Source organism: Eleginops maclovinus, chromosome 13, assembly GCF_036324505.1.
Source record: "Eleginops maclovinus isolate JMC-PN-2008 ecotype Puerto Natales chromosome 13, JC_Emac_rtc_rv5, whole genome shotgun sequence".
Taxonomy (NCBI): domain Eukaryota; kingdom Metazoa; phylum Chordata; class Actinopteri; order Perciformes; family Eleginopidae; genus Eleginops; species Eleginops maclovinus.
The window spans coordinates 17,829,411-17,973,589 of NC_086361.1; the positions used below are offsets into that span (position 1 = coordinate 17,829,411).

The 144,179-nt window shown below is 40.7% G+C and overlaps 2 protein-coding genes and 1 long non-coding RNA gene across 3 annotated transcripts; all 3 read left to right on the forward strand.

Moving 5' to 3' along the window:
* Nucleotides 1-2,515: 2,515 nt before the first annotated feature.
* On the forward strand, nt 2,516-44,672 carry col8a2 (collagen, type VIII, alpha 2). Its single transcript, XM_063899883.1, has 3 exons — nt 2,516-3,230; nt 34,983-35,174; nt 39,614-44,672. Exons 2-3 carry the CDS (start codon nt 35,012-35,014, stop codon nt 41,515-41,517), a joined length of 2,067 nt encoding a protein of 688 aa, XP_063755953.1. The 5' UTR covers nt 2,516-3,230; nt 34,983-35,011; the 3' UTR covers nt 41,518-44,672.
* Nucleotides 44,673-46,029: 1,357 nt separating this feature from the next.
* ptp4a2b (protein tyrosine phosphatase 4A2b) lies at nt 46,030-67,013 on the forward strand. Its single transcript, XM_063898641.1, has 7 exons — nt 46,030-46,403; nt 59,709-60,002; nt 60,319-60,427; nt 60,516-60,608; nt 60,755-60,885; nt 64,960-65,034; nt 65,768-67,013. Exons 2-7 carry the CDS (start codon nt 59,998-60,000, stop codon nt 65,877-65,879), a joined length of 525 nt encoding a protein of 174 aa, XP_063754711.1. The 5' UTR covers nt 46,030-46,403; nt 59,709-59,997; the 3' UTR covers nt 65,880-67,013.
* Nucleotides 67,014-70,592: 3,579 nt separating this feature from the next.
* LOC134875421 (uncharacterized) lies at nt 70,593-120,480 on the forward strand. The gene is made up of 3 exons (XR_010167190.1): nt 70,593-70,989; nt 113,855-114,043; nt 119,982-120,480. It is a non-coding gene; the product is annotated as an uncharacterized LOC134875421 (long non-coding RNA).
* Nucleotides 120,481-144,179: the final 23,699 nt, after the last annotated feature.

The following is a 144,179-nucleotide window of genomic DNA, read 5'->3' on the forward strand; positions in this document are numbered from 1 at the left end:
ACTTCAACCATTCACACTACCTACTCAGGGAACATATATGCCCAATGAAGTCACCCCACCCTAAACACACCACCTTTGAGTAGAACAGACCCCCATACGTTAACACATAGGGGGTTTATGTTTGGTGACGCTGGGTGTGGTGTAGGGTGGAGTGGATTGGTGACGCCAACCTGCCCTTCACAGCTTATTTTTGGGTTTTGACGGACATCAAGGGCAAAGCAGGTCTTTGTGATGCAATGCAACGGTTTTCCAGTCACTTAAGGGCCACTGTTTGTTTTTATTCTTACTAATGGAACGGAGCGAAGGGGAAAAGAGGAGTAGAAAAAAGAGAAACCTATGTCGACCAGGTGTTTTTTCCCTCTACTTGGGAATGTTTCACCTTGTAAAAGCAAGCAAGTGGGAGGGGACTTGTGTACCATGTTGAAGTGAATGGTTTTGGGATTTTTCAAGAGGTGTGTACTGACCAAACCGTACAAGGGAGAATGAATGTGTGTTGTGTGAGTGTATCAGAGGGTGAGCAGAGATTTCTGGGGAGCCAGAGGCTGAATTCTTCAGTGGAACTGTAGCATAGCCATGACTAAAAGAGGTGGGGGCTTCAGTTGTGTTTGTCTGCAAGCCACCACCGAACAATTTTTTGCCTCATTGAGCTACAAAAAGCTATTGCTTTTTGTGATAGGGTGTGATCAACAACACGCAAGCACGCATTCTCGCGCAAAAACACACACCTTGAGGGATGAATGAATGGCAGGCCCTGACTACCACACAGGGCTCCTATTGATGACATCATTACTGGGCATCTGGTCACTCCACCCTTTCCATGTTTCAGAGAGCCATTCAACTGCACCATGGCTCTTTCACATTCATGACGCCCATTGCTTATTTTCTAGTGATTATTCAATTTAGCCGGCTCCAGTCATGAACAAAATACTTTTCTGATGGCACAATCAACAATTGGCCAGTTTATGCACATGTATCAGTACAGTAAAGACGTCTCTTAACAGAAACAATTGAAGTAAACTCCTCCAATGCATGTTTCATCATTTTGCTATCATGATATTGATGGAAACTGTAAAAAAGAGAACAAAAGAAACACATAAAACCCCATCTGCATCGTAAATTTGACCATAATTACTCTCTTCAAAACAGCCGGTCCAATTTAATGTAATGGACATTATTGAAATATTCCCTTGTTGAGACGTTGCCTCTAGTTCTCATGCAAGGAACGGCTGGGTCTAGCCTGACTTTGGTTCTAATGGTAGGAAGATTACACAGTCGGGGGACATTTATTACTCTTCATGAGCAAAACATGAATGAGAGAAGTGCAGCAAGACTGCCAGCTTTTGGTAAATAGATGAAATTCAAACAGTTACTGAAGTAATGAATGAGTAGATGCTGCTGAAATGACAGGCCTTTAAATAAATCAACCCAGACTGGCGCTATGTGATGATGAATAAAACCACTAAAAACTTGGACACATGTTGGAAATAGCATTTTCTTGTTTCTCTTTACCTCTCTCTCTCCTCCCGACGTAGCAATTTAATATTGGAATCAGAGTCTTTATCTGATCACAAACTCAGCCAATGGCTCAGTCCCAGAAGGTCGTTCAGGAAAAGGCTAGGCCAGTTTTGTCCTGGCTCGTCCAATCACAAGCAAGGAGCTGCTTTCTCTTCAAGGTCCACTACCAAAGCACAGGGCCAGCTAACATGGTGCCAATTAAACACTGAATGCTAAGCCTGTTATGGCTTTACTAAACCTCTGTTGGAAATCACCTGTTGACCGATAAGGACCCACTGTAGTTCATCCAGGTTGTTAGCTAACATCCAAACCATTATTTCCAATTACCCATGCTGATGAGAATTTATGCATTCTCCCTGCAAATGCTTGGCACGTTTTAAATGTAAGGTCTATCTGGTACTTGTAATACATCTTGTAGCAATGAATAGCTGGGCTGTAGTAGCGAAACGTGAACCGATGTCATTTACTGTTGTGCTTTGGTGATTAAGCACAGGAGAGTGCTATCATGTAACGATTATACAGAAATGGCAGCAGGTTTTAGGCAACAACACAATGCCCCTTTATGTATTACACTTATCCAGTGTTATGTCTCGCATGGAGATTATTAATTGGCTATGGAGCTACAACGTATGTAAAGAGAGAAGTTTGTGTAGGAGGCTTTAGGATTAAATTCTCCGGGGTGTTTATTGCCAATATCTACAGGATGAGATGTAGATGATTTGATTTGTGTATTTGCATAGCAGAAGGATAAAAGGCAGGGTGACTGCTTAGAACGTAGCTTTAGGACGGAGAGGAGAGTAGAGGGAGGGAGAACATGAGCAAGAGACGCCTCCGAATTCCCCACTTTTGGTCTCTTTTGATTCCCTCTTCATCCTACCCCACCCCTCTCTGCGCGGCTGCCACCCCACCCCATCCTGCTCACTCCCCTCCTTCCTCAGAGCAACCAGCCACAGACACTTGCTTTTTGTATGAAGGGGTTTAACCAAATGAACAATCCTGTCTGTCTTTCCCAAAATAAGCCAGTGGGAGAGGGTAAGTCAGGGAGATTGGAGCAGCGAGGTGCACAGCCCCTGGTTATAAGTCTTGGGAGTGCTGCTTGGACCCACAGCCTTTAGCTCCATATACACTGCCCTGCTGCCTGCCTGACTGCCTGACTGACTTGACTGACTGACTGAGTCTCACTCCACTGTTACTCACTCTCTCTCCCTCTCCTGTCCTGCTCCCTCGCTCCTTCCCTCCTACTTTCCACCCTGGAGAGCGAGAGCGCACAGATTGGGAAGGTGCTCCTCAGACCTGCGTCTGGACAGCTTGAAGACGGCACAGAGAGGACTTTTTGCTCTCTTCTCACTTTCCTCCTCGAGCTTAATTTCAACATCTATGCCTGAAACCACATGGATGGACTTTTTTGTTTTTTGCCTGAGGCAGAAAATTAAAAGTTAAACAGACAATTTGCTCCACCTGCTGTTGAAAATAACCTCCTTTTTTAAACTTTTTGGTTGTTTTCCCCCCTGCCCTTCTGAGCAGAACTGGACCTTTCAGGGAACAAACTCTTTTGGTTGCATGTTTATTGATTATCTGATGCCATCGCATCCTATGGGAGACACGCGTGGCTGAAGCAAGGAGGGAGGTAGAAGAGAGACCCACCTGAAGCTTACACCTACCGCTGCCCTAACCCAGTGCTCCCCCCTGCACCTCAACGCTGTGAGGAGAGAAAGGTAAGCTGTACCTGCCCTCACTTTTCTCTGGGGCTCTGAAAGCATCCTTGTGTCCTGCCGTGTTTTCTCTTATCACATGTGGCAGCAGTAGCAGAAGCCAGAAGGAGAAAACAGGTTGCAATATCTTAGTCATGGGACTTGCTTAATTCTCCTCAATCCTAAGCTAGAGCACAGAGTGAACTTTAAACAGAACCGGTGCAGTTTGCTCACCAAGCTCCAGAAAAACAAACACCTATATATTGATACAATATTACAGTTGTTACTGTCCCCTAACTTTTTCTGTAGATTCCGGTAGGGTGAAGACATTGTTTATCATTACTCGCATACATCTACGACTTTCGCTAGTGATGTTGGGGTGGGCGTGGTGTGTATTCGGGCTGTTCACAGGGGTGGGGCAGTGTGGTAGTGGGATATGAACGCTGGGTTTGGCTAAATATCAGATATTCTGATTACTGTCTTTAAAGGAGGGTTATGTTGGACTGCAGCTTGTTTAATATGATTTCTGATTGATTTATTAATATGAGAGTTTATCACAATTCATATTGTGAGTGGAATGTATGAGGTAAAGGAATACTGCAATTGGACACATGGTCCTATCATTTTTCCTCTTCGTCCCTCCTCATCCCCCTGTTGCTTCACTCTGTCCATCCACTGTGACGCCTCTGGCAAGCGACGCTGCATTCCATTGTAACGACATCCCTCCATTGCAAACAGAAAAGAGGACACATAGCAGCGAGTCCCCAGGTATCCTCAGAATGACAGTCTAACAGAGAGGCAGAGAGATAGGAAGAGATGAGCAGAAATGGAAAGGGAAAAGACCAGATCAGTAAAGCTTCAAGAATGTGTGCTAAAATAAATAGAAACGCTCTCTTCGCTGAGGAGATACATTTTTCAATCACATGTGTTTCAGTGCACCAGCAGCATGCTTTCTTTAGAAGGAAGGAGGGAGACACAGAGAGAGAGAGAGGTGTAGAGAGGGTGGGGGGGGGGAGTCTGGAAAAGACAGTGTGCTGGAGTTCTGAAATCCAAAAACATTTGGCAGAACGCGTTTATTTCTCTGGCTTACGGCGAGAAAAAGTCTACTGAATATGTACCTGTGTGCGTCGGTGGAGCCACACATGCGTGCTCCTAGGTGACCAAATCTATGTGAGTATCAGATGGTGTTACGCAATCCTTTAAGGGGAGAGGGTGAATGGATACACACTAAAGCGTGAACTCTCCCCCCCTGGCAGTGAGGTACAACAGGAGTTCTCAGGTCTGCAAAGCTGGTGTGCAGCAGCAGTGTCTGCTTTAGTGTTCAAAGTAGTATTTGCTCATAAAGTTCAGGGCCTCTCTTAGATTTAGTGGTTTCCAGTCTGCTTCCAACACTCTCTTCATTTCCAATAAAGTACCTATAGGTCAGGAGATTTATGCCCCCTCTCTGCATCGCTAGCTTTTTCTTGGCACCAATTTCCATGGCTGGCACATGCATGATGGTAACATTGCTCGGTAACCATGACACCCATGCCAATGACTGGGACTCTCCAGTGGTCACTTACTTAGTCACTGGTGGCTAGGAGAAAGTTGAGTGTGTTTGTGTGTGCGGTACATTATTTAACCGCAACTGACCGCCTCCATCCAGCCGCCCATCGAGGCCTTTGATACAAAGTGGCGAAAGCGTGACCGAGCATGCACAAACAACAGTCACGCTGAGTGCATCGCAGCGCACACAGCCCACTTTCTGCCCCGTGCAATACAAACACCTACATGGTTTTAACACTCCTTGTGCACACACATTTCGAACAGATGAACAAGCTCACACTGCCAAACCACTGCTGAGACTTTCGCACCCCAATGCAGTTACTTTATAGGCCAGAACGTGTTGAACTTGGGACTTTTAAGACTCCAAACTCAACATTCGCTTTTTTCTGAGGATCATTCTTGTTCTGATGTCAGGGTGAAGAACAAGGTGTTCTCTGTAGATCTTTAGGCTGATACTCAAAACTGTCTTTGCTTAAAAATCAAAGAGACACAGGTAGAGCGGATGCATACTCCGACTGTGAATGTAAGAATAAAGCAGAAGAGACATTTATAATGTCTTTTAGTTCAAAAGGGTTTAATTGAAGTTATAGGAGCTGTCTCTACTTTGATGCCTTTCCTGTTTCTCACCCCTCTTTGGCTTGTAAACACATAGTGCTTACTGTGTGGCCACAAGGGGGCAGAATACCAGGCAGTTAAATGTTTCATACAAACACAAGAACATCGCATCATAGTGAAGAGAAAACCGCTTACAGCATTTGTGTTTATTTAATAACTAAAAAGAGTTCTACAAATCCAACTATCTTTATCTTTCAAATCTCATTTTTTCATTTCAAGTTGCCAAACTTGGCCAAAGAACTGTGTTTATATCCTACTTAAAGAATGCTAAATCACAAAATGCTTTTACAACATCCATTTACAAGTGTGTGATAGGTCTACTTCCCTGAATTGTGCTCCCTAATCGTATTTTAGTGCATATTTGTTATGCCTTTGCCTCTGTGTGTGTGTGTGTGTGTGTGTGTGTGTGTGTGTGTGTGTGTGTGTGTGTGTGTGTGTGTGTGTGTGTGTGTGTATATTACAGTGCACATTTGCTTCTATTACTCAGTCTCATGCCTGTGTGAGCAGGAAATGAAGGAGAATGCCACTCATTCTCAAGGAAAAGTAAACGCACACTTATTCCTTTGCTTCCATGGAACCCAAACACCTTCAGCATGCACAAACACACACACACACACACACACACACACACACACACACACACACACACACACACACACACACACACACACACACACACACACACACACACACACACACACACACATAGAAATTCCCACTTTTGTTTCATAGGTACTTTAGCTACAGCAGGAAAGTGTGTGAAAACAGGCCACTCCTTTAATGGCTTCACTAACAAAGAGTGTGTTTTCTTTTAAGCCGGAAGACCATGTCTGCAATTACAGCCACAAACACACATGCAATGTACGTGCACACACTTTTCAGCACGAATTATAAGGCATACTAAATGACTGGTGCGGTTGATATACTGAGTGAGGAATTGCAGTGAAGGGCGGTGGAAACAGAATACAGGCCCTGGTCTTAATCAGAGCCTGGACCATAACATTCAAGATTAATAGGCTGGATTTGTTTTTCAGCTAAGAGGGGGAGAAGAAAAAGACAGAGACAGTAAAGACAGAAACATATTTTTGCGTGCAGTATGATGATTTGCATCTTGTCTTCCTCTACTTCCTTTTGCATCCCATGTTTATGCTGTCTGAGCTTCTTTGCACATCATCATTCGCCATCTTGGCCTCCACAGGCAGCTGATATATGTGGATGTCAGTCGGCTGAATGGCAGACAGTGAATCTACACAAACATGCGGCCCTCCTGAGTTGGTGGCGCAGCATGTTGTTAATCAGACCCTTGAATGGAAGGACATTGTTTTGGCTCTGTTTGAGCCTTGAGAAAACATTTTACCGGGGGTAGTAGGGAAACAGTAGAACACTTTCTATTGTTCTGTTTTCAAAGTCTGGCAACTTAATGCACTTATTTCTCTATCGCTGTCACTATCTAATTCATTAGTCTCTCTCCCTTTATCAGGGTTCATCTGTCTCCCAATTGCTCTCTCGTTCTCTCCTAACTGTGTCTGGAGCAGAGGGAGTTTTTCCACTGGGCTGGCAGCAACAGGAGGACAGAGAGAGAGAGAGAGAGAGAGAGAGAGAGAGAGAGCGAGAGAGACAGGGAGAGCATGCAGTGGGGAGGCTTGGCAGACGCCCCTTGTTGTTTTTCCTCCGCCTCCCATTGACTCTGTCAGCAGTTGCTCAGTGTTAGCTGGGCCTTCGAGCTCAGAGGGGCTTGACAATATGACCTCTTCAGCTATCAGAGCAACTTATCACAGGCACGCTTATAGGAAACAGAGACACTTCCATCATTGCATTGCCACATTTTCCCCCTTTAAACATGCCATTTGTTCTTGACCCTGTTCCAATTGTCCTGAACTGTTCCCTTTTTCCCTTCCTTTACAACCTTTTTTACTGTTATAGGCTACAAATCCTCTCAAATCAAATCTGACTCTTTACTGGGCTCAATTTAAGACCCCTGCTGTAAAAAATACCATGTTCTCCAACATCAGACATTTCTGCCAGTCAGTGAGGCCTGAACAAGGCTTAGCAACCACGGACAAAACACTTATTGCGCAATGTCTTCTGGAGTCAAATCTATATTTTTCCTATGGTGTGCAGGAGCTTGTTTTGAGAGGCAGTTTGTGTTTTCATAGAGAATCCAACAGGAACAAACAAGGATCCAGAAACAGTGCTGTTCCAAGTTATTGAGATGTAACATCTCGATTTGTTCTGCTGAGGCTGAGTTTTCCCCGCTACAATTCCGAATACAACAGTTTCCTTGCATCTCCTGAGGTTGTGTGTGACCTCACTGCTGACCAGTCTTAGATTTGAGGGGAAAAATTGTACCCATAGCGCAGAGCTAAGCCAAATTCAGACTGTTTGATGTTTGCTTGGTTCAGGTAGCGGTACAGTACATGCAAGTAGGTTTATTTGTTTTCCTTTTTTTTGTCCGCTCCCCCTCATTCATTGCCCCTGGGTTCACCGTCTGGCAAGAGTTTTGTTTGGGGCTTCCAAAAGCAGGACGTTTGGGCCAACTCTTTACAGGGGTCAGCTCCTCAGTATAAAAATCACATTATCTTTCTTTTCATCTCGTGACAGACATACTTCCAAAGCCAACTGTTTATTTTTATTATTTCGCTTGAGATGCAGGATGGATATATCTTTCTCTGATGGGTCAATATTGAGTAAGGGATTGGAAACAGCTCTTCTGAGACCGTATGAACCGCCCCAGACTTTGTTATTGTTCAGTCTGAGCTTGATTTAGACGTGTGCGTAGGTGTTCGTAAAAAGAGAAGAGTCTGGGGTTATTGTGGCGTTATGGTTCCCTCGGAGCAGGATAATAAAAAGCATTTTATTTCACCGGGCCAGATTTTTTTTGGAGTAGGAAATGGATGCTTACTAAGTGACATATGTATTGGGCTCTATGCTCAAACACAGTAGAGTTTTTCCTCTCGGATATTCAGTAGCAGACAGCAACCTGATATCTACCATCTATCAACAAGTTGTGTTGCACCAATTACGTCATAGCAAAACTTGCAACTGTCATAGCAATAGTCAACATTTTGAAGTACACTTATTGGCTTGCTTGCTGAAATTAAGATGAGAGGATATTTATCATGCTTCCTGCACCTCTTAATCTTACTATAAATAAGAGAATTTCCGACATGTAAGCCCTATTTAGACCACACGTTTTCCTGTTCTTATTAAACAAATGAGTTATAACATGTTGTTAGGTGATGTTCAAAAGTGCTAGAAGCTTTCTTTCAGGTTTTATTGACAGAGCTATGCTAGATGTTTCCCATCCTTCTGCTAAGCATATCAGCCTCTCTTGGTTGCTTCATATTTCCCTAATTGTTGAAAATACCAAAGAAATGTTAATTTATTTTATATTATCCAGGAAATTAAAGCTGTCAATATATAAAGAACTGCAACAGATTCGTTTTGAAATTAATTGCATATTTAAGGCAGCATTAAATATTTGTTTTGGGTTTTTTTTGGCCACCTGGGTGCAGCATAACAAGATGTACTCTTGAATTTGACACAATAACACCTTATAAAGTGGATTCGCAAAGGTGTTGGCAAACAGTTGATATATATACATCCAGTTAACACAATAAGAACTAAAGTATTATTCTACCTTCTTTTTTTGTCAACTTTGAGAAGTCCAATATTCTCTTTCCTTTCAGTTCTGTTTTGCTAAATAACCTTATAACTTCTGACAGATTAGAACATTCTTTAGTTGCTAAATAGTGATGCATTCAATAGATGTGCAACATCTGCTTTAAAAGTTCTCAGAGGGACGATATGTCAAAACCAAAAAACACATTACAAAACAGTTAGGGCATTTTAGCACATATTTATGCAAATGCCACTAAAGATAATGTCAAATGAAAGCACATCACACTGAAACTGCTTCTGATGCCTTTTCATATATCACTGTTCAATCTTTTAATAGCATGTGACTACAGATGCCCACCACATGGCCACAAACCTCTCTGGGCCCTCTTTTTTTTCAGCCTTAAACAAACTGGCACAGGTTAGCACTTACAGCCCAGATAAACACCTCATATTTAGCTTGGCTCAGTGTGTCCCTCAAAGAGATGTATTTGAGGTAGACCACCCTAGGCTTCTGACTTGTTTCTTTTTGTGTCACACTGTATTATGCATCTCAAGAGCAAATTACACCAGTGGTTTTGTACACTGATTTATATTTACCATGCCACTAATCTAATTTAAAGACAACAAATACAATAAAATAAATCTACAGCTACAGTATCCCATGATTGTTCGATGTAGGGTGCTGGTTCTTTCAGACTTTATCTTTTAAATGGCCTGGCTTAGAAACATAATCCTTACTGTGCAGACTTTGAGCCCATTGAGTAACATGTTTCATAATGAAACGCTCAGAGGCATTAGGCAGCCTACAACACAACAAGCCCTTCAAAGCTTTTTATTTTCATAATCTGCAGCAAACGATAAAATGTAAAAGCGACTTTGTGCTCATTCCAGCTCGTTTGAGGTGAACACTGTGAGCGGTGCTATACTGAGTGCAACCCACCTTGTGTGTGTGTGTGTGTGTGTGTGTGTGTGTGTGTGTGTGTGTGTGTGTGTGTGTGTGTGTGTGTGATTGTGTATGTGGTCTTAACTACAGTTCTCTTGTTTCTGTTTATCCCTAGAATAAATGTAATACTTCCGGGAGTTGACAGGTGAAGCAATGCATTTTGGCAGCATCCCTAAGTTCTTAAAGAAGCTGCTAAAGAAGAATTATTTCATGCTCACAGGACAGGAAGGGTTGTTGATTTGCCCAACATTTTAGGAAGCATACAAGTGGAGTTTAGTTTCACGGTGGATATTTAAAATGCTATACAGTGAAGACTAAGATAAACACACAGCATGCCCATTGGATGACAGCCTCACTGTTTGGCTTTCCATCATGCACTTGGTCAGATTTTTTTGAGGGGTAACATAAGTAAGCATGCAAAGGGGCAAGGAATGCTTTCTTAAAAACAAAGTCTATTCCAATACAACAATCAGATCATGCTAATTCTCCTGTATTGGTGCAATGTTGTTACCCTTTATACATGTATAAAAACAAGATTAGACAGATTAGGAAGCTGCTGTTGGCTGTAGAAACACATCTGTAGTTACATAAAGCAAAACAGAAGGGAACTATCTTATTAAGAGGTCAACGACTTAGATGACCTGAGTTGAAATTTGGATACCATACATGATGAATTATGGCATAATCTGACAGAAACAAAACATCCTCTACACTACGTGGTGTTAACCATCGGAGTCTGTCTTTGGACAGTGAAAGCTACGAAGTACAACCACTTTTGGAGGATGTTCTTACAAAATACTTCATTAGGGAGGGCTTTGAATTAATTACTACTCACTTTCATGTGGTTTGCAGATGGCTATGTACTCTCTTTCCCCAATTTTCCTACTCTTTCCTCTATGAGCCGCCAGTAAAAAAGGCCTGCTGTGTTGCCTCATTATTAATTTGAACCAGAGAAGTGGTCATTTCCTAACAGTGGGCCTTGGCCTGCTCTGCAACCCGAAGCGACAACTAACCCAATGTGGCCCGAGCTGGACTGCTCCCAAAGCGGGGCAGAAACCACACAAACCAAAGTCTTCCTGACATGTGGGAAAAGTGTGATAGTGATATGGGAAACATCGGGAAGAGTTATAAAAGAAAGTATGGCTATGGATTTGTTTGCGAGAGAAAGGAAGATTGAAGTGGTACATGATGAAAATGGGGATATGGGAACATTCAAAGGGGTGGTATTTTTGGGGAAAAGGCAAGCAGAGGTGAAAACCTATAAAAGATGTCAAGGTGGAAGAAACAGAAAAGAGAAAATAAGCTTTGTCTGAGTAGCACTCAGTTTGTAGCAACCATGTGGCGTCTTTGATCTGGCTGAGGATTTGAACCAGTGTCAACAGAAACAAGCAGGGGCCGTCTGTTTGCTGGTAGACACAGATCATTCCTACATGAATTACTCTGCTTCATTTTGCCGCAACCTCTTTACTACTCCAATGTTTGTTTACCCCGTCGGGAACACCCAACCCATTTCTCAAGTTGAGCCACAAGCTCAGTAGTATCCCAGAACTCCTGCAATCAGCTGAACTCTTTATGCCGTTAATCTCTAGAGGGAGGCAAAAGTCTGGGTAGTTTTGAAGATTTAAAGATACATTTGAGTCAAACAGTGCTGCCTTTATACTCCGTAGTTTACACAGAAACAGAGTCATTTTTCATTTAGTACTATTATCCATTCATTCTACTCCAGTCGCTGTCTTCCATCATAGGGATGTGTCATGTTCCGTATCCCTTGTTGTCTGGGAGGAAGAGGGAGGGATAACATGGAGGAAGAGGAGGAAGACCTGGATGCAGACATGTCAGCCATGTACAGAGGATGTGTCCTGAGAGACAGTGAAGAGACAGTTTGAGGCTTGATCAGAGTTACCCTGGGAAAATTGCCCATCTGCAAAAATGCTTTAGAAGCTTCGAAAAATCTTGTTTTTCTTTAAGCAAGCAATGTTTTAGCTTGATTCAGATGACTATCCCAAATGAAAATGGTCCCCTAAGCTAGGCTCATAGGTAATGTAGGCCCCAACATCTTTTGACCTTGAGCCATACAGGACCAAGTCTCCATGGAACTCTATGGATGTACAGTACAATCTGAAATCCAAGGACAACCTCTTTAATCATAGTATATATTTTTGGAATATGAAAATGTGTTACTAAAAATAAGCATAGAAGGACCAATGTTACCGCATATGATGGGCATTATGTTTTTTTTTATCATATCTTGCAAGAGGGCTTGCAGATGGGCAGTAATTCAAATTCAAAGTTTGAGCTGCGTCTGTATGGAAATGGTTAAAATATAAGACAGATAAGTAGACCAATAGATCTGTGCTTAATCCCTCTCCAGGAGTAGATCAGCTAGGACATCTTGTCTTAAGGGATGCTTGGGAAGACCAGCTCAGACAAGCCAGGCCTAAAGCAGCAGGGAAACGCTCAAGCAGCAATCCATTCTCCTGCAGAGACTATGACTAATGCACACCCCATCAACACTTGTGGGGAATGTGCAGAGAAGACCCCCTCCAAGTCAGCACAGTATGCACTAACAGTGGCCTAATGCATTGAGGGCCTTTCTTGTGATCGAAAAACCAGGACCGCTGACATTTCTGTTTTGTGTCTGTTTTTGTTCCCATCTTTTATTCTGCTGATAATAAGTATCTTGCCGTTTCCTCTGGAGTTTTGCTTGTTGAAAGGTATCTCCCAGCATGCTCAACGTGATGATAGTCAGATAGAATTGAGGCAAAGCTCTGCCTAAAGATGGTTAAATGTTTCTGTTGCACAAATCTGTACTACTTTGCCAATGGATCCTGATTTTTTGTCTTTTCTTGTTTGTTTGTAGTATCATAGTGACTATGTTGGGGGAAAAAACTGCCCAGTAACCCTTGGAATTACTTACAATTCAACACCTCACCATTTGCCAACATTGTGTGCCGTTGTAGAGGGGTCGAGATTATGTGGTTTCACTGAATCGTCTGATATCGACATTCTTGTTTGGTGATAGGTTTGGAAAGAAGATCGGATTAAGAGTTCAAGAATCAGATATGAGACTGCCATTATTTTTACACACAAACACCAAGATACACATTCTGTATACAATGGTTGTCAAAGAACTACGGTGTGCAGGGAAACTGCAGGGACAAAGTCCACAAAACAAAAGCTGAGCTGTGGGGTTTCTCACTGCTGCTTTCCTCCTTGATCAGTTATACAAAACCAAATAAACGTTGAGGAATGCACCGTATGGAGTCGGAATTAATAAATCTGCAAATCTCCTCCATGTGACACTCCTCCCGCTTAGTTGCTAACCATTTGACTGCTCTCAATACCATTATTCAGAGAGGAGAGGAAAAAGAAAAGCATTAGTTGATATGCTGCCAGAGTCCAGAATTGTCCAAATAGTTCTCAGCACTGCCAGACACAACAGCATATTCACAGTCTCGGTCTGTTGGTGGATTCAGTCTGGTACATTTTGATCACATCTTTTATCGTGTCCTTTAGCAGTTTTGTTATTTTGCTAAGATACTGCCTACAGTTCTTTTCTGTCTATCGCCAAGAGACGAAACTGCAGCACATATTAGCCTTGCTCTCTGTGTAGAGGCTGAAACTGTGTCTCCTCTCTCCAAGAGGTATTCTAAGCTGCAGGGAGGAAGGAGTGTTGTAATGCCTCATCTGTAACCTCAGCTGCACTACATCCTATGTCCTCCCTGCATCTTCTCTCTCTACGTTTCTCCACAGGTCCATCACTCACTCCGTAGAGGGCGTCTGGAATGTGTCTCTGATCACTTTCACTGCATTTTTCTCCAATAACAGGGAAGCTCAGACTGTAAACGTGTCATTGTTGGTGGGAGCATACGCAGAGATGCAGACATGCAGACAAAGTAATAGATGGTGACGTTTGTTGGCCGAGAAAACCAACTGATCTACAGATATTAACATCAAGAATGGCCCATAGTCAAGCTTTTTCTCAAAAGTATCTTAGAACATGAAACATCTTTGTTCTGTTGACTTATGATGCTTTGGGAAACCCACTTTAAAATCCAGATGGAAGGGTTTTGTCTCCATTGTCAGTCTAGACTCCATTTATTTTCACATCTGTACTTGTGCGATAAGCAAATTGTAGCCATTACCTTATGAGTGTAAGAGGCCAATTGTGTTTTTCCCCCACATTGTGGATGAAGAAGGAGGGGAAAAAACGCAGACAAGCAACAATGAGTGTGACCACTGTGGGAGATGTGGTAAACATCAAGAAGTGGGGGTGGAGATGGAGAGCTGGTAGTGGAGCGGTTGGTTTGGAGTGCGGGTGAAAGAAAATTGGCATCGTTGATGGAAAAGGGGTCTGGATTCAAAACGCACTTGTGTATAAACACATGCATGCACACCCAGAAGACGGACATCAGCACCTATCATTCAAATGGCCTTTCAAGGGCCATTTAAGTCAATCAAAAAAAAACTGCAGCCCTTATGATAAGTTGTACGGGGGAGACAGAGGCAACAGAAAATGTTGGCATGTGCAGGATTAACGTAAGGGGTAGTAGAAATAAAATACAAGGAAAGTAAGTCAGACAATGTTTGTATTTTAGTCTGCAATTTTTTTGTTATGTCATTCTCCCGCCCCGCTTTTCTCTGGGGGAGGGTACTGAGTTCTCCAGTCTGGGAAAATTACTTAGTAACAAGCAGGAAGGTGCAAAGGGTTTATATTCCTGCCATTCTTATTAGGAATCAGTTCTGTTCTTCCCTTGGCTGAACTTTACATTTTTCCCACCTGTGCAGTTCTGTAGGCATGAGGGTAGTGTTGCCATACTGCTCACAGTTCCCAAACATTGACCCCATCTTGACAACTTGTCACCAGGAAACATTCAACCACTGCGATGTACATTGCCACATTTTGCTAGTGCGTATACCGACCTCATGTGTCATCCATCACCTTTATGCTACTGCTGTTTGACTCACTTACCCACACCCTTTCCTTTGAGACCCTGAGCTACCCTCAGATAACAACCTGCTCCAAAAACGTGACAGGCCAGGCCGACATGTGACAAGAAAGTTTGGGGGGGGAGTTTATCTGTCTGTCTTACAGCCTTAAATCTCCATCCAACGCCAACAACCCCGTAAGCAGGGTTGCATTCCGATGACTGTTATTTCGGCATTATGTCTATTTGCACTGTTCTCAACTTAAGAGCTGTGAAAAGTCGTCTAAACACAGCTTTCTCATACCACGCGATCCTGGCCAGTGTTAGCATAGCGGAGTGAGTGCAAATATGGAGCACAGCGATTGGAGATGTCGGATAACCGGTGCTCCTCGACTTCATGTCTTGTGTTAGTCTTTTTCTTTTTTCAGTCAACCTCTGAAGCACGCAAGTGTTCATACCTCTACTTAAACAAAAACCGTGTTTATCTTAGATCTAGTGGGATCTAGCCATGTAGATAGCTTGGGTTTTACATAGTTTTAAGATATTAATCTATACAATTTTTGCTGTTATATTACAGTACAGCAATAGAGGTTCTTTTGTGGTTTTCCAAGGGATAATTTACCTAGTAAGTAAGAAATTATCTTAGAAAATCTTGCTCTTTGCACCCTGCAGAAGCAGTTTTGCCCATCACCTAGATTTATCCAGGCACCCCCACCCTCACAAATGTTCTCAGACTCAGACCTCAGATGTTTTTTACAGACCATTCAAAAGCCATTACCTCTGTTTTACAGGAGACGTATGAACTTGTTCTCCTTTTATATTCACCTACCACAAACCTTACTCTCAACACGCACCACCTTCAACTCCAACACATGTAAAGTTTGATGTCTCCTGTCCCCATCTCTTTTTGTTTAGCAAAGAAAAAAAAAGTTGGGGTTTTTCACTTCTACCGCTCTGAACCTAAGTAAACACGCTGGCTTCCAAACCATACAGCGTCGAGCTGCAGATACGCGTCAGACGGGGCCCGGAGTTATGCTTTCTCAGCAGTAGATGAGTGATTTGAAAGGAAGGAGAGGTTTTGTGGGCAATTTACATACGCCGGACTTTGAGTCATTTCAGGGTCGTTTGTGGGCTGCAGGCAGCCATGCCTTTGGCTCCGGACAGACCTTCATATTTCTGTTTGATGGCTTGAATTCACACGTGTTTCTTTAATAATGTTCAAGCTAAATCTCATACTTCAAAAGGGAAAATAGGAGAAAGGTGTTTCTCATTTGCTAGGGTGAGAGAAGAGGGAAGCCAATAGACCAACAGACTTGACATACAATCCATTTCCATTATGTACTGAATGCCCCTAGAGCACTGATTTCAGATTCGGTGAATGATGCTCTCACCCGTCTCCCTCCGCTCTGTGTTGCCCGCTGGCACGGTGTTGCTCAACTGGAAAACAATAGCAGAAGTCCTCCATCTGGTTGCAGTTTGTATCTCGTGCCAATTTGAGTGGGAGTGATACAAAGACCTCCAAGGGGCTTAAAACAACAACAGCTCGCTGTCGAGAACGCCGGTTGCATATTTCAAGCTACTGTAGCAATAAACATACTCACACACATGTTTAGAGAAACCCAAGTGAGTAACTATTAAATTGATATAATTCTGGAATCTGGTGACTGATTACATTCAGGGGAATGCCAGATTGGACAGGCCTTGGAAAGACATTAAAATAATGAACTGTATGATGACATAGAGGGAGAGAAACTATGACATGTATTGGGCCCACAGCAAGTGCAGTGGTGGAATGTCCCGGGGTGTTTTAATGGAGTTTGTCTCTCCACACCTGTGGAACTAATATCCAGCCACTGAAGTCAGATGTCCTATGAAAATATTTGGTGGAATGAGAGAGGGGGAGAAGGGGGCGGGGATCAGTTGGAAGGTTCATACCTAAAGGCAGGCGTGTAGTTTGGCTAACGCCTAGGATTTCCATTAAACTCCAGGTTTGAGGAACAAGATAATTGCTCTAGCAGAGTCTGCAGACTGAACCCCGTCTCCTTCTCTTTCCCTGTTTCTCATAAGCACACTCCATGTGCTGCACAATAAAACTAAGGATATGCATGCTGTTCCTGCATAAATTTGAGTATGGACTATATGCCAATAGCTGTTTAGACGTGATTATATTGTCACAAATATGTCCATAATCCAATGAACATTTGCATATTTTCCATTCAAAGCACTCGATTGAGCAACATCAGTCCTGGGGGTTTGCAGAACCTTTTTATAGCCAATTAAATTACTTTTTAAAATGCATGGCTTACAAGTGAAAAAAACACATATTTTTCTTCCTTTTGTTTTCATCCGACAGCTGTGATGTGCTTTAAAGGTTTTATGAGGTCAGTGAGGATGAGAAGCCAGAATGTGGTATGGACATGTTCCTGGTAGCATTACAGGATTCGCTGAGGGGTTTCCATGCAAATACTCCCCCTGTTGCTCCCTTCTTCTTTCTTTGAAGTCAGTGTTGGTATTTATCTCAAATGATGATGTGTCTTTTGCGACTGAGATGTGAGTTTTAGTGGTTACATGGGACGGGGTCTCTTTCAGGGCAAGATATGCATGCTTTTAATTTACTGTTCTAAATATCCGCCAACTGGGTGAGATGTCCATTTGTTCTTGTTTTAAAGAAGAGTTTCCAATCACATCCCATTTCATTGAAGCCAGTTAGAAAATCTGCCTTTCAAGCCATGCTAGCAACATGGTGACAGGGATGACAATTCTGGTAGGTCAGTTCAGCACTTTGGTTTAGACTGAAAGATCTTAACTGTTGGATGAATTGGAATAACATTTTGTATAGATATCCCAATGCCCAGATGTTGAATCCACCTATCTGGTGTTCATCAGACTTTTCCCTCTAGTTTAGAATCAATTTTGTGTTTTTGACATTGGTCAAAACAGAGAATTATCCCCCCTCAGGATGAATTTATAGACTGTATGGATACATGTAGCCAGTGGTGTTAGAACAACACAATAAAGATCCTATTTTTTTCTTTTCAAAACTTCGGGGCTGGCATTGAGAAAAAACAACATTAAAAAGAGAAGAAAACTAAACATTTGTTTTCTGTGTTAAGAATTAAAACATTGACACAATTCTACAATAATGAACAACCGTAACAGCATGTTGGTGTATATTCTGGGTGTCAGCTTTGGGGAGTGGTGGTATGTTAATTAGCCACCTTATAAAATTCCCCTCCACAATTATGGTAAGGCCACTGAAAACATACCATAAATGGAAATAGGTGGAAATACATTTTTGGTGACAAACAGCCTCAAATCACATGACTAAGAAAGAATCCCCTAAGGCCAAAAATAAAACCTTTATTCAAAACATAAAAGTATAAAGTTTCCAGTTTGCAATACTTCAACCGGAAGCGACCCAACAACATGAAGGATAAGGATTGGTTCATTGTTTTTGCACTCAACTTAAACCCTGAGAAATTATAGCGTCATAATTGCCTTCGTACTCAAACAAAACCAATTAAATATGAAGTGCTCTTAGCGGGAACAGCCTAATGTTAATAACATTCTCTTGTATGCTGTAGAACTTGCATTGATCGAATAAAGGATAGGACAGGAAAACAAACATGAACTTTGAAAGTGACTGACATGGGATTTGACCCTTTGACCTTTCCTACTGCTTCTTGATTGGTAACATTTCCTAGGTCACTCTGGGTCACAGTTGATGCTCAGTTGGGAGTGAGAAGGTGGTGATGGCCTGGTGGATTTTGACAGAGAGGTGCTTAGCTAGTGGGCCGATTGTTCTTGATAAATGTACAATGTAGTGCAGGCTGAAGGCTCATAGAGAACCTAGCAGGCTTTATAAGGCAATAGGGTCACATTCCCCATACACAGATTTTTAGACAGAATTTTCTAGAGTGAGTTGTGACTCGATACCAGAGTATGTGGCGATGTGTTGAGTATGTCAGCTTTGATGAGAGCAAACAAAAGCTCTCCTTCATTTCCCAGCCATCTTCACTTTCCAGAACAGAGCTAATGGTGGGCAGACTGAGGGCGAATAACTTTGTGGATCAAGCCCCATCTAAAGCTGTGGCCAAGTGCCGAGCTGCCCCATACCATGCAACTCTTCCCCTCACCCAGACTTTAATCTTCATCCCACTTTGATATCAAAGACAGAATCACTAATGTGGGAGGAATGGAAGTTAGGAGTGAAAGGGGTAGAAAAAGAGTGTGGGGGTGGGTAATGGGAAAATAATTGGGGAATATGGTTTCCAAAAGCTGTGTTATTTTTTTTATAAAGCTGAGAGATGTATTCAAGTCTGAAGATCAAACGGTCTGGTGCTTTTTATGTTCTCAGACCACAGTGAATGAAGGAGCTGAGGTTTCCCGCAGCGGCCTGCTCTGTGTCACCCGAGGAACTCAAACTACTTTCCCTCTCTTTGCTTCTTTTTCTCTATCGTCTATCCCGCTCTGGCCAACAATCTGCTGCCTCAGTTGCTGGAAATCAGTCCGGGCTTTACTTGGTTCATTGGAAGCCGTTCAAGTCCCTTAATCATTCTGCAGATGATATCTTTTGCTGTGACAGTTAAAATGGCACACTGTTAAACCTGTCTGTCATGTAGGTCTGAACCGAAGAATAAAATAAAGAGACTGCCTCGAGGAAGCATCCAATAAATCACAGAAGAACTGACGCAGTCGTTTTTCTTTAGCTGTGAAACTATCAGGTGTTTAACAGAACATAAAGTCTGCTGTGTGTAAAATTGGACAGATCATTAACAGGGTTGTATCCCAGAGGAAATGACACATTTTCTCGTCCATGATCTCACTCATACTTTTGCATGTAGATTGGAGGCATCTGCCTGGACCAAGCAAGATTGTATAGTCAATCTAATCTGAGTCACTGTTTCCGACCCGCGGCTTTCCGACCGCACTTGGACCTGTGCCCCCTCGCTTCACTTTGTTCTTATTTGCCAATGGACAACTTGTAAACAAACTCGGTGAGAAAGGTCGCTCAACGCCCACTTCTCCCTCCAATCCCTTCTTCATCCCTGTCATTCCTTATTTTGGCGGGTCGGTCATTTAGGTTTGTTTGGAGTAATAACACAGCAGAGACTCCCACCCTTGGAGAGGATTAATTCACTGGAAAGACTGAATATGACTTCATGGAGGTATACCTTTCACTATTGATTAATGTTCCTTGTTAGACGCTTTGTGTGTCACACAAATTTGTGCTAAAACGAATGCACAGTAATTAAAAAGTATGTGCCTTGACAAACCTGCCAAGTTTTTCAGCCACTAGTGGGCCGTGAAAACAAGCTGTGAACATGTGACATTATATTTTGCTTACTAACATTGGCATAAATTTGGAGTAATATTTGCTACACATACAGAATTTAAGTCTATTATTCACTCTCCTTTTAGCTCATTTTTGGTGTCCGCAAACTCACCACCACTTTCTTTCCAACAAAATCCAACATTTTGATTTTTTAGTAAATAACATCCAGGGTTGCATCATTCAATTATTTCAGAAACAAAAAGGGAGAACAATTTTCATGTTTACATGTTTTAACATTTGCTTGGAAAGGAGGGAGTGAAAAAATTGAGGAGTGAAGGGGGGGAGAAGCAATGAACAGCCAATCTAACGAGTCGTACATTCATTTGACTCATCCATCAACCCCAACCTCTTTCCTACGTGGATTTTGTCACTCTAGATTCCGTCACCTAAGTTTCTCCTTTGCTCCCATCATAACTCACTTATGCTTCCACCTTCGACGAGGCTGTAAAGAAGATTGGTGTGAATCCTCTGTGTGGTCATCAATAGGAATGACTCCTTTCACATACAAGTGGTAAAGTGATTTATTACTGATCTTAAAATAGTGACTATAGCAGCTTTAAACGTGTAAAGAACAGTTGCAACACCCAGATTTTTCAAAGATCCAAACTATTTGTTGAAGAACTCGTGCGCCTTAGACAAAATAAACCAGTCTCTATGTCTGTTTTGATTTATTTGCTCTTGGTAAGGCTCTGGTTTAAGGAGCCTGGCCTCTGCTGCCTCTCAGCGTCCCTCCATCCTCACCCACAGCTCCTCTAGGGTCCAAGGATGTGTCTCATTCTCATGTCTGTGGTGTAATTTTTATTCCTCTCTAACTCTCATATTCCTCCCACCAATCCTCCCATCCCCTCCAGCTGCCAAGTAAAGACAAAGAAGCTGCTTCAGCCCTCCTTTGGTCTGGTGATTATCTAAGCGAGGGCCCATCAATCTAAACTAACTCCAGACTCCAAAGAATGTCCCCTTTTTTTTTCCTGCCAGGTTGGAGATAAACACATATCAGATCTTGAGAATCAGCTTTTAATGAACCATTAGATGCACGCAGACTGATGTAGTTCCATGACTCTTATCATAACCTCCCAAACTGCTGCTCCGTCAAGCTAGATATGATCTGATTAAACCACAGAGCGCAGATCCCATCAAATACAGAACCAAGACCTTTAGAGTGTTTCATTATTTCCACGTAATTTCAACCATTTGCCACATAATGCATAATAAGAAGGTTATTATTGCGTCTAGTCTTGCAAAGGTTGAATATGCCGTTTATTGGCCTTTGGCAGCACTGCAGGAATTCCATGAGGCAGGTGAACAAGGAAATGGAGTTCATTCAACACTACACAATTATCTGAATGTTTGTTGTCATTAAAAGCAGTTTTTTTCCCTCCTTTCTGATGAACAGCGCTCAAACTCGACATTCTGGGGAGCAGACCAGACACTTTAACAACCCATTAACCGTACATTTTTCCTGATTCTTTTGGTGTTTACAACGGTAACAGATGTGCAAATAATTAATTTTCCCTGAATTGACTCATGCTTGGGATATACAGTCTCTATAGCATTCAGGCATTTCAGAGGACTTTAAAAGTAATATACAGATTATATAACTTTGCAACATTGTTATGCCGCCAGCTTTCGGTCCCCCTTAAACTGTCCCAGACTGACCATGTCTACTCTCGCCGCCTTTGATCGTCGCCTTTATATCTTGTCTCGTAGCAACTGGAACATTCCATCGTGTGTCTCTGATCACCTCCTGATGACTGCGCTATGGAGATAAGAGACAGGGAAGGAGGAGATCTGGTTTTAATATAAAAAGGAGCCCCAATGAAATCAATCACACACGAGGGAACTAAAACAGGGAGTCACCCGGATCGCGATTAGTGTCAAGAGACAGAGGGGTGTTGACAGGACGGGATGGAAGGTCAGAGAGAGATACAGTGTCAGAGAGGGAGAAAGATACATTTTTAGGGAGGAAATATGCAGTTAACTCCCGTATCTTTGAGGCACACTTCTTCTGTCCTGCTCGAGGTTGACTGATTTATTCCTCTTTTCTTTTCTGTCTCACCTCCTACACTCTACCGTCTAACATCTTCACTTTTCTTCCTTAGCTTAGGTCTGGTTAAATAAACCAGATAATGCACATGTAAAATGAGAAACACATCCAAGACTGTTGCTGCAGTTTTTAATTCACACCATTGTGCAATTGATTTTATTTTCCAAACATTGAGTTCATTATTCGCGGTGATTTTTCTGTTGTTTTGGCCGGCATGCAGCATCTCATTCAGCTACTTTTTTTCCTCCCCTTTCCGTTTGATTATTGAAACAAGACGTTGTGCTCTTGGCAAACCTGCATGCTCCTGTCTCCGTTCCCTTTCTTGAAATTTACCAAAGACTCCTGAAGAGCCTTATGGGATCACGAGAAAATTAGCAAACATCACGTCCAATTTGTCTTTTGTCTAAAATCAGCAAATAGCTCAGCTAATGACTATAAATAATCCAGATATGATTACAGATATTTTAATGATGAAGTTGGCTGTTGCGAGCCTTTTTAAATGTTCTTTTGGAAGTTTGCTGTCATGATATTGGCAAGTTTTACATGTCTGGCTGTTTCTAATTGACTGACCTGGAAAAAAGTTGCACTTCAGCTAAGGAAAAGTGTTTTTTTGTTTCTGTGAGGTATCGTGTTTTTTTTTAGCGTGCAGAGGTTATCAAATGAGCTTCATTTTGATCTCAACTACAAACCTGAAAAGTTTGTGGGCCAGGGGCGTAAAGTTGTGTCAACAAATTGGGGGGACAGAAAAATAAACTCCTGGAAAATCACTCATTACCTTCTTTGTGGTATTTCATGTAAAATGGGTTTCTAAATCAGACATCTAGCAACATAGGCCTCCACATGTCATCCTTCATGTCATCTGACCCCTTATACTGTCTGGTGTGACCTTTGCTGCTCTTTGGTGGTTTTTACAGCATTCTTAAGGCCAGACATGAGCCCCCCATTTACTGCTCAACGTTTCTATCAGTTTTCCTATATGTTTAATATGACACCATAGGGGCTCTTCAGAAGCCAAATACCTTTTTTATGTGTTTCATACTAAAAGTTCAGACTGATTATGACAGCACAGATGTAGCCACTGTAAAATGCTCACCTATCAAGTGCTTGCTCCACTGATTCTGCACTTTTTACCCTACAAGAAACAGTTTGGATGATTGAAAGATGAATGCAATAAACGCAAGGGTTGGCTAGACATCAGTTGTTCCCTGTCCTGTACTTTCTGTTGATGGTGGCTGTTGCAATGAATTTTATTACCTTACCGTTTTTATATTTCTTGGAGATAATTTTTGGGCTTTTTAGCCATATAGTGCAGCTGGAGATAGACAGGAAATGTAAAGAGAGAAGGGTAAACATTCAACCCCTGGGTCGCTGCTTAGGACTCAGTAGGGCGTCCCTTTACCAAATGTCTTTTTTTCTCAAAATCCTACTCGCACCAAGCTTACAACCATATAGAGAGCATTTTATACACACACTCTTACAGCCCTGTTTATACAGCCCAGTGGAGGATTTTGGGAGGTGTGAGGCCAGAACTGGCAGGGTCCTCTTACACAGCCTGTGCTCTTAACCGGCAGCTTATAAAGACCTGTATTCATCCAAATGGGCTTAAGCGAGGACCACAGTCAGAGCGGGATATGCACTGTACGCTGGTGGTCTGCTTTAAATGCGTGTGTGTGTGTGTGTGTGTGTGTGTGTGTGTGTGTGTGTGTGTGTGTGTGTGTGTGTGTGTGTGTGTGTGTGTGTGTGTGTGTGTGTGTGTGTGTTTTAGGTGCATGGTGGGCTCTTTTCAGCTGGATAATGCTGGGGTCAGCTGCTTTTTAAGTGAGTGATCAATCAAACAGGGGCCAATGTACAGGTAATGGTCCTCAACTCGGATTCAAAGCATCCAATGAATTTCCATTTAAAACATAATGTGATGTAGGAGGGTGGACAAGTGATTTCCGAACAGGAAGGGATACAGCATACTTTCTTCTAGCTTTAGAGCAGAGAGAAAATAGATGTAAGAGTGATGGAGGAGGGTGCACTGCCTGTATGACCTGATACCCTCAACTGTGTTGAGTGTAATATAAACTCCCAAGTGCAATAATGAACACTACGCTACCTGCAGCCTCAACGCGCTATTGGAAAGACAGCCAAATGTAATTGGAATGGTGTCCAACCACTCCCAGCATCACCGTATCCCACATCCCTATTGTCTTATGGCCTTGTGTCACTGTCTGAGTCCTCCGGCAAGAGAAATTCACTATCTAGCTCATTTCCTTGCAGTAACTTCTTTTTAAAGCCGACATGGCATTCAGTAAATCCCTTTTATTTTAGACTGTAAAAAGGAAGGCTTCATACTGGACTTAGCAATTGCAGTTACTCAAAGCTAGTGGCTTTCTTTTCTCATTAACTGAGTCATGTTGCTAATGTGTATTTATCTGCATTTGTTCTGGTTGATAAATTAGGCTGTATAGCATTAGAAAGAGGAAAACACAATCTTCTTGTGCAAAATCAAAAGGAGTATTCAGAAGTAATAAGACGTACTCAGTAAAGGGATATGCTGCTACGATGCTACCTTGATCGGTAGCTTATGGTGGTTAATTTTAGCTAATGATAGTAAACTGGATATACCACCTTTTGTGTAGAAAAACATCTGGAGTGTGATTTCCTGTTTGTCAAAAGTGTTTTCCTTTTTAACACTCATATTTAGGAAAAAAGATTCAAACATTAAAAAAATAAATGTTAGCAAACTACTGCTGGTGTGACTAGAACATTTGTTACTAGTTTAGAAATTTAAAAAAAATACAGAATGTCTGGACATCGAGCCTTGTTCACCTACATCCGACTGATGGATTTACACGTTGCTGGTTCCATATTTGATATAGGAATGTGGCTCTGGACCATGGTATATTGGGATTTCTTTCCCTCTGATCTTTTTTCTTCTTCCTTTTTGTTGTCTACCCTGCTGACTGTGCCAGAGAAGCCCATTCAGATGGAGCCCAGTCAGTCTGAAGTCCAGTAGCCTCGAGCACGGAGGCATTTCAGCTCCTTCAGTGGGATTTGACCAAGATTTCCTGCCCCTTATTAAATTATAATCTCCCTTCTACCTCTCTTTCTTTCTCCCCTTCTCTACTTTTCGGACAGAAAAATGGGCCTCACTCTCTGTTTTGCTGCCAACTGATGTGTGTGTTTGTGTGTGCTCGACGTGTGCATGTACGTGTAAAGCTGTTATGGCTGCCAGCGGAAGGAGTGTGTGAGATGATTGGCGGGGCATGCATCTGAAGTGGGTCAACAGGGAGATCAAGAGCTAAAGCTTTTACTTTCTGCTCCCCTTTCATTTTTTTCTCCTCCATCTCCTGGTCTTTCTTTTTGCCTGTCGTAATGACTTCACGTCTACTTCATGGCTCCTCTTCCCCTCTTCTGTTGCTTCAATTTCATTTACGGTCAATAAGGCGCGATTCTCTTTTTCTTCCTCTTCTCTGTCGTCCTTGAAACAAATTTCCATCTCGCTCCATCTGCTACTCTTTCTCCAACAGTGGCAGCCTTTGACAATGTGATCTGTATTAGCTTATTATTTTCATGGAGTGTCAAACTGTCGAATCCTTTGATAAAAGCAGGACTTTTCTGGGCTTTTCCCTCCTGGAAGTTAGCTCCAGCTACGTGCAGCTTGGGATGTTTTCCAGTCTTGGCAAAAAGAATGGAACAATTGATGGTGTGTGATTGTTCCGGGTTTAGTTGCGTTATTTGATCACCCCGCAACATGTCTCACCTTTAGATCACTGAATCGTAATTAGACCCATGCAAACACTCTCCACATGGTCTTGACTGCACGCCACAGCCAGCTTTGCCTTTGGATGAACTGACATGAATATTTTAACACGTGGTCAGGAAATAACAAAGCTTTGTCCCGAAAAATAAGTTCAATGCAAAACCCCTTATGAGGAGAATCATGATTCATTCGCCCAGTAGCTTGTTTTGAGCCACTATCTTTGTCTCACTTTTGTCAGTTTTCTGTGTGTTCTCTGGCATGTGCGTAGGCTGCACATTACAGTGGCCCCATTCTGGCAGAAGTAAAGCCACCCACCCAGTAAAAGGAGGAAGGTAACAGCTACTTGGAGACATGGCAAAGAAGCACAAGACATAACACAGACTGAGCCCAACCCAGTACATTAGAGCTCTAACTGCATCCAATCCCTGATTCCTCTCCATCCTATCCAACTACTGAAAAATTAACCATCGACTCTGCCCCTAAATAGAAATGTCCAATCTTAACTTTCCAGCTGTATATCGGCACATCAGGGACTATGGCTGTTTGGTTATCTCCAAATGCTAACGTGCTTGGGGCTCTCATAAGATCAATAAGAAAAGTGTTCGGAATATTTTTCTTTTTTAACATGTAAAACATTACAAGTATTACAAATCTGTGACAAAGTGCATAGAGATTACGCTATATTAATCTGTAACAGAAGCTACAAAAGTTAGCATGCCAAGCTAACTAGCTTACTAGCTTACTTCCTGTTGCTTAGGCTGTCTCCAGTCACTCCTTCTTTCTCACATTTTCTGTTTTCTGTTCTACTCCCTAGACATTTTCTGTTATGTTAATAAAAAATAACAGAGACTTGAATATGTGTCAGTACCAGTGGATTTACAGTGAAAAGAGAAACGCCTTGCTTGGTCAGGCCTTTGCAGCACACAATAAATGTATTCACAAAAGCAATGAGTGGTGCGGAGAGCAGGAAGCTTTAGAAGGAGAGAATAAAAGAAACAAGAGAGCAAGAGAGAAGAGCCCGGGTTTCCACTCCAGACCTACAAGGCATGGAGAGACAGTCTCCTCCAACACACAATTCCCTTTATGGTTCTACTTTCCAGTCCATTCATCTCCATCTTGGTATTAATTTCTCAATTTTCACATATGAGGAAATGATACCAATGTAATGCAAAACTGTACAGTGGGTAGTTGGAGTGAAATGAGTCTTTTATTATGGACAATTTTTTATTTAATGTCTTATCCATAAACAGAGTGACGATAGCTCATATAAGGGATTGCAAAGGTCTTTTATTTTGAAACTGTACATCAGAATGTCCTGATATTATCTGAGTAGCTAGTTGGGGTGGCCGATGTGTGCTTTTTGCTGAACATTTATTGCTAAAGAAAGGTGGAAGCAGATCGCTTTTTATGAGATTATTGTTTTTACTCTTTCCTCTCAATTACCTAATCAGGCACTCATATTGAGTTTAAGTGCACCGAAGGGTCAGCTGGAAAGGAATAGCCATATCTGTCTACCGACTGTTTTTGAGCTCCCCTGTAGCCTACTGTATATGGCTTCTCAGCAGGTCAGGGGTTAGCCTGGCTGTTTTGCAGGATTTCCATCCATGTCCCTTGGCTATATTCTGATCTGATGCTTCACTGAAAGATGAGGGGATAGAGCATGAATCGATTAAACAGCAGGGGATTCAGACTGGATAATTTATTGTAAATTATGCAATTTCATGCCCTAAAACTGTACCTGCAAGGGGTTCGAGAGCAAATAAGTGTCCCTCGCATAGAAACTGTAAATGTGTTGGGTCCTCCAGGTTAACACTTCTGTGACCAATTAGCCTCACTCTGACTGCTTTACCCCTTCGCCCCTGACTACACACACACTCACGTTTTCATATGCGCGATACATCAGCCCCCATCTTATGATTTGCACGTCTGCTTCTGCACTTAGATAAGTGCCCAGGGGTATTCAACGTGTACCTCTGGGTGAAGTCATCAAGAAATGGAAACCCTCTGTCTGACCTCTTCACTCATTTCCCCTCCCCATGTTTTCTTCACAACCTGGCTCACCCCCCACACTTTACACCACCTTCATTTCCTTTTTTTCTCTCACTCGTTCCCTTAAACCACTCCATCACCATAAACTCACCCTTCGGCGACCGACTCTCAGCCCCTTTTCTCACCTGCTTTTGTCCTCAGGGATGTAATGAAAACACAGCCCCTTCCACGGGTATTATTTCCTGAACTGATGAGACTCTTCGCTTTAACTTACACTTCTTTATGAGTTTTTTTTTTTTCCTGAAGTAAAGTGAGGCCTTTTTCAAATCTGTCTTCATTCCACCCTTAGTGACTGTCATATTCTATTTTGCTTCTTCCCTTTCACATTAAGATTGATACGTTTAAAAACCCAGGGCGCCTAATCTGTCATGCGGTTGTTAGGAGATCATCAGGTAGCAGCAAAGGACAACAAGCATGACAGATGACAGACAAAGACAGGCGTGACAGATTCTGGAAAAATGAGGATGTGATTGTATACGCAAACCCCTGCGCATGAGTAGGCAAGCATTTCATGTGTAAAGAGACAGAGGGTCCTTTTTTGTCAACTCCAGTGCAGATATATATCATCATTATAACTACCTAGAGAGAGAAAGATGGACGAGGTCTGCCTTTGTGTGTGCTGCGATGGATAAAGAATCTTTAATTTGCCATCATTGTCTTTCTATTTTAGTTTAGTTTCTTATAACCCATATTTTTAGATATATAAACTGCATTGCCAAAAGTACGGACACATTACATCCATTTGTGATTGTTAAACATGTTACATTTGCTGCTATTATGGTCATTAATCTGATGGTAGTGCATTCTGTAAGATTTTGGAACATATCCTAAGGGATTTGCTCAATGGTTAGGAAGGTTGGGCACAGATGCTGACAAAGAAAGTCAACTCATCCTGAAGGTGTTGGAAGGGGTTGGGGTCAGGGCTTTATGTAAGGACAGGCACTCTGATTCGATGGACCTTGCTTGGTGCCTATAAGGGAATTGTCAAGTTGCAACAGGCCCTAACTATTGAAACGACCAGGCAAGTGATCATGAAATGATTGGCTGTTTTAGGTAATGTATCAAAGAGAAAAGCATAATATTTCTTTGTCTAAGCTTCTAGTGTCGATTTGCTGCTTTCTTCATCAAATATATGAAAGCAAACTAAATATAATTTGGGTTTTGGCGTGTATCGGACACAATAAGCCTAGAATCCTTTTAGGCTCACAAACTCTTGACTAAATAATTTTTGCAGCCTGAGTATTAGACTTCCCTTTACTGGAACCTAAAGTCTAAGCCCAAACCATTACAAAAAACCCCACTCAAATGATCCTGGTTGTCTGGTGTAAGAGCCCAATTGTGGTTGAGCACAGGATGGAAAATAAAGTGTGTATATTAGTGAGTTAATGTACTGTTTAGTGTGTCTTCTCAAATGTCTATGCGTCAGCATATTGCAGTAAAAATATACAGTGTGCATCATGTCTCGACATTAAAATAATAATTTGAGTGTTCTTTAATTAACTAATGATTCAGTGGTCACACTACTGAGAGAACACAGGATCTTTTATTTTGGCGGTGCAGAAGTGGCAATATTTTCCTGAGAGGTACCCAAACAGGCACTTTCCAGCCGGTGGCAACAAATGTTAATTCAGATATGCATTAGCTTTGAGGCCGCTTTTATACACGCACACAAACACGTTATGTGTATAGCCATTCTGTTTCCCCAGGGCTTATTTCCATAGTGTTAAGTAATACAGGGTGCGTTCAAAGCCACCTTAAACTGTGACCACTACTCAAATATTACGCAGTGACCTGACACCAGAAAGGCGTAATGGTCCAAGTGCCACTCAGGCTGAAGGGGGATTACCTCATTCAAAAGGAGGTGATTCTCTAAATAAAACCCCACACGCTCAATTTCCTCTGCCCCACACACACCCTCAAAGAACTGTGCGGCACTGTCCGCCAGCATGTTGTGTAACTATTCTCACTTTCTCCATCTTCTGTCTTTCCCTAAATCTCTTCTGTCGGTATAGAGCAAGGCGTTCACACAGGCCAATGGTCAATAGAGTCCTGTGTTGTCTGGAAGTGATACCATAGCAATAGCTTGGCCTGTTAGTGCGTGTTTTAGGAGTTTGCTCAATGTTTGCAGGTGCGTGTGTTTTTACTGCAAATCTGTAAAATCCGTTAATGCTCATATGTCTAGACTACAGATTGAATAATAGACCGCAGGTGTATAAATGTAGGTTATTTTTAGTGTGCCTGTTTTTCTCTCAAGTGCTGGAAGTTCATTCTTGCTGTAAAAAACAAGTTTAAAGTTTCTTTGCTGAATTAACAAGAAGAAAGTTTGGTTGGCTGTGTGGCTGTGGTCAAATAAAAAAGCTGACCACCCATGTGGGTTAATGGTAACAGTCAGGAATGGTTATGGTTGTGGTTGTGGCAAAGGTTTGTACGAAATGGATGAATCAGCTAAAATATGTGGTCGGCTTTTAAGTGCATTTTCTCCGCGAGATCTGTGGTCGTAACCAAACTATCATGGGCCTCGGCTGTTGTTGCACTATTTGGTGTTTGTTGAAAAAGCTGGGGCATGTTCAGGTGATGATTCCTCCACTCATGGAGCAGCTCAAATGTTAACCACAAAAACAACTGCCTCTTCTTCCCTCCATGACACCAAATCCTCACAATTGGCCTACCTGTAGTCTCTCTGGGGCACGTGGTTTAGGAAATGCCTGGCAATCTTGATCCACACATGTACCACTTAAGGGAAGTGGCGGCATAGCACCTTCAACCTCGGCTCCCCAGCGCTGTTGATTTCATTAGCGGGCAGACGAAGCAGTTAGGGAAATGTGTGCTTGGCTTTCACTCGGCCCCAGAGTATGTGTCTCTTCTGTCTGTCTGAGCTGGCCACTTCAGATGCTGCTGACTTTGGGTTTGGAGGCTGTTGAGTCTGCTTTGGCCGCCTGAAGCCCTCGCAGATTAGCATTTCGGCTCTATTGACATGGCATCCAACACATGTTTGAGAAAGACATTCAGGTATGCTTTTTGTCCGTGACTCAGATTACCAGGTGGTTTGGATACAGATCTGTGAAGTGTACTCGATATGGGAAAGTGGATGTCTGTCTATGTTCATAATATGTACACTTGCCAACATGTGTTTTTGTGTTAGATGTGGGCATTGATGGATTTCTTTTCAGTCATTTTTGGCTTTATTTGATAGCTGTAGATCGACAGAAGGGGATAGAAGAGAGAGGTTGAGCAATATTCAGTAAAGAAAGTGCTGCAGGTTGGATTTGAACACGATCCATCGCGGTCAGCGCTCAGCCTTGGATTCCTGAAACGGTCAAATAGGTCTTTTCCCTCCTGATCTGCAGCAGAGGTTTTTTTATTGAGTTTCTGCAAATGTAATATCATTTTTCTGTTTCTTTTTTCCTTCCTATTACAACTGCACTGTCCACCATTTTCAGAAAACAGCTCTTTTCTTAGAAACATATATGCATTTTAGGCTTAATTTGACCTTGTGTGAACACACTTCTGATGTCAATGTGCCATTTTGGTCCAAAAGCAGTACCTGTGGTCCATCTGCAAGAAAGTAGTTCACAGCAATTACCAAGAGATGACAAATGACATAAAAGTGTCATAAAAGCTACTAAAGGATTGCAAAAATGACCATGACAACTTAACATAAAGGCATAAAAAAATCAAAAAGGGACAAAAAAACAACTACAAAGAGACACTTAATGACTACAAAGAGACACTTAATGACTACAAAGAGACACTTAATGACTACAAAGTGAGACAAAACAACTACAAAGAGACACTTAATGACTACAAAGAGACACTTAATGACTACAAAGTGAGACAAAACAACTACAAAGAGACACTTAATGACTACAAAGAGACACTTAATGACTAAAAATTGACACAAAACAGCTACAAAGAGACACTTAATGACTACAAAGTGAGACAAAACAACTACAAAGAGACTCTTAATGACTAAAAAGTGATACTTAATGACTACAAAGTGACACAAAACAACTACAAAGAGACTCTTAATGTTTACAAAGGAATAGAAAAATAACCCAAAAGAGCTTTAAAGTAAAGTACATGTAATACAGACACATGCAAAACAATAATAACGAGCTGCATAAAGACTAGAGACACAAAACTACTTAAAGAGATGATAACAATGAGATGCAAAATTACTACAGAAATACAAATAGAGAATATTTTTGAGTCTTGGTGTGTTGCTGCAATGTAGCAAGGGGGGCTTTTACACATGTTTGTCCATGGGCCAATCCATCCATCTGTATTTGTGTGAGGATGTCAGACATAGTACAGCTATCGGAAAGTGGGAACAGCAGAGTGATGACTACATACACACTACTGTGTGTCATGATGGAGTTGGCAGTGCCCTTTTACACCAGAGGGTCAGACTCTCCATTGCTTTGTCATTAAAGCTACTTTTCTGTTCTGTTCTTTCTTTTCTGTGTATGTTTGTATCTGTTATGTGTGAGGATCTCTTTTTTCAGCTAAATCTGTTTTATATAAAGTGTCACCCGGTCTGCCAGGCGAGGCTTTTTTGCTGTAAATCTGTATGCCGCTCATGTTCAATAAATGATGCAGGCTTTGATTCAATATTAGATCTCTCCTCGAACCCAGGGTTTTGTAATAGTTTGTTTTGAATGGACTGGTTTTTATGTGAAAAAGGGGGAAAGTTAACAAGTTTGAGCATTTCCAAGACACCCGCATAACCACTTAACAGAGCTATATTGTGTTCTCATGCATACTGAGAGTGTGTGTGTATAGTGTTATGTGGGTGTTCTTGTGTGCGAGAGTATGTACGGGTTTTTGGTCCAGCACTGGCTAATGGTGGCCAGAACAGAGAGGATTGCGTGAGATTTTTTAACAGCGTCTGCAGAGCTATTTGAACAAAAACATTTGATAAACAGATTCTGGAGGCCTGTGAACTGCGTGTCTGCGTCTGATCCCTGTTCATGCGCGGCTCCTGCGTTTGAGTGAGTGTCGTTATAGAAAAAGTTTGACGCCTGCAGAATGGTGGGCATCCAGAGCCGCCTTTTAAATTGTAACTTCACCAAAAACCACAGACCCCCAAACCAGACGAGATTCACTGCCAGCCAGCCAGCAAGTCGGCCAACGAGCAAACACTGTCCTACCAATACTGCTCTCTCCTTCTCCTGTTTATTTCTTCTAACATCTTTGCATGGCTTTTTTCATTTTTCATAGATTCATCTTTGGTGTGAACATTGGAAATGTAATCTTTGATTATTCCTGCTAAAGACTCCATAAACAAGCATAAACAGATACCGCAGACACACACAGTTTTTGTGAAATGACAAAAAAACCCAGAGAAACACTTTGGTAAATGACTGTAAAACAGGAATTTGACTATGTAGCTATGTGGCTGCTAAATAATCACAGACATCGGTCGAAGCAGAACTGTTAAACAGACCTCGTATCTACACACATACGGTGCCAATAAACACACCTTTCTGTAAATACGTGTGAGTTGAAGCCTGCTGTGAACTCCCAGATTACTCGCCAACCCTGCTTCCAATTAACTGCAGTGTGTAATTTTGTGTAATTTTCCAATTACAAAATGTCAGATCATTTTCAAATTAGAAAATGTCAACATGTGTTTGAGTTACTGCTGTAAACTTGCAGAGTGAGCTGCCCTCATCCATACCTGCAGGGACTAGTAAGCTTTCACAATCTAGCATTTTATGAAGCAGGAGAATTAAAAGAGAGGTATGACGAAGTACCAAAATAAGATAGATCAAAGGTATCCTTCTTATGTCTCATTTGGTTTGCTAAATGTCACTTATCCCTGTTTTTATTCTAACTTCACTGCAGTTTCTAGTCAGATTTGTGGCAAGAGACACTTGCAGTTTATGTTTTCTGACAATCACAAACCAATTTCCATGCCTGATACTATATAATCATGACATATCTGGCCTGCAAATGGGAGAAAACTATACCTGAATTACATTTTGCCTGCCATATCATCACAAAATACTTCCCATCAGCCCCAAGAGAGCTGAGAACGAGGAGAGTTGAATCCAGTCCTGGACACCTACAGTTGCTCACTTATGATACGCAAACACACTAACCATCCTGGTTTCCTGTTCGCACCTGACCACGGTTGAGAAAATATTTGGCAGAGGGCGATGCGTTCATTTCTTCCTGTAGAAAATTAAAGTCAACAGATCTGCCTGTCACAGGTTCTCAGGGCCATCTTAGTCAAATATTAACCCAACGAAATCCTCACTGCATACGGTGCAGCAGCTGAGAGCCCGAGTGTCTGCCTACAGGTTATATTTCTACGTGTTTGCACCTCATATTTGGACGTATAAAATGTAATTCATAATCTTTTCTGCTTTCCCTAGAAACATGTCTCCTTGGCTGCCCTGGTTTCCTTTGGCTAAAGTGTCTGCGGCTGGCTTGGCTAGGAAATACTACGCTTGTAGACAGACAAACTAATAAAACTAATCCAAACTGCAAAAAAATAAAAAGATTTAATATCAGTGCATTGCTTTAAATTGCTTTCAGTAAAGTAATTTAATAATGTCAGCCCATAAAGAGTAAATGCATGTTTCACAAGGGGAAATGACTCTGTGCTGTGCAACTTTCAAGTATTTCAAATAAAGTTTTTTCTATCTGCGTAGCTGTGTAAGGGTTTTTTGTGGATAAGCCTGAGCAGCACTAAAGCATAATGGCAAGATTTCAAACCAACAACAGTACTCATTATCACTGTGGGTCTAAATTCAACCTTTGCTTTCTCTTATCACACCCATCTGCAGGTCATTGATTCCAAGAACTAGAAAATATTCTGCTGTTATTCTTCCTCTGCTTCTCGTAAACTGCAATCCAATATTCAGACAACCGAATAAAGCTACGTCACGTTGAAGAAAATTAAAAATGTCCTTCTCTTTCCTCCTCTGTTTGTTCCTCCAGTTCTTTGTGTGTGACATCTGAAGCCCGGGATGCTGGTGACCATGCTGTTGGCTCCTGTCTGTGTGCTTCTGATGCTCGGGGGCCATGCGCTCGCTGGAGGCTATCCCCCCATGGCCCACATGAAGTACATGCAGCCCATGATGAAAGGGCCCATCGGACCCCCATTCAGAGAAGGCAAGGGACATTATGTCGGTGAGTGATACACTGTTTTACTTCTAGGTCTCACTCTGCAGGCTTTAAGTTCCACACTTCACACACTTCCACTGGGTCCTTTGACTGATACCAGACACAGACACAGAAGAAGCACTCAAGTAAAAGTAGCAATACCACCGGGTAGACGTTTTCTGCAGGTAAACGTTACGACACAGTATACTTTATTGTCCCTGCAAGGAATTTTTGGGGGGACTCTGCAGTTCCACAAAAGATAAGAATCATACATACTACATAGTACACGATAAAAAACATAACCATAATAACACATGACAACTGTGATAAAAGTGGTAAAAGTACAAAAGACCTAGCATCGAAATATAAACAAATATAAGTCCCCATTATGCTGAATTTGAGAATAATACATTTTACTGAATGTTATTGAATTACAATCACTGTTGCATTAATATGTTAGCATTGCTGTGTTTCAGATGGTGAAGGACGAATTAAAGCATAACTTTACATACTGCTGCTTGATACATAATGAAAACATCTTCAGTTCTTAGTTGAAATATATATTGTTATATTGATGTTCATATTGAAAAGTAGTCAAAACAACAACTGACTACTGTTTTCTTAAAAATGTAGTGCATTTAACTCTCAAATGTAGTGGAGCAGAAGTATAAAGTAGCACAAAATGGAAACACTCGAGTAATCTCCTAAAGTTGTAATAAGTTCAGTAAGTAAATGTACTTAGTTACAATCTACCACTGAATTGAAGCATATGTCATTGAGATACTTCACTCAGTCAGTGCTAAATATGACAGATTGCAAATTAGTCTCACAAATACCCAAACTACAGTCAAGTCTGGAAGTTTGTGTTGAAATTTGGTAAAAAAAATGGTTCCTAAATTAACGTTATTATCTCTTTTACGGTATCTTGAGCAAGATGTAGATCACAAGTCGAAAGATGAAATATATGCACATAAAAATAACTTCCTAGTAAGGAAATAGTCTCCAAAAATGCATTTAAAGATGTGATTGATAAGGAGACCCTCCCTGGGCAGACGTGTGCACCAAAGCTTCTGGTTTTTCACCGCTCTCTTCAGGCAGTTGAAGGACTCGCTGAAGTGTGTGTTTCGTGGCCCTGCGGGTCCAGCAGCATTTGGCAGGGTCCCAGTTGAGACCTAATAGAGGCCTGATTGCCCACTGTTGTTCCTCATGCCATCTGGATATTGTTAGCCCATTGTTTATCAGATATTCCTTAGCTGTATGGAGGCGAGAGTGTGAAGGAAATAAAAATAGATTATATAAAAGGGCTCAGGCAAAGGGGAACTGGGAAAGGGAGTGGGGGTGATAATCATCCTGAAAAAATGTGCATGCTGTCATTGCCATCATTATCAAATTTGATTCTAAATACCAATACAAGTTCTGGATCATATGAGACGTGCCTTTTGTTAACAGAGGCCCCTTCTTCAAAGCAAACGAGGGGCCACATTTTCATTTCAGGACCATAATATGATGATCGACAAAGACAGACTCCAGAAGTTGGATTCCGAGCAAATTTAGTGTTGAAATGTTGCCTTTAAATCCCTCAAAGAAACATCAAAGACATGCTAAAAGTATGCTTTCTAAACATGCTATTTCAAAGTGTGTTAGCAACAAGATTTAGATTTGGAGTGAAAATAATTCTCCATTTGGCGCCTATGAATAAAATGCCTCTACTGCCATTCAGTGGTCATATGTCCACATTGCAACACATCGCCTTTCGATCAATTAATCAGTTATAATTAAACTAAAATACTATCATTTAGTTTATATAATCGTCATAGGATCTACTACATCAGGTCACAGCAAAAATCTGAAAAATGATGTCCATGTTTTTTATACAGCATAGACAACATTAAACAAACAGAACACAGTTAAAATATCTGACAATGTCCAGTATTGAGTTTATTAACTTGTATTATCATGGGACAATAGATGATCAAGAACAAATGAATACTTAAAACATGTCAGATGTTTCAATGCAAGACATTTTGATGTAGAAAAAGGCTCCCAGTGGTGTATCTAGGTTATCTGGTGGACGAGCATTCATGAGCTACTGTATGTATCAATCTTAGAACAGCAATCTGTACCCCTATAGGTTTGCTCGTATAAGAGCTTCAATTTATTTATTAATCTGTCAGTTCAAATATATTTGAAAACACGACCTTGAATCCTTGAGAGCATGGCAACATGTATTGAAGAAGCCAGCGTGAAATCCCTTATTTCCTCCCTCTGGTTTACAGTACAGTGGAGCTGTAGCTAAACAAACCAAGCTGAGGCTATAAGGCTCATTATATACCTGAACTCAATGTTTCAGGTGGCACTCTTACATATTTAGGCAGACTTCAAGTGTTGGTGTTTTATGTAAATATTCATTTGGAGGGTGGAAACCTAAAGTGATCACACCTGAAATGTCCCCATTGTATAACACCTGTACAGTGAGAATATTTCTGAGTTAAAGCAGAGGACAAATAATTTATCATGTACAATGCACAGATGTGTATGTACATTTTAAAACGTATTCAAAAGGATGTTTTTCTAGCATTTCTACATCCACTAGATTAAAGCTATAAGGGTTAAATGTTGGGGAAAAAATAGAAATAAGGACCATCACAACAAAACATATACTCCTCAGTGTTAACATCTGAATTTTTCTCTAAACTGATCTAGGTTTTGAACCCATCCTCCTTTAGGCCTTGTGCTTATGGCCATAAATATATAAATATGCAGATTATTAATAATAATTATATTATTCGAGATATTTTGTAATCATGGTGTTTGAATTTCAAAATAAGGATGCATTCTTGTTAGTTACCAGCAGGGGGAAGCAGCGGTCTTCAGTTCCGATAGGGGATGCATAGGGAATCCCACCCCTGAATTTACTTGCATTTTTTTCAAAAAGTTTCCCCCTACATCATATATTGTTGTAGAGTAACAGGTGTAGGTGTATTAAACGTTTCAAGGTGTGGGAGGCCATGCGTCACATAATGCTCTTTCTCTGCTATAGCAGGGGTCAGGTCAATTTGATATTTGCAATTTTATCTGATAGAAATCTTAACAGACGCTATGCATTTCAAATGATGGATATTTGTTGTTTGCACTTCTTATAAAATGAATTCAAGGTGAGCTTCCCTCAGGCCTGGAACCTACCAATATGAGTGAACACCCAGGCAAAATGCTGCTGAAATGAGGTTGAAACCTGTTATAATTGGCTCGGGCGAGGATGTAGTGTTCTGCAGACAGAGCTTGAGTTTCTGCTCTTTGAATCCCGGAGGTGTTCTCTTTTACTCTGCTACCAAAGAATAAGGACTTGGTCTTTTACATGTGGCATACATTTTCAGTCACAATGATTTATATTTAGCATTTTACATACACTTTCAAACCCAATTAAGTCATCTAAAGGACAGAAAAGTGAATTACTGTCCTATTTTACACGTTCGTAACAACTGCTGATCCTAGGGGAATATTCCGTTTCTTATATGGATTGGAGACCTGGAAGCCTTCATGACACTTAACATGCAATTAAGACTATTATCTTTCAAGATGTCAACAATTTTCAGGTTTAATCGACATGATTGAAGATTTGATTTGATTTCCTAGGTAATGTTGCTAGACAGATGTTTCTTCTATGTCGTTACTAAATTCATAATTGTTCCTTCTGCCCTGCTTTCCTTGAATATGGACATATACCACTAAGGGATCTTTTTTATATACTCTCTCTTAAGTATCTTTGTACGTGCTTAGTGTACTTTCTCTCTACAGTATATTGAGACTGATATTTAAAAACTCACTCATATTGAATGTAAAAAATGAAACTATATATCAATCTGTGCGTTGGCACATGTTCTTCTGCAACAACGCAGTCAGCCCTCTAATCAATGGCCGAGATATTTTACTGTGTTACAGTCTGGATCATTATAGCTTAACTCTATGCAAACTTTTAAGGTTTGATGATTTTCTTCAAGGGTTTATTGATTGTCTTTTTTTATTAAGAAGTATCCTTTTAAAGACCTGACCCTCTTACCACTAAGTGGCTATAATGTGTAAATTCCAGTGTTCCACCCACCCAAGCAGTGCTGCCGTCTGAGTAGATACAGGTGGTTACTTGAATAACTCTAAAGGTGCAGCTGTATGCTACACTGTACATCACAATTCATGCTGACACCTTATCAAAAGTGACTCACAATAATTGCAACCAACAACAAATAAATGCATTTAGAAATGAATAATCCTAGTACATCAGCTCTCAATAAACCAAAACATTTTAAGTGCAGATAGGTTTTCTGTATCTCTTTGATTTAAGATAAGAAGGAGTTGCATTTATTGTCCCGAACACAAACTCTTTACTGACATGTTGTTACCCAATTGATCAGTTTCTGCTCATTTTTGTTTTGAAATACTTTTTTATATTAACAGCGTGGTTTCTTTTCCAGATATGCCACCCATGATGGAAGTGAAGGGGGAACCTGGCCCCCAAGGGAAACCTGGACCAAGAGGCCCTCCTGGGCCATCAGGACTTCCAGGAAAACCTGGACTGGGCAAACCAGGTCTTAATGGCCAGCCAGGCCCTCAGGGGCCACCTGGTTTTCCAGGAATCGGTAAGCCTGGACTTCCAGGTCTCCCGGGAAAGCTTGGCCCAAAGGGGATGTCAGGGCTTACTGGTGAGGTTGGCCCTCGGGGTGAACCAGGTCCAAGAGGTTTAGCAGGGCAACCTGGCTTCCCCGGCCCAGCTGGCTTGTCTCTGAATGGGAAACCCGGACTTCCAGGCATCAGAGGCCCCCCTGGGGCTCAAGGTGAACCAGGATTAAAGGGTCTTTCAGGTTCACCAGGAGAGCGTGGGTCTAAGGGAGAGAATGGACAAGGGAAGCCAGGGCCTTCAGGTATAAGGGGACCTCCTGGGCTTAAAGGCAGTCCAGGACCACCTGGTCTTCCAGGTATTGGCAAGCCAGGACTGAAAGGTTTGCCTGGACTACCTGGTCTTAAAGGTGATTTAGGAAACCCAGGGGAAAGAGGAGAACCAGGAGAGCCTGGGGCTTCAGGTCTACAAGGTCTGCCAGGGCCAGTTGGGTTAGGAAAGCCTGGGCTAGATGGACTGCCTGGAGGACCAGGTCAAGTAGGTCCAAAAGGTGAGGCAGGGCTAAGGGGTTCTCCTGGATTTCCTGGGACCCCTGGCTATGGAAAACCTGGTCTAAGTGGGCCAAAAGGAGAAAAGGGCCATGGTGGATTACCTGGTTTCCCAGGGGACAAAGGAGAGCCAGGAATGTTTGGCTCAATTGGGGAACCAGGCCTTGATGGACAAACAGGACCACCAGGACTTCAAGGCCCAATGGGACTCCCTGGAAAACATGGAATGCCAGGACAGAAGGGAGAACTGGGGCCTCAGGGCCCTCCTGGACTGCCTGGCCTCAGAGGAGACCAAGGCCCGAGTGGATCCTTTGGAAAGCCTGGCATCCCTGGAGATAAAGGCCTCCCTGGGTCTATTGGTGCTATTGGAAAACCTGGACCCAAGGGTGAGTCAGGGCATATTGGCCTACCTGGAAATCCCGGGCTGATAGGTGCTCCAGGCGCTAAAGGTGAGACAGGGTTTATAGGGACTCCTGGCCCCAGGGGTCAGTCAGGTATTCCTGGTCTACAGGGGCCTATGGGTCCCATGGGGCCTCAGGGGGTTCCTGGACTTAAAGGCGACTCTGGACTTCCAGGGCCTCCAGGCCTTGGCAAGTTTGGAGAAAAGGGACCAATAGGTCCCCAGGGTCCTCCGGGGAAACCAGGCACTGCTGGGCTTAATGGTAACCCTGGCGTTCCTGGTCCTCCAGGGCCCCCTGGTCCTCCAGGAAATGGTCAAACAGTTGTTGCAGGTCCAACAGATTCACAGTTAGAAGGGGATGAGGTACCAGGGGACAGGAAAGGGCCTGCGTACAGTCAAGTCCCCCTCTCGGCCTCTGTGGCACCAGCCTTCACAGCCATCCTCACCACACCTTTCCCTCCCTCTGCCATGCCAATCAAATTTGACAGGACTCTGTACAATGGGCAAAATGCCTACAGCGCTGCTACCGGCATGTTCACCGCTCCTTTATCTGGTGTCTACTACTTTGCGTACCACATGCATGTGAAGGGAACTAGTCTTTGGGTGGCACTGTACAAGAACAATGTACCAGCCACTTACACCTATGATGAATACAAGAAGGGCTACATGGACCAGGCGTCCGGTAGTGCTGTCCTTGAGCTGAAGGAGGGTGACCAGGTATGGATCCAGATGCCCTCGGATCAGGCAAATGGCCTCTATTCCACCGAGTACATCCATTCCTCCTTCTCAGGATTCCTGCTCTGTCCCACATAACCCTGTCTTTTCATTCAAACATGTTCCTGTATTGGCACCTCAGAGGAGCCCTTAACCTAAAATACCTGCAGCCATAACAGAAACACAAAACCCATAGGATTTTATATATTATTGCCATCATCTTTATCCGTCTTACCCTCAGCAACATCAGCGAAAGAAAAAACAAACTTTGTGAATGAATTATGGAAAGATTTAAAAGGCAGGGGAAGGAATTCCCTACTCCGTTCTTTATTTCAATGTCCTTCTAACGTGTGTTTTGGGTTGTATTTTATGTTGGTGTTTTTTAGCTTATATTATTTTAATTATTCTATTTTCATAATTTTATTGTTATTATTTGGTCCTTGTCACCATTGTTGTTGTTGTTTATCAGATTCAGACTATTAAGTGCCTTACTTTGTAACGTGCTAGTAACAGAACTTCCCATGTGACTGCACATCCTGCCCAAATGCTCTGACATCACCAGACCCTGGGGGGTGATTAAATCCTCCGGCTGCAGTCATGTCCCCCTTGTGTTCTTATTTAAACCGTGAATGGCAATACTGACATAAAGAGCAATGATACAACATAGCAAATATAGACAAACAATAGCAAAACAAGGCCTTTTGTGCTTTTATACCATTACTTTTCACATTTCTTCGTTTACCCTGAACGATTGCTACGTTGAAATGATTAATGGGATTACATCTTTGTTTTAAGAGCGAGATATATATATTATGACAATCAGTTGGCATATGTAGGGTGGTTATTTCTCTGCTTCTTTCTGATTTCAGTAGTTAACCATTTAAGATGACCGTTATGTTTCTTATAATTTATTCAACTGTCCAGAAATGCCATTGAAGAAATACTACCCGACCTCACAGTATTATAATTATTCAATTTAAACTGCCCTATTACAGAGGATAATGCAAGGACAATTCCCTTTTTTTTATTTTTAAGACAATATGTATGCATACAGATACATGCCATAGAAGAGATACTGGACTAAACTGCAAATTGAACACAAGTCTAGCTGTGTCTATGGTCCGTTTCCCGAATCCCAGAAATACTGCTTTCTAATGCTACACTACCTATTAATAAATCAGTACCAAATTAACATTTTTGTGAACAATCTTTACATAGATGCTATGAAAGCCCCTGATCATGAATATATTGCAAAATATGTGAATATTTGCTAAGAAAAACAGGGATGCAAATGGATTACAAAGAAAATCACCTTTCTTCAATGCCAGATTCTATGTGACCTGTTGCTGAGCAAACAAGAATCGTTTCTATTAATTCCCAAACCATTCTGCCTAAAATAACTGAATTATGGTTTAGCGTAATGTAACATCCGTGGCTTCAAGGACAGGATGTTTCAGAACCAAATTAGGTCAAAAATATACAGCCGGAAATGAGAATAAATCTGCATTTGCTCCACGAATAAGTAAAGGGACTGACTGAGGCCCACAGGTTGTGAAAGACAGGTTGTGTAACATTTAACTAACCCGTACCAGATTTCTGGGAGAGGTGGTGGGCCAGAGGTGAGAGTGGTGCATTTACTCATTTCTGCTGGATGAGGCATTAAAGATACATGCTGTGTGTGTATGTGTGTGCTTATATGTTCTAGTAGGTATACGCTTCTGTCTGTCACTGTGTCAATATACGTGTGTGTGTGTGTGTGTGTGTGTGTGTGTGTGTGTGTGTGTAGTTCACATTGTCCCACTGGCATTCAGGTCATAAGCACTCCAGTGAGTGAATAACAAACTTTGATGAATTTAAAAAACCCTACAGTCCTGTTAATGTTACACCAGTAATCTGACTTTAAAATCTTCCGGCCTGTTCTGGGTTTTTAAGAAAACTCAACACACTTTATTGTTGCCTTTGCAAAGTATGTAACAAGTTCTGAACTTGCTAGTCTTAAGGAGTGGATTATGGGAGACAAATCGACATATTGGGATAAGAAGAGAACATTTACTTAACTTAAATGACTGGTTAACACTGAACACTTTTTACTATTTTTCATATTGGCTCAATGATGGTTTGCAAAAGTTTATATGATGTACCAAATGATGAACAAAACACATTCTGGTGTAGAAGATATTATCAATGGTTGAAGTTACAGAAGATAAAAAGTAGCTTATGTTACCGACTCCATTTCTTTTTACTTATGCCGCCAAAATGCCATCATTACACTGAATTTAGGACTACCTTACACCTTGATGGAGGAATGTCAGCGTACAGGAGGATTGTGCCAAATATTGAGCTTTGCAATCAGAATGAATGTATACTGTTTGACTGATTTTAAAAGTTTCTATTAAATCATCTACCATGCTCTGTTACTATACATAAACAACATTCTTTTGGGAAAGCAGTGCTATGATAAGGCCTAATCAGTATTTCAAATCTATGTAATGCAAACAATGCACCTGCTCTTATCCATTCCATTTAATGGCATGAAAACACCTTCTACGTATCATCATTATTATGGGAGTCTACAAGACAGTCCAAGGCTCCTTATGTACTGTATGTTGCCTTTTTTTTGTCGCCTTCCATTTTTCGGACATGGTGATGTGAGTTACATGTGGCTATAACTCTCTGTCCTTATCTTTTCAGAAACAATGTCACATGTTCAAATCATATAACAAGTAGGATCCATGTACCGCCTCGATCACCATTGACTTTGAAGTGTTTTTTGTTTTCTTTCCAAAAAAAAAAAGATATATATATAAAAAAAGAAAGCCTTGCTTCGGTTATTAAGGGATATTTGTTTGTTTTAGTTTCAATAAATACAAACGGCCATTCCCATTTGCACATGAAATTAATGAAGATGTATTTATACATTTATGATAATTTAATAGGGATGCCAAAACCGACCACCGAAGCCTAGAACGTATAAATGGTATTTAACAGCATTGACGAGTTAAGAGCATTTACAACATGTAGTTAGCATTCTAGAGTTGTTTGTGAAGGATTATTTGTGGACTTTTATTTTCTATTTGCGTAATGTACAATGTATCAACCTATAGGATTTTTGTCATACAAGGCTATTGCGTGCACTCTATGCAATAGAATTTGGGTATAAAATGCACTCTTTTTGATTGAAAATGTTTGTCTGCTTATACAAAATCTACAGTACTTGATTGTATTGATATCACATCAATAAAAACCTTCTTGTATATCGGTGTCAGGTCCCCTCTGTTTGTATACGGTATCTGAATCGGGACATGTCACTGCAACACACAGGAGTCACCCACTATCATGAGTACAGAGGATCTACAATTAAGAATATCAATATAATTGAGCTGAAACCAGCTACAATAGCTGCCCACTGCTCCTAGTACTAGGATGGGTTAAATGCAGAGGACCAATTTCACTGTGTGTGCTCTGCTGTGTGCATGTATGTGAAAATAAAGAGGGTTTCATCCTCCGATTCTACTAGTAGGCCTATTAGTTGTTTTGGTAGTAGCCTATATTTGGTGTTATAATATTTTGCAAGTAAAAAAATGAACACTAGAGGGAGATATATAATTATATTAAAAACAGTATCAGGCCTTTCGATTGGAAAGATCCCTGTCTAATCTGCCAGTAAACTCAGAGCTGCATTGATAAGCTTTTCCTTGTTAGTTCAGATCATTTAGATAAGATAGATAAGTGGGTTTTGGTCATTTGCTTTGCATGCACATTCATTGTTGATAACCAAAAGTCCTTGAAAATAATATTAACCCGTGAATTAGTTTGTCATGTGTTTAGCTACCATAAGTGTACTTACAAAAAGTAGGGGAAATTGCCCTAAGGGGGACATGGAGTAGCGTAAATAAAAGGTCCAAACATGCATATTTTTGTACACACACAATCATCATTTGAAAAAACTTGAATAAATACATTTGATTCATACAAGCAGGCTACTATAGACCAAGCCTGATGTAGGTCCAAAGACTATCCAATGTCCTACCACATGCGTTTCTTAAAAGGCCAGCAGAACTTCCTGGGATGGGATTGGATACGAACCTTAGCTATAATTAACGTTATAAAACAACATGTGATCGCAGGCGTATCAATGTTCGGTTATTTTCTGGAACTGTCGTCACCATGGTGAGCTGTCATCGTGCACCCGGATTCTTCTTACGTATCACTGACGCCAGAGCCTTCATGCTGCATTCATGTGATCCCGGTGATCTCGAACATCCAGCCTGAGGACTTGGCGACTTGACGTGCACACACGTGTTCTTGTAGATATAAATAGTAGTAACTGGCACAAATGGTGATACAGCCATAGACTATATAAATACATGCTAGAGCAGTAAAGCAAATAGAGAAGCGCGTATGTCAAACAAATGTCACGCAAATGTTGGCAGGTAGACCATTTAAAAATGATTGCCGCTTTTAATGCTTGACTTTAAAGCACGACATATCCCTAAACTTCTTCTCCAGTACTAGCATGTACAGTAGTACTATGTTAAGGCATATTCTTTTAACGTTAAAAACGATCTCTAACACAGCTCTGAAGAAGACAGAGTAGTCAAAAAGTAGTCAAAAAAATAGTTATTGGTTATGTTTTTAATATAAAACATTACTTGTGCACATACATCTGCACTTCGCTGTATGGCCGCGTTTTTAATATTACAAATCCCATAAACACTGTGGTGCCATAGAGAGTAACATATTTCCCTATTGTTTTCACACTGTGTTGACTTGCCATTTACTTGGACTGCTTCGTAATATTTCCGACGGTCCCTGAAGGTGTGTACTGACTGAGGAGGCTCCTCCCCAACAACAGTTCCCGACCTCCGACGAGAATTGAAGCTGCCACATTCAAGAGGAACCTAAAGGCGACCTGGCAGCATTTTCTACACTCCCTCCACTTTCTCCGGGGTAGTCACGGGATTTCAATGTTCAGCCTGCTCTTTGTAAGTACTTAATTACCATAAATTAGTATTATTGACCCTATTGAACTTGTCTCTGATCTGATCGCAGCTACACAGATCCGCAGGAGGTTAGAAGTTGGGCTACATATTGTTTAGATGATTAGCACAACACAAGGGAGCTAAAGTAAGTTACATGTATAAGACGGAGTGTAGCCACGTTAGCTCGCAGAAAATATAGGCTACGCACCATTACACTGTTAAACATTGTGCCAACGTGTAGTAATACAAGTATTCCCCCCGTCCTCTATTACGTTATCTCTAAAAAAGCGAGTCGTATCTCTCTCTTCTCTCCTCCAGCGTTGCTGGGGAAAAGCAAAGTGACGGAGATGAGCTAACATGCTAACCAATATAGCTTCGTTAGCATGCTAGCAGGGCTAAGGCTATTTCCTAGACTAACAATACGATACATCTTCATATTTTTTGACTAGCAGTATTATTGTGGTACCAGTTGGTTATCTTTTTAACAACAACACGTTATATTTATTTTGCCATGTTGTTGTCTGATCTGAACGTCGTCCGCAATTTCATAAAATAAGGGCTAGTTTTACCCATAGCTGCACAATGAGCTATTGCCATCAGTAAAGGTGGCTTTTCTCATAAACATCCAGCTTAACATTCACGATTTTTTGGTTTCAACTAATGTCTAGGCATTGGCGACAGCAGCACCGTCTTAAGATATGTACAATATATCCAGTTTGTGTGATTTCCAGTATGTATTTTAGCTGCTTTTGGTGTTGGGTAGTGGACTCGACAGACGTCGGTAGTAGTGAGAAGCTTGGCCAGAGGTATAGATGGCGGCTGAGCTAACTGCCTTCCGCCCTTTGTGACAGATCTTGACCCAGAGCATGGTTGACTCATTATTGAAGCCACATGTCAGGCTAACGTATTAATAACAAAAGAAAGTTCTCGACAACTTGATATTTCCTGTCTGTTTCATTGTGTCCTGGTTATTGTCGAACTGCTGTCTTTATTGTTAACTAGCCGGTTTTTACTCAGTTAATTCGCCAGCCTTGCATGTCAAAATATAGCTAGCATTGAGGTTTTGTGAGTATATAATTTAGCCTTGACTGTTTTTTTTAAAGGCACCCCACCATTTAGCCATGTTGGATGAAGTGAAATGAGGAAATGCACTTGGGGAGGAAGTTGACTCGAGCAGCTGTGACACTAAAGGCCGCAGCACATTCCCATGCCTCTCAGTTTTCAATTTATGACCTTCCTATGGTTTCAGTCTCTGCTCTGTAATAAATTCTAGTGGGTGGCTGATACAAATGAATAGCTTGGAACACTCCTACCAACATGGGTGGATAAGTCAATGAGTAACTGGTGTAACAGGTAAGCTAATTACATTCCTGCCTATGAGTCACTGCAAGGTGACCCAATTTTCCTGCAGATAATACTGAAGATGATCCGTTCAATGCCATCACTCATCCAAACAAACTGAGGGCATGGCAATTATTGTAGAAGTAACTTGTTATTCCTGTTATAATTATGAGATATGTGTAAAATTCCAATAACTGCAAATGTATTGCCAGCAACAATAACACCCACATTCTTTAATAAAAAGAATGGGGTTTACAACTTTTAAGACGTATCACTCAGTCTTTATTTTCTATTCAGGTTGTATTGTGGAAGTAGGTCACTCATACTTGTGTTAAAGCTCTGTGTTAAAGCTAATTGACTGTCCAATCTAGAAATAGCTAGCTTCTCTTAGTGCACTGAGAGCACAGCCTGCAGCTGAAGGCAGTCCTATACAGTGGGAAGCCCTCATTCATGGGATACCACACTTTAAGTCAAACTCCCTTTATCTCATTATTGTGCACATTTGTAAGTTATGCAACTGCAAAGGCAACCCTATCCTTCATTTTGTTGCATCATTGTTGGAATCTGACAAAGAAATATCTTCCTTTTGCATTGCAGTGTTATGCTTGTTTCATTTGGTGTGCATGAAGACTGAAGTCTCTTGTCTTTGTTCTAAATCTAGCTAACTGCTTGCATGACATTTTCACACCAACAGAATGGTGGTTCCGTTGTCTACGGGCAGCATAAAGAAAGGCAATGTGACAAGTGGGGAAGTTCTCAGCCTTGGTTACCGTAAATGAGAAAGGCGAGCCCAGTGTACAGTAACATGACACCAATTTACAGAGGAGGTTACTGGGGGAGAAGAGCACCTATGTTGTGGCCTGCTGGCAGCCGGCCCATCTAGCCACAGGGTGGCTGTGAGTGTTGAAAGGTAGGGTTGAAGAGGCCCGTTCCACAGAGACTGGTTTAACAGATTTGGCCAATTTAAAATCGAGTTATGCCCCCGGGTGTCTGGCAGTGGTGAGAATGGAACATAAGCTTTAGTTTTACTATGTGTTAGCTTGCTAAGATCCCTGGCTCCAGAGCACCTTTGTTGTGTTGAAATCAGCCCAAAGTGGAAAGCTAGGATTAGATGCCCACACTTGCTTTTTGCCTTCACATTTCCAGCCATTTAGTGAAAAGCCATATGTAATTATGCATTAGTAGCCATGGGTACCTTGTGTGTTTCTTATCCTGTGTGTTGGTTAATCATGCCCTACTCGGCACGGTGTTCGTTTACTGTAGTTGCCACAGCGCTGAGAGAAAGAAAAGGCAGTGTCTCTATAGCGCTGCCAGTGCCTGACAGACTGACACCTCTGACTTCTAGATGCTGCTGTGCAAGGCTGCCTTTTGAAGCTATAGCAACAGGTAGGAATAGGATCTTCCTTTGTTATTTGTGTTTACAGCGTCCATGTCTAGTTACAGCTGCTCTAAGCAGGGACAAACACTGTCAATGCACAAACATGCTATAGTAAAGCATGTTGTTATTGTTATTAGAGCTGTTGTTTGTAGGTGTATGTTGTTGCTCACCTTCAATGATCTAGAAAGGGTTCTAGGTTTGAAGCAACTGTAGTCTAGAAAATGCTGGGATATTACACCTAAACAAGCTTGCTATGTTTTTTTATCGCCTAGGCACTGTTATGCTTGTCACTGGAACATGGCTTTTTCTCCGTTTCCTTAAGCAGCTTGTAAAATGCCAGAAATCAGTGGCTACCTCTCGCAACACGACTCAAACTAATTCATTGCGGCCATAATCACGGATTTCATTTTGTACTTGAAGCTGATGTTAAGATCACAGGACAAGGAAGTTGGATTTTATGTTATACGTGTCTAGATCAGTGCTTATGGGCGGCCATCCTGACTGTCCTCACTGCACCCCCCTACTGCGTCTTCATCTTTGCTCTTTGAATATTTAAAGAGAGCACCATGGCTCTTCTCTGATCTCTTCATAAGGGACACCACAATTCCCAGCAGGAGCACTTGTTGCTACTGCTGAGATAATCGTTGGTATGGCAACAGGCATCCCTCGATGCTGCTGTCACAGGTCCAACTTAGTTTCCAAATGTCAGAAGAATGGATGCCACAGTGGGACTCACTGCCCCTCTCGGGGAGAATGTGAGCACACTTTCTCCTCTCTGTTGCCGAGCGTTGGGCCTCCTGTAATCAAAAACTTGTTTCTGTTTTAGATTAGAAAATCACTATGATTAGTTACTAATCACTGTTTTTTCAGTCATAATTGTGCCCTACATTGACTCTGGTATATATTTCTGACATCTTAATACTCAGATGAACTCACAATCCAGACACACGCATACCTTTAGCGCCCCAGAAAGTGTCTGTCAGTTATTTCACTGTGAGGAAACGCCTTGTCTTCACACTGAATAATGTGTATTATTGTTGTGCAGATCTTTGCTACACCTGCTAATTTGTTCTTCAAGCTTTAGTATTCACTATTCATGCCTCGGTGTGTTGGCAAACAGGTGGAGGTGTGTATCACTGCTGTGACAAATGTCTCTGTCTAGACACGGTGATGCTTTATCTGGGGTGGATTTTAAGGATTGTGACTAGCGTATGATGTATCCAAGGAGTTGCGGATGGCTGAATAATGTCCCTAGACCTATATACCAGAGGAAAATTTGAAGGAAAATGTAACTATCCTTTCTTTGGGAGGTTGCAGCGGTTTTGTAAGAATACAATCAATGTTGGTTATAGACTGATCTGTTAGTAGCTCATTGAACGCAGTATAAGGGACTACTTCCCCCCTGTCTGCTGACTTACTTTCAACTACACTGCGACATCATATCCATGGATGTTTGAGCGGATGACTTTTTAACAGAGCTTCTGTGATCCATTATAACATTAGGAAAATATTCAAACCACTGGACTGACACAGGTTAACGTTCAATCATTTAGAGCTCTAACAGGAATGTTTCAATTATATTTGAATGCATAACCCTGAACGCACACAAATAGTTTTATGCTGGATTAATTCTGTAGGCATAGCACGACATTATATTCAGTGGTTTAACAGTTACAACGTTATTCTCTTTCCCCCTGTCTCTTTAAACTGTTGGCTATCGCCGTTAGGTGTTTAATCTGTTGAAGTGTGATTAAAAGTGCTGCTTCAACTAAAACAGAACAGCCTTATATTTGGATATGTTTTCTCCTTTTCATTCCTACTTCCAAGGTACTGAGCGCTGGTCTCTTTCAGTCCTTTCCAGAGACGATCAGTCCCCCCTGCTCGTCCTCCCCCCTAAGCGCTATCAGAGGCCTTTGATCGTCACACTGTTTATCTGTGCTCACTCTGAGGATGCAAAGCAGTGTGATAAGTGGGCTTTGCCTTGTGCGAGTACGTGCACACGGGGTGTTGGAAATAAGAGGGATACATACCCCCCCCCCCCCCCCCCCTCCCCCCCAGCCCGTTTACACGGACACAAGCAGCGTGAGCAACAACAAGTCCTCTGCGGGCTCCTGTCCTCTGGGAGCAGAGAGACCTGTGCTGAATCAGGGACCGAATGAGGACAACAACATTTAGATTGGCAATAAATCAACTGTCATCAGAATCTTTCTACACATATCATTTGGGTTTTCTCAATTTGGATAGAAACATGGATCACACATGGACAAATGACTAATAAATAAGGCTTGATACAGCGCTTCAGCATTAAAAGCCGATGACAAAGCAAATTAAGTTCAGGTGCACACCTATTTGCATCAACATAACATATCAAGCTAACACAGATGACTAAGTAAGCGATAAGTGGTTGTAAAGTAGACGAACTTCAGATCCTAACAGCGCTAAACAGTCTCTATAATGACGAAATGTTTTTCTGTGTCTGCTCTGACAAACTGCAGAACAGGTCTTTGTGTGATATGCAGATGGCATGTTCTAAGGCTATAAGAAATGTTACAGAAGTGATAAAAAAAACTAATGCTGTAGCTCTTCCCCATGCCACGACATATGCGTTATTGTCTGTTCGTTTATGAGACAGTACGTACCGTAGAAATGACAAATTGTGTATGGAAGTATTGAATTCTAGTAGTCACTGTGTTCTCTGCAAGTTATCTTCACTGATCAGTGGTTGACCAAATAGTTTCTAGAGAATGAAAGGCCCCTGTCAATGTATGATACGCAGTATGAAAACAAGTGGACTGTCTTTTTACCAAAATAATGATGAGTCATTCTCAGGCAAGCGATCAATCATTTAAACTGCCTGTAAACCTAAAAGCATATCAATATTTAAGCATGTCAACTTAAAAGCTCTGTGTTGGTACCCCAGGGTTAGAGCTATTCTCGTCAGGGCATCATGTTATATCATAGCTTTACTTTATTTTCAATCACTTGTTTACTTTTTATGTTGGCTTTGATTTTTGGAATTTCTAAATGTCTCCTGTTTTTTTGAATACGTTGTGCAACAAAATACTTGTACAATTAAAAATGGAACTAGTAAACATGGAAAGTAAACCACCAATGTTGCCCCACAGCAGCTTTCTTATATGAAGTCTCATCCATCAATCCTTTTTCTGTCTGTGAGCACGCTGGTGCTAAGCCTTTTGTCAGTACGGTTCACTTTTGATGCTTCTATCCTCGCATGCCCTCTCTACAGACATTTGCCAATTTTTTTACAAAGCGTGTGAATCTTTAAACCCTTTAAGAGGTCTGCCATGGCTGGACGAGTCCGACTTGTAGGCAGCCTTGAGGCTTTTCAGTGGCCGTTTGAGTGTCTGGACCCCCAACCTATTTCTAGGCTTGATCAAACACAGTCCACCCACATACGCGCTATAACAGGAGGGGTGTTTGGTTTTCTGTACAAGCACGTTTAAATGGAAAGTATTAATAAATGTTTTTAATACAGATCTTCGGTTTCAGTTTGTTAAACATACAAGATCTTTGTACCCTATAGTTTGTTGCTCTCTTATCACCTTTGGAAGGCAATGTGCTTTCTCCACAGAGACGTCTTGTCCTGTGGTTTTCTTTTAAATCCATTTTCTTCCCAAAGTGGGGAGCCTGTAAATCTGTGGTAATCCACATGTGAAAGACACACGTTTATTATGTTTTAACCCGAGACAACCACAACCCTGACTCAGGTAAACACAGACATGACCTGTGATTCATGTCCCAGTTATAATGCTCTGACTAGGTGACTGTAGTAGCCTTTTATTAGAGCTCATATTCACAGGTTTTCGCTGTGCTGCATTTTGTTATTCCATCTGAACATGTATGAATATAATGCTGCCGTATGATGAAGCACAAATTAAGAGTGGCTGCACAATATTTTTAAACCTGGAGAAGAAGTTACTGAATTTGGCTTTCAAATGAGTTAATTTACCAATTTAATGGAGGCTTTTCCTAAAACCATGGAAGAGACCTATTTGATTTTATTCATTTCCTAGGTGACATGGTAAAATGTATACATTTCTTTAAAAAGAAAAGTATTTATTTAAAGCTTCAGATTTTTACATTTCTTCTTTTTTAATTTCTTTTACATTTTGTGAAAGAAGATCACATAAAACATCATACATTTATTTGGTTTGCTCTTTGGATTTATATTTTAATATTTATTTGGTCTAGTCTGATATTATTTGAAGTACAATTTAGCCAAGATAGTACCATACTTAAGTTTCTATGTGGTCAAATATTTTAATCAAAATCTAGGAGCCAGCAATTGCGCCAAATTGAGTAATCTGAGGGGGGTGCCATTTTCACATGTTGTAAGACGGAAAGCCCATGTTCTCTAGAGTTTTAAAAACCTCAAAGGTGAATACAAATTTCTGTGAAATGTTACAAAGATGAAAGCCAACATTTTGAATCCAGTCTGTATCAAACCTCCTGCTCGTTGTGGATGAATGGCCTCCTGGAGTCTGTTGTTGTGGTTTGCTGGCAACTCTTCCCACACCTCCACAACAGCAACCCTACCCTACCCTCATGGCAGGTGGAATAAAGGTGCTTTTCTTAGAAAGGTTTTGAATGGATGTGTACCAGCGCTCTGCGACATTCTCAGAAATCCATGGGTAGGCACGTTATCAGAATTGAGCCAACAAAGCGCGAGGCCACACATAATCTACTGACTTGAATATCACTTCCAGCACGCCGCTCCTGTTTGCAAACCCCTGGGGGTGTGCTGCTCACAAGGAGGCACAGCAACGCTTTGGGATCTGCTTTGGGAGTTTCGCACATTGCCTCTATCTCTCAGTGCCATCCTGTTCCAGCATGCCTGGATATTTCAGTCTTGCTTGTTACTCTAGATAAACTGGTGAGGCTCAGAGAAACGGATTAGTAGCTTAACTAGTGTAGCTCTTTGTAGTTCTGTGTGTGTTTGTTTGCACGTCCGTTTGTCTTTCTGTGCTTTCAAACATGATTGATGGCGAGGGAGGATGGTGCACGCTATTTCCTTTTATGTGTGTACTGTTTGCTGAATGGTGTGTTGACCTGTCACCATACCCCGCATTTGACCTTCCCCGTCAGTCTTGGACTGTGTCCCAAAGGTCCGTAGCATACTCTGGTCGTCTTTGAGCATGAAGTCAATGCTCTCATCTTGTGACACTTGTTCCATTAAGTTCATTTTCAGTCTTTTAAGGCCAACTTTAACCCAAATTTGTTTAGGAGATATTTAGTGATGCTTTGATCTCTTTCAAACTACGTCAAACATGAAAACATTTAAAGGTTGAATAGGGTAACTGTCAACTGACAAAAAGGGAAGAAAACCAGTCCTGCCTTTTTGTATGTGACATTTCATAAATAGTGTTTCGGAGAAAGCAATTTCCCCTGTGCTTATGCTATGATATAATAAGCTCGTTAAATACAAACACAGAAGTGTATTGCTAGGTATGCATCCTGCGCCGCTGATGGATTGACACCTTAAAGGACCAACTAAACGTACTGTTGATGCATCTAAAGGGAGACTCTTTCTTTCCCCGATAATCAAAAGGTCCGGACAGTACTTAACCCAAAGTTGTTTCAAATAAGAAAGTGGTAGACTTGCAGCGCCTAGCCCAGAACAGACGATTAGCGTGGCCTTGTAAAGAAAAGAAACATGTAGACTTGGTGGTTGCAGCGGTCCGAGACCATTTCCTGCGTCTGACTTGTCATATTTGGTGATTGCCACAGCTGCTTTGAAAATGCAGTTCTACGTAAACAGTGGCTTTCAAGATGTTACGCAGTGTTAAAGGACAGTATCACACTGGGGTAATCTCAATTGCGTGATGGCAATAGAAGAGTGATTTCCGAAAGTTTGATGGTGTACTGTACGACGAGTGTGACATTTTCAACCAGCTTGTGTGTGCAGCGGTTGTCCTTGACTTTGAAAATGAGGAGCTAACTATAGGTGGACTGACCCACACCCAAGTTTGACACCAACTTTCACACTTGCAAGTTCTGCAAAAAAAATGCTATGTCTAGAAAAATAACTTCTTAACACAAGTGTGAAAGACACCCTTAAAGTGGAAACGTGTCCGTCAGTAGAGGTATTCCGTACGTTCTCTGTTCAGCTTCTCACCGTCATTGAGCTCTGCAGCTGTTGCTGCTACTTTTCGTTTCCCAGCACTAGTTTGACATGAATGAGTACTCTCTTTATCTCTACTTTGGTTTGTACGAGCACAAAGTTGGGTTGAAAACGGCTCCAATTTGAGATCCTCCCATCCATCATATCAACTTAATTGACGTCACTGCGAGGAGCCAGCTGGACCAATGGGCAGGTGTGATCCTCTGTTTTATCTCTGCCGTATTCGCTCTAAACTTGACACTTCTTTTTGGCCTGTTTAATTTAGCTTATCCATTGTTATGTCGTCTTGATGATTTCTCTTCACATCTTACCAGCTTTCCTTATGTAACTATTACCTCCTTGACATTTCCAAGCTTATCTTTCATTTTCACAGAGGCCACAGGAATGATAACATGTAACATTTGGCCTCATTTCTATTCCCACTGATGACTGTAGGTTTGATTGTGACTGTCGATAGTTTCAAAAGGCTTTATTTGGACATTTCAAATGAACACACTACTTCCCTTTCCCCTTGTTGTTATGCACTTGTTTACACTCTTCTACAGAGTTGTCTGAAAGGAGAAGTGGGTGCACAGAGTGTAACAAGCAGGTGGGTATGTGGGCCAAGAGTGTCAGAGCCTTTATCTTTCTTGTGCCGCCCGTGCGGCTCCCACACAGCAGAGAAACCCTCCAGCTGCTTCAAGGCAGTACAGTCTGGTCATGCCCGGTCTGCCTCCAGTCAAAACAGCAACCTCAGAGCAGCAGACTGGGCTGCACTCAATACTCACATCTTTGAAACTGGACTCAGACATTTTGTGTTAAAGTGTTTTACCACCATGCCCTTCCAGTCTGTATATCCTGTGTCCAGACATTTGGCCTCATTTACTTGTGTGTGTGCTTTCCATGCTAATTTTAGAACAACCCCTCGCCCTGTGACTATCTCAACTGTTCATAGTGTATGCATAAAGCTGTGGTGGTGCGCGAATGATGAGGATTGGCCACCTGACGGCTATCGGGTGTCGAGAAGAGCTGCCCACGGCCTTCGCTCTACAATTAGAGTCTCGCGGCAGTAAAATCCCCAACAATGTGGAGGGCTTTCAATTAGGACTCCCACTCTGCAATCACTTTACAACTTCCACAGTCTGATATTATGAGCTGTCAATAGTAAATATTAAGTCATATAATCTGCTACTGTATTGCCACGATAAGAAGCAGTTGCCCTATATTTTCAACTCAAGTCAAATTACATTTAAACAGGTGTTTTATCATTCTTTTTTAAAACTTGGTGTTATGCTTTGCTAGAAAGACTGAGTTAGCGCTTGCAGGATACCCGTGGCCTGATTCCCATTCTTTTAGGACTTTATCACCTGTTTTAAGTTTGTGTGTCCTTTTCTGTCCTGAGATATCGCGGGCCTTATCAGCGAGTACTCTTACTCCCTGCTCTCACACTTCCCATCCTACTCTCTTTCTCTCTGTTCTTTCTCATGAGTCACTATAGGAGATTTCCAGCAGGGGCATTGGGTCATTCATTGACTTTTGAAATGCCGCTTTGCCAAGACAATCAATACAACGACTGTAGAGGAGGAATCACTAGTTGGGATGAAATATGACCCTTTTGTTAATCATTTAGTATTAAAGTAAAAGTGTTCCGAGTCTTCTGTTAATCTTCAGTTTAAAAAAACACGTTACTTTAGGAAACTGCATCATTCAAAGTGCTTTTGGACACAAGGACAACCTGATCAATCCTTTAAATGACTGGTTTATAATAAAAGTAAACATCAGTTGTAGCTAAAAATGACTGTATACCTTTTCCTAGATTTTTAATCTAAAGTAAAACTGCATTTCTCCAACCCATGTGTAACTGAGCTGTCGGGGGCTCAGTGCATGCATGGCATTTGTAAACACTACACATTGTTTCCTGTGTGGTGAAACCCTGTATGTTTTCTTCCACAAACAGAGTAAGTGTTTGTTTTGTTCTTCCTGCATCTGTGCAGTGTGTATCTGCAGAACCAGTTTGCAAATTTCAGAGTGATTTGCATGTGTTCCCGGCAGCGCGGGCTTGGTATTACCACAGCATACCCACTTCTCTATTGACAAGCTCAGTCAACACTTTTAGTCGTCTACATTAAATTCAAAAATGACTCTCCTTCAATCCATCTGTATGGCTAATGAAGCGTTGGCTGGTTAAGTAGGCATGACTATTCTTTGTTATGTCTCCGTTTATACCGGTATGATCTTTTAAAATAGCCTTTTTGCTCTTTTGTAAGGCTACTTTTGGATGCATTTTAAACCCAGACTGTATGAAGTCACTTGGTGCATCTGGGCAACCATCCACAAACCAGCTGCTCTTCATCTTTTAGCATAAGCTGTCATTGTGGTGTCCTTGGTGTGTCTGCTAGCTCTTTTTCTCTTCAGTTTTTTCCTCCATGTTTCAGTCTCTCTTTAATGTCTACTCTCCTTCCGCAGTCAGGTTCACCTTAGCCTTTCTGAAGGATTAGAAGCAGACGAGCCGTTTCACGTCCAGTTACCCTTTTTCCCACCCCCAGCTTCAGTTGTCTGCATGCATTGTGTTCGGTACCGCTCAGAGGCGGTAATTAAAGGCCGCACGGAGGATCTCGGCGTCATGCAAAGGAAAAAGAAAATTCAAGGCTGTTTTTTTTAGTGTTGCCAAGTATAAAAGAAAAGGGAAGAGGAAATATATTTATGGTTGATACATCCACACGACAGAGGCTCTGTGGTTGGCATTTACCGGAGTGGAGTGGGAGCAAGAAAAAAAAAAGAGTGTTAAAAAGTGGCCTTGGGTTGCTAAGAATTCGATAGCTAGTCCTTAACTGGGTCTTTTTTGGGAAAACCATACTTAAAATGAACCGGTGGGGTTATGGACTCAATATAAAGGTATATACTGTCTTAGAGTTAGGTTAAATATCCTGAGCAAGCAAGAGAAAACCAGACGCAGATTCTTGTCTCGAAGGTGAAAAGAGGGAGCGTGGGACTGAAACGCTCGGCCTGTTTGAAGCTTTGCCCACCCTGCAATCCTCACCTTGTGACTACTGCCTGTGACACAGTGCTGAAGTCCAAGCCCTTTCTCTCTGCTTCCCACCCACCACTTGTGTGTGTGTATGAGCGTGTGTGAGTAGTCAGTGCAGTGATAGCAACTTTCGTCATCCAATTTCCCTCTACTCTGCTCCCCCCCCACCACCCCCACACTTTGCCCTGAGACGGTTCCAGCCAGTTTGTGGCGGCTGGGTTTAGACTGTCGAGGACTTGGCACAGTTTGACTGACTGCTCCCTCTCTGGCTTGTTACAAACATACCATTACCTGTGCCGTAAGACACCCTGCATGTGTGTGCGCTCCATACTGAGCATATTATTAGCTTCCATTCTGGCGACAGGTGGTAAATCGAAAGCGGTGATGTAATCCAAAGGTGTAGCCGGAGCGCAGCAGACGCTCAACTAAGGCTATAAGGTGGACAGGCCATGATGGGGCCTTTTCTTGAGTATCTGGACTTGAAATGTACGTGTTGAGCAGTCTGACTAAAGCTTTCTTCTACCCTTTTTAAAAACTTCTTTTAAGCATACTACGGTACAGATTAGGTTTCAGTTCATTTTGAATGAATATAAAAGGTCACCGAAAGGATTGTGAAATCAGTTTTATGTTGTGTTGTTATGTTTTAAGGTGTGGCTGGGCGATGTAGAAATCAAATATCACGGTAACTCGCCGTCAAATACCAGGAAAAGACAACACTACCTGGCCTTGTATCAGGATATACAGCTCTAAAAAAAATTAAGAGACCACTGCTGCATTATCAGTGTCTCTGGTTTCACTATTTATAGGTTTGTTTTTGAGTTCATTTTTTTATTGTATTGTATAAACTATTGAGAACATTTCTCTGTGTTGGGATTCAACAGACACTGGAATGGCTGCCATACATGTAGAGGTAAAGATTTAAGAAACATTTGGAGTGGTCTCTTTAATTTTCTCCGGAGCTGTATCATATGTTGCCCAGCTCCAGGTTGGTGTAAGACTGAGGAAAGTCTATCACTGCAATGTTTCTAAATAATATTGGGAGTTAACTTTTTTTTCCTGTAAAGTAAACTCCATATAGGATTTTGCCGCATCATCACAATCTGCTTTATATAATGGAATCATAATAAATATTTGAGGTGGCAATTTTTTCGTTGTCTTCCAAATAAGGCAACGGGAAATGATGGCGTCTTTCTGCTGCCAAAAATACAACATATTGCTTATTAAAATAAAACAAATTAAACACAATTATTTCCCAAATTCAGGGGGAAATCACGGATCGAATATAAACCAATAATGCTGAACTTCTGATGTTTCCCAAAATGTGCCGTTCATATGTGGCGAACCCTAAGAAACTGCACTTCGCTAAGTCTCCAGCAGGCGTGTTTTTGCGATGTCACCATGTAACTTTAACGTTGTGCTTCTCTCTCTCTCTCTCTGCAGGTTTTCTGTGTTGACTTGAGCCGTACCTATATGGCGTGTGTGAGCGGGGAATTCTGCCAGGCACAGCACCTCACCTCCGTGGAGAAGTGAATCGGCCGCCCCCCGAGGGACTACGCTACCCGGAAACCCCCCTGACTGCCAGCACGCTAGGAACTGCTGTCTAATCCAAAGTCCCCCCTGGGATACCGCGTAGTCCTTGGCCCGACTGCCCTGCCCTGCCCCAACCAATACGACAACTCTTTGCTCTCCGCTTTCTCCTCGAACAGCCAATCACAAACAGCTCTCCTGAATGGGGTAAACTGATTGGATGACTCCTGGATAGTCTCTCCCATCTTTTTTCTTTTTTTTTTTCTTTCAATTTTTGTATGATTTCATTTTTCACATCCCGGAGTACTGTGGACTAGTCTATCCGTCTTGTTACCCTGTTCTGTGTGCATCATCCCATAGTTGAACACCTGTTGTCCTTCTGACCCATTCTCCACCACGTGTTGTCACTTCTATTTATTCTACCCTTCTATGAATACATAATTCTCCTAGCAGTCTTTGCTGACTTCTGAGCCAACAGTCGCTTTCGTTTTGTAAGAGTATTGTATTGTAATTGTTTTTAAAGCCGTCTCGCCAACATGAACCGCCCCGCTGCAGTCGAGATTAACCACGAGTGCATGAGGTTCCTCATCACCCACAACCCCACCAACGCCACGCTCAACAAGTTCACTGAGGTATGAACACATCGGTTTGTGCGACTATACATCCTGAGTTTCGTACATAGCCCCGTTTCTTACGTCCTCTCTTTTTGATGTCTGTCAGGACCTGAAGAAGTGTGATGTGAACACACTGGTGAGAGTTTGTGATGCCACCTACGATAAGACTCCAGTAGAGAAGGAAGGGATTCAGGTCCTGGTAAGAATTGGCACACACACACACACACACACACACACACACACACACACACACACACACACACACACACACACACACACACACACACACACTAGCAGCCATTTCTACCGTGTGTTTATCTCACGGTCTTCTTCTGTCTCCCGTAGGACTGGCCTTTCGATGACGGTGCTCCTCCGCCCACCCAGATTGTGGACGACTGGCTCAAGCTGCTCAACACCAAGTTCAGAGAGGAACCCGGCTGCTGCGTCGCTGTGCACTGTGTGGCAGGACTCGGCCGGTGAGTGGACAGCTGCAATATTTTGAGTCTGGATCAACTTTTTTAAACAACCTCTGCTCAAGCCCTGGGCTCAGATCGGTCAGTAACACTGAAGTCCTTGCTCAAATACAACAACAGATGTGTTAGCCTCGCTCTCTTTGTAAGATCGGTTGTGAAAGAGTAAGTGTGTGAGACGGTGAGTAAGAAACTGAACGTAGCAGTGCAGGGTGTGTAAGGTTTATTTATCTGGTAAGCTCAGTAACCGTGTCTTGCTTACAACCCGCTGATAACAGCCAATTGGTCTTTCCGAAAGCTGGTGACAACAATGGCTTCAGTTCACTTAAGGTGGACTTACCCTGTTTAAGGTGGAACTAGGCCTGTTTTTCCTCAAATATCAATACACTTTTATTTCTAAAGAATATTTAACATTGGAATAAGACGACATTTTAAATATCCAAAGTAAATCCATTCTGTCAGCAAAAATTGCTCTTGAATAAAAAAAATAACAACGTACAGTGGGGGAAAAAAGTATTTAGTCAGCCACCAATTTTGCAAGTTCTCCCATTTAAAAAGATGAGAGATGCCTGTAATTTTTATCATAGGTATACTTCAACTATGAGAGACAGAATGGGGGAAACAATCCAGGAAATCACATTGTAGGATTTTTAATGAATTAATTGATAACTTCCTCAGTAAAATAAGTATTTGGTCACCTACAAACAAGCAAGATTTCTGGCTCTCACAGACCTGTAACTTCTTCTTTAAGAGGCTCCTCTGTCCTCCACTCGTTACCTGTATTAATGGCACCTTTTTGAACTCGTTATCAGTATAAAAGACACCTGTCCACAACCTCAAACAGTCATACCAAACTCCACTATGGCCAAGACCAAAGAGCTGTCAAAAGAGACCAGAGACAAAATTATACACCTGCACCAGGCTGGGAAAACTGAATCTGCAATAGGTAAGCAGCTTAGTGTGAAGAAATAAACTGTGGGAGCAATTATTAGAAAATGGAAGACATACAAGACCACTGCTAATCTCCCTCAATCTGGGGCTCCACGCAAGATCTCACCCCGTGGGGTCAAAATGATCACAAGAACGGTGAGCAAAAATCCCAGAACCACACGGGGGGACCTAGTGAATGACCTGCAGAGAGCTGGGACCAAAGTAACAGAGGCTTCCATCAGTAACACACTACGCCGCCAGGGACTTAAATCCTGCAGTTCCAGACGTGTCCCCCTGCTTAAGCCAGTACATGTCCAGGCCCGTCTGAAGTTTGCTAGAGGGGATTTGGATGATCCAGAAGAGGATTGGGAGAATGTCATATGGTCAGATGAAACCAAAATAGAACTTTTTGGTAAAAACTCAACTCGTCGTGTTTGGAGGAGAAAGAATGCAGAGTTGCATCCAAAGAACACCATACCTACTGTGAAGCATGGGGGTGGAAACATCATGCTTTGGGGCTGTTTTTCTGCAAAGGGACCAGGACGACTGATCCGTGTAAAGGAAAGAATGAATGGGGCCATGTATCGTGAGATTTAGAGTGAAAACCTCCTTCCATCAGCAAGGGCACTGAAGATGAAGCGTGGCTGGGTCTTTCAGCATGACAATGATCCCAAACACACCGCCAGGGCAACGAAGGAGTGGCTTCGTAAGAAGCATATCAAGGTCCTGGAGTGGCCTAGCCAGTCTCCAGATCTCAACCCCATAGAAAATCTTTGGAGGGAGTTGAAAGTCCGTGTTGCCCAGTGACAGCCCCAAAACATCACTGCTTTAGAGGAGATCTGCATGGAGGAATGGGCCAAAATACCAGCAACAGTGTGTGAAAACCTTGTGAAGACTTACAGAAAACGTTTGACCTCTGTCATTGCCAACAAAGGGTATATAACAAAGTATTGAGATGAACTTTTGTTATTGACCAAATACTTATTTTCCACAATCATTTGAAATAAATTCATTAAAAATCCTACAAGGTGATTTTCTGGATTTCTTTTCTCATTCTGTCTCTCATAGTTGAGGTATACCTATGATAAAAATTACAGGCATCTCTCATCTTTTTAAATGGGAGAACTTGCACAATTGGTGGCTGACTAAATACTTTTTTGCCCCACTGTATATAAAAAAATAGACCTGTTGCTGATAAGAAAAAAAAAACCAATAACTACCACACACAACCGAAACAATAAATAAAATGGACTATCACGTCTCTGTAAACAAAATTGCACTTCAATAAATATTAAACATTAGGCCCAGACATAAAGAGTGATACATTCCTTAACAGGCAAAACTGCCAATCCAGTTAGGACCTTTGTAAAAAAAAACACCACTAAATGCCCCAGTGGTTGTGGGCTGTCGGGAAGACTGAGACTCTGTAGCTTCAGTTGTAGTTTTTTTTCCCAGCTGGGAAAACTGCATCGGATGATTATGCTTTAGGTACAGATGCAAGTTTGTTGTATTGGCGCTTTTAGTTGCTACTGTTTTACAACAGATACCGGCTCGTTTAGGTTAAGTGATTCACCGTGGTCATTCGGTTTGAATCCGAAGTGCTCCCACGCTGCAGCTGTCGCGTTCGGCTTTGAAACCAATTCCATCTTTGTTTTTATTCCTCCAAATCACAGCTAGTGTTTGCTCTGGCTTGCTACTCCTCACAGGGCTGCCATGCTGCATTCCGTGATACGCGCAAGGGGCGGGGCCCTGCCTCCCCACACAAGACAGAGTGACTGATAAGAGGGTTCACATGACAGACACGAGGAAAACAAACAAGTGTTCAAATGGTACTTCTCGAGGCCGGCAAAAGTATCGAGTTTATATTAATTTATCGTACGATTGATGATTGATTATCGCGACAGGCCTAGGTGGAACAGCTATTGAGTTTCGGCACTGTAAGAGTCAGGCAACACAAAAAGCAAAATGACTAATTGGTAAATGTTTCAAGTTTATAAATAGGTTGGTTTATTCTGCTAATCTGCCGGTATCATCCTCGTTTCAACTCTCCAGCTCTTACTTGTTGCTTCTTCAGTGTTCATCACACACCCTTTTGCTGGCTTGGCTAGGTGTGAAACTAGACGTGCTGTACTGTGTCTGTCCCTGTTTTCCTTGTCTCATCTTGAATGTACACAGCCTCTCTTCCTGCTCCCGTCAATGCGATGCAAATAGGCAATAAGCTGGTTTAAGTTCTCTATCGATAACATTCTGTCGCCTCTCTGGGCCTGAGAGAGAAAAAGGGCAATTACATTTGCATGTGATCTTTCCGTCGGTCACGAGGCCGTGCAAATATCATACTCGTAGACCGATGTGACAGTGAGTTACTGACGAGAAGTTATGGCGAATAACAAACACAAGTGTGAAAACAAAGAAGGCAGAAGCACATGACGTGGGCGAACTGGTGTGAAAGAGTCTTTCCGGACCGCGAGTGCACAATAAGCCAATCAGTTCCTCAACGGCTTCCAGCATTTTGCATCGCTTCGGCATTCCAGAGGTTCTATAATTACCGGTGTTGGTCAGACGGGCATTTTCTGAATTCATCTCTTCTTCCTCGTCCTGTTTACTGCAGTGTGCTTTCAGTGTGGGAGGCTGCCTTGTTGTTGTTGTCCTTTCTTTAACGATATTCTCATCCCCCGTTCCACACTATCGCACCATTTTTCCTTCTCGTTTCCTTTCTATCCCTCCCTTGTCACACACCATCCCTCGTGAATTGTGTGTGAGAGAAAAGCCTCTGAAGGAAATGCCCTGTCAGCACGGAGATTTGACCCCGCCAAGTGGACTAGAACGTTTTTGTATTTATTTTTTTCTCTCGTGGTGAGAAAAGAGAAGCTTGTCTTACTGTAACTTATCACATTTTTGTGTGTGTGTGAGGCCCACGGTGTGAGCACCGTGCCTCAGCAGGGCCACACTGAACTTGCGCACCCCCTGTTGATTTCCCAGGCCCTGTTTCCCAGGTTTAAACCCCCCCCCCCCCCCCCTCACTGCCCCTCTACCGTATTACTATGGAGCCATGTGAACCTTGGCATTTAATCTTCTGTTCTCCCTCTCCCTCTTCCTGTGATTCTCTCGCTGTCTCCTTGAATGGGTGCGTTGGATTTCTTCACCCCTCAGAGCTCCAGTCTTGGTGGCCTTAGCCCTCATTGAAAGTGGGATGAAGTATGAGGATGCTGTGCAGTTCATAAGGCAGTAAGTACACTTCCCTACTTTGTGCTTTAAATAGTCTTAAATCAGTTAGTAGTGACAAAAAACAAGGTTTGTGTGAAGTCAATTTGGTTTTTGTCAAAAGATATGCATTTTTGTCCCTTGGTCTGTCTATGAATGTTGACATTTGTCCGTCTATAGACTTAAGTGATCATTCTAGTAAGTTCCACACTTCCAGTGTTAACCTTCCGGCTGAGAGGAAGTTACTGCTCCCAGCCCAGAATAATTGCACATTGACCCCAGAGAAATGGCAATTTAATGTGTTTATTACTTTATTTGTACAGATTAAACAAACATCGTATAACTTGTTAATTATTGAGCATTAATCGAGCTGGCAGGTGGATTTGGTTGCCTTTGGACAGAGCCAGCCTAGCTACTTCACCCTGGTTCAATTGTATCATAAACTAAGCTAACCTATATTTTTGGAGTTAGAGTGTCTACACTGTCACTTAAACGTTATTTTTGATTAAATATACGAGTGGTGTTGCTCTTCACCTTTCATTCCTCTTTAAGAAAGTGTAAAAGTATATTTGCCTAAACAATATAAATGATATTCTATACAAAATATGTATTCTAACAATGAAAGGTAGGTTTTCTGCAGTATAGGGCAACACGTGCATTATAATGCATATCATTACAGTAATGACCACAGTGTTCTCTTCTGTGGATATTATTAACCTAATCTCTGCCCTCCCCCTTTCCCCTCTGCTTTCCACAGGAAGAGACGTGGAGCCTTCAACTCCAAACAGCTTCTTTACCTCGAGAAATACAGACCCAAAATGCGTCTGCGATTCAAGGATACCAACAGCCACAACTGCTGCGTGCAGTAGGCTTTCTGTCGGTGCATCTTTCTTAATGCGCATCATGTGGGGGGGTCTTCCAACACAGGAAGATTACAAAAAAAAAAAAAAAAATGAAGAGAGTGCTATCAGTAATTATTGTGATGATTTGTTAACACTGAGTCATGGCTAAATGATCAGAGAGCTAGCAAGTGATGGAATGAATGAAACCAGATCTGGGGATCCACCAGCCGAACCAATGAATGGAAGGTCAAAGCACACAGAAAGGCCCGCCTCCCGGTTACGATGTTCAACCACGGGCCACAATTTTTCAACTCGAGTCCATCCTGTTTTTTATTTTTTTTATTTTTGTTTCAGTTGTAATCATGGGATAGCATTTTCCATTTTGTGAATTTTTATTTTTACACAAACAAAAGGTGATGACAAGACGAAAGGTTAAATGATTTTTATTTCCATATAATTATTGATATTTTAGGCCAGAAAAATGTACCTTTTTTAAGAAATACATTTTTAAACTTTGAACACATTGTGACTGTCCATATTTTGGTTTTGGGGTGTTATTTTTATTTGCACAAAAACTCAAAGGTTCACCAGAAAATGCAGTAATGTTTTCTTTTTACCCTTCACTTGCTTAACGTCACTTTCAGTTTTAGGGGTTCACTCAGTTTGAATATGTCTGCAATATTTATTCACGAGATATGATATGTGTGGCAGTTATGAGTTTGGCAGGGGCAAGGACACTTTGTTATCCAATAGTTTTGTTGTTGTTTTTTTTTTTTATCCTTTGAGAGCCATGATTTTTATTTCATCATCATTTTTTTTTAAGTCTCGTTGGAGTGCAATAATCAGTCCACCTCAGATACGCCCTCCAAACCCTGCTGCATCGTACACACTCACACATACACTTCATACAGTCAGTTTAACAGGAAAAACTCAACAACAGGTACTTCTCCTGCTCTCAGTCATTCTCCTTTACGGGGCTACAATAGGACTTCCCTAATTATGCATATTTAAACACACACACACACAGAGCCTAAGATTCAATCTGAAAGACAACGTGGAGAAGAATGAAAATGGTCAGTTTTTTATCATTGTACCCATTTTGAAAACATCCCCAATTCGTATTGGTTCTTTAAAGATAAATAAATTGAAATAAAAAGCAAATATGTGTCTTTTTTTACGTGTTGAGTGTTTGTTGTGGTTTGTGGATGTATTTGGAATTAACATTGACACCTACAAGATATTTCTACTGATATTCTCTAGGCTACTCTGGGATGTCTCTGCCATCTTTAGTTTTAAAGTTTCAAAATGATCAAAATCAAAGCACAGTTTTTTCACTTATAGCACATCTTGTGATTCTGTTTTTGAATTGAGCCACCACTTGCACTCTGTCATCACTCATACTCTTGGGGTCGCAGACAGTGCGCTCATGGTCCATGTCAGTCAAAGCCTGCCCTACATGTCCTCTCCCCAGCAGAGGGTGAGTCAGCACCACGTGGAACGCACTGGACACCCGGCTACAGAGAAATGACTCACGACACCAACTGGTGGTCACGACACCAGCCGATACCCAAAGCAATTGAGAGGGCTCCCTCTGCTGCCCACATCCCGTCATAACCTCAGCTAGTAATACAAACGGGTGGAAAGTAAATAAGTACTCGTATCGTACTTACAGATTGTTCTTAAATCTTCATCTCTACGTGTATGGCAGCCATTCCAGTGTCTGGTGAATTCCAGCACGGAAAAATTGTCAGTAGGTTTTAAAATACAATAACAACTTTAAAATCAATTAACTCAAAAGTCACAGCTTTAAATAATAAAACAAGAGAAAATGATCATGCTGAAGTGGTCTCTTCATTTCTTCTGTTCAGCTGTAGTATTTAAGGAATGAACACAAAAGCGCATCAATTATAAATAAACTAATTCTATAATATAGCTAATAATATATTTCTGAAATGGGTCATTCTTAATAAGCACTTTTAAACACTTTTGTTATGTCATCATTACATGACTACAAAGTTTAATTTAAAAAAGAAAACATTAATAACTTGTTTTGACAATTAAGTTTGTGAAATTTTGACCGAATAACAACTGACATTCATATATGTGTTATAGTCACTGCTTGCAACAAAGCAGCAGAACCACTAACAAATGAGCCTGTGTTACCAGATCAGTGCTGCATATCCTGCTTTGAATAACACAGATGTCATCTGCAGTGAAACGTACGACAACCAAAGCCTCAGATTTAAATCTAACTTTGAATTCATTGTTCCAGTTGAGTGGCTGGATTCCTTGCACCGGCAGCACCCTACGATGCTATTCAGTCTATCAAATACAATTAATACGCATGGCCTTACATTTTCCAGTTCACTTTGTTTTGATTTATGGTTGTGAACTTTTCTTGAAAAACAGATTGCATTATTTATCACCTAATGTTCCCTAATGGTAATATTGAACCGGCCAGTTCAGTCAAACTTTAGTCATCTCTTTGAGTAATAAAGAGATGGCTCAACACATGGACACCAGTTGCACTTCATGTCCTGCAGATTGTCACTGACAGTGAAACGGATCTTAGTGGTGCTGTAACTGGTGCCAGCTCTGTAGATAAATGACTCAGGATGTCATCAAGGCCAAGCACCTGTTTCACAATGGTTTAAAGGAATACTTCACCCAAAAAATTACCATTTGTATATCATTTACTTACCCTGTGTTTCTTTCAATTCTTGTGAATACAACAGGATTTGTGTGATGACAAGTCGTGAAAAATACAAGGTAATGTAGGCCGTGTTAACAGCTCAACACTTGTTTACAACCTCTCACACAATTTAATGCAGCTTAATCTAAGTCTAATTTATCCAGTCTTATGCTCACAATTTCCCAAATATGCATTTCAACTAAAACATTACTATTCAACACAGCAGTAGCCTGTGCCTGAGCAAGCATCTGACTGTTTATGCAAAACAGTTTTAAATGGTAAGGTATTGGTGAAAAGGTATGTTTCAAAAGCAGTGAGCATACACCTGGATAAATGAGATGTGGACTTCATGAAAAATGAAGTAAGAGTTTGTTGACTGATGTTTTGATATCATTTCACCCCCATTTTATTTAATTAATCAAGAATTCAGGCTTTACTTTGTTCACCGTGGAGGCATGTGAGAAAAAAACAACGTTCCTTTTAAGGATTTAAGATACACTGGATGAGTAATTGATGATTACATTTTCTCTGTGTTTATAATTCTATAAAGCGCTGGCCTGCTGAGTCTCCCTCACCGAATAAGAAGACTCACTTTTCACTTCCATTGGTCCGGGTGGCTTATAATCACTCTTATCTGCATTGCTGGATGATTCCAGTTGCTCTGGACAACATTAGGTAACATAAGCAACAAAACAGTGCACATTTTCAAGTCACTTTGATTTGAAGCAGGTAAAACCTCTTTGATGCCTGCAACTTGTACTGAGGGACAGGAGAAACACACGATACAACCAATGGATTCAGACCTAAGACCTTAATGCTGTTAGGCATCATTGCCAACATCATTGTCAACATTACCAAATAATGTAATGTAACACAATGAAGGCGGATTAATGTACCACATAATCTGATTTGTATAACTGTGGTAGAGTAAACAAGAGTATGATAAACATATTAGTTCCCTCTGGATGAACACTGGAAATTTCATTGGAAAATAGCCGTGACAGTAGGCCTTTTTTTTTTACAGCAGATGTTTTGGCATATACAAGTAGAACACACAAGTGTAATTAATACAAGTTATGATGGTTGTCCTGGTATTGCCCTCTGGCTTACTTTCATGCAATATGACAGGGATATAAGGATCATTTATTGTCCTTATAAAGCTCAGGATTATGCAATTAAATGCGGTTATATTCCCATGTTGCTACACGATATGAAAATAAAGCAAGAAAACTGTTTTTGTTGTGCTGTGGATAATGAGTCTCACAGCCTGAGGAAAGTATAAGTAGCCTATTAGATACACCTGTACACATTTTATATGGAGTCAAATAACATTGAATTTAAATGAAAAATAAGATCCTTTTATATTTATGATGCTGACAAAGCTACATTTTGGTGACGCAAACAGATATAATGACCTCCGGCAACCATCTTTGAAAAAACGTCATTATTCTGCAGCAGGTGTGGTGATTTGGTTTTTAGCAAGATAGAAGGATAGTGCTTTTCCACCTGAGATTAATGAAAAGAAGAGCAGCAATATTTGATACGAACATGGATGAACACTGGAAATTTCATTGGAAAATAGCCGTGACAGTAGGCCTTTTTTTTTTTACAGCAGATGTTTTGGCATATACAAGTAGAACACACAAGTGTAATTAATACAAGTTATGATGGTTGTCCTGGTATTGCCCTCTGGCTTACTTTCATGCAATATGACAGGGATATAAGGATCATTTATTGTCCTTATAAAGCTCAGGATTATGCAATTAAATGCGGTTATATTCCCATGTTGCTACACGATATGAAAATAAAGCAAGAAAACTGTTTTTGTTGTGCTGTGGATAATGAGTCTCACAGCCTGAGGAAAGTATAAGTAGCCTATTAGATACACCTGTACACATTTTATATGGAGTCAAATAACATTGAATTTAAATGAAAAATAAGATCCTTTTATATTTATGATGCTGACAAAGCTACATTTTGGTGTCGCAAACAGATATAATGACCTCCGGCAACCATCTTTGAAAAAACGTCATTATTCTGCAGCAGGTGTGGTGATTTGGTTTTTAGCAAGATAGAAGGATAGTGCTTTTCCACCTGAGATTAATGAAAAGAAGAGCAGCAATATTTGATACGAAGGCCGACGGCTAGCTACCTGTCCAGGTACTGCAATGGAAGTAATATGCATGAACAAATAATGAATATTTTAAAGGGGAAATTGACGTTTGTTCACGGGAAGACTGACAACTCTGTCCGCACTGTCACCTGATCTGGCGCAGTGCGTGCTAACTATTGGTAACAGTAGGCCTTGTCAAAATTCGGAAACTCTGGCTAAAGGAGGAGACATTTTCAACGTTAAAAAAACGCATGGATACAGGAGTAAGGACATAGACTTCTTACGCTGCCACGAGGAGACGTCCAGACATGAATGCGTGAAGTCAGCTAACAGTAAGTGCACCTTATTTGTATTTGCAGTGTTGTGTTTTATTTTGTGGCACGCTGGCCGCCGTGCCAGCTATCGCGTGTTTTTGAAGCTTGTGGCTTTTTAGATTGGTCAAAGTTACCGTCAATATGCTGCCAATTTAATCTGTTGAGGTTTTCTTTGGTTGGCTAACTGAGTTTGTGTTGACGTGCAAACTTGGGTTGTTAATGTTTGTTGGTTCTGTTACTTTTAGGCCTGACGCATTCTCTATCCTTCTGTCTGTCTGACTGCCTAACTTGGAATGAAGTCGGATTGTGACACAATAGGCCCTAGGCAAAGACATCTCTGTGGTTGTGTCATTTTGTCTTGGTCTTTTTTTAGTTATTTTCTGTCCATCTTTATTTCCCCCCTTGTAATGGGCATAGTTATTATGCATATCCTTTGTAGTCATTGTGCATCTCTTTTTACTTATGGTAATTTTGTTTTTCTTTATGCTTGTTTTGCCCATTGTCATTTTGAGTGTCTCTGCAGCTGTTTTGAATCTCTATGTAGTTCATATTTCTTAGAGGTCATTTAGATTATTTCTGCTGGTTGGTATGTGTCATTTCTAAGTGACATTTTATCAGTGAAGGCCACAAGGGCCCTGAAATGTTGGGCCCCTGGGCCTGTGCCCCCTTGCCTCTCTAGTATGCCTCCATGTTGATATTAAATAGCTGCCGACATTGCTGAGACATCTGTTATTCATCCAATAACTCTAGAAAAGGGTTTGAATATCTGGTTATTTTACAGAAGAACTATTTAATGAATTTGAAACAGTTTTCTAATCTAAAACCAAAAGTTAATTCACACTCCGATAAAAGTACAAGATACATTTTCCCAAAACACTATTTGCTGACACTTCCTATAAAGGTTCAATGAGCATGTATCATCTAATGATTAGTCTAATTGTCTTCTCACTTAATCGATTAATGTCTTTGTCATACAATTTCAGATGGTTTTTATAAACTTGTGTAATATGTATGTCTACTTAGGAAAATGCTGAAGTTGCCTTTTTAATGGGATTGTTTTTGCTGCTAAAATCCCAAAAGTCAAAGTTTTACGAATTAAATATTATAATTCATTATCAATATTTTACCTTTTAAAGGCACTCGTTTTTGGTCCTGTTGAATTGGATAAGACAGGTGTTTTCATTATTGATCTAAATGGTTACATATGAAACAATTTTGAACCCTAAATGAATAAATGAGCTCATCTAGTGAGACTTTACAAAGTGCCGATTGAGTATAGATCCAGAGTCTAACCAGCATTGTGGATCATTTCAACTGTTGAAAATATCAAAGCCCTGACATTTCATCAGCCAAAGCTTCTCTTAACACTTGGTGAATTGATTATAAGACGCTTCAAGAGCCCAAGAGCTCCTTCTATATTTGCTCTAGAGGACTTACGGTGAAAGGACAAGAGGTTTAGATTCTTTATAAGAAGACCTTGATGTAGTGCAACACTCAGTCCTGTGCAAAGCTGATGTAGGCCACAGTATAAACAGCCAACTCTGGGATGTGAATGCCATTGTGAATCGTTGCTCCTTTAAAAATGCATGTACGCTCTTGGCTCTGTATCTTTAATGAGGTGTGTCTGAAATATTTGATAGCCTTGTGCTCATTTGAAAAACAAGTACGTTTATTTTCATTAATATTTGATACGGAAATGAATATATGTAAAACACATACATTAATTAGTCTGTTTTGATCAATTGTCTCTGTCTAATACAGAGCGAGTATTTCCGCACTGTAACTCCCCGCAGGCTACACTGCTGCATATCATTCTCTGGTGCTTCAGAGCAAAACCATTTAATTTCCAAAGTGGGATTTAGCATCTTTAAAGTCTCTGCACACTCAAATAAATGATCAGTTTTCACTCGGCATACAGGCACGTTTTCTAAAATGGATTTGTCCCATTAGAATATGTTGCTTGAATGATGACTGAATAGGGATGTACAATTGCAGATAGTAACTGTGACAACTCAGAACTGATTTTGCCTTAGGGGTGCATGCTGGGTATTTTATGGACGGGTAAAAAAAACACACACTTCCAGTTATCTCAACTGCCAGTCATGTTTCATATTAAAGACATGCACAATCTTTAACATCAACTATATGAAACGATGAAAAGTGTGATCTCATCTCTGGGGATTCTTCTCATAATTGAAGACAGTGGTTTGCATCAGTCATTGTCAAAATGTTAAGTAAAATGTAACAGTGGGGGGTAGAGACAGGTGAATTAAAAAGTGCTTTAAGAGTGTAATGTCTCCCCTCCCCACCAGATGGTGATGGAAGCCTATATGAACAGAGTAGTAATACATGTAGTGACCACTAGAGAGCAGTACTAACACACCATCCCCCCAGATGCCGCTGCAGTGCCGAGAAGTGTGATGTATTATCTCTGGCAGCACCTTGGACAGCGGCAATCTGGTGAGTCATACTGCCACTGTGTTCAGGATTTTTGGATTCAGCAGCACAGGCCGTGCAGTAATTAATAACCACACATTTACTATTGTGGAACAAGGAAAGGGGTGGAAAATGGAGGTTGTTCAACTCCTCTGTAACCCATCTTTAACTAACTCAGTGAGGAGAGACTGCAACAGGAGAAGGTGTTTGCAATAGAAGCGTTTCAGCTTGACTTGACATGTAGAAGTATTTCTTTTGTTTATGGCCCATTTCTTCCAAACACTTACCCCGAGATGACAGCGAATGTGATGTTGTTTTTATCAGAAAGGGTTGACAGACACAGCTCTCAGATGTCTTGCCAGAATAACATGGATGTTTATTGAGAAAGAGCTAAAGACGATGAATCGCACATATTAAAAAAAACCTTTCTATGCAGCGCAGCCGTTGGGCATGGGGCGGTTTTATGTTTGTGAATGTTATTGTGCAGTGCTGCTTTCTTCCCCTAAATTGGCTTTGTCGCATGGAGCCCTGCCAGCGTGTATGAGTGTGAGTGGATGTTGACTGGCAGGCAGAGACACTGTCAGTCAATCAGCAGGGTTGTCTGGCCCCTCTCTGTCACTCCCTAGGGGACGAGATATGTGTCATCCTCCCATTAGGCATCACACCACGGTGCTGCCTCCATGCTACCTCTACTGTGCCAAGTCCTCCACGCCCTACTCTGCTTATCTGTGCTATAGTTTGTCTACACCCCCCCCCCGGCTTATCTCTATGGATGTCTCATCTCCTTCTTCTTCTTTCTCTCTCATTCACCTGTTTGCTTATCAGCCCAGCACTCATTTGCAACTCCAGCTGCTTCTATCCAACGTCTCTTTTTTCTGTGGATTAGCAGCGCTGCAGTACATCACAGTTTATACCCCCCCAGCCCCCTGTCTTTCTTCCCATTCATTATTCCGTCTTTTCCGTTCTCTCAAAGCTGGTCAAAAGACTAAACCAAATCAGCAAGGGAAAGCTCCAGAGTGGATTGTGGTGGCTGTTTAGCACGCTGATCTTCATTTATTTGCTGGCTGAAGATGAAATGGTTATCCAGAGCAGAAGCATTTTTCCTGTCTTAATGACTTAGTCAGCAGTCGTATCAATAACCCCAAAGCAGTCATGAAAGGCCAATACATCCTGACACAGCACACGTTAAGTAGCCGATTTAACGTGAACCTTTTTCTAATTGTCTTTGTATGGGTTCTTTCTTCATTAGCAGATGGGGTCGCGTCATTTCAGTAGGAAGGTGTGTGGATTCCTTTTTGTTTTTGATCCCCCTCTTATCTCTCCCTGTCTCTTTTCTATGTATAGCTTAACCTTTGTGGCTCTCAGTGATTGGCACGAGCATTTCGTCCACTTCAGCACGTATCTGATTAGCTACGAAAACCAAGAAATTGCATCAACTGTAACGTGGACACACACAAACACTACATACGGTACGTAATTAGCAACCATTCCTCGTATCCTTATCCACCTCTGATGAAATATCACAGGGGCAGAGCAGGTCTGACCTCCTTTAAAATAAGTATACCAACATCCATGTCTTCAGTATAAACACCATAATAATTGAAACAGTAATTTGAATGCATGTGTAGTGAAGGGGTATTGTTTACAAGTATGTTGATCCATTTACAATTTATTCACTCATTATTTTACCTCCTAAGTAGACTCCTCAGCTATGTACAGCGTGCAAACAATGCTGCTGTTTGATACGTTATAACTAAAGGGCTGTTTATTGCCACAAACTCCTTGAAACACCTCCAGGATTTTATGTCAATGCTCAGTAATTATTCAAGGGTTGGTTCACGCTTGAGTTCTATTGGATGCATCTAAATCCACTCCTCTCACTCTAACAAATGTAAAAACAACAAACAAATGTATATGTCTGCTTATCTGAGCTACACGTGTGTTTCCATGAGAGATCACTCTTTTCTTTCTCGGCGTTAGCTGTCAAAACCCTCACCGAAGACGGCGTCAGTATCCCAGGTGTAATCTGTTCTGGCAGACAGCTGATCCCTGCTGAGGGAAACTGCTGCCAAGGAATCTGGTTTTGAATGCCAACGCTCCCCTCCAGTCCCTCGCCGACAACAAAACAGGCCAAGTCCATCTCTGGGGTCAAACTGCTAATCAAAACAAAGGCATTAGCCATTCTCTTGCAGCGCTCCCCCCGCTGATTTACAACCTCGCCTGTCTTCGGGATGCATTGAACCACGTAATTCAAGTAATGCTAATCTCACAGTAATGGTCAAATCATTGACTCCATAATGCTTTCTTTTCATTGCTGCCCTTTCCCACTATTGACTCTTGGTACAAAGCGCTGCTCTTTGACTACTGGCAGAGTGATATCCCAGCCAGTGGATGAGAGGGGGGTCGGAGAGGTGATCTCACCATTATCCCTAAGCTACTCCCCTATTGTGAGCAGATCAAAGTGGTATTTATGCTAGGCCTCGCCCCTGGATATGTGCATGCCACGTTGCTGTGCAGAAGTATACTTAAATGTATTATGAAAGCCTTTCCATTAATGGATGAAAGGTTGTTGGCTCAAATCATCAGATGGAAGTTCAAAAGGGCTAACCAGGCGCTGTGCAGTCTAATTAAATGTTGTCTTTGCTGAATATCAGCAACATGTAACATGTGCTGCTTTTAAATGGACATTTGGACATAAATTAGCTTATTTTTTTTCTTGCAGATAATTAAACCTGAGGGTGGTATCAAATTTCTTTTTTAAATCTGTGTGGTAAATATGTTCCTGCAGCCAGAAGCCAATTAGCTTAAAAATATCAAAATCAGGATAGAGAGGTTATATGTTTAATCCTTCCAAGAACTGGATTTGAAAAAGGAGAAATTGTGAATTAACGAGCGATGCCAGACTGTTTCTTTAAGCCAGGCACAGTAACTTCCTGGAGTCTCAACTGGTTGCTTGGCAACCTCGAGATGACAACAATCCAGGAAATGGGGCAACCCGGCCACGAAACAGTTTTCCACATCAACTGTTAAATCCTTTTGTGTACAGATTAATTTAACAAGATCTATCATGTTCATGAAGCGTGAAGGAGCTAACAGGTTTGATCTCTTTAGACAGAGCAGGGTTTGCTACTTCCTCCAGTTTCCATTCATCGTGCCAAGCTAAGGTAACCTATTTACCACACGGAGAGGAGAGGGGATTTAGTCGCCTTAACTAAATCTGGAAAGAAAGAACATGAATTTCTCCAAATATTCTTAACTTTTCCTTTTGTACAAAAGCATAATCAGAAGACAGGGTTCAGAGGAGAAAAACTAGACTAAATAAAAGTAATAGCAACCTACAAAATCATTCTGAATAAATAAATCAAGGACACATTTTATTTAGACCACTCTAAATATATACGGGTCTGTTTTGTCCACAATGGAGGCACATCTTGCTGTTCAGATGATTAGAGGTTGATAAAGGTGACTATCAGAAAGATAACCTCTCAAGTGCTGCTCCATTTCCATGTTTTGTTTTTTTGTTTGAAATCTTTATTTGCTATTTATTATATTTTGCCAATCGTCGTTTTTATATTAGATTTAGTTTTAGTAAGGTCTGGTCATATTCTGTACCAATCAGATTCCTTGTGGGTGTTGTTTCCAACATAATTAAAAAAAACATTGGCAGTCAAGTCGTGTACTGCCTTCCAAAGGTGGTTATTTTTTTTTCTCTTCTGCATTTTACCGACAATTATTGATTTGAAACGAATCCCAAGAATGTTATTTTTTAGCAAACAACAAGTGAAGAGCAAACTGAATAACACTTAAATAACAAAATGCACTAACTACTCAAATATGCATCATTAAAGCGACACGTTTAAATGCAGGCTCGACTGTAGCTGCCACAGTTGGAGGTACATGTTGAGCTCATCAGTGTGTGAGATTGAGGCATCTGTAGGTGCGCCGCAGATACTCGCTGTGATCGTAAGTGACGTCTCCTGCTCTGAAGATAAAAGTGCAGGCGCTGACGCTTTCATTAAACGACAGACAACATGCATCCGGCAAAAAAAAAAGCCTTTAATCTCCGCAAACCACCAGAACCTCTGTCTTGCATAACACTTCCTGAAATAGGTTTAGACGGCAACTTGTTTTACCCTGTCAAGAAGCACACCTCTGCTTTCTGTGATTCTGCAAGGGGTTAAAAAACCAAAAACTGGTAAGGCAATCATTGGTTATTGCTGAACACCTGTAAGATTAGCATTACAAATGTGAGATTCATAAAGGTAATTGCAAAGCGAAGTCTGAAGATGAGACACATGTTGCTATGGTACTGGTTTCTTCATGGTTGGCACCTGAGCTGCACAATGTCAGGTGTTGCCTTGCATGTATTTGCATTTAGCCACATTCAAAGCTTTCTATTTTCTCCCGTGTCAGCGCGCAGTTTTTCTGTCTCTTTGAATGTGTTAGGTTTTTTTTCCTATCCCGTGGGAGAAAAGAAAAGAGGCAAGAGATTGTGGCTGATTGCTGATAGCGAATGCACCGCATGCAGCAGGGTTTGCATACTTAATGCCGGAAGCCTAGATCTCCGATTGCAATCAGAGGGACTGAGCGAGCGAGCGAGGGAGGTGGTGGGAGGGAACAAACAATAATACATCCAAATTCAACAAGTGCAGTTGACAGAGGGCAACCGGAGACAGGGAGAGGAGTGGGTGAATGTGAGGCCAGTGTAATTGACAGCTGATTCTACATAACGGACCTCCGACCTCTCCAGCTTTGTTTTTCTCTGCCTCTCCACGCGCATACTCAGCGGTCTCCAAATACATGTATAATTCAACCCCTTTTCAAGCCCATATACAAACCCCATACAAACCCCATACAAACCCCATACAAACCTTTTTAGTATTCAATCCATTTAGTTTGCTGACACACAGACAGACACCCACTACTGTCATGATGTATCACAGGCTTCCTGTTGGCGGAGGTAATAGGAGTGACAGGGGAGGAAATCAGAGGGTGGCGAGGGGTTGAGGAACTGATGAACTTGTGTTTATGCAAATAAAGCTGGTGAACAATTCGGCGTGTTTCCTCAAATGGGTTTGTGACGCACCACCTTGATGGTAATGCCAACAGACCATCTTAAGACCTGGAGGCAATCTTCCTAGCAAACAAACGGCGGGGTGTAGAAATAAGCTGAAGAGAGAGGGCATGCCTTTTAAGAGTATGTGTTTGCATACATATACATGGATATATACGATGCAATGTCATTGCTAAATAAAGTTCCACAGTCCCTTTGTGTTTACTGTAAGAGGACTATTCTAGATTCAGAGCCATGCACTTAAGGCTTGTTCTTCAGCTGTCTCCAGCCTCTCACTCCTGGAGACAGGCAAAGGTCTTGGGGAAAGGTCTGCCAAGGGCTTAGCCTCTTGTAGCTAATCAGGCTTTCTCTCCAGGCCACTCGTCCTATTGAGGCCTTTGCCTCAATCTGAGTACAGACAAAGGCTTGTTAGGACATGAACTAAAGGTGACAAACTGAGTCGTCACCCTATGCAAGCACACATGGAGCATTGTTCATAGTTTGCACGCAGTACACTCAGTCATGCAGAAGGGCAACAGAATAATCAGTGTATTCTTCTTTTTTTTTATCACGCCACCTTTTTGTAGTATTCCTAACTCTGCCAGAATAATTCCGTATTCTCTTTACCCATCTTGCACTCTGAGGCATACCGTCTATCCTTCTGCTCCATCGCTAGGAAAGCTAGAGTGGCATTTCAATAAACAGGATTCAGAGGCTTTAGGTCCTGAAATGCCCTTTGCCGGACACTCGCAGAGGGTGGGCATAGCGTGGGCATAGTGTGGGTCTTGACTTGATCGAGTGTGGCTCTGACGACTGTAATTATATCCTGCGAGGTTGAAAATCAGTGCCTCTCAGCGCCATACTTCTAAGATGTTATATTCAAGCTTGGAATTTGATTACATCTTTTGCAAAGGAAATTCAATACTGCAGAGAGTATTGTGTTGCAGAACAAACAAGGGTTATCTCGGTTTCATTCAGCTTTGTGAAAGAAGTCCAATCTAATACAAGTTTGGAATCGCAGGGATACAAACCATGAAAAGTTTCCTTCGTGCTCACAACGACACTACTGCTTCCAGAAGCGCTGCAGTCAATAACTATCGGAGACAATCCCGCCCCCCACCTCCACCCTTATATCAGGCTGACTCTAAATCCAGTCTGGGATGCATTCAGTGCTATCTGATCCCAGCTGTCACATTCCCTGCAACACACACATACACACATTTCACTGCCAACACAGTACCTACCCAGCTTGCATGGTTGACTCTATATTTCATAATGTGTCATGTACCAATGTGAGATATGGTTCCTGATTTCATTTATGTGGAGCAATGGTGGCTCTCTTATCTGTGCTGCAGTGAAATAGCTGTGGATCAACCTCGTTAAAATGTCAGTCTCAAACTGATGGAGAGTTTACATGCTGCAGAGAGCTACAGCAAAGCATTTGAAAGCTGCGGCGGCACAGCGAAGTTCAGACAAAAGTAAGTATTTCTTGAGTTTTAGTTGTTCACCCAGAATTTGAATTTGACTTCATTCGGTGTCAAGCTAGGACCTCTGAGATTGATTATCTGGTGTCCCCAACAAGATTAGGTGAGAGGATTTAATCAGTGATTGATTTTCATAAAGGCCACCATTATATGCAGAAGGTCATCTACAGTATTTCATCCTTGACCAATTAGCTTTTGCAGCAAACAGTTTCGAATTATGATTTAAATGGAACTCAAAGGCAAAAAGCTCAATCCTGATAACTCTAAATTTAGTTTTCACTTCCATATTAGTGGAATCCTGTCGAAAGTTAACCCCTGTCCCTTGGATTTCAGTAAAAAACAAGATTTCTGTCAAACTTTTTAAATCTTTTACAAATATTCAAAGGTTTGTCCCTGAAAACAATCATTTCCTCCTGTGTGAGTCTGCTCTTTTTTATTTAGTATGTTTTTATCACATTTTTGTTTTGTTCCCCGATAGATTCAAAATGAAACAATCAGCCATAAATATGTCTTGATGTTTCCAACCTTTTCAAACCAATTTGTAATTTCCTTGATTAAAGTTGCATTCAATTCCAACAAGTTCACCGGGACAAAATGATGTTTTTGGCGCTATTCTTTCAGGTCTTTGGACTGCTGCAAATCACACAAAAGTTAAATAGAATAGAAAAACGGATAGAAAGCAATCAGTGGATATTTTTTAATCAAAATACACCATGAGCCAATTCCACTATCGTAGACCTCCCTTTTCATTTTTTACGAAAAAGCACATTATTTATTTCCATCTGCTATTGAATTCAGCGTGTCTTGTGCTCCTCTGGCCTTTTGTGTTCAGTAATTGAATCTGATGGTCTGGTCCAGATGGAAACTTTTTATTCTCAGGAACAACGCCCGAGCTGTGGGCTTATTGAAAGCACCGACATCCGAACTCCATAAGCCTGACTAATCATCGCACAGCTTATATCTCATCAAAGCAGCACAAACATGTAAGGATTTCAAGTTACTCTACTTGTAACTCCGTAAGATATGGCAGCATTGATGTGAATATATATATAAACTGGCACTAAATCGATCAGCTCAAACTTCAGTTACTACCTGAGGTGGAGCTAATGCCGTGAATATAGACATCTGGACATGTGCTATCTGTCTGAATCTGCACTGAGCTCAAGACTGAATCAGAATCCTTACAGGGTTTGAAATATGACAAAATATTAGCGTGTATTTTAAGCCATAAATTTGTTCTGCTTCTCACAGGCGCTGTACTCACAAACCTCCACCATAGCTCAACTTTAAAGACCTCTCACAGCCACTTCTTGGTTTCTTGGCACTAAACTCCCCTCCATTCACAAGTTGTCGTTCTTTTTCTACATAAGCAGTCCACTCGTTCCCTAACGTTCAAGTAAACCGTATAATAATCGCTCTGAATACCAGATATGGCGTTTTAACATTTGAAATTATTCCATAATTTCTGACTAATGCATGACTAATAGCTTTCTTGCTCTTTCCGTCTTCTAGCCTATCCCGTCCCCTCCTTCCTCCCTCACTTGGCTCTTATTTTTTAATAGCCTGCTTTCTCTGCTTCTTTCCTGCAGTTTTTAAGAGACGTGGCGGAAAAACATCGAGAAAGCAAGGAATAAAAAGCTGCCACTTTGCCAAAGGACATTTTAATTGGGACTCAGGGGAAAAGAAGCTCCCTCCGTTTTTGCAAATTCTCTCCGCTCTTTATGGAAGAGATGAGCAGCAATCCGATGGCCAATAGGGAAATGGGATGCTGTTATGTTAAAATAAAAAATTAAGAAAAGGTTTCCGCTGCGCACGTTCAATGACGCCGGCTTGTGTTTGTATTTATAAAACAGCAGGGCTTTTCTTTTCTCTCCCTTAATGATGTGGCCCTTTTTGAATTCAGCCATGATGTTTCACTGTCACTCAAAATGTTATCGCGCAGTCTAAGATGTCTCGGAGGACTTGGAGGGGGCTAACTGTGAAATAATATGTATATAGAAATTAAAAGAGATTGGCATGAATAAACCATGGCTGGGTCTCACTACAACATCTGAACAAAGATTATTCCTCACTTTTCTCCCCTTCTTCGTCACTTCTAAAGATGTTGTCTCACTCCCTCGCCCTCCATCGCGTTCTTTCCTCCTCCCTACGACTCTTTCTCCAAGTTCATTCATACAAGCACTGGCCATTATTGAGTTTCTGTCCGGGCGCAGCCACAAACTGCCAGTAACGCACGGACTAAACTCTAAAGAAATGTCCATCAAAAGTCGGGCCAACGGCAGGAGTGGCGCACACCAACAATGGCGGCAGGAGTGACCTCTTGACGAAGTGACATCACCAAGAGTAATTGCCTGTCATGTGCCGTACTGTTTCACATTTCACATAAAAGCCCCCTCTGTTATTTCATTTAAAGTTAAGCCGGGTTGGCCAAGGTCGCCGCACTCGTCCTGTAAAGAGAGGGATAATTGAACACCACACCTTCTGTCCGGACGGCCAAAAGATGGAGTGACAGCGGTGTCAAGAATGACTGGAGGTTAAGGAGAGAGGCTTCAGAATTTGAATACAGCTCGGGATCATGTGTTGCTGGAGTGTTTACACGGTGGTGCGGCGGCTCGGGGTGACTCGTTATCCTGCTTGTCAATTCCTCTTACTCTCTGTCCATCATCTTCCTCCTCTTTCCCTCTAGCCTTGCGTACAGGGAAAACCAAAACCAGAAGGGGTTTTGAACTCTTCGCCTAACTTAAAAAGAGAATTTTAGAAAGAGTCTTCTTCTTTGGGGCCTATGGTTCTTTTGATCTGCCCTATAAAGGCTAGGGCCTAACCAATCCATCACATTTGTATTGCAAGTTATGCAGTGTCGAAGATCATTAAACACACATCACCTGTTTTCTTTGGTAGTTTTCTCTGAAATATAGATTTCCTTTAATGCACACATTAAATCTCTGTGAGCTCTGAGCTACGCTTCTGCGCATCACCTCCACCTAAACACACAAACATCAGATTTAAAACACCTTGTGTAATGTAATGGAAAATGTAACTACTTGGCATGCACCACAGGTCCTTATCTGCAAATAAACCGCTGCAGGAATATGTGATTTAAAAGGAAGTCATTAAACATTCAGGTATATGTGTATTTCATCATCTGAAATGACACACCATACCTTCAGGCCATTCATTAATTGGTGTTTAAAATAGAAAATGTTTTATTTAAATCCATGCTTATGTCTTTGACCATCATTAAGAATTCAACGAGATTAATATTTCAAATGCTGCATTTGGAGGCTGTGATAACCAGAAGTATATTAAATATTATATTTTTACGCGTGATTGAGCCCCCTGACTCTGTGCAACAAATGCAAACCAGACGCTTTGATTTTGTGACTCCCCGTCACACACATTTACACTAACGCAGTCAAATCGCATATTCTATAAATCACGATATGAGAGTATACAATCTTTAATGAACAATTAAGGATTGCTGTCATAGATTTCTTTTCATTTTTGTTTCCTCAATTGAGATCAACCCTTACTCAAAGATAGTGTGATGGTCTTCTTGGCGATCGCTTTAGTTGTTTATGGAAATGATACCAATGCCTAATTATTAACATGCTATATTAATCTTAAAATGCTCTCTGATGTTGCACCACTTTATAGGGGTTGTTTTTGCAGGGTGATGATGAAAAAAGGAAGCAGGGAGAGGGGAAGGGGGTGGGGGCAGAGTGGTTGCAGAGGTGATGTGATAAAAGATTCATAACGCAGCAGATCCCAGGTCAGCTGGGGCCTCTGCAGCCTCTCTTCACCAGCAGCAGCAGCAGCAGCAGTAGCTCTCACGCAGAGGCAGAGATTGTTGAAAAGATATAGACCAATAAAGATAGAGATTGTCGGAAGAGAATCTATTTATCCCCGCAGCGAGACTTCGATCAGCTTTAACACTTTAAAGAACTTTAATGTGCGCGAGTCTGCTTTAAAAACATCAATAGTTTTTGAATATACAAATAAATCGTCGCCCCTCCAGAAAGCCCTCCTTATGAGCATCCTATATTTGCGCACTGTATGGAAATGCCAAAGTGTGTGTGTGTCTGTGTGTGTGTGTGTGTGTGTGCCAGCCAATGAATACGTTACCAACTCAGTGAGATTAAGAAGGACAGGCGGAGCGTTTTATATCATATCAGGTGGAAACCATTTCCACCTCTGCCACTTATTTATCATCCCATGTCAGGAGTCCCCCCCCCTGCTCTCTCCGGCTCCGTTGCACTGTAAAAACAACATCTTGGGCTTGTGTTGGATCTCACATATATTACTCCTATTCACTATCCAGAGAGAAGAATTGGAAATGAGTGATCTAGTTGGGATTTATAATGAGGTGTTCCAGTGCAGAAAATAAGTTTCATTATTCTCTCCTCCTCATGGATTCTGTAATGATGATGTATCGCCGGTATTACCTCCCCGCTCTGATTTGACGCTGGCACAAGAAACCATATTGAATTTTATTTGCAGGTTTTATTTTATTTTTTTCCTTTCTTCCTGCTGGTACAGATGGTGGAAAATGTGCTTTACCGCCACTGGATTCTCCACACCTAGGATTTATTTTCAGGATGTCACAGGCTGGATGGCAAGCAGGAGAAAACGTCTGTCTTTTTTCTGTTGCTATTTTCCAGGAGAAGCAACACAAATACCGGCTTCTAGTACTGCAGCAGGACATGGAGAAAAGTTAGGTCTGGTATATTATGATAAAAGAGGCTCAAATACTGCTGACACTGAGGATAATGTGTACTGTGAACCCCCTTTAGTTTGAGGTGGGTGGTGTCGCAGATACAGAGCACAAGAAAAATAAGTTTTGTTAAATCCACCATTTTTTCGAAGTGTCTGCACCTGCATGCATTTGTTAACCCACAATAATTTGCATGTGTGTGTTCCCGTGAGCGTTATCATATTGCATCTCTAGCCGTGATCAAATATCCATAATGCAGGTGTCATGCTGTCACTTTTGATTATTTGCCGAGTTCTTAATGCTTCCTGAAGCCTCATGTTCATCTGTTGCTACACCCACGCGGTTCCTTTCTTCATTATTTTGCAAATGGTATGCATTTCCCTGTAGATATGATATCCTGGCTCATGTTATTCCGGTGCTACTCGCTGGAGTTAAAGTAGGATGGAGAGAAGTTTTAGAGAGGAGCCCTTGGTGTGGCCTCGCTGAGGAGAGGCAGGACTTTAATGTTCAGGATGAGGGATGCGAGGGGAAACATGGACACACATTAGCACACGAATAGAGACAGTTGTGTTTAATCATCCCGCCCACATTGTCCGTATAAAGTGCTGGTACAGGCTTTTAAAAGGATTGCTTCTGTAAAAAAAAAAAAACGGCTAGACAGCCAAATGAAAGAGTACATGATCTGCTGGAGACTTTCAAGACAATGTTACTGAAATGAAGCTAGGGGCATTCACTGATGGAAACAAACAGAACATGAGGCTCTACTGAACAGAGTCCTGGTATTTTAGTTCCTAGACACAGCTTTTAGTTTGTGTATTGTAAGTATATTGATATGTTTTGGCAATGGATTACAGACTTGAAAAAACAAACACACTTTTTAAATTGTAATGAACAAAAGGAAATGGCATATTCTGCAGCAGAGCCACACACACCAAGTGGTTTCATGATATCACTTTCACCTTTTTAAACTGACTTCACATTTTGTTTGATTGTTTCTAAACTACATATAAAGGACCGCAGCTCATACTCAGTCATTATTATCCATCAATTGATCAGTAATGTTTAAAAATAGTAATAATCTGCTTGCATGCTGCAAGGTCAATGTCAATAGATTGCGTCTTTTACTTTATGGACATAAAATGGGTATAAATATTGTATTGTTAGTCTCAACAAAGCAAATATAATTGTTTCCCAGAATGTTTTGTTGGATTGAGTTAAAAGTAATGCTTATTTCCGTAGTTGATAACATAGCTGCCTTTTTGTTTTTGTTGATCAATCAATTCATCATTTGGTCCTTTAAATGTCTAAAAATACTATGTATCAATTTCACCATCAAATTAAAGAAGTGAAAGTGTTTAAAATGAATAAGCTCCAACTGGGGAATGTTCGGCAATTTTTTGGAATAATGACTTAAAAGGAATTAATTCTGAAATGTTACAGATTTAGTTTTTGGGAGATCAAATTAGTTCGGCACCAAAGCTTGATTGAAATGTTTTCACATCTGGGGAAATCTTGTGCTTTTAAGCGCAGAAGTTTAAAAAGCTCTAACTCAAAATGCTAATCTTTTTTAAAGACTTGGGAGCATAGAAAAGCTGCATATATGAACAGTTTAATACTTTGACTAAGTATAAGTAGTGTCCTCTGTGAGCATCACTTTACGGGGATTGTTAAAAACAAAGACACATGTTCACACCAACAAGTAGGGATCCAAATCACATGCAACACCCTTTTATTTGCCTGTTAGACATAAAGAGCTGTTTTATTGGTAGGTTTGACAGTGAATAGAAGCATTAACGACTGCAGCATGTTTCCCTTGTAATAAAGAATCACTCTGTCCTCTAGATGTGCCTTTGGTAATTACTCTTCATGAGACAGAAAAAAAAACACTTTGATATTGATTACTCTCATATTTCATTTCCATCTTATGAGACATCTCTAGAGGGAGGATGTAAAATATGCTGGCAGACGAGCAGTGCGTCTTGAGCAGAACGTTTTTTCCCAGCAGGCTTAGAGGTAATAGATCCCTGCTGCAATGATTAGTGGAAAGGACCGGGCCTTATGGTCCAATACACTGTGACACACACTCAAACTGAGACATACAAACAACACAAGTATGAGACATTTCTGAGGATGCTTCAGACATCAAAGAAAAACCTCTTCAGTCTTTACATCTCTGCTCCTCTGGAAATTACAAGAAATATTATTCTATATGTGGTCCTTTGTCATTCCTTCAAAACGGACACAAGTCAGCTGGAGACATTGGATTTAGCTAATACTTTTTTAGCTGAAATTAGTTTGGAGAGACACTTGTACGATAGCAACAATCTATGGTAGAATAAGGGCTGCACACTATATTGCCTCAGCTTCAACATTGTGATGTGTGCCTGGGCAATAGGCACACATCACAGGCCGTGCAATATCTGCAAATCAGGTTATGCTACAACTTTGTATTGCTTCTTGTATAAGGGAAACCTTAATCCTAATCCAGTTTTTTACTTTATTAACTCTTTACTTATTATAGCTTAAGTATGGCCGCCACAGTTTCACAATGATCAGAGACGACCCCTTTGTGTTGGAGGATCCTGAAGAAATGTCCCCGTAGTGTTGTGTAATGCCAGTATAACCTGTGTGGGAGTAGTACACCAGGTGTTGTAGCAAATACATATCCCGTGTGTGTGCTTGAAACAATAGATGTGTGAGTTTATCACGGAACGACATTGGAGATATTTGTTTCGTGGAAGGAGCTGGCGTCGGTGGCGGTGAGGAAGCTGATTTACGGGCGATATACAAGATGGCACTCCTCCTTAACCAGACCTTCTTGGTTTCTAGGATTTTCACCTTCAATTTAAATATAGAAAAAGTACTAGAAGTCTGAAATCCTGTCTTTAAACTATGTTGATACTCGTTCCTGTGATAACATTTGTATTAATCCAAGGTTTTGGTCCATTCCTTTTTAAATATGAACCATTTTGTAATGAAGGGTCATTTTTTTTGTTCAAGTTCTCCTCTTCACTTCACAAAAATTCACAAAGGACAGAGCTCACAGTTATTTAGGTTCACTATGAAAGGTATGCAAAAAAAAAACACCCTATAAGTGAATACAAAAAACATTTACTTCATCTGTTTGTTTCTTCAAATGGAGTTGAGAGTTGTAGAGGGATTTGGTGTGAAATCAATGGGTAGAAAAGTGTGTGATCCTCAAACTTAAAGTCTGCAGTTTTACAGACACTAGTAACCTTTACCCCAACCACTTTCACATTAGTTGTCGTATCTGGAGTTTACAGCATGAATGTAATTCCGTAATGTCATGTCACTCAAGATATCTAAGGTTTTACTCTAAGATATAGCTCTTATCGTGGTGATTTTGTTTAGACGGTACACCTTATGATCCTAACAGCAACCAGCTCAGTTACAGCAGTTATCTAAATCTTGAGCGTTTACATCGTACAATTGACATGTTCCTGTCATACAAATGGTTTCTCTGAATCATGTCCCAAGGGAAACAGGGATGATCTAATGTAAGAAATTAAGTACTAGAACAGAACATTTGCTGAAAAAAACAAAAGCACTTGGAGAGGAAAACGCTCAGGGATTATCTGAAGGGTGATGCTTTTTACCTCTGCAAAACGAGACAGGAAATCTTCACATTTTTCAGAAGCAGCCACAGTTATGGGAAAGGTTGAGAACACAATTGTGTTTCTTGAAAAAATTATTATACCTGGGTATTGAGACTCGGTTCTGAATTTTATTGAGCAATCCAACAACTGTTTGTTTGTGGTATTGTGACGACTTTTTTATTAGCGCTTTGTGTTTTTTGTCGAACTTTATGCCATGGGTTGACAAAACAAGATCAGATTGAGATGGTACTTTCTACACTGAGCTGCTGAATGATTGATCAATCTTGACTTGACATGCGTGGCACCGAAGGCTCAAATAACCTGCAGGCATCTACAGGAGTGTCTGCTGATTGGCTGCTGGTTACTTTTTGAAACTGTGGTGGGTGAACCTCTGACCCCTCAGGGGGGTCCAGAGGCATGCTCTCCTGGAACACAAATGTATAGGATTTAAAGGTAAATGCAGCTGTCTGGTACACTTTCAGGGAAATGATACCCTTTGAAAGACCTTTTTTATTGTAAACTACTTCTGGTGTAACAATTTACTGATTTACAAGCAATTTAATCTCAAACTAAAAGTATACAAATACAATCCCCTGCCCTCGACCCTTTCCTAATTCCCATACCCAAGGCAGGGTCACTAAGGCTAACCACTGTCTGCATAACATTTCGGACAGATTTCCCTCTTTTATTTTGGAGGAAATATTATATTAGGAGCACAGTAGCTGTAGATAGAGCCACGCACAGTAGGAAACGTGCCCGGGGATGGCCATCTAGCCCTTTATTGTTAAGAAGTAAACAATAGTTAGTGTTATTCTTTTTGTGGGAGAAAAAATGCTATGTTTAGTCACTATAGGCTCAGTCATTATGTAAAACACGGTTTACATGTTCTTCCAGTCCATTACGAACAGCAACAAAAATACACTTTTACTAAATACACATTTAGTATCGGTTAATTATCGGTAGAAATATTACAACGGCCTATCCAAATACAGAATTATACCACATAACCACAATGTCTATATGATGGTGGCACTAGAAAGGGATCACCACATCTGTAAAACTCCACCTGTAGGGTCCATGAATGTACGTACAACATTTCATTGCAATCCATCCAATTATCACTGAGAAACTTCAGCCAAGTCAAATAAAATGCAGAGATGACGCACTGACTCTGCCCTCCCTAGAGCCTCGAGCTTACGTCACCAAAACTCAGAAGAATTTAGTTTCTTGGAACTGACTCCAAAAGAGCGGATCGCCGGAAAGTCTCCAACTGCCCGGCACTACGTCAGACGAGATGAATCATCCACACATGAAGATAGTCCTCATTACGAACCTGCCGTTACCAAACGCCACGCTGCTGTGATTGAAGCATTTGGCTGCACACTTATGAAAGCCCATGTTTTTCAATGAGACACTTGTAATCAAATGAGTTTCATGATTATTCCACCACAATACCACGAGGCAAGATATGACCATGTGTCTAATCTGCTCCCCTCTTTTCCTCACTATCTCACTCTCGCTTTCTATCGCTCTGTTCTGCTCTCCAGTCCTTTTTTCTCATTTTGCCTCTCACAATGAGCCTCTCCTAATGTTCCTGGCTAATCTCTGACTCATGTTTCTCTTCTCTTGTCCATCTCTCTCATCTCTCCGCAGCCCCCTGCCCTCTCTCTTCCCTTCTTCCTATCTCCTCTTCTATTCATCATTAATTCATATGATGCAGCACGGCAGAGCATCAGTGAGTGATGCTCTTCAACCATAACAAACAAGCCCAAATTTCTGCACTCGACAGGAATGATATGCATCGATGAAGACGGAGGGAAGAGTGAGATGAGGATAAAAATGTGTTTACCAAATATTTTTCGCCTCTCAAACTTTTTCCTTTTTCATCAGAACTTGTTTTTTGATATTAGAACCCTAAATTGGAAGCAAAATAATTTCAGCACATTTGATTTTTCTAAAGCCATAAAGAATATTCTAATGTACCAAGAGACTTAAAATCAGTGTAAATATTAAACAACACTCTTTATTGAAAAAAAGAAAACACACTTTGTTAGCTGCACGTGAAAATCATGAATCAAAGATAAGATGGACCTTTATTTTTTCCCTGTGGGGAAATTCAGGAGTCTCATCCTTTGACCCATCCTAGTGTTAGGAGCAGTGGGCTGCCATTATGTAGGGCATCTGGGGGGCAGTGTAGAAGTCTGGCGCTTTGCTCAAAGACACCTCGGTAGCACAAGTCTTTCCGGGACTTGAACCGGTGGCCTTCTGATTCCCAAGCCAAGCTTCTATGGACATAGCCACCACCTCGAAACTGTAGGACTGTCGTCTCTCAAACAGAAGGTTGTGGGTTCGATCCGAGCCAGTGTATCCTTGGTCAAGATGTCATGGCTAACAATGTGAATGAATATGAATTCCTTTTCTGCTCTGTATGAATGAGGTGTGAATATGTAAATTACTTCTAGTAAAAGTGCTTTGAGGGTTAGTCCTGATGAAGCCCTTTATAAGTACAGCTCATTTACCATGAAACTTCCAAATTGTACTCGCTATCTGCTCTGTCTTATGACTACAAGTACAGCCGAATTAACAAGAACTAATCGGTTTGATCTGAATATTAATCCGGTGATGTTAAAAAGCATCAATACTGTGATGAATTAGTATCAACATCTGGCATTTTTTATAAATCATCGTACATATTTAAAAAAAAACTCTAATTTGTACTTTTTCTTTCCCCAATTCACACGTGTTGTATATCTCATCTGCTGCAGCATTGCAACCAGCTTGTCCTTTCATTTTACCAATTAATGTAAATGTAATGCTTGAAGATCAATAGATATTGACACACACATACACACTTCATTCAGGTTGTCAGAAAGTTGGACGACGCTCTATGAAACACAGCAGCTCCCAAGATTTGCGATAAGCAGCTCATGTAAAATTACAGTTCCACTGAAGAGCCCTATTTCTAGTCCATTTTCTGAGAAATGCCTCATCAGCTTATCACACCCTCTACTAGCCCAACGTTAATTTTGGGTCATGGATTTGCACACAACACATTTTGAAAGTTTGGCTTGACAGGAAAGGCCCGGGTACTCATTGTGCTCTGACAGAGGCTTGTCCTTGAAGTTGTGCAGCCTTCCAGGACATTGAGCAGATTTCACCCCCAATGGAAAGCATTGCCTCTGAACATTTTCTGCTGGCTGCTGTCCCCCCTCTGTGGACAGACCAATTCTGGCAGGCTGTTTGTCAAAATGCCACAATATCGAGTGCGCCTACAGGAATGTGTTCACCCAGACCGAGTGCCTCGTCATGGTCATGGATTAGACTGCTGGATTTGTGAGTGTGTGTGCTTTGTCTGCTTGTATATTTTTCCAAAGTAAAAGTGCTGTTTGTATCACACAGAGCCGTCTGCGTCTTGTTCGAGGAGGCACCAAAAGGATTATTTTTTTCATAGAGTCATGCTGCCCTGATTTCCCGTCTACAACCACCTTAGGAATATGAAGCCGGGCTTCCCACATCCATTAATATTGCATTTCATTTTTATAACATTACCCCACCTCACCCCAGGCACATGCTCTGGATAATACAGAAGCCTGCCCTTAGAATAGCTTTAGAGACAGAGAATGTACAACTGTGATCTCAACGGTATCACCTTCAATGGGGCTGCAACTTTGACTGGTGTGCATTAATTGGCAGAGAGAGAATCCCCTAACGCAATCGACTTCAGTGTGTGTTTTAGAATATTATATTATGTAATTTGGTGCTCTCATCTACTTTAAGTTGTACTTTTCTAAACCAAAATGTTCCATACTATATCAGTGTTTGACTACATTGTTGTTAATGCAATATTTCAGTATTTTAAGAAAAAATCCAACTTGTTTTTTGGTGGCAAAGAATTGCGAGGAGCGGCTTGTAACATGACAGTAGCTGTCCTACCTTTTTAAAGTCGGATCACCCCTTTAAATAATTTATGATAGGTGACATAAACGTACCCATTCCTTAATATGAATGTATTGCATGATTTATTTTGTGAGGATATGACAAGGCAAAGGGCACACATTACATTTGGGTTTGTTTTTTATCCACCATACCTTTGAAAAATATCTCTATATTCAAATGCAACGCTCACTCTGGTCACTTCTTCATAACTCAAAGCTGCTACAAATCAGGAGTTCATCACTATGCAGATTCGCAACAAAGTTATAGGGCCTTATAAATGATCAATTTATTCTCTGTTGGTACTGGTCTAATTATATACGTTTAAATTCTATAAATTAATTATCGAAAAAAACATAAAACATAAAGATAAATAACATTGACTGTAAGTCTGTAACTTTATGGTGCTGCAGCTCAAACCCAGGTTTATTAGCCTGCACATTACAGCAGTGCACGGAAGCAGACTGAACACACATTACTAAATTACTTATTTTATGCTTCTCTATTTAGTCAAATTAGATTTGAAAAATGACTATTATGAGACCAGACTCATTGGCATTAGTATATTCAATGTAAACTGAAATATGAGAGTATTGAAACATTAGCGTAACGATCCATCACCCCCCAAATGAAACAGCCACCCAGTTGAGGCAGGTTTCCCCAATCAGTTTTTAAATTTCAAAATCAGATAAAGACAAAAAATATTCAAAAAGATGGAACAAAGCCTCACTGATCTGTCTGGATCATTAGCCAATTTTGAGAGAAGTCACATTTTGGAAACTTGCTCAGCAGTTGGACAGAAAATATTACAAGCCTGGGAGAAAATGATTTCATGTAGGAAATCCAAGAGCTGTACACCAATGCCAGATATATTATTCAGGCAGAACTAGCAGCCTTTCTTTACTGATATCTGAACAAGCAGAGCATTTACTACACGTCGCAGCCTCAATCCAGTGTATATCTAAACCCTGGGAAACTCAGGTGTTTAGGATTATATTTAGGATTCATATAATACAGAACACAGTCTCCATGAATCCCTAGAGAAAATTGTGTCTGAGAAAAAGTGACTGCACCTGGCAGAAAATGGCCGTAGATAACCACTCAAGTTCCTTTCAACGACAACAAAAAAAAGCATTTGAAAGCCAGCTTTTGATACCTTGTTTTGGCCATAACCTTGACCTTGCTGTAGGCAAGGCTTAGTGCTGGAATGTGTCTCACACGCATTTCTATGCTCTGTACAACCTTGCCTGCCTTTTCCATGTAAAACAAAAAAAGACAAGGAGCTTGAAGGTTAAGCAGAAGGCCTTGAGCTACCTGAGCACAAGCTCATTTACAGCGAGCCTGAAAAGTGGAACTCCATCAAGTTTTGACAAATTCTGTTAACATGTTTGTGCTGTCAGACAAATATTGAAAAAAGTAGCACGTAATGATTAAACACGCATGCATGGCAACACTATAAACTGTTGGAAAGACCATAGGCTCGCTCGACAGCTTCCCAGATGCTGTAAGTGGAGAGAAAGACCCTGAGTTGTCTTCGTCCTGCACCTGAAATGGAAAATATTTTCCTGTCTGACAGTGAAGGCTGAAAAAAACTGCCTTTCATGTGACATGAAAGCCAAACTAAGAGCTGACTTCACAGCAAGTTATGCAAGTAGATGGCCGGGTACACTCCTCAACACTACGACATTCCTCCACCCAGGATTTAAGGACACTTTTGCTACCATGGAGGGAGAGGTGAAGGCATTACTATTGCAGAAATCTGATGAAACTCCACAACTGCAAAGGAAGCGACTCCAAGCTGCAACAGGAACAGTTTCAAAAGCTTTTAAAAGCCTTTGCTGTTTTTGGGACATCCTCAGAGTGATGACCAACATACAGGAATTAACTCACAAAACCATGACGTGTTGTTTTCAGAAATATACCTTCAACACTTTAGAATAGGTCGATAGGTAGGAAGCCGGCCAAAATGTGTCCATGTTAAAAAACGGTCCTCTTTTCTTTACTCAACTTAACCTAACTTGGATAGTTTTATGGCAACCTCAATAATTCTACACTCTGCATCATTAGAGATCTTGCTGTGTATGCATATCGCTGCCGAAAAATCTGCTCTATGATTGATACTCAAGGTAACACGGTGGGCGCCTCCATTCCTTCTTAAAATGCTGATACAATGTGTTTGATTGCTTCTACATATTCTAAAGCTCTTAGCATGGTTTTTGTTCTCATAATCCCATGGACTATTTCTAGACTTAATCTCTTGGCATGATGTGTGTTTTTATTTCCACTGGCATTTCTCTTTGAGGTTTTATTCTGACCTGCTGTCTTACAAGGGAAACACACTAAGACTGTATTGTTATCGGCTTTAATTCTTTTTTTATTTTAAATTGAGAGTTAATTAGTGAGCTTTAAAGGCGTTCGCAGCTTTAATTTGCTACTATTGGACAGAAACGTACCAGCTGTTTTCAGTCTGTGAAGCTGACCAGTTGGTAGTGGGAGCTTTAGACGGCACCAATATCTTATCAAAGATTCATAATGACACATTTCTCTTGTTAGAAATGCTAATGGAAACACTTCAGTTGATAATATGCGTTTGGTATTTGACATGTCTATTCCTTGTATCAGATTTATTGACTGACAGTCATGAGGAAGAATGTTTTTGAAGTAAATGCATCTGAGTGAACTGTAGTTGTTACTTGTTTGAAGAACTGAAACACATTTGAAGGCATTCTTTTTTTGTTGTGCAGAATGGTTTGACCTTATCTTTGGAGGTGAAAGGGCTTTGCATTGACGCCGAGCCAATGGAAATGACCTTGACTCTGTGTCTTTTGGCCGATGAACAAAAAGTGGCTTTGCCCACTAAAACAACCTCATGGCTAAATAAGAGAACTTCATCTGGAAGTTTGTTTTAAATAATGCTAACCTCATCAATAACTTAATGCTGGCAAGAAGGATTTCGAAGTCAGAGTTTGGTCTGACCCGCTGTCTTTAAAACATTCGTCTTCAGCTCAGTTTAATACTCTTAGGATCGTTAATGGGAACTTGCCAATTGGAAAGTGTGCCCTAACAACTCCATTAGTCTTCCACCACTTTTTGTTTGTTCCTAAACACACATATTTTTAGTTAGCAATTTGCCTAATCGCCCGTAAACAATCATTGTCCTGTCCCTTTGGAGGGTTGGACCCTGCGCTGTGTTTGTGCTGTTATTATTTTCGTGGCGTCGCTCCAAAAAGAAATGATCCAATCTGCACTTTACCCTCTCTGCTTGTATCTTTACTTGTATCCTTTTTCAAACAGCATGCACACATGCCATCCCCCATCCTGTCCCTTTTACTCCCCCTCACTGCACCACCCTAACACTGCATTCAGTGCCGTATTACACTTGCAAATAATCGCGTTATTTGCACCCTCTGATAAACAGAGCATGTGTGCATGTCCATGAGTCGTGCATAAACAGTGCGTTATTATTTTAATGAAGATATGTCACTGTGGTCGACATCGCTTGTGTTCGACGCAAGTGTGTGTGCATCTTTTGCAAACTGCTTTTAATTTGCAACAACAGTGCCACTGGGGATAGTAGCAGAATAATTGAATGAGATATAAATGATGAATTAATATAAATGCATTAACAAGATCCTTCTGTCGATGTTGAGAGCTTGATTAGTCAGGACTAACTTGATTGAAGGGAGACTATGTGAAAGGCCAATTAATATTATTAAATAAAGGACACACAACTTTTACAGAATTACTTTCAAAATGTTTTGCTGTTGAATGCAAAGCTAGTGACATCACCCGCTTTAATCTTCCCTCACAAAGCAACAATGGTAATCAGCTAAATCTAATTTTATACAACCGTCAAGTTTGGCCAATGAGAAAGAAGCACGTACAGGGTGGTGAAAACAACAAATTATTCTGCAGAGACTAATGACATTCATACTTAGTCAGGTGAAGTTTAATACATGTAAGGTTTGTTACAGTTTTAGTTTTATTTGATTAACAACACAAATGTCATTAAGTGAGATGCAGTGCTCCACATGTAAGTGTTTATTTTTAATGGTAAATCACATATATGTTTCACTGTCACATGTACTACACAGCTAAGCCTTTTAATTTAAGGTGCTTTTATACCTCCATGTGAAATGAAATCATAATAACTCCATTAGTGGTATAATTTGCCGTAGTGTACTTCCAATATAATTACACTTCATTAAGTGTAATTACTTTTTTTCATGATCCAGCTGCCTTCTTACTTCTTTTCACCCATTAAAAAAATGAAATGAACCCAATAGCTTTTGTTCATAAAAGGTTACTCTCTCTATTATTTAAAAATTACCATATTCAACATGTTGCAAGAGGAGGATTCAGAGTTCAATCACCAAACATTTTTACATAAAATATATTGACATTAACACTGTTTTGTAGTTTGTCTAAAGTGGGTGCGATTTAGTGAAAATATTTAGTGAAAATATTAAGATGACCGACTTAAATGCTTCAACTCCGACCTTGCTAAAACAAAGTGACTTCTTACTGTGTGTCTATTGATGGGATTTCACTGAGAACAATATTCAATCCACCATAAAGCCTGTCTGAAAGAGTCAGACAAAAAGTATTTTATTTAGCTATTGCATTCAACACTGCAATAATTCTAATCTTCCGGATACTAGCCCTGAGGCTTCAAACTAGAGGTTCCTCACTTAGTCATTGAACTCTTAACAAGAAGTGAAGCAGGGTCAAGCCTCGCTATCAGTCCTGAGCGTGACCAGGCTTGTTTTACTACTTGGGTCAAACTTTTTAAACTTAGAGTCCACCCAATTATTTCTAGGGTCACTACTCCGGTGTGAAGTGCATGCGAAATGATAAATAAAAAGGTTCAACTGGGTGAAAAATAGCCTCATTATTGTAGCAAATAGCCAGTGTTGCCTGTCAAATCACTCTTTATTTCCTTTCTACTAAAGCTGCCTATCTTATATATTGGACAAATAATAAGATAGTTCCCCTTCTAAGAAACACTTAGAGCAATTGCTAAGAACTGTGAACTTGCTGATTAAGTGTACTCATCATAGAGGATTGGGGGTTGTTTTAATTTTTGGTTAAATTCCTAAAGCAATGTGAAAAAACAACCTCCTGAAATGGAGGCTGCCGTTAATTATATCTGTGGTTCCTGTGACATCGGGTGTATTTGGAAAGCTTTGTTGCTGCTACCTCTCCATCAGCAGAATCACACAAAGCCCTGAGTGTACCTGGACGGAGCAGGGAATCAAAACCTAAAAGCCGTCTCAGATAAATAGCTAAAAGCGGCGGGAGGCTCGGAATATAAAGACAGGGGACAGGTTGTTGTTTTTTTCATTTTGCAGACAGGATGACCAACTTGTCTCAATCTCAGAATGAGTCTGTCTGATAGCATTGTAACTGAAATAGCTTGGGGTGTATTTCTGTTTGCGTTCTATGCCCGGTTGCTTCTTTCCTACATATTCAGAGAAACAGTAGGACAAGGTAAGATATTGAGTCCTTTCTGTAGCTGCGGCTGTGCATATACACTGCGACTGTGTGTCAGTGGGGCCGACATGTCAGGGGAAGAGTCTGCAGCACAGAGGGGGGTGCAGCGATAGACTATTTGTGTGTCAGGTGCACTACAGGAAATGAAAAAGGAAAAAAAATCTAATGTGAGGAGCACTTGTCGTGGGAAGGCACTGCCATTTCTGACGGGAAATTAATAACGTATTCTTTCAAATGTGCCGTGTTATTCGGGGTGGTGGGCATGGAGGAGATCTGTTGTGGACTTTCGAAGCAAGGAAGGAATGCTGAACAACTGAGGGGAAGAAGACACGCATGAAATCCAGAGTCGACACACCATGCATACCAATGCTCATAATATTGGCTGATTTGAAATGCTTTCTGATTATAAAAAACACTAGAGCTGTAATTGCTGTAGGCTATGCACAGATATGCTCCTCCTGTGAACTACGTAATTGACTGTGATGGTCGTATTGTGAGTGATTACAATCAATAGAAAATATTGATTTGCCAAATGCACCAGGTCTCCAAGGGCAACTAAAGATATTTGAAATGATAGGTTTTAGGAAACAAAGAGAAATTGATCGAGGGAGACGTGTCAATTATTTCCTTCGTTTTACAGCAGTGTGATATCTATAGAGGTAAACCAGCTCTTACATTTGCATACAAATAGGCATTTAAACTCTTATATCTCTCCCGCAAACAAGTCAGAAAAATAGAGTCAGGAAGGAAGATCTCAAGGAACCAGGAAAGCTGCACATACAAGTGGCCACTGATTGGGTATATTGCACTTTCATTAGCTCCTAAATGTGTCTGGCATCCATCAGCTGCTTGCAGGCAACAGTAAAGTACGGGCAAATCAATCTTATAATAGGCGTTTGAATAAATGGGAATGCCCGTGTAAGCTAAACAGCATACGTCTGGAGCTGCCTGGTTATTACGGAAGCTGTGGATTTACATTCTGCTATGTGTCACTTGGATATTGCCTTCCTGAGCGTGCAAGGTCAGCTCTCATTGCTTTGCTAATATCCTCAGGTCCTCTTTTCATCTCCGAAGGCTTTCTCTTGTCCCTCTGACTGTATTTGTGTGTGTGTGTGTGTGTGTGTGTGTGTGTGTGTGTGTGTGTGTGTGTGTGTGTGTGTGTGTGTGTGTGTGTGTGTGTGTGTGTGTGTGTGTGTGTGTGTGTGTGTGTGTGTGTGTGTGTGTGTGTGTGTGTGTGTGTGTGTGTGTGTGTGTGTGTGTGTGTGTGTGTGTGTGTGTGTGTGTGTGTGTGTGTGTGTGTGTGTGTGTGTGTGTGTGTGTGTGTGTGTGTGTGTTGTGTGTGTGTGTGTGTGTGTGTGTGTGTGTGTGTGTGTGTGTGTGTGTGTGTGTGTGTGTGTGTGTGTGTGTGTGTGTGTGCGTGCTCTTAAGGCCTCTATATTCAGATCAATTTCATGGCTGGCTTCACCGCGCCGCCACTTCTTTTTCATTCATCAGCTACGCCGCATTGTAGTCGTATGAACACGGCAGGCGTCGCAGTCACCGGTGCACTGCAGTCGTCTTCGCCTCAGACATGCAGGTTCATGTTCGCTGTGTTTTGACTCCCTTCATTAGCAGGTCTAGGTTAACATCCCTGTAGGCAAGAGTCTTCTTTTCTTGATTTCTTTTTTGGCTCTCCCACTCTGACTCCCACTTCAGTTTGATGCGATCTATCCCTCAGATGAGTGTCGTGATGTTAAATTTTAAGCCTCACTGTCAGACTGGTTTCTTTACCCACATACTGTTATGCCTCCCCTTCGCTTTCAGCTAAAGAAATCCAACGTGTGACTTACAGAAAAAGAGGAATGAAATGGAAAGAGCAAACAAGACGGATGAAAGTGTGTTACAACATCTTATCACTCTTGCTCTAAATGGACACGTGCATTAATTATTGATACAGACACGTCGCACAACATTTTATAGTCTCTTACGTGTCACAAGGGATGACTCAATCCGCTCGTCAAAGAGAGATCAAGGACGGGGCAAAGTGTGACACTCACTTTGATATTACCGGCACGGTCATGTGGAGGAAAGTTTGGAGCTCAACCGTTACGCATGATCTCAGAAAAGATGCTTTATATGTTATAGTAGCTTATTCAGCCCAGGTTTCTCAAGCATTGACCTTGGACTAAGAGCACCACCAAACAACCAACGTTGCTATTGCCAAATTAAAATATATTGTTAAATTAAAATACCCGACTTGTTGGTTTCTAATCTATCTGCTAACAATTTGCAAAAATTGCCAACACTGCGCCAATCAGGGTAAGCATTAGGTTTTTTTGGCATTACAGCTGACAACCGCATAGCTGTATTCGAAGCCCGGTTTACTTTATCTCAGTATTATGCAATCTAGCCTACAGGAAGCTTTTTCAAGAAGTGTTAAAGTCTCCAGAAATAAACGTCACCACTGGAGATAAAAGGTGTCACTCAAGGCCAGCTGTATTAACGCCACCACTCTGGAATCTCCTCACCGGCTCCATTAGCTGGCAACCCATTGATTTAATTTCACCTTGCATGCATGGAGTACATCCCAAGGTCACATGTGGCGTTTGCCCTTGAGATGTGCTACCCATTTTACAGATGGGTCATGGTGAGAAGATTTGTACCCTTTTTTTGCCTGCAAAAAGAAAAGGAGGAGAAAGAAGTGGTCATGGGTGATTGCTTTGGTAATTTACAGCTAGGATTTCTATATGGAACAAATTGAGTTCGAAATGTCATGTGTCATTTTCTGTGATTGCATGGCTGGAGCTGCTCTTGCTTTTCTGCACATATTCATACTCAACTTCACTGACTCGCTGTTAGCGTCCACTGTATTTCTCTGTCTGTCTGTGAGCCTCTCTCTCCCACACATGACCCACATCCTCCCTCTTTAAATAATTGGCTGTTTAAAAGTCAAGGGAAGGATTTGTGTAGCGCGTCACAATTCTTGTTAAAGGCTGCTAACCACGTAAACCTTACAGCCAAAACCTTCTCCGAATCATCGATTGAATCAGTGAGCCAAGAGTCATGAATGCAAAACATGCCTCTTTTTTAAAATGTCTGGTTTTTTTCTAACCTTGACAACCAGCACACACTTTTGTATTACAAACAATAGAACAATCCAATTCTCTGTTTTTCTTCTCTCCTCTTTGGATATGTAGAAAAATATATTCAGGCAAATTTGCTTTCCAGCTGCCTTTTTGATAAAGACATCACAGCTCCTGTTCTCGCCTCTGTTATACTTTTGTGTTATTTGGCAAACGGAGGAGTAAAATTAATTGAACACATACAGTAGGTTCCCAGAGTTTCATCAAACACACCTAGGGTGCACACAAGCAAACTAAAGGAAATGTTTTGTCTATAGTCACTTGAAAGATTTGTACTCCCATATCCGAAGACACTGCCGGGTTATGATCTTATTCAAACATATTCGCAGGAGGAAAACATTGTTATTCATCTTTAATAAACCACTAAATGCACTTTTAGTGTTCGGATTTGTTTTGTTTTGTTATTTTGAACATGTAAAGTCTCTTTCGAATTTCTTTGAAGCTGTGCCGGCAGAGGAGACGGAGCACAACCATCTGATAGGATTAAACTGCTATGACTTTGGGTATTGAGTGTTCCCGTGTGTGTGCTCTGCAAATTTATGACATTCGCACTCCAAGAAAATGGGAAGTGCTCTAGCTGATAGGCCCAACATTTTGTTACATCCACAGATAAAAAGAAATACATATACCTTCCTAAAGCACAGTGCAGTCAGTTTTGCCACTTCTTTTACTCAGCGTTGTCCCCCAGCTATTGTGCGGTGGCATTGACAGCATTTATGTTTTGTCTTTATTATCTTTATTTACCCCAGCTATGAATAGTAATATGTCTCTGCAGGTTTACTTTACCAGAATTCTGTGGAAATTAAAACATTGTTTAAGCTAGGCAAATCCAAACCCAGATTTAATACAATGCATGATAGCTGAATTATGTAAATACAAAATATATAGTTTTACAGAATAACAGTGGGTTATAAATTCATCGTTTGGGGCTTTCATTCAGCATCAGCCTTTGTATTAGTGCTTATGGTCTGGCCATGCCTGCAACAATCCTCTGTTCCTTTGAAACTAAACTTCAAAGCTGTTCTGAACTCTCCCTAAGATCAGTGTCACTCAGCATTCAAAACACTGTTTTATACAGACTTTTTTCCTAAGACTTGCATTTAAATGCATCATAGGATGCCTGCCTATTATGCATGAACAACATTAATAAGGATGGGAAAGTAATGCTTGTATATCAAACTTCCCCTTGAATTTTTACAGAGTGTACTGTTTTTGCCGAAAGCATCCCATGATCAATAATCCAGTTTGCTCAATCCGCCTTTGCTGTCGCTTAAAGGTAACTTTCAGCAGAAATAATTGGAAAGTTTCAGGTTCATTTGGGCCATCCAAGTACGCTTTGGTTACAAGAGGATGAAATCCATGAACAATTATGTTTTGGGTTGAAATAACTACTTTGTCAAGGTGAGCGCACCTTCATGGTTTGGTTTCAAATGAATACTTCGCTCAGGTTGAGGGAGCTTTGTTGTAATTGTTACAAAAGTAAAAAACATGGTTAAGGCGAGGAAATAATTGAGGTTATTTTCTAAAACAGCATTTATTGCTGATTTAGAAATGGGTAATGAACAGCACTCTCCTGTGTTAAATTCTGATGTTTTCTCACTTGCTGAAAATAGATGCTGCAGTTTTTGTTTTAGGTCAATATCACACCTTGTCATTTAAAAAAAACAGGTTCATCACGGCCTTTGCATCCCCTGAAAGACCCAACTTTGTGGGTCACAACCTTTGGTATACTGGATCCCTCATATCATCATTGTCACCATATGTTGGCTTTTGGGCGACTGTCGGAAGGATGGCGGTTCGATCCCAAATGTTAAATGGATCACTCTTTCCCATTCCCCTGTTTTTTTTTTTTGTTGGAGATAATTAACTCCATAAATTAAACTTCTAACATTCTGTTCCCCGAGACGTTCAATAATGTAAACCTTTTAACGTTTTCTTTAGTTTTTTGATCCATTGCTATTTATACAGTTATTGTCCCTAAGTAATAAAAAGCAGCATTACTTTTATTTTGTTACATTCCCTTTTTAAAACTAGGGGTACAAAGGGAAGCAACAAAATATACAATATCCGGGGAGAAAAAAAGAGAGAGGAAACTCGTGAAAAATACTGGAACTTACCAAGCAAACTAACGATAAACCAAAACAACTTTCTCATAAGAGAACGCGACAGCAATAACCAAAAACACTATTCCAAAAGTAAATTATTCCACACTGTTGCACAGACAATCCACTGCCGTCCATGCAGCTCAGAGGAGGAGGAAGAGGGAGACCGCAGCTTTCCTCAGCCTTTTGATGCAGGCCCTGATTGTTGATTGCCCACACCTGAGGGAGCTGCAGAAAGAGAGGGGCGAGGAAGACATTCACACTCGCACTACAGCACGTAATAATTGCAACAACCTATTGCCCTAACAGTATATGAGATTCAAGGTCAAAATAGCCTGGACAGCATCAGAGGTTTACATCACAACAAAGGGCCTAATGCAAGCTGATTGTGTAGGAATCAATAGCACAGTTGGATTTCGTGGTCAACCAATCAGATTGCGTGGTTGAAACTGCACAGTACATTATACCCTTGGCTATTTTTCTATATGTTCCCAGAGAAGATCACGGATCCTGCTGAGTTATTAAGGGCAACACTCGGCTCCAGAGAAACACTGTCACCGTGTATTCAGAAAGGCTGTTTTTTTCGTCAAATCTTCCACATCTCGAGAACCATCCAGCAGATTTAGACACATCTCACCCATTTATCTAACTCTTATCACAGGTGAGCTACCACAGCAATTTACGTCCTACATCACCAATAATACCACCCGTTAGGGAATATTTTGTGTAAGCTTGTAAATCTTTAGCTCATTTGCATCTCTTCTCTCTGTCCTCCTCTGACCTGGCTCTACGGCCTTGCAGGTGTTGTTATCTTCGTTAAGGAGGGGAATCCTGGGCTTTCGAAGCCTTGTTGTTCCGACAGTGAGTACAAGTACATGCTGACCTAAGATTGGCTTTATTGTTTAGGCACAGCTAGCTCCAGTTTATCTGGACCCAGATGCTCCAGTAAACACCTTATTTGTGACCTAGATGACAGTTCAAGTTAAACGTATTCTCTGAGCTTGTTTAGTCTGGCGTTTGAAGAATGGTGATTATCCATTCGGAACTAGTTAAAACCTCTTCCTGTTGTCGAGATCTTCAGTTGCCGCTGTGGCAACTCGTGTCTACAGTAAATGTCTTGTCAATTCTCCGGCCGTAACTCCGAATGAACCCAACAGTGTTTTGCCATCAAGCTCCTGCTCTCCAGTTTCTCTCTGACTTTCGTCTCCATTGCCACCACACCACCAATCAACAGGAGAGCCACACAGCCCTGGTGATGCAATAATGCGAAAAACATTTGGGAGAAATTGTGTCAAAATTGGAAATAAGAATGTGGGTTCTAACTCTAATGTTGCAGATGGTAGCAGCTTTTCATAGTTCGAGTAAGACGCTGTTGCGATTGGTTAAACAGTTACACACCACTGTGAGCAGCAGTGAATGATGTCATGGTAAAGGTTAAGGGGGTACCACATGCTTGCAGGGAGCCATCATGCAGTCTGAGGAAGGTTAACCTTTGCTTCTCCATATTGATCCAACCCACCAAAGAATCCCTATTGATTTGGCCTGTGGACCCTCTGGAATCAGCAACTTTTTTTTTGTAAACAGAGCTGCGATGCATCACACCCCCAGGCAAAATCCAGTTTTATAGCATGACATGATGACTCCAGTATAGGATTATTACCCATACAAAATGAGGAGGCGTTTCTACTGACACCTTCTATTAATTTCTGTGGAAAGGACGAGGTGATGCGGCTGTGGGAGGCGACACGTGGGGCAACGTGTGTTTTTTGAGGCTGATGTGAGATTGACACTATGGGTGTTTCCTTCCGCTGATACCTGTCTTTGTCTGATGAAACTTGTGTCTGAATATGGGACTGAGACTACATTTAGAATTATAAAAAAAATAATAAATCGAAGGCCAGAAAAGCTTGTTATCTCATATTAGCAGCTTATCGTTTAGCCTATGATTAATGTCAATGTGGAGATGTTATGCTCAGGTGAAACTAGATTCTCATTGGCCCAAAATCTCTACAGAAGGTTTGGTTTTTTTTGTGCTAATTTTGACATTTTATGACGTTTTAACTGCTTTTAACGTTTTGGCTGTTTTTGTCTTTTGGGGGGTTTTCACGTCATATTGATTTTAATTCAACATTTAAAACTGACTGAGATAGGAGGGTTTCACCAGCTCTTAATCTCCCTCCCCTTGTATTCATTCACTTTGTGTTTCTGCTATTACAAAGTTAGTTTTACGACTGTATTACATGTGTTTATTTTGTTTTTCCCAATAAGTTGAATAATTAATCGGTTAATGGGCACAACAATAATCAGCACTGTTTAGATAATAAAATCACCATTAGAGTAATTTAAAAAATGCCAATCATTTGAGCGTTAAAAGTTATTAAATTGGATAATTGTCCACTTTCTTTCTCTAACTTGTACTAAGCATAATACCTTCAGTTTTGGACTTTCTCAGCCTGTATTTTGTTGTCTATTAAGAGGTTTTGTAGATGTGATTGTTTTATTGGGGGAATTTTCTGCCTAAAACAAGTCCCCACTGCTGCTGGAAACATTGTTGATCAGTTCCGTTCAGGGCTTGATGTCCCTATGAGCAAAACCATGTTTATTTTACGCATTGACATTTGGTTAAAAGCCTATATTTATAGAGTTGATAAGACAGGCTTTAAATAGGACTTGGCGTCAGTAATTCTAAGAAAATCGCCGACAACACAACTGTCTGTGCTGCCTGGTGAGGAGATGGGGAACACACCCAGTCTCAATCAAGCCTCCACTCCCTTCAAAGCACCACTGAAGTATTTGGCATTTTATTAGACTAATGTTATTAGTTCTACTTAATATAAAGTGTTAGGAGGACATTCGCGAGTAATCTGTTATCCAATTTCACAGGCGGTCTAAAAACGGCTTTTGAAATCTCTAGTGTCTACATCTGCTCCTCCCTCTCGCTCTAATCTGCTCTCCTCCAGCTGGAGCCCGGGGAACGCTGGAGCTCCAGATCCACTCTGAGGAGGGGCTAATCTGGGCAAGGGGCCGCCCAGGATCGCTGCTCTGGTCCCGGGCCAGCGCACTTGGCCAGCTCGCTGCTCCCATCACGAGGCGCGCTCCACTGGAAGCTCGCTTCGCTGGGCGGTGCGGTCATGCAGTAGTGGATGGAAGGGTCAAGAAGAGAGATGAGGAGGTGGGGAATGAGTGGGTGGTGGTTAGGAAATAATAGATGGATGATGAGGAAAGGCAGGATCATGTTGGAGAAGTGAATATATTAATCTTGTATGTGAATTGTGCTGTTCAGAAGGAGGTCGGTAAGAATGCTTGAAATGCAGCCAGTGGCAGGGAGAGGATGTGAAGTAGTATTATTCGGGGGAGAATAATGGTTAAAGTAAAAGAGGTTTAGAGACAGAAAGGCAAGCCCACATTTTGCTGGCTAAGATGACAACCATTAGATATATTTATTAGCTAATTTATTCCATCAGTTGAAACCCAATCATCACAAAGTGAAGCTCTTGGATGATGTTTATTAATGAATGTGCTCTGCATGCAGATTTCCTAAGTATTTAGACAGTTGCCTTTTTAATATAAGATCCCACCTCATTTATCTTATCTCGGAATATGAAGATTGGAAATCTGCAGTTTATTGTTTTTTATGGAAAGAGGCTAGTGGTATTTATAGACCATAATAGCTTATGGCAGATATAGTGGTATGGAAATTGTAGTTCACAAACTCAAATATGTTTGCTGTAATTTAGAAATAGTGATGCCATTACCATTACATTGTTTGTCCACCAGAGAGCAACGACAAGTGTATTTTTCAACTCCAAAGAAGATATCTTTTTTATAATTATTTAAAGACCAATTAAAAATGATAAAAATGGCTTCTTTTTTTAGAGTGTATACGTTAGTAACACACTGGTTTGTCCTGTAAGTAAGCTTGTGTATTTAAAATGTAATTTCCCGGATTAACATGTCTGATGATCAGTGGGGACATACTGTATATTAGACCTGGTACACACCTCTTCTATATGTGCAAGGCATAGTTTAATGCAGTGCAAGATTTTGCACAGAGTACATTTTACTAACGCAAAACTGGCTAGGATGTGTCCTGACAGGTCTGATGCATGTAACCGATGTAAACAATCTCCGGCTGACTACATGCACATGTTTTGGTCGTGCCCTAAACTATCAGAGTTCTGGTCTGCAATATTTGGTTCACTCGGGATGGTCTTAGGTGAGACAGTGGACCCTAGCCCCAGTGTCCGAACTACGGGGGGACTCGGGGGATCCGAGACCCCCTGAAACTGACACGAGATCCCCCGAAAACATGATTTGGGAAATGTTGGGGGGTCTCTAAAATAGTGTTTTCGAGATCCGCGCTCTGAGTCAAGCGCAAGAGCAAGCGCCCCCCATCCCCGAGAGAAAAATTGGGACCCCCCGAAAGTCTCAGCATAGTTCGAACACTGCCTAGCCCCCTCACTGCCCTTTTCGGAATTCCTTCGTCACCCAATGCACCCATTACCACACGACGAGTTATGGCATTCACCACTCTGCTTGCTAGGAGGCTTATTCTCCTTAAATGGGTACATCCTCTCCTCCCACCCATAATAGACAACATCTTGTATTGCGTTAGGCTTGAAAGGATTAGGTTCTCCCTTAGAGGCTCCCTGACGACGTTCCATAAAACCTGGCAGCCTTTTTTGGACCACATTGACACCCTTACTGTTGATGAAGAACCCCAAACTTAATTCTGAGTAGAGACACCCCCCCCCACCCCCTTTTCTTTTCAATGTTTTCAATTATTATTATTTATTTGTTTTTGCTGTTATTTCCTTGTCCCCCCCCTCCCCTTTTGTATGCATGTGTGAATGAGATTGCGGGGTAATGGGGTTTTTGTTTGTTTTAATATTTGTATTAGAACATCACAGTATTTGACATGTACTGTTTTGAAAATGTCTGTTTGATATCTGTGCAAAAATTACTAATAAGATTTGTCAAAAAATAAAATGTAATTTCAAGTCAAATCACACCGACTTAACAACATTCTTGTTTAAAGTCGTTGCTTACTGTATGATTAAGCAATGTGGCCTTTGGGCATTCCGTTTCAGTGTCAGACTGAGTAATGACTTCCTCACATTCAACCCTCCGTAGCCAAATTATTATTATTTTTGTACGGTTTTTTTATTTTATTCAATCAACACTAGTTTCTTTATTCTGTCACACCTTTTGAAATACATCAGATCTAAAACAGAACCACAACACATTCTTTTTCAGCAAGATAACTTGTTGTCATGGAAATATTCAAGTTTCCATTTTCCTCTCAGCTGCCTTTACTACTTAAACACATCATTTTCTTCTCAAATCTCTTATTGTAACACCAGGTTTTTGATCTTTATTTCACCTTTTCAGAGTTTGTTTTTCTCAGCTCTCAAAGCTGAAAAGGCATCAAGGTAGAAAGTCTTTTTTATTGAACTAAATTCAAATCAGAAAATGATTAAACAGAACTACATTTATGAAAGGCTTTAAGGCGAATATGCAGTCTTAATGCAAACAGAAATTAAATTCCATTAAATATTTGTCAGCCCTAATAAAAAAATGGATTTACTCTTAAACCCAACTTAATAATTGAACAGGGTTTTCACATTTGTACAATCTAATATAAAAAAAGATCATCTCAGATGGTGGTAGAATTTCCCAATTTTTTAGGTGTTGACTTTTTGATTTTCTAAGGGGAAATAGTAGAGAAGAGGTATAGAATGAAACAAAAGGGAGGGGAACAGTGCATGCTAGAGATCCAAACAGAAAGTGAAACGTCGCCCGGGTAAAGCTCTAAACATAGAGGCTGAGAACGAAGGGTAGGTGACAGAGAGGAGGAGGAGGAAGGGCTCAAAAGATGGGGAACGTTAAATATGAGGACAAAACAAGCACAAATAAAGAAGTGCAGATAGTGAGGTGTACGGTGGAGGGAAGAATTGGTGGTAAAAGATAGAGAAATACAACCATGATCCCGCTTACTGTGTGCCTCTTTTGTGATAACAGAGCTAAAGCAAGGCGCTGCGTGCAAACGGGTGAAAAGTAAAAGCATACATAGACACCCTTTCAAAGAAGAGTTGCCAAAGCCTTTAGGATTAAGTGTTTACTCTTAGTAGTTCTATATGGGAGATTAAATCCCTGGGTTTTTAAGCAAAAGTAATTACTCGCCCTCTACCTCAAAGGGGGGCTGCATAATGAAGGATTTCTCAAAGCCCAAGAATGTTACTTTTCTTATGAAATGCATGTATTAAACCAGCTTTAAACACGTCTCTGTGAGGGGACATTGTATGTTTTGACAGGCTCTGGCACCGTGAGCTTGAGCTGGCGGTGCATCTGGCAAAGCTTTAAAACCTCTACAGGTGCGTGTGTGTGTGTGTGTGTGTGTGTTTGTGTGTGTTTTATCGGGGTGTGAGGCAGCATGCATTTCCTGTATTACGATGAGATTGCAGCAGGCGGTCTGCAGCGAGGAAGCCTCACACATTCTGCAATACGCACAAACACTCTTTCATCATAATGTAGACTAATATGGTAATAAAAGCACTTCCCAGAAAATAGCCCAGCAACACTGGAAAGAGACAGCACTTGAGAATGCGAATGTTGCTGAATACATTTCATCAATGATCAAAAATTAAGCACATCATTTCAGCTTTTTGCTTATGCGTTCATTCATTTATTTATGGGAGCGGTTTCACCACTTAGGCATCGCCGCGCTTTCCTCGTAAAATCAATACCAGGCAACATCTCCTGGTGTGTCCCCGAGATCAGGCGCACATGAATATCAATATGCTCCTTCACAGATGTCATTAGAGATGCTGTTACTCATCTCTGCATCAGAGAGTACCTGTCAAAAACAGCAAGCTACACACTCGCAGCCTGCATGACAAAACTGCGGGCATGAATTTGTGCCTGTGTGGGCTCGTACATATTTTATTATTTTAGAAAATAATCCATAAAAGAGGTTGTACTGTAATAAACCCACCTTGTTTTTTCTGTCACTGCAAGCATTCAAAGTGGCATTTACGATTTGATCAGCTTTTGCCAAAATGTAAATATTGTGACGGATTTATAGTTGTATTTCTGCCTTGTCTGTAAATTAAACCTGGAACCAGAAGTAGGTATTGATCCAGGACATTTAAATCTTTTTTGATATGGATTTGGCTTCGGGGATTTTTGCACTGATCTGCAATTCAGGGGTTACTGGTTCAATCCCACCCACTGCGTGTTATATATGCGACTCACTTTAAATTAGGCTTCCTTGCTTTTCATCTATGGACTCCTGGTCTGAGATGAACAAGAGTAATTGCAACCTTTGGTAGTCCGTAGTGATAGTAATTGCACATGGCAGTGGCCCAACAGTGCCCATAAATCCTGGAAGAGATAAATCCCATGATTTCGTTAAGAATTTAAACACAAGCAAACAAAGAGTACATGCATGTACACATGTTGGCAAAAACTCAAAGCAAACAAAGAGAAGAAGGGAGGGGATTTCCTTAATGAAAGCTTGGACTGTATTGCATGTTCCCTTTTATTAAATGGTCTTGGATACTGATCCCAATGACAATGATTGACTGTTAGCACCTTTTGTCAGACGTTATTATTTGTAAATTAAAGACATTAAAACAAAGCATTCATTTAGCCATGATGTATCCCAAATGTAAAGCTCATTCCTTCACTTTAACAAACATTATTTGAGAAAACAAGATATATTAAGTAGCTGTTGTATATGTTTCAATCATTCTTCTATCGTATCCAACTTCACTTCCAAGCTTTTCTATCGCATCCCCAGGATGTGCGTAGTTGTCTTACCTTAACTGACCTTTATACGTGTAAAGGTCAAAATGAACCTCTACGCTCCATGAAGTTTCATTTTCATATAGTGTAATTTGAATAGTATAAAGGGAAATATATTATGTATTCCCAGATTAAGGATAACACATTCTAATTAGATTCTATAACCTCTCAGATTTATCAGAAAAGACTCTTCCTCTTGGATGTCTGTATGATGTATGAACATGCTTTCCTAGAAGAGCAACGTACCTGTCATGAATACATTCGATTTACCTGGAAATCTGTGATATAGTGTAGTGTCACTGTGGTTTGATAATCTTGTACCTGTTTCATGACCAAAACCAATATATGTTGGTGGTAGATGTAGCAGATGCAGTCACCAAGTGAACCTTTACGTCAGGTTCAATATCTGCAATTCTGCACCGTCTCCGCTCATTCTTAATACCCCAAATCGTATTGACATTTTCTTAGACCGTGCAGCTCAGGTCATTTACACGACTTTCCATTTTTATATTCAGATGAGGTGCATATCTGGCACTGGCAACGGATAAAGGGCAAAGGAACCGGGAAATTATGTTTAATCTAAAACTCGATCTATAAGCTTCTCCTGTCGTGGGCCGTAGGTTAGAAATGCCTCTTCTTCTGAAATGTTAGTTTGTCGTTTAATATTTTAGCAGGGGGAACTAACTGAGAGTGACATTTCCTTTTACAAGCGACGATACCATCCTGAGTTCTAGCGGTATTTGAGAAAGAGTCAAAGGAAGACTTCATTTATGCATTTGTCTGCGTGTTGCATAGAAACCTACACCTGCTGCTGTCTAATTACAGAGACGTTCATGCCGATCATGTCTATGTCACGTTGGGTAACACTGACCGAGGTGAGCATATTTCAATTTTCTCTTAACAACTTCTCAGGTTATTAAGAGTAGCAATATTTCCAGGCACTTTGCAGAGCCATGACAAGGTGTTGATGAGTTGTTTATCTAACTGTCTACAGACTGTACAATCTGATTGGACTGACCTTAACCTGAAATATGACTTTTCTTGCTCCTAATCAATCCAATTATCACATTGTCAAACGTGTCGTTGTGAGTATGTAATTGACGTATAAATAGTCTAGCCCCAGAGCCCTTTCCACATATCTTTTTTCAGGAACACTTATTCGGACATCTGCCTCTGAATTAAAGGGCTTTAACTCTTGAACAACTGCAACCAAATATAACATGCTTTGCATTTGCTTTTTTTATGATACAAGAGGCAATAAATGCTCTCTATAATTCAAGCTATAAAGCTATAAACACATCAGAGATTCATGATCTCTACAGGAACTAGGTTAAATTGCATCATCCTCTTTTAAATAAATAGAAATGTCTTAAATTCAACAAAAGGTCTTTATTTATTCATTGAATTAAAAGTCAATCAATGGTTTTCGTTTATCGTGTTTCAGTTACTTTTTGACAATTGATTTAAATGTAAGTGACTGTGTTAAATGCAAACATGATACCGTCTCCTATCAATTGCAAGTCCCTGAATCAAATTGAAATCATACCCAGAAAAAATGATGTTGGCAAACTTTGTATTGTTTCCGAATAATGGATAACATTTCCTACTTTATGATGGTTGTAGGATGGCCGAAGTCCAGTTTCTGACACGACATTACAACAGAGCGAACACTTTCTGATTAACATTTAGAAGAAGCAACTTTAATGGCCAACAAACTTATTCTCCAACTTCCATTAAACTTAGGACAAAAGTAAACTTTGTGATTGTGAACCTGATCCCCCCCTTATTTAAAGTTTTGATATGCTTTAAAGGGATGATGACGATCTAAGCCCATGTCTGAAAGGTGTTGAAGGAACTGTCATTTTTGTGATACTCTTGGCATCTGATGACATTTATGTCAGCTTGTTGAATGGCTGATGAGCAAAAGTTTGCTGGGGGAATCTGATTTCTTTGTAAGTCACTTGGTGCCTGCTAAGAGTCATCAATAGAGTCAGTTTGACACATGGATTGCATAGCAGATGGTGCATATCAGGTTCTGTGCTTCACAGTGGTTTATGTGTGTGTGCAAGACTCTAAATGTGTTGCTTTATATATATTTATTTGTTTTTAATTTTAAGTTATGTCAATGCACGTCTGTCCTAGATATTTCATTTGCTACACAGGTGGGGAAGAGCTGTATGCTAATCAGCTTGTGTATATTATTCACCAACTGGAACAAAAGCATGCAACAAGCAGACCTCATTTGCATTATTTAATCATATACCCTGAACCTCCCTAAGGAACAAATAAATACAACCTTGCTATATGTATTACATAAAGCATTGGTCTTAAAGGCTTTTATTAAGAAATATTATAATTTAATCATTGCATCAGGATTAGAAGAATGTCTTTACTTCTAAAGCTGCTATTAGTGCGGGCTTCTGTATGCATGTGGTAGGTTTCTCACATTACTGCATCTTCTTTTAAGATCTTTGAAAGTAAAAAAAAAGAAGCTTTTCAGTGAGACTTTGATCACTGTCTGTATTTATTCTGTTTATTTTTATGAAATTCAAAACGCCCTCTTAAGCCCCTTGTTAATGTAGGAGATGAGGCTTCTTCCTGAAGTCACTGTTTAGCACTGACCAGTCTAGGATTGTCTTGACACAATTGGGGTTTACTTTCAACTGAACAAAAGAAGGCTGCATTTAACAATATGTGTCATTATTCAGTTGTTTATTTCCTTTATTAATTGAATAATTATCTGGTTTGGAAAATGTCGACAAATAATGAAAAACGTCTGCCACAAATTGCGTGCTTTGTCTGAAACAAAATAATCAGTTTATTATCACAAAAGGCAAAGAAATGCAGCACGTCTTCATAATTGAAAAGCTGAAACTAGAGAATGTTTTGGAACTTGCTTAGAAAAAAACAACTTGAACATGATTTATTTATCACGAATCAAAATGGTTGCAGATTTAATAATAAATTAATAAATGTAACGTTGAATCTTTTAAAGAAGTGCTTCCAGCTTATGGGTGCTGTATTTCTGGTTGCAGCTGGCCCTCATCACACTGTGGACCCTTCACCCACAGCACAGTGCAGTAGAGATTAAGCTCATTTTGTTGTTTTTACTTCACCACCAACCAGGGAGGATGCGCTCTGTTGTTGGAGCCCCTCAAAGTGCTGGTGAAACAAACATTTCTGAGGAAGGAGCTTATCTTGTCAATATTCATGGACCCCTTCCTGACTGATGAACCTGCACAATGAGAAGAGTTAGACTCCGGAGGATAGTTGCCACATCAACTTAACGGAAACCAATGGAGCCCTATTAGAAAGGTAACACCTGGGATCAATAGGGTTGAACTAGGAACTGGGGTTATATTATGTAACCGCGTCTAAGTGGCGGAATAAATAATTAATGATGTCATTTTCTCACATTGCAGCACTAAGCTGTACATGGGGCTCACCAGCTCCATTATATCATATGATCGTGTGTAACTACACCGCCGTACAAGCAGTACAATTGGTACATTCATATATTACTCATAATTATGTTTGCATGATTCAAATGTGTATTCAATATGAAAAACCCTTTAAAGGCTGTTTCTCTCTGTTTAGCTTTCTCTTTCTACCTACAATCTTTGAGCCAAAGTGCTTTGTTTTTCTTAAAATGGAAAGTGTTGTTGCACAGCTACAAAAATACTCCCTGTCCTGCAGTATGAGAATTTCACATAAGCACAAACATAGCAAATTTTATAATCACTGTCATATAAAAGAATAATCTGCCTACACCTAACTGTGGTGGCGTTTGCACCTTCACAATTTGCCGGATCCTCTGAAATGTAGCCTTTGAGCGTGCTAGGCAGAAAGGGATGGCGTGTTTATAACTGGGGGCCATTTACAATGAGTTAATAGGGGCAGTTAATAACTCGGCTAACACCACTTCGGTGTCTTTGATCTTTTTGAAATAAATATCCACTCTGCATCATCATCATCTGTGGTGGGGTCAGCATTAGGATTGGCCCATTACACATCATTATTGCACTTTGGTTTTGTGTGATTAAGACAATTGTGTCACACACTACTGCTGCTGAATAACATGCAATTACACATGTGCTGTACACACACACCTAGACACAGAATTGAGTGGAAAAAAACATTAAGAAGCATTTTTCCCTTTTCTCTGGCTAATTCCCTTTTTAGCTTTTCCAGTAGATGACAAGTAACTCATTGACCTATTCGCTGTTCCATGTCCCAATACATGTTATGGCGCTGGTTGATTGTACTCTGTATATATGTAATTCATCCATCCATCCATCTTCTCCCGCTTATCCGTCAGGGTCGCGGAGGTTACAGTTCTAGCAGAGGCGGCTGGCCCATAGGGGGCGCTGGGGCTCTGCCCCACCAGCTGTTGAGGGGAAAAAATATTTTTTGCATATTTTTTTTTAAATCAATGTCAGTTTTACTTAATAGTGTGTGTGCCTACATGCAATTTAAATCATTTAAACAACATTTCCACCAACTAACACTCATTAAACAGTGAATTTCCACTGACAGACAGTGTATCATTCTCTCATGGGGCGATCGGCAAAGTGCCCCTGACTGGCAGCTAAACAGCCAATCCGGTTATGGTTGCTAGGGGGAAATTATGAATAATTGGCCTATCAACGTCGCCAAATTTAACGCCGGTGGGGCGCTGGAAATTTAGCCCCAACTGCTACGTAAAATGCGTGAAGGTTTAGGATTGCTGTAGCTACATAAGGAGCCAGCGATAGTTTTTTTTTCGTAGTGCGACTCCCAGACTCTGTCCTACGCTACGTGGGGAAAAAATACGCGCGACGACGCTTTGTTGTTTCTCTCAGGCTGTGACATGCAATGACAACTGTATGGCACTGATGCTGTTTTCTCCAAGTAAATGCATTTTTCCTTGAGAGAGGGTATTAAAATAATCTGTTTATGTAACATTTTTTGAAAATAACTTGGTTCTAAATTCTTTGTATATGTTACATTTTAATAGGAAAGTTCTGTTTCATTCTCTCTTCTCAACCCACACTCACTCATTCACTCACTCACTGTTGATTTGTATAGATTCAGCTGAAATCATACCCTTGTTGTTAATATATCCCTTGATTGTATTGTATAGTATTTGATAGCATAAAGTCTAATATAGCTGTAAATTGTTACTTTTTCTGTGAAGCTGGAAACTGTGAAATTAAATTATTATTGTGGAACTGTAGTCATTTTCCGACTGTTCATTTGAATGCTTATGCTAGATTAGGCAGGGAAATCTGTTGGCTCACTAGCCCCACCAAGATTTTTTTTCACCAGCCGCCACTGAGTTCTAGCTTTCGGTCATGACCCATCCTTCATGACCATAGGTGAGGGTAGGAACGAAGATGGTCCGGTAGACAGAGAGCTTTGCCTTCTGGCTCAGCTCTCTTTTCGTCACAACTGTGCGGTTAAGCGACTGCAGTACCTGCTCCTGCTGCTCCGATTCTCCGGCCCATCTCGCGCTCCATTGTTCCCTCACTCGAGAACAAAACCCCGAGATACTTGAACTCCTTCACTTGGGGTAAGGCCTCATTCCCTACCTGGAATGGACAGTCCATCGGTTTCCTGCTGAAACCATAGCCTCAGATTTGGAGGTGCTGATCCTCATCCCAGCCGCTTCACACCCGGCTGCGAACCGATCCAGTGAGTGCTGAAGGTCACAGACCGATGAAGCCATTAGGACCACATCATCTGCAAAAAGCAGTGGTTCAATCCGTAGCCCACCAAACTGCAGACCCCCTCCCCCACGACTACGCCTCGAAATCCTGTCCATGAATATCACAAACAGGATTGGTGACAAAGCGCAGCCCTGACGGAGGCCAACCCTCACTGGAAATCAGTCCGACGTGCTGCCGAGGACCCGGACACAGCTCTCGCTTTGGGAGTACAGAGATTGGATGGCCCTGAGTAGAGACCCCCTCACCCCTACTCCCGCAGCACCTCCCACAGTATCTCCCTGGGAACCCGGTCATACGCCTTCTCCAAATCCACAAAGCACATGTAGACCGGATGAGCGTACTCCCAGGCCCCCTCCAGGATCCTTGCGAGAGTAAAAAGCTGGTCCGTCGTTCCACGACCAGGACGAAATCCGCACTGCTCCTCTCAATCTGAGGTTCGACCTCAGATATATGTAATCATACTTTGAAAATAACTGAATAGCCTTCTTGTCAAGCAATTGTGTTTTTGTGCTTGTGCAATACATTTAGCCGTTTCTTTACACAGTAAAAGCCTTTAAACTAAGAATATAATGAAAAAACAACAAAAAAACAACAGCACTTATTAGTCAAGAAAGTGAGATTTTCCTCCTGCAACATTTCAGCACATTGCATATTGCAAACCCACAGGAGATGGTTAAATGTCAGGTTGTGGTCGGAAATAGGGATTTTCCTGAAATGTTCAAAGAGCCAGAGCTTCCCCTCCTTCAGATAAGGTGAAATAATACCTTAAGTGATGGAATCGACAGTTCTCTATTCCTGAAGCCCCGCTCGCATTTTCTGTAATCCTTTATTCTTCCTTCACTGGTCTCATGCTGTCTCTCAGTCTGACTAGAAGAGGGAAAAACTGTTAGATCTGCACTCTCAACAGTCAGCGAAATCTCGTATCAAGCTCGATGGGGAGTTACTAGCTAGAGGTCGTATGTGTTTTCCTTCAATCTTTTTCTTTCTCTGTTGTTGCATTCACTAAGAAACATTGTAAACTCACAAGGAACAGAGATAGTGTCATGTTGGAACTGAGAAGGTTGAGATGAATCGCACACTTAGTCACCCAACATCAATAGTCAGAGGATGTTTTCAGTGAACAAAAAAAAAAGGTCAGACTCTCCAAGATGGCACTATTTTTGGTACAATGACAAATGACAAGATGATGGATTTCACATTTGATCAATAGTATCAAAGTACTATTGATTTGTGTCTTTAAAGGTGCTCATCAGTATTCATGCAGTGTCTGCCCAAGGCTGAATATCAGAACTTGGCACTTGGAGGGAATAAAAAAGAAAAAAAGAGACTTTCTTCCAAAAAGCAGGGAAGGTAGATTTTATTACTTGGAAAAATCAGAATCACAGGCACACGAAGGCAAGTTTTATGCAAACATTTACTGGATGATGCTTCCCAAATACAGATTTTCTGGGTTTTGACATACATGGGTCTCCAGGGACTGAACCTTCCTGACTTAGTTTAATGTCCTCTACTGATTCCATTTGTTTGTTATATGTAGTTCAAAATCTGTCTCAAAACTATTGAATGGATTTTAAATGATATTTGTATGATATAGAATGTTGATTAAAGTTAGTAGTTAAAACCTCTTCCTATTGTCGAGGTCTTCAGAATTGGTTTGGCAACCGCTGTGGCAAGTCGTGCCTACAGTAAATGTCTGGTCAATTTTCTGGTCGTAACTCCGAATAAACCCAACAGTGTTTTGCCATCAAGTTCCTGCTCTCCAGTGTCTCTCTGAGTTTCGTCTCCATTGCTTCAGAAGTTTCCACCACAATGTTAATAGGCTCTTGAGTTTTTCTGCAGCATTCTTCCACATTCGTAGTGTTTGGCTTTAGCGCCATTAACTCTTACTGATGACCATTCCATATATATCACCTCGGGACTCGAGCCAATGTTTAAGTGATAGTTGATGAGGAGGCAGCCAACGCAAAACTATCATTCTTTTTCCTCTCATCAAGCCAGCCAACCAGAGCTTGTGCTTTCTTTCCACAAACTCAAACCTGGAGTCGTCATTTAGGAGGAGAAGGGCAGGGTCTAATGGAACCTGCTTCCCCACTAAGTCAGATAGCTTGTCCCTAACATCAACCCAGAACCTCTGAACATCTGGGCACTCCCATAAGACATGCATTAATGTGCCCATCACTCCGTGACCACAAAACGTACAGTAAGGGTGGGGGGCCAGGCCCATCAGGTGCCTCTTCCGTGGTGATAAATATGTTCTGTGGCAAATCTTATAGTGGATCAGTTGGTGATTTGGGTTTTTTAGAAGCCCCGAAAACATTATTCCACACTGTATCCCAGTCTATTGCCCCAACCCCCTGAGGTAAGTCACTCTCCCACATCCTGATCCCCGGTGGTGTTACAGCAGAGGACTTTGCTATGAGGCGATCATAGATGTAGAATACCGTCCCCCTTTGAGGTGCTATATCTATCAGTGAGACTATAGGGTTGGTGCGCAAGTCCGATCTCCAGGGGACCTTGAGAGAGTTAAGAGCTGTTCTGAGTTTAAAGTAGAGGAATAATGAATTTCTTGGGATATTGAATTTGGACATTAGATCTGGGAAATCTAGAATTGAGTGTTGACCCGAGACATCGTCCAATGTGTGTATGCCTTTTAAGGCCCAAGACTGCGGGGTAAAAGGCTTGCCACCTGATAGCAGGTTTAAATTGTGCCATATGGGAGACTGCTTATGCCAATTTGTTTTGAACTTCAGGTGTCTCTCCAAACTTGCTATAGTTTGCAGCATGTATGAAATTATTGGACCATACTGTGAGATGCATTTCTTACGGTTAAGGCCAACCATCAGGATACATTTGAATAACTTTGCATATCCTTTTGTTGAAGCACCATCATCAGGTTAATGCAAGCTAACTCAATTGTGAATCACATGCTAAGCTAAAAAATTACCTGCACAAGTAAGGTTTCATGTAGCATGCTAACTCAATAAACTGTGATGCTGAACATTTAACGTTATACAACATTGTACCTTGCTTAAATCTGCATGTTATGACAGAGAAATTTGATATCTTCCTGTTTTGGAAAAAACTACACCCTCCTATTACTTTTGCATTTCCTGTGCGAAGCGATTAATTAAAATGACATATTCAATAATTAAAATAATTGTTTCATGCAACCTTAAAACAATAAAAACCCAACACCGATTTACGATTAAAAAAAGTAGATATTTTAAATGAAATATTGTGTGGCAGACATCACAATGACAATGTTCTGAAAGGGAGTAATTTAAGTGATTATAGACCTCAGCAATCATCCTAAAAGCTGCAATTTACTTTTGATTGCCACAATGTGTATCATTTCATAATCAGCCCTAGAATTTTTCTGGCAGGCTGGATGTCTGAATGATTGTTGTTTATGAAGAATACAGGCATATTTAAAGAACCACATAGACATGAAACGGTATTTTCCAAAAAAAACGGTCCCTTCCTGAGGGCCTTTCCCACATGAACTCCTCTGAACAGTGCTCCTTGTCCCTTCTTTTTTTTTACAGCAGAGGGATAATCCAGTGATGATTCAAATCATGAAGGAAGGAAACGGCGCCACCCTTATCAAATTCATCATCGAATATGGCCATCAAATCAAAGCGAGATTGCACTCTCTTCCGCTGGTCAAAATGGCTGAGCTCTGAGCTCCCCTAGCACACGGCATTTTGTGAACAATTGCCTGAAACCAGCTGTGGTGGACTTCAGAGCAAAATTCCCCTCTTAAAACCCCAAAGCCCTAAATTAAATTTGTAAACCTTATGTGGAGTGTCTTTTTCTCACGGCAGAAGCTAAATGAGACATTCAGCATGGATTATTTCACAGAGTATGATGGATGTTGACAACTACCTTGCACTTGCCGTCCAACAGATAAATACATAATGTAATTTATTTTTTTGTCTCTCTTTGATGTGTGGACTCTTTAATGGTCCAACTGATTGATTCATAACCCAGAGTTATGGCCACTTATGTTAGTTTAAGCAAAGTGAAATTGAATAAAAACCAAGGCAATCCAAACACAATTTTATGCAAATGAAGAAAAATCTGGACGTTAACGACACTTGGTATCCATCCATATTAGTGGGCTATCTGTCTCCTAGCAACAGTTGTGTTGTCGGCGTAGTAACCCTGTGCAGATTGTAGGCATTATTCACCAAGGCCTAATTAAAGGGGTAAATAGTATACCAGGTCATATTCAATTGAATTATGTGTTGGTTCTTCCTTAAAGCAATGACATTGCTCTGAATGTCACACTCGCTGTACCCTTGCCTTTTCATGTTCCAACTGACCGTGTTGTTCACATTTAAATAGAGGACACAACCGTCATTTGAGGTTCACTTCAATTTTTGGGACTGTAAGCTCACAATACTTATCCTTCAAGGCTTCAAATCGAGGTGGAAAAGTCACTCATGAAAACGTTTAAGCCCTTGACAAGCTCCTTTCAACAGCCTTTAAGTGGGCGCCTCACAAATCCAACAGGTCGAAAACGTGCTTCATGTGTGAGGAACACTTTTCAACTGTGCCCGCTGTGTATTCTGGATTGACCTGCATTTTACTTTAATGGAAGGGAACAGACCATTTTGTCCAACACAGGATCATGATGAGTGTGGGATAGATTGACCTCTCCAGGGAATTATAGAAATCGTTTTAGATGGTGGGATCCCAAGAGGAAGGTTTCAAAGTGCCATGCAAACTACAAACAGCAGAGCTTCCTTCGCAGTATTTTCCTCCACCTTTTTTTTTATTACGTGAGTTTTCAATCAGTGACATTGGATGGAACAAATGACATCAATAGATAACACTGGATTTTATTTTAAATATTTTTCTAAGGTGTGCATAGTGTGTTTGTGTTTACCAGCCTTGGTTTTAACAAATGAGTAAGGGTGTCTAAACACCAAAAAGACAGAGATCAGAATATTCACCTAGAGATATTGACAGAAAAGAGCAGCATTGGCTGAATCTAGTTGGTCCCTGCATTACAAATACAATGGAAGTTTGTTCTTATATTACGCTAGTGATAAGGCAACATGCTTTGCAAAGTAATACGGATGATTTATGCTATATTGTAGACATATTTAGGCAGTTTGTTCAATGAGAAAGGCTTTTAGGACACACTGCAACATCTGACAACACTAGCATCATGACATCATAGTTCTTTTTGAACAAATGTAGAAATAGCACAAAAGTGAATATGTTCAATATTTTAATTAATTTCAAAAATTTGATTTGAGCGTTCAACCCATTTTTGAACAGTTGAACATACATTTAAAAACAAAAGTTACTTTCTCTTTAGGACAAAAGGTGAAACTCAGATGAAAGTAGCTCTGCCTGACATTTCCGCCATGTAGGTTCGATCTGCCTCACCCTGACCTTTACCTGTTCTATAAAAAAAAAAAGGACGAAAAAACTAACTGGGGCGCATTAACCGCCCGCAGAACTCTCTAGCTCTTACTCAATCTATCTATCTATCTAAGCATATGACCATAGAAATAAAGCGGCATGACCAAAGCCCCTCAACACTAATTATGGAGACATACTTAGAAGTGAGCTAAAGCAATCCTAATACATATGTTCTTTCTGAAATATAAAGCACTGCCCTTCTCCTGGGTACACACTTATCTCTGTTTTGTGTCCAACTCACGGTGAGACATTTGCGGTGAATATTTGTGTGCATGAGAGGAAAGAGAAGCCAGACAGATTGTTTTGGGGTTATTTCTATTATAAATGGAGGAAGAGGAGCATTAAAAAAGGGTACAGAGGTACATGTGGTTGATTGTCCTTATGTCAGGTGTCTGTAAAGGTAACATTTTTCTGATTCTGACTTTCAAAGGAATTGCAATCATTATGACTGTCTGAGGTTCTCCTGTCTACACATATCCACGGTTGATTGACAGGTTTAGTTATTTGAGTTCAAAGAAGGATAGAAGAAAACTACCAAGACATGAACATAAGGAAAAAAAGCAGCGATTTGCAGTTTTACACACACGCATGCGACAAAAGCTGAAGATCAAGCCCTTGTTCCTGACGTAACCTCGCCCTTGAAATACTCACTCAGATTGGCAACATCTCAGGGCGCGCCTGCTTCAAATAAACTGAAAGGCAGAGATGTGCCTCATACTGAAATATAAAATAGAGGAAATGGAGAAACTAAAAGCACCTTTAAAAGATTGTTCCTTTTTATTATTCAAAATCCCCAACAGGCAAAAGAGAAAGAGATTGTGAAGTGACACAAGTTCTGATCAGACGTGATCAAAGTGCATTATGCAGCGCGGCGGCTAAATGCTGTCTCATTCCTTGGCACTTCTGGGTCAGGGAGCATTTTACTGTAGATTTGTGTGGGCGAGTTTGAGATGGAGGGAAGGTGAGAGAAAAAGCGACAGAGAGGCGTAACAAAATGAGAGGGTTGGCATGACTTCTGCAAGTCATTAACAAGTGTGCTCCCACTTCCGCGCTGCCTCCCATCCCTGCATTCCATTGTGTATCTCACACTGCCTGAGTGCTAGTTTCTTTTCTTCATTATTAAAGCCTTTCAAACACCTGAGCTTCGGCTGCTTGGATGCGACACCTTGATTGGCCCTAGATATCCATATGGAAATGATGTCAAGCCATGAGTGCACTAGGAGCCCATTTCGAATTTCACTGCTCACTCCAACTCAGCTGCTCACTGACAGGAAATGCCCGCAAGGAAAGACCACAACAAACAAGCCGGCAGGAGAAACATAAGCAGAGTAAATGACGGCAGTAGCAAAAAGAGACCTTGACTGTGTGAGAGTCTTGATCTATCATTGAGCCACATTAGGGGACGTTGCTTTGTAACCACATGGCACAGGTTGATACAAATGTAGTCCAGAACAGAAGTCTGAAATGGATGCAAAGAAAAATAGTGGAGTAATCAACGCTTTGCCCGAGTTTTCTAGCAGAAAATGCATTGTTATTGTCTTTGTCAGTGGGCCAGGTTCAACACCAACCTACGCAGTTCTTCATTTTTAAGTAACATTGTAAATATGCTTATATACAGATGTCAGGTGTGGACTCTAGAGAAAACTATCTTGTGTAAATAATGTGGTCAAACATAACGTCAAAGATTGATTACTGCTGACACAGTGAGGATTTAGGTTGATTCATGCAGGGTTTTTGACTGATAGCTTAATAACTGGACAAATACAGTTGGCTCATTATGGATGGATAATAATAGACACATATTGACCCAACAAATCACAGACAAATCTCCCATCATTCACTTGCAGTATACAGCAGACAACACAGACACAACAACGCTCTCAAACTAAGATTGACATCACTTGCACCACCATTTTCTTTCGGCTATATATAATATTGATTTTCTTGCCCCCTTAGCAAGAACTCCTCATACATCAACCTTTATGATGACGTGATGTCTGGAATTACAGAATTGCTGCTTATGCAACAAAAACATTCAATATTTACCAGTGATTGTGCAAGATGTGGAACCTTGTCATACATTCAAAAGGCCAGACACACATACTGTACATATAACCAGCGAGTTAAATACCCAAGTGTCAAAATTATCCTTTTTAAATATTGCACTGACAATCAAATGTGTACATCAATAAAGGTGAATTATTGGTTTCTGAAAAGAGTACCCAAAAAATCATTTTGAAGAATATAACGGTCGAAGTCATGGATTTTTTTTTTTTTTCAATTTAGTTTTTTTTAAGTTATTAGAGTTTAATCTATTTAGCCTAATATTCATTATATAATTCGGCGGGTATCCAATTATTTATAAACCAAAATGTTCAGTACTAACTTCCGATGTCAATTAAATATATATAAGCACATGTCTGTCTTTTTCCAAACTGAAGTGGATTTATATGAGTCGAAGTGAAATATAAGTTCCTTCAAGTTTTACACGAGGATAGTACCTGAGTGGATTGTGTGTACAGTTTTTCTAAATCTTATTCAGACTAAGTAATCTATTTTATGAATGCCTATAAATAAATAATGTGTGTGTATGGTTTGAGCATTATTCTTAAAGTCATGATGTGTTCCCTTGCCCTGTTGCCCAAAAAAAGTAGGATTAAGTCTTTATAAAGGTTACAAAAGTAGTGTGACACCCATTGCTTTTCTTATTGCCACATGAATGAATATAAATGTGTCTGACTCGCGGTGGAGACTGACTGTAGGGTTTAGGATTGTGATGGCTCGATCAAACTTTTTGTTGTTTTTTCCTTTTCCATCAGACACCAATTCACCAGTCAATCCATCAGGCAGACAGGAATTGTCACTTACAGAGCCAAAACCGGTATGTTTGGTATGTGTATGAATGTGCATATGTGTGGTGTATAAGCGTGGGCTTTCTACTCCTACTGCCTCAAAAGAAAAACCCGAACTAACCTCTCGATGTGAACGGCTTTTCTACATATTGTTTTCTGTGTGATATCATTAGACCAGAGCAACAACGAGTTGCCAGGACAAAAGAACAAAGTGCAGCAGAGGTGAACAACAACAATAACATCCGCACCAGTTCCCAGCCACCGCGTTGTCACCTCCTATGGGCACGTTCTAAGTGCTGAGAGTGATGAAAAGTAAAGTAACACCCCCGGGCAAGCCTCTGAACACTGCCTAGAGGCTCGCAGAGTACTGCACTCTCAGCAAGTCAACTGGAGTACAGAACACTGCGGCCTTCAGCCTCAAAATAACAATTATACTACAAAACGAGACACGCAGCAGTGACACCGATAATTAAGAAACACTTAACTGAACAAGACACTTGAATTAAAGTGTTGTATTTTAAGAAAGGATGTTTTAAATGGATATTGGTCCCATGTGGGTTTGTTAATGTTTAGAGATTGATTGCCAGTTGGACACACTAATGCGCACCAATCTGTGCAGCTGTGAGTAATGGAGTAAAAAGATGTAGCGAATTAAAAATAATGATCTGTGATGCGTTGACCATTCAGCCTTTACATTGCTGTTGGTATCTTTTGCCATGGCTTCAGGTGTCTTTTGAGTGGGATTGAGATGCCACCATTCAAAAGACACTGTATCCTTATGGCTTTTTATGAGTTTTATTTTGAAATGTAAATTTGAAAATGTTATCCACTCAAGATTCTCCAGATGAATTGCAATATATAGCTACCACTTGTACTATGGGTCCCAAACATAATCTAATGGGTTGTGGGATTCTCAACCAGGTAGGGAATAAGAAAGAAAAAACACAAGCTCTGCTACGAAAAAATGTTATTTTTTGCAAACTTATTTTTGTGAAATTCATCTTAATTTGACCTCATTAATCAAATGTAACGCTCTTCAAAGACTAAACTCTTAAATGCAACTTACGATGAAGGGTCATAAGGAGATGTTGCTTCACATTAAGTCATAAGCAATAAATGTTTGCTAAGCACTGTTCTAGGATCTAGTTGATTTTGCAGTATCCAATGTTAACTGTGAGGATTTAGCATGACAATTTAGGAGCTAACGGGCGAGTGAAAATCGGATGAATTACATCCAGCGTTTCAAGGCATGTATTTTTTGTAGTTTAAATCCTGGAACAACTTTTCTCTGTAAAATCGATGAAAACCAATCTGGAAATGATGTTTGATTTTTAATAGCTTATGCTTGAGAATGTATTCAAATGGTCTAGATTTATAAATGTGCATGATGCAAATTACAAACATGCAAGTTATATACAAGCTGTCAGCACATTCAATGAAACATTAAAGCTATCAAAAACAGTGAAAGCAAAATGAGAGTTACTAATCTTGCGACAGGTGAGATATACCTGCATCTTAAACAGCAGCTTTACATCTTCCTTTCTTCCTGTATTTTCCCCCTCCCGTTCTCTACTCTGTCAGAAATGCTATGTTTTGGGCTTTGATGGAGGCTTTGGTTTCCCACGACGACAGAGTAATTAAAGGGATTGATTGCAGCTCAGGGTGGAGCATCGGAATGTGTGTACAATACACACACACTGACTCACACTGAGCTTTTCTGGAGATACATCACTTCCACTCTGTTTTGCAGACGTTTGTAATCACGGTGCTAAATGTACCAACTCAATTCAACATAAATGCTGCATGCGATGAGAAACATGAATTACCACCATGTGATGGAATAACAAAGTGTCAGGGTGGCAAGTTTGTTTAAAAAGGCTTCCTAAATTGCAGGGAGGGACTTTTGTTTCTGAAGTAGATTGTGTGATAAACATGCTACTGTAACGTTGTAGTGATATCTTTACAAAAAGAACAACAATGTTGTACCAAAGTGGAAAACAGTATTTGGACTTAAAAAAACTGTGGCACTTCTAAATATGTGTTTATGGAGAATTTGTGTTCTCTTGTGTTGTGTGGGATGATATTCAAAATGTTACTTAAGTGGTATTAAAGCAGGAACTGCTTCACGAACTGTTTGACATTGAAATTGCACCACTCAAACAAGATACACTAATCTGCCTCTTGGATTAATGTTTGAAGGTGGTAAAGATGATAGTGTGCACATTATTCCTCTTCAAACGTTTCTATGAGGAAATACTCACATTTCTAAATTACGTCTCATTAAATCAGTCACACACACTACAGTCTCTAACTTCTATCTGTGGACATGTTGCTACAGTGTGTAAAAAAAACGCTTAATGTTATCTAGCTGACCTGACTAGAACTTGATTTTCAACCTTGTTATACTTCAACTCGGTTGTGACATCATCCAAAAGCACGATAACATCTACCAATTTGCGCTCTCTTAACATCGACAAATAAAGACCTGAAAATGTGTCTTGGTGAACTCAAGGAAGAAAAAGGAACTACCCTGTAAATGATGGAGAAGTGGCAGCGGGATAAATAGGATATGATCCAGTCGGAAATGTTAGATATTTTTTCAGCTCTGGATATAAAGCAATCAGTGAGAAGATCATGACCAATAGTTTCAAAAAGGTTTCAAAGAAGTGAAGTAGAACCAGATGACGCACAGGCCATTTTCCACAGAAATGAGAAGGTTATGAGAAGGCTTTGATTTGAGCTTTCTGTGACTGGAGGGAAAGGACCACGGCAGGGTGGGTCAGGACTTTAATGCCGAGGCTGGAGTCGACCTGTTAAGTAATTATAGACTGACTGTTACTACTGGAGAAAAACCGGTTTGAAATAAACCTACAATGGCAACAGATTTGTTTTGTTTTATATCGGACACTATTGTCTGTTTTTATTAAAGAAAAACCTTATTTAGGACATTGTGCCCAGCTCATGTATCATTTCAGCTGGACTATAATTGAAAAGCAAGAGTAAAAAGCAGCAAATTCAATAAAGAACATTTTCACATGTAGCTTCCAATATGTTTTGTAGACATTGACAGAATAAAGAGCTTAGGTCCATAGTAACTCCAGTCATTATGGACCTATAAAAACACACAACAATATATCTGAAATGGAAAAAGGTTTTTTTTGTAATTTGACTCCCATTAACCCTCCTATCCCCTCTTTGTAGAAACTGTAATACCTTTCATGTTAGATCAGATTCCTCAAAGGGATTGAGGTATATCTTGTAGCGATGTTTGTGAAGATGATGAAGAAGTCTCCGGAGACACCAGCTTGTATATAGTAAGGTTTATTATAACAGCATAGTATCATACACCAACACGGGCAATACGAGGTTCCCAGAGCCAAATGTGGAAGTCCCTCCGAACTCACTTTGTGCATGCAGTTTATAGGAGAAAATGTGTGCGAGTGTCCAATGTGGGTGTGTGACCAAAAGCGATGTTCTATACGAATGTGTACCCAAATAAGGTGAGCTATACGTTAGTCCAGCATGTAGTTCTCTTACTCATCCTTGGAGGCCCTCTGACGTATTCCAGAGGTTGTTATGCACCCTCCTATGGCACCCCAGATGGGACTTTCTAAACAACCTCTTCTCTGCAGTCTCTGTATCCTCCAAGAGTGCCTAACTGTATATGAACCATTTAACTAACTGTATGAACATATTTAATACACCACAGGATCTTTATAAGTATGAGGACGCATCTGTAAACAGACCCTGGTAATGTTTTTGGGTTGTTAGCAAAAGTTATTTAGAGTTGAGTTATCTTTAAAACACTACCACTAACTATCTGTCACTTTTCTTGTGACCGAAATCAGGAACTCTCTGAAATGTCAGTGCTTTAATGATCTTAACCATTCATCTCATGAACCACTAAGCTTTTTAGTACATTAACATCACAGCTCAAGTTTGATATGACAGTCAAAGAGCAAAAACACTGAACCATCAAGGAGTTGTCACTGTCCAAATAGAATTACAGATCAGTGAATACTGCCACGCATTAGCCAACACCTCGTGTTCTGACAGCGGAAAGTGACAGCGAATGTGAAGCATTAACCATTCAGTGTCAGTAAATACCAAGAGGAATATTATCAAAGACTGTGAGCATCACATATGTATCAAGATGCTTCAAATCTTGTCATGGAGAGCAGACGGTCCTCACAAACTGAAAACAACCACTATGATGAAGCCATGTTTCCTATCTGTAAATAGGAAGTTGGAGATCAGATGTAAATGGAGAGTAATGGCTTGCGGTGTAATTGTGCTGATCTTGAAGTGTTCAATTCCAGCCAGGGTAGGTTAGTTACTGGATGAAAGCATCAGCAAAATAACATTTAATGCTACGTTATAAATAACTGAGAGAGCGCAAAATCGCTTCAACAATGATTATTTCTCTACCTCTACTGTAAAGATGTGAACAGTTCCCAGTCACCCGTGTCATTACATTTACCAGTGGCTGCTGAAGCCATTGAAATACATGTAAGAGGGTTTCTTTCTTTTCCTAGCATTTCCATACACTGCTGTTCTTTGACGTTTAACAAGGTATGAACGGTGAATATTTCAGTAAGTGCCTTTTGATCCCACACAATGAGATCCTTTCAAAAACTTACATTTTCTTCTAACCTTCCATCGTTTGTCTGAACATTGGCATTAAAATTGCATTCAGTGATTTCAGAGAACTGCGGAGCAGAACGATTCCAAAATAAACTACCATCAGTAAGCTTTGATTTAATGATGTGGTAGTAATGGATGATGTGTGAATAACTTCTCATGAATTGAAGGTAGTGGCACATGGTTTACATATGGTCAGAGTTGTACAGGTCATGTTGTTGAAGCAGATTCATGAACATTAGATGTACATTATATCATATTATATGGCCGCACCTTAACTCTGCCATGCGTTTATTGTATATATCCAGTACGATATATAAACGATAGCATGTTTTGTCGTAATTCCATTCATTGTTATAATGAAACAACCAAATGGTTATGCTTTTTTTTTTACCTCCCGTTTTCATTAAATATGACAAATAAAATGTTCTGATTATGTTCATATTAATATCAAACTTTAGTGCAAAATCAACCAGTATGCACTATGCTATGTACATGCATCCACACAGTGTAATCTGATTAAGATTATTAGAGAAGTTGTTTGTCGTAATTAATTGCTTAATGAATCATCCTTTTGTTTATTTTTTACACCAAACAGTCACTCGATTATACCTCACCATAGGCTGCAGATTACATCTTACATTTGGCAGTTTTCCTCACATCAACTGTCTGCTGCTCAAACAATTTACTGCTTTTTTCTGTCTGTGTACATATTCAGTCGTTTGTACACCTAATTGCTGCAGATTATCTCAGTTATTGACTGAAAAGCAATTTACATGCTGCATTTAAATGTTGATTTACTGCCAACAGTTGATACTTCATGTTCCAACTCTACTGTACGTGACTCTTGGTGGCTGGTGAAGTGTCCGTGAACAGGCTATTCAGGTGAAATGCAAATTGCCAGAATATCACTATTACGTTTTCTATCACAAGGTGGCAATATTTGCAAGTTCTTTAAACACACACATAGATTTATGAGTGAAGGCCCAGCAACAGAGACACACAGAATAAAAAAACGCTGACATCTCCCAATAAATCATCCTAAAAATATTTGTCTTTGTGCTCTCTATCCTGAAACACAGTTTCTGACAGCTTAACTAGCATGAAGCCGCTGGAGACTCGCAGACACAGTTGGGGTTACAATGACAACTTTGTCTAGCTTGCATGAACTTAGTGCCCCTGCAACATAATTTAGATTCCCCCCCGGGATGGAGCCGGTAGCGGCTGCGAAGCGCCCAGGCTTACTTTGTGTCTGCGGGTGGCTGTGGAATTTGATTTTGTCTTAACTGCTCCATGCTGTCCACAGAACTGATTATCATTCTGAGAGAAAACCATATCTCAGGCTGATACATATTTCATGCTGCTTGTGGAGTTCTCATCTGTGAATGCATAAGCCCATTCAATAATGTGCTTCATTTTTTGAGGGTAATATATTTTATTTCTAATCCCAAACAGTTAAAGTGGCTCTCTTTCCGCTCACTCACCCGCCCACCTCAATGTCCTCTGCACTGTTATTCTGCAAGTGTTTACTCTCACTCTCTCTGCTTCTCCTGCCTGTGCACAGATAAAAGTGTATTTGCTTTCAAAAGAAGAAAGGTTAATGCAGCCTTGAGTGCTGGGAGCCTGACATCCTGGCAAGAGAAGCATACTGAGAGGAAATAAGTCAAGATGTCCGAGTCCAGTTCACTATTTTATTTTCATCTGAATCTGTATTTAAACCTAGCTGTGGGCCACTAAGATCATGAGCTGCATTGCACTTAAGATTTAGGTAGTTATAAATCACCCAAACAGTTCCATCTGCTTCTATGTGGTAATATACATGGATTTTTCCACACTATAACTAATTTCTATATTGATACTGATTGTTGATATTACTTTCTATTATAGAAAATAGACTGTTAACTGAATAAGTAAAATAAAATGATGAGTATTAGATAAAAAATGTTTTTCTTACTGGCAGAACTCATTAAAAAAAACTTGTCTTGTAGGTGTTGTTGCTGCCTTACACTTTTATTTATAAAAAACAAACAAAAATAGATTAAGTACCCCCTATTTACGACGGCTATCAAAAATGACTATAATTGTAAGTTGTTGCACCACTGCCTCTTGATAGTAGGGGGTTTTATTGTAGGTTTATTTATTAGGTTCCTATAGTGTCAGTCTCATTACACACACAGGCTTGTAAGCTTTATTTTGTAGTCACTTTGGTGAAGTTAACCAAGTCTGTATCCCATTGTCAATCTCGCTGCCATTTTAGTCCGCAGAACCACAAAGAGTAACTTAACTCCAGGCTTCCAAGCAGTGTTTTATCCAATGCTAATGTATCATAATACAATTTCTTCGATACGATACTTGCCTACGTATCTTGAAGTCAGTTGGTATACCACAGTGTGTACTTAGATTTTGATATCCATCCAGGACTAGGTGCAAGCAGTATCTTACTGTAAGCTGTTTGGTTGAGTTGGCTCTTAGCGAAATGCTCTGAGTGAATTTAGGTTTCTCCTGATAAGCATGTGATGTAGTGTATGTCGAGCTTTTATTGTAAGGAAAGAAATAATGATGCTGTAATGCAACCACCACTGCCGTTAAGAATACGGGAGCCATAAAGAGTCTTATTATTGTTATTACTGTATTACCTCCATAACTTTAATCGCTGCTCCTCAGCTACTGTTCTTTAATGCCATATTTGCTACGTTTGTCTGCTTTGCGGACGATGGGGAAGTGCATTTGTATTTACAGCGTGCTTATTCGAGAAAAATATGCCCGATCTGCCTGCAGGCCATGGAAGCAGACCGCTCTCTGAACAAACACTGAAGTAGAGATAAATATGGCTTTCATTAGAAACACTGTCATTCTTAAAGTACCAATAGAATGGGGTATTTTTTTACAGAAGGTAATGCATAAATTCACTACTATGTGTAAACAAATACTCTTTCAAAATCTCTGCTTCATGCAATTAAACATACATGAGTTACCAAAGGAACATGATGCAATCAAATGTATTTTATTCAAAGTTTTACACAAAGATACTTTGAGCCTACTTCCATGCTAAATTTGTAGGCCTACTTGGGATCAGGGGGCTTTGAAGTTAAAGCTATTGTTAGCATGCTAACAAGCTCATAATGACTTTGCTAACATGCTGATCTTATACCGGTATTCAGTTAACATTGTTCATCATTTTAGTTTAGCTTGTTAGCAAATTAGCTCTGGCCTACTAGCATGTTACAAAACTAGCAGCATTCCCAGTGAAATGCTAGTAAAATATACAAGTGGCCAGAAAATATCCAAAAACAATGGTAATTAAAAAATAAATAAAGCTAAAAAGAAAACGTTAATTAACTGCCAGTATCTTCATTTTATACCAGTTCCTTTACAACTTTACATCTTCTACATCAGACTTAATCTGGCATTTAGAAAGTCAGTGAATGCTTAAAATGATCAGCCCATTAATAATGATCATCAATAACTTTTCCAGACTGAATGTAATTGAATTGATCCAAAAATCTATCCTCCTATATTCAGGTTTACTGAGCTGAAAGCAAAACTTTAATTTAGATCAAGTTTTTAGACGTGTTGTGAAAGTGTTGCAATGTATTTTCCCCCTGCATTAGAATTTCAACATAATTGAACAAGGGAAGTGCTTTTGTTGATCTCATTATGGTGCAAATGGTATCACAGAGCAACTTATTCACATTATTTCTCAAGATGCAGTGTCTCTTTCTCCAGCAGGCTCACTTATTATTGAGAGAATCGGGGTAATTCCTAATTCCCTAATGTTTGAAAATGCTGCCGTTGAGAGTTCAGTTTAATCAGTGTGTATTTTCACAATTTATTACATCTCATAAGAAGTAAGTCTTCAGCGGGGACACATTCATTAACATTTATCACCTCTACTCGTTCTCTATTTTAGACCCTCTTCCCCGAATTCCCATAGCCTCTCTTTTGTTTTATCTTGTCTGGAAGGGAGAGTATTTGTTCCAAGGTAAACAATCGCTTTGTGCAACCACCCACAGGTGCCCAGTCCTTTTCAGATGTCAGTTGGACACTCTGCCCCCACGACCCACCCCCTCAATCCACCGTGGGTCTCCCTCAACCTCCTGACCTGCCCCACTCCTACGTCTTAACATCCCATCCTACCCCTGGCAGGCTCCACGCTGATTTCATCTCGGCCCAGAGCTAAGACCAGCTCTCAGTTGTTCCTCTTTCTCTGTATCGCCACATTTCTCCTTCAGCCCATCCATCCCAGTGATAGCACCTGCCCACTGGTCATAAAACGCCTTCCAAAGTCATTTCCCAGCCTTAAATGGGACGGTTTGCCGAGGGATTCAAGGTTAAGCCGTGTTCTCATTTTCCTGCAGTGTATTTTTTCAATTTCTCCTACACTGCCAGAAAACTTTAGCATTACAATAAGCAACGTTGTTATTATAAGCAGCCTAAAAGTTGAAATCAAGGCCAGGAAAAGATGTGAATTGAAAAGTATTTGAGAAAATAGCTAAAAAATAAGTTGCATTGTTTGCGAACATGATCAGTCCTTTTCTATTTTTAAATGTTATTTAAAAGGATTGTTAGAAGCTAAGGTATATGGTGAGGGAAAAAACAGAAAGCTATATTTAAACACTTACTTTGTTTGTGTAATCATTATCAATGTAGTGTTGCAAATACGAACAGAAATGTAAGTTTGTATGTTAGTCTGTGACAGGAATATGTTCTGTTCACAGTATACTGTTGTAACTTGTTTTATTTTAAAGCAGTACAATCAGTTGTTTATTTGCTCACTGACATAAGTTGCAGGATAAATGTCTCAACATATTATAACATGATTTACATCTAAATGTAAGGGTAATAATTCTGATTATTGGCTGATCTATTGGCTCTGTATACGAACAGGTGAGGGTCCAGGCTAGCTTGGAAGTCGTTTTTCATATCCTGAAAAACCTGTTTCTTTAAAGCTCTTCATCAGAATGGAAGTCAGTGCCACAGGGCGGAAATAATTTGGAGACTTTTAAGGTACGGTACGATGGTGGCTGTTTTGAAGCAGGTTGGAACCTGGTTGGAGAGGGATGTGTTAGACTGGGCACCATTCACTTACCTAAAATACATTTAAAGGGTACATATTCTAGTTATTATTAGGTGTATGTCAGTCTTTAGAGTCTCTCCTGGGACATGTCTCCATGCTTTACTGTTCGAAAAGCTCTTTAATTTTCTCATACTACCTGTGCTGCGGCACCTCTTTTCATCCTCTGTCGGAAACCAGAGCCTAGTCTGCTCTGATTGGTTAGCAGGCCGGCTCTGTTGTGATTGGTAAACCAGCTTAGAGATGTCCCGCCCCTTAGCCTACCACATACAATATGTTGAAGCGCTAGCCAATAGAGAATGCTAGTGTTACATAGTGATGTCTGGAAGTAAACAGAGGAGTCAAATGGAGGCATTTCAGAGAGAATTTTAGCCTTGCAGACCATTAACATGCACACAAACCTATAGAACACACTACAAAAAAAGAGAAGTCCACAAAATGCATAATAGGGTCTCTTTAAATCAATGTTATCCAGTAAAAAGTACAATATTTGACTTGGAAATGTAGCGTAATAGAGGTATAAAGTGCATGGAATACTCTAATAAGTACAATATATATAAATACTAAATGAACTCCATACCATACAAAGTATCCCAGTAATCCATTTAGTACTTGTTGACATTTATCAGTCTGTTTTATTTTACACAACCACCTCTACTACCTTAATGTTGTAAACTGCTGCAACAATATACTGTACATTAAAATGTTCAGTTTGAACTACACCCGATTTGTTCATTATTTGAAGCTTCCACTAAACAACACACACTCGAGTTATTCAGCTTTTGGTACTGTAAACTGAACAAATCAGCAGGAATATTCTGTAAATCGGACGTGGCATCGCATGTAAAAATGTTACTTTTAATCCTCAGTCTGTGCAAGCTTATATCATTTGTAACAGGCTTATCTTGCGTGCTAAATTATTGGCAGGAGAAAACATAACAGGCAGAGATGTTTTCTACTTTTGGGTACATGCATGCAAGGATATTTTAGGTTGGGTTATCAAAAGTGCATTTACCTCCAAGCACATGAAAGGCTTCTAAAAAAGGAACTGTAGCTACATATACTCGGAAAAAATGTGGATTTGAAGCAGTAACTAGAATGTGGTGTTCCTGTATGAAATTATCTATTTTTTCACATTACAGATTCCGAAACTTCCTCACAGCTATTGTGGTGTATTAAATCTGTTCATTTACAGTTAGTTACTCTCTGAGGTCATAGAGTGTGCAGAGAGTGATGTGGTACAACAGGATGTTGTATAACAAACCTCTGGAATATGTCAGAAGGCCTCCAGGGATGAGTAAAAAAAAGACCAACGTATACCTCACCTTATTTGGGTACGCGCAAGACATGGTGTACGAATGTATAGCTCACCTTATTTGGGTACACATTCTTATAGAACATCGCATTTTGTCACACACCCACATTTCTCCTATAAATTGCATGCACAAAGAGATTTCGGGGGGACTTCCACAATTGGCTCTGGGAACGTCGTATTGCCCGTGTTGGGGTATGATACTATGCTGTTGTAATAAACCTTATTATATACAAGCTGGTGTCTCCGGAGACTTCTTCATCATCTTCACAAACATCGCTACAAGATATACTTCACTATGCAAAGAGAGCCTGGTAAGAGGGAAAGTCTATACTCTTAAACAAAACCTGAAATTGTATCACTTTTTATTCAACACTTCTGAATGACCCCCCACACTAGGCGGTGTTTATTAAGTCAAGAGCTGCTTCAATATGTTCCAGAGCAAGCTCCCCAGTAGCATAAAGCAATCCTTGATTCCCTCTACGGGCTCCTCTGTGTCCTGAACCTGACCTCACCTTTTCACCTCGACTCTTAATAACCCATCACTTCTATTGGCTCATCCCATTGTCAGCTAAACTTCTTCTCGCCAAGGGAACGTCCAGATAGTGGTGCCGCTTTGCTTCAACTCCCATTGCACAAAGTGAAAAAACCACAAAAACAAAAATGAACCTGCAACCTCTATATCCCCCACACAGCCTCCCTCTCCCCGCTGCTCACTATGACGGTGGAGAGTGGTTTTAGGATTCAGCAGCAGGCTTGATGAAGGAGTGTAGCCCAGGAGGTCACTCCTGCAAATTTATGAAATACACATCTTCTCCACTGCTAGGCAACTTCACCTAAACTGCACCCACAAGATAAGATTTGTGTGGGCACACGCATGAACACACACACAGTACAGTTGGGGAATGCACATGCCCGCACATACATGCAAATTAGTGTACATTCATTTAGTTATGTCACGCAGAGATGCATGCATACACAAGGCATCCAGCTCTTGCTTGAATGCATGAGTTTAGTATAATTTTCTTGTATTCCTCTCCTCTAACTTCCATACCACTCCAAACTTAAATAGAGCGCAGGTTTATTTATCTACCGACACTGTCAGGAGTGCAGTTCTTCCATCTTCATTACAAAGAAAAGGCCCAAAATTCAGTTTTAATGGTAGCTTTTATCAGTTTTCTCCCAGTGCAACACGTCCTCTGAGCTGCAAAGCAAATTTACACATGGGCTTATGCCTGGGATCTCCAACTGAAGGGTATTTAGCTGATAAAACCGCCACGGGTGTATGGGGATATGTATTATAGATGGGGAGAAGGTGATTTGTTGTTCGCAGACAGAGGAGGGGAGTATGTGACATCACTCTCAATAGGACCTGTAACTCTCTGCGGAGTCCTCATTCACAGTGTGGTTATGTGTATGCATGAGGGACACACACACACACTGTGCAAACACACAAACACTCTTCTCATAGGCCGCAGCGGTTACAGAGTGATGGGCATTTCAAGGGAGTTAGGGGACATTCAGACGTGGGGAGTTAAAGGGGAAATGTCACAAACCAAGATGGAGTGTCGGGGTCGAGGAGAGCAGGGAGGCTTTGCTCACTTCTGCTTTTAATCTTTGCTAAAGTGGCAGAAAAAGAGGAGCACTTAAGCAGAGAGAACGCAGAGAGTTGATATTAATGTCTTTATGCTTGAGAAAGTTTCAGAAGTAAAATCGAGACACAGTTACGAGGGGAGTAGATGGAGTGCTTTGTAATTAGTTCCTCATATTAGTTTGCCTGGGATGTCTGATCTATCTGCATTTTTCAGTTTTATTGCGAACAGCTCCGTTAAAGCTCCGGACATTTGATTTTATGTCTTTTTCTGCTATATACAAATTGTCTTAATCAATTTTTCAGAACTAATTTAGCTTATTTGCTATTTTACAGAGAAATCACTATGTAAATGTTTATCAATGCCACCTTCATTTTCACTGAAGATTCTCACGAAGTGCAACTCTACATTGGTGCCCGCAGGGATTTGACAAAAGTTTGTAACAACTTAGAAGATAAATAAATAGGGAAAAAGATGCTATTAATTTCAATCCCTCCATGTAAAAAATACTTCTGTGTGTAGATGTGATAGATAATAAATTAGACAAGACACAAAAGCCATCAAGCTAACGAGAGCTTTGCAAAACAAACAAATCTTCAGCACATACTCCAGTAATGAAAAAACAGAGCAAAATGAATAACCGTCTCTATAACGCTGCGTCGCTAATGAAGATACAGCTGCTACATACAGAGCCACAAATGGAATACAAATATTGATCGGAGTAGATAGAAAAATTATATCTGCTATAAAAAAAAGTTTAAAAAAACCTTGTCTGACCAACGCTCTGATGTTGATGCTGTGACGCAGGGTAGGGAAAGTGTTCTAAATTAGATAAATGTAAAAAATTAATACAAAAAAATAGATATAGAATATAGATTTTATGTCTTGTGATGATACAGCTTCATTATACTCTGTTTCTGTGAAGAGGGACGAGTACACGGGTACATCCTATCCTTTACCAGGGTTTTGTTTAAACCGGGTAACGGGAGCTGCAACCTCTTACTTTCGGCCTTTGTATCAAAAATGCTGAAAGTGGTGACAGAAAACAATATTTATGTTCGGCAAAAAAGACATAATTACTCTGGGGCTTACACTGAAACTCCGATTTCTGATTAAGATTGTTTCTTTTACTGTCCTTTTTCGGTACAGGAAGTAAAGAAACCGTAACTCTGGATTTATTTGGTGTTTGAGGTACAGCTTTGAGAAATACAAAAACTATTGTTTTCCGCTTCGTTCTATTTTTCCGAATAGTGTACAGGGCCGTAGTTTTGACCTGACCTCATACTATATTCTTCTAGAAAAAACCCCTGCTATACAGTATCATTTAGTATGTGTAAGAAGAATTTAGATTTGACATATTTGTGTAAGACAAATAATGCATTAGTACTTATTGTTATTATCCCGTGTGAAACCGTACTGTCCAGTTTTTTCATCCTCAAACTGTTGCTGCTTTAACTCCTGAATGAGCAGGACGGGGATTAATAAAAGTACACCTTATCTTAATGTTGTCTTGGAATCAACAATGCTCTGATGTAATGCAATATGTTGTCAAGCTGAATTATTACACAATATTTAAAATTCTGGTGTTACCTGAACTCTTACTGTAGATATCAGCTGCCTGGTTGCTCCTTAATATACATGTTACATTCATTTCCATATATTCCAAGCAAGACAGTTTTTTACGAGGCCTCACTGGCATTAATCATTTGCCACTTGTCATTTTGATTGCCCATTAAAGGACATGATGAGATCCTATTTTGCAAGGATTGCGTCTTATAGTGAAAATAAAGCACAGGATTACAGCTCCGGTTGATGTGAGGGATAGAGAGTGAGCAATAAAAAAAAAAAGGAAGCAAGAGAAAATGTTCTTAAGATATCCCCGCTCCGTGTCATCATCTAAAAGTCATGAAAACATTAAACTGTGATGAGCCAGAGTAATCTCACAGTAAAATGCCTACACATGTAGTCACACAATGTCAGAGAAACATACACACGCAGAACAAGAACCAGAGCCTTTCCCTCAGCCAATTCCAGCAGCAGAGGAAAGGTGGGTAGAGTTGTAGCAGAGGAGAAAGCACATGAGGATCGAGGGCCCCTGATGCCCATAAGCTGCTGATGTTGAACTCATCTGATCATTGCCTCTCGGCGGGCCTAGAGAGCAAGCCTGGGTTTTCCATTCCGTTCTTTTTCTGCCTCTCTCTGTTTTTAATGGGCAGCCTGCTCTTCCTCAACTCCATCTCCTGTACTGGCAGTGTGTGGGGCTGCTGTGCACAGCAGAAAGGCGGCGCTTTGATGGACGTCTTCTCATGTTTCTCTCCGTGTCTCGCTGTTCTTCTCCATCTTTCGGTCTCCCATCCTTCTCTCTCTGCATGCCTCGTACTCCTAACAACCCACATAATTCCCTCCCTTTCTTTCTCTTAGCTTTCTGTCCTTGTTCTGCGTTTGTGTTTTTTTTCCCCCCCTTCTCATACTCTTCAATAGCATTTGTCTTCACGCCTCCTCAATCTGCTCTCGCTGTTAGATATTGAGGAGAATATATAGCAAAGCGAGACTGACCTGCCTGGTACAGAATGTTTCTTTCTGTCTATTGAACATGGCTATGAGCACTGTGTGTGAGCACTCCGGCCTCTCTCTTATTTGGTGGTATCCTTCAGTCATCTTGTAATATGAACTTACTCTCTTTTCATTTTCTTATATTTCTTTTTTGAATAAACTCTTTAAACCCTTGTGCTTAGCTCAGCAAGTGGGGTCAAGTACCACAGAGTAAAGGCGGTTTATTTTTATGCACGGCTAAGGACATTTTATTGCATGAATGGGTATCCATAATTGCAAACCAGCAGTGAGGGTAAAGTATTTACAGTACACGAGTACCTGTGTTTACTTTGCTCATTTTGTATTAGTACTGATATGCCTTAGAGGAGAGTTTCATTGCCAAAAAATGCTCAGGGCGGCAAAAGATCTGCAGCGCCTCAGCTGTCAGTCTCAGCACCCTGTAATTTTAGCTTTCCCCCAAAGCATAGCTCACAGGAGCAGTCAGGAGCTATTAACTGAGGTGTTACACCTCATGTCAGACACTGAAAAATCACACCAACCAGGACATTAGTGGCTCAGACCGAGAGGGAGTCAGGGGGTGAGGTAGAAGGTCTCCTCTCGCTTTGGTGTGACTTTTTATGATTGTGTGTTTTTTGAGGGTGAAGCAGAGATTGCCGACAAGAAAGAGAAAATGATGGTGTGACCTGTGTTTGGAGAGTGTCTTTGTTCCATTGGAGAAATGTAACAGGATGTTTCTTTAGGAGACTGTATGCTGTACGGCTCAAATGACGCAAGATCTTTCAATCTGCTGGCAATTAATTATTTGTGCCAATGTACAGTAAGATATAAATACGCATTACACATAGTATATCTATCTTTATAAAAATGTGAAAGTCGTTTATTTGTTTACATCAAGATTACATTTTAGGCTAATTATAACATTTGTAGTTGAAGCAGCAGACATGTGGTTGTCGGCTGGCGTTGGGGCAAACCCCTTGGCAGCCTCCATCTTACTCTAAATCTTTTAACATGACATTTGAACTGTGCAAACAAACGGAAATGTCAGACTTCAGGCCTAACCATGTTATTGATTTTTTTATTTTATTTACACTTATGGTAGACAGTATCCACAATCCCGTGTTAGGGTTAGGGTTTGAAATGATGGACTTTCTTTTCAAATAGGTCGCTTATTATACCTGGTCAGCCTTTAAATATGTTTTGATGGCTTGCCCAAGTGAAGTCTATCTGTTGGCACCACTGAATACAGAAAAGTCACCAACACAGACCTCACACAGCCTCACAAATTAGCACGCCTTAGGAGGGGACGCAGAGTGAGATAAAGGCTTTGGCGGCTTACTGAAAACCAAGTTTCGACAGGGGACACCGAGAGACAGACATTCAAGCAGACAGCAAAATTGACAAGTACAGCACAAACAGAGAGGTGCTAAGTGACAGCTTGGGAGAGAAATTAGTGCATTGCGGCATTTATGTTCTCGACTGTTGGTGAAAAAGCCCTCTGGAGACTCGGGCTACTTGACCTCTGACAAGAAAAGAGCAGATGAAGTGATGGAAATGTCCAAAGGATGTGGAAATCTTCTTACCTGCGCAACCTGTTGTTCAATATCACTGCATGTGATTATGATGTCAAAACGTGTTCTGTGTAAAGATGTGTGTCGTCGTCTCGTGCACTATAGTTGTTGCATGCTAACGTCAGTTTTCTCATTGTGTACCTACCTTCTCAGAGGCACTTAGTACCCATCCTCTGGGACCCAATCATAAATTGCCGACATACAGCACTAAAGCAGCAACAATGTGCTGCCATATAATGAGAGGCTAAAGTTAGGTTGGTCCTCTAGAGAAATATGATGCACAAAAGCAGAGAACAAAATATTAAATGTAAGGATTGGACCAGTTAGGAAGAAAAACTGAGCATTAAAATCAGCCATATACTATACATGTATGGCATTTTCTCACTGGATACACTTTTTGAGATATCATCAGATATAATGCAAATTTTGTATTGTAACCAATTTAAATATAATCTGACCTTCTACTACTCCTGGACCTGTAACATAAGCAGTCATAGCAGCAACAGAAATGGCAAAGCAGCGATAAATTGAGACTAATCTTTACATCCAATCCTCTACCGTGCAGGATCATATATCGAATGGAGGAATGCATTAGTTATGCAGGATAAATCTTCATTTCCACGCTCCTGGAAAGGAACAAAAGGGTTTGGACTTGAGTGTTTTGCACAGTGGTGTGGCAGGGGTGGAACCACGTTCAACTGTGACGCTAATGGCATTCACACCGTACTTAACGTGGATGATATATGTGTATGAAAACAAAGTTGCGAGATGGAATAAATTGTCCAGGCAGGATGTCGATGATCCCATCTACGGGCCCACACTAAAAATGGGCTAGGACGTTGTTAGAAAAGGGTCTGAAGTGTGTGTGCATGTTGACGATCTGATTCAAATTTGGTCGTATATCATCGATTGTGTAGCCACGTTCTGTTAACCTTGCAAACAAACCCTGTTTGGGCTCTTTGGCATTTATTGATTTTGATAAAGTCTTTTGCTTCAGTCAGCCTATTACAAAGTCTCATTTGGATTTATGATTCACCGTGACCGCCTCCTGGCGTGCGTGCTATTCGCTCATTAAATTAACATGAGCGGAATCAGACGGCGCAGACACGGTCAACAGTTGTACGTGTTAAAACTCTGGGGGGTTCCATCAACCGCACAGTGATACGGGCCTGCTCTCGTGCACAATTACACGCACAGAGGCAGAGTCTCACATTCCTGCGCACCCCCCACTGTTTGACGAATAGTAATAATAATGACAACAGAAATGCTGTCCTATGTTCACTAAGCCAAACGGTGGCAGCTGGTGCCTTGAGTGGAAATAAATGAACCTTTTTTCTATTTTAAGTACCTCATGGCTATTTAGATCAGCAGCAAACAATTCAAGCCGTGCCATCAAAGTGTTTACTTTCTCATGACACGGCTCTTCCTTCATCCAACCATATGGATTAGTTAATTGTAATCGTTTCTTTGGGCACAAAAATGGCAAATTACAGTCTTATGGTGTTTCCTTCATATTTTCTGGCTAAAGGTGTTCAGTGTTTGGTCTTGAGATGCCTCTTTAGCTCAGTAGTTTTCCATGCTGATGGATTTTGGGATAGCTAGCTTCCCCTCGCAATAAAAAGCTGTATGAGTTGCTTTCAGTCAGTTCTGCGGTGACAGATCCTTATATCTTTAACAGTCATCTTTGCTGACCGCTGCGTGTCTGGAAAACTTGAGTGCTGGAAGGTGGTTTGCGTCAATATGACAACTTTTTTTTAGTATGGTGAGCTCCATTAACAATCTAATGAAAAAAAGCATGTTAAAATCTTGCTGCTTTTTTTTTAATGTGGTGTACAGTTAAAAAAATCTGGTAAAAATGGTTTGTGGAGCCTTTCACCTTTCCTTACAACACCCACTTAGGAAAATATATATTTTTATGAGCTAATAACTAAACCTGGCATTAATTATATCTTTCAGGCTTTTTCTCAGTTAGTATTTAACTTTATAATGAAAATAAATCCAACATCACAACAAAAGTGGAGATGCTTTAGTGTTTCACAGTGGCTGAAATTGCAGGTTCAATTTTCTACTATCCTTCTGTTAGAGACACAAAATGCTGCAAAAACACACTCAAACACAAACTCACACAGTCAGAGGGACACACATTGCCACATTGAATCTTTCAACAGTTTATCCGCAGCTCCTTTTCTCCATCTCAGCGGTGGGAGGAGAAGGGACTGCTCCTATTGACAGTGTTTCACCTGAGAGGCTCTCCACGGCTTCCTGACTTCCCTCAGACCCGCCTCACGTCTGTGGCTCGGTGGCAGGAGAAAGCACTGCCCTTGAAATATGTATGACTTAGAAAAAAATAAGTGAAGAGAAAAGGGCTGTGGAGAAAGGGTGAGGTGACGTGGCAGGATGACACTGCAGTGACTGCACACGTCAAAGTAACATGCTAGTTATTAACATTACATCACATGTGTTCAGATTATATGATAGATGCTCACATTAAATGACATTAAATGAGATTTTCTCTGTCACAGATCAAGGTGTGCTCTGATCTCTGCTTTGAGACACAAGGTGATCATACAGTAGGTCTATGGAAACTTCAAAGAACATGCCCTTCTTCCTCACCCCTCTTCCTCACATGTTTCTGTAGTGCAGTTCAGCACAGCAGTCTTGAGATAGACTGTACAGAATACTACGGAGACATGGCAGAGCAGTTTAACTTGTTCG

What these genes read in the sequence shown, in the direction of transcription:
- col8a2 (XM_063899883.1), top strand. Translation starts at nt 35,012, where the DNA reads ATGCTGGTGACCATGCTGTTGGCTCCTGTCTGTGTGCTTCTGATGCTC. An exon ending in AGGCAAGGGACATTATGTCG is followed by an intron (nt 35,175 to 39,613) that starts GTGAGTGATACA and finishes TTTCTTTTCCAG; the next exon opens with ATATGCCACCCATGATGGAA.
- ptp4a2b (XM_063898641.1), top strand. An exon ending in CGCTCAACAAGTTCACTGAG is followed by an intron (nt 60,428 to 60,515) that starts GTATGAACACAT and finishes GATGTCTGTCAG; the next exon opens with GACCTGAAGAAGTGTGATGT. An exon ending in AGGAAGGGATTCAGGTCCTG is followed by an intron (nt 60,609 to 60,754) that starts GTAAGAATTGGC and finishes TGTCTCCCGTAG; the next exon opens with GACTGGCCTTTCGATGACGG.